The sequence below is a fragment of the Malus sylvestris genome, chromosome 4 (genome assembly GCF_916048215.2).
Source record: "Malus sylvestris chromosome 4, drMalSylv7.2, whole genome shotgun sequence".
NCBI lineage: Eukaryota > Viridiplantae > Streptophyta > Magnoliopsida > Rosales > Rosaceae > Malus > Malus sylvestris.
In genome coordinates this window covers 5,190,399-5,334,577 of record NC_062263.1, presented here as the reverse complement: position 1 = coordinate 5,334,577, position 144,179 = coordinate 5,190,399, and the positions used below count along the sequence as shown (strand labels likewise).

Below are 144,179 nucleotides of genomic sequence, written 5' to 3'. Positions count from 1 at the left end.
GAAAGATAAACAAAGTCTTTTCTCTCATCTTCTTCGTTGATTCATCTTTTTCTGCCATTGTTTCTTTCTTTAATTCTTCATAAACACATATGTTAATATGGTATCATCGCCGGTATTTGGCTAGCTGCCGTAGTCGGTTCTGAAGGGTCTTCCGTTGTGTTCGTCCCGAAGGGTATTTCGCTGTGTTCCTCCTTGATGCGTCTTGATCGGTTAGAGTGTCGGTGTTTGTTGCAGGAGTTCAGAGTACTGGGTTTTGTGATTTGTTGATGGATTGTGTCGTATTAGGTGATATTATTCAATTTTTTCATCTGGGTTGTTCTATAAATTTTGTTGAATGATGGTTGGGTATTTGCAATACGATTGGATTGAGATTCTGTTTTGTTTCCTTTGATTTGAGAATTCTGCTGTGGTTTCTCTTGATTTTGTGGTAGAAGTTTGATATGGGTATGCTGCAATAGTTGATTGAAGTGCTGGAATTATAGTTTCAAGAAAGTGTCATTCTTTCTTGTTTGCTAGGAAGTGTCATTCTTTCTGCGTCCAAGATTTGTTTACAAGAAAGTGTTAATCTTTCTGTGGTTGAGAGTTGTTTGCCAGAAAGTGTCATTCTTTCTGTGTCCAAGATTTGTTTGCGAGAAAGTCTCAATCTTTCTTAATTCAAGATTTTTCTGCATAGAGTGTCATTCTCTATAGAGTGTGTTTCTGTTCATCATATAGTTTTGTGATTTGTGGAAGTGTCAATCTTTCAATCATGACTGTTCCTGTATTCAAAGTTGAAGGTGTGTTGGGTATGATTACCATTAGGCTCAGGGAAGATAATTTTGCAAAATGGGCATTTCAGTTTCAGTCTGTCCTACGAGGGTATAAATTGTTCGGTCACTTTGATGGTTCAAATCCATGTCCACCAAAGTTTGTTATAAATTCTGATACTGGAGTCACTAATGAGATTACAGTGGCATATCTTGAATGGGAAGCAACTGATATGGCATTATTGAGTTTGTTACTTGTTACTTTGTCTGATGAAGCCATGGAGTATGTGATTGGGTGTAGAACAGCATATGAAGCCTGGATTAATCTTGTAGATCGATTTGCTTTTGTTTCTAAATCAAGAGTTAATCATCTGAAAACTGAATTACATACAATTCAAAAAGGGTCCGATACAATTGATAAATATTTGTTGAGACTCAAACATATTAGGGATCAACTTAGTGCTGCATGTGAAGTGGTCTCGGATAATGATATTATGATTGCTGGTCTTGCTGGATTGCCAAAGGAGTATGGGGTTATTCGTACTGTTATTTTGGCCAGGGAATCTACACTTACGTTGAAAGAATTTTGAGCATTGTTGCTTGGTGCTGAGAGAGAAATTGAGGGAAAATTGAATGTAATTACTCAGAATCTGTCTGCCTTATATGTTCAAGGGTCCAGTTCTGGTTCAAATTCAGGTTCTAGTTCATCTGCATCAGGATCAAATCCTCAAAGTCATTATCATATTCCTGCTATAACTGCTGGTACTATCACTGTTGTGCCATATGGTTCAACTTCATCATCTAATGCAGATCAACAGTCATACTATCATCTTCCAGAGTCTTATGGATATGGTTTTAATGCTCATTCTGGTGGCCAGAATGCACCAAGGTCACAGTCTTTAAATGGTCAATTTACACCTCAAGGCAATCAGTATAGAGGAGGACATGATTACAGAGGAGGAAATAGTTACAGAAATAACAATGGCTTTCGAGGAAGGGGATACATTAACTCAGGGAACACATCTCATTCCTATTCAGGTGGTTCAAGGCAGTTTGGCTCTGGAAATAACACTTGGTCTGGAAATGTTGATACTAGAGCTACTGTTGTGATTGAATGTCAGATATGTAATAAACGAGGACACACTGCAGTTAATTGTTTTCACAGGAATACCAATGTTCCAGTCACTGGTTTTGCAGTTGAGTGTCAGATTTGTGGCAAGAGAGGTCACTCTGCACTGGATTGTTATCAAAGGGGAAATTATGCTTATCAAGGTCAGCCTCCATCCTCATCATTGTCTGCAATGAATGCCCAACAGACTTCAACATTTGTTCCTCAAGATGCTTGGGTTGTTGATTCAGGAGCATCTCATCATATAACTTCTGATATCAATGCTTTATCTCAAGTAACACCATTTGAAGGGTCCGAGATGATCACTATTGGGAATGGTACAGGTTTACCAATTAAACATATTGGTTCAACTATACTTCAGACACCAACACACTCTCTAACTCTTAATAAAGTTCTACATGTGCCTGATATTACTAAAAGTTTACTTTCTGTGAAACAGTTGTGTGCTGACAATAAAAGCTGGTTTATATGTGATGAATCTGAATTTTTTGTGCAGGACAAGAAGACAAAGGAGATAGTGTTTCAAGGAAAGAGTAGGCCTGATGAGTTATTCCAGATCCCTGTAGTTACAAGTTCAAGAGGTTTTCAGTTTATTACCAGGAATCCAGAAGCTTATTTGGGAAAAGCAGTGAAGAATAGCATTTGGCATAAAAGGCTCGGGCATCCAACTCATGATATAGTAGATATAATGTTGAAGCAGTCAAAGATTTTAGTTCAAACAGATGACACACATAGTACTTGTATTTCCTGTATTAGAGGCAAGATGTCTAGGACTCCATTTCCACTGAGAACAGATAAATGTACTTTTCCGTTTGAAAAAATACACACTGATATCTGGGGGCCGTCTCCTATAAGATCTCTAGAGGGATATAGGTACTATGTAATATTTGTTGATGAATACACAAGATTTGTATGGATCTTTCCTATGAGTAATAAATCTGATATGTTTATGATATTTGTTAAGTTCTACAAGTTTATTTTTAATCAGTTTGGTGTATCAATCAAGGCTTTACAAACAGATGGAGGGGGTGAATATACAAGCAAAAGTTTTACTTCGTTTCTTGCTGATAAATGTATTGTGCAGTTAGTTTCATGTCCTTATACTCCACAATAGAATGGAGTTGCAGAAAGAAAACATAGACACATTGTAGAGACTGCAATTACTTTTCTCACTGATGCTGGTTTACCTTCTGAGTTGTGGTATTTTGCGTGTGCACATGCAGTGTTGTTAATCAACAAAATGCCTTGCAAAAGCTTATCATTCAGTTCTTCTTACTTGAGTTTGTATAAGAAAGCACCTGATTTACTGTCTCTTAAGGTGTTTGGTTCAGCTATTTTTCCATGGCTGAGACCATATAATGTGCATAAATTACAACCAAGGTCAGAGTTATGTGTGTTTTTGGGTTATACACAAGGGTATAAAGGCTATATTTGTTATCATATGCCAACCAAGAAGATCATTATCTCCAGGCATGTGCATTTTGATGAATTCTTATTTCCTGCTCACATGATTAATAATACTAAGACTGGAGTTCCACAAAGACATAAGGATCATCAAGATTCAACACTTATTCCTGTTATTGTACCTATTCCTTTGTCCAGAAGTCAGCAAGGTGCAACACATGCCGGTTCACAAAGTTCATGGGTTCAGACTACAACCAACGTATCTTCTCCAACAAGTAATAAGAATATTGAGAGTGGATCAACTGAGTTAGCATTACAGGGATCTGGGCCATCACATACTCTTTTATCTATCCAAGACACTACTCATTTGCTTCCTGTCATGGATCCTGCACAATTACAGGTAATCCTCACATCTACCTCTTCTTCTATAGATCATAATTCTGTTATCACAGGCACAAATTCCAATCGTATTCAGACCAGATTACAAACTGGTGCGATTTCTAGAAAGAGCTATGTGGGATATCTTGCTTCATTACCCCAGTTGTCTTCCTTACAACTTGAATGGTTATATACTGATGATCAATCTAGTGCAATCAGTGAGCAATTTTCTGGGGGATTTTCATTCTTGGCTGATATCACAGATAATGAAGAACCTAAAACATTTAAAAGTGCATCAACCAAACCAGAATGGCAGCGTGCAATGCAAGAGGAATTTGTTGCATTGAAAACTTAAGGCACTTGGTTATTGGTTCCACCACCATCAAATCGATCCATGATTGGCAGTAAATGGGTGGTACTGTCTCGAGATACAAAGCTCGGTTGGTAGCACAAGGTTACACTCAAGAACAAGGTTTAGATTATTCCGAGACATTTAGTCCTGTAGTAAGACATACTACAGTAATGATAATTTTAGCTTTGGTTGCTCAATTTGGTTGGCAATTAAGGCAACTCGACGTTAAGAATGCATTTCTTCATGGAGAGTTGGAGGAAGAGGTATATATGAAACAGCCACAAGGTTTTGTGGATCCTACATGCCCAAATCATGTATGCAGATTAGTCAAAACACTCTATGGCCTAAAACAGGCTCCTAGAGCTTGGAACTCTAAATTCACAAGCTATCTTCCAGCTCTTGGTTTCAAATCATCTCTTTCAGACACTAGTCTCTTTGTAAAAATGGATGGTGGTGATCTTGTCATTCTATTGCTTTATGTTGATGACATAATTCTTACTGGTTCAAATCCAGTAAAAATACAAGTTGTGATTGATGATCTTGCTGGTGTGTTTGATCTCAAAGATATGGGAAGGTTATCATATTTTTTGGGGTTGCATATACATTATAAAGATGATGGATCTTTGTTTATAACTTAGACTAAGTATGCTAAAGATCTATTGAAGAAAGCAAGTATGGACAGTTGTAAACCTACTTCAACACCATCAAAACCTCATGCTCAGGTCCTTGTAGGAGAAGGAAGGTTGTTATCTGAACCTAGTCAGTATAAAAGCATAGTTGGGGCACTACAGTACCTAACTTTTACTCGACCTGATATCTCTCATTCCGTGAACTTGGCTTGTCAATTCATGACACAACCAACTGATATGCATATGTTGTTAGTCAAAAGAATTTTGAGATATATACAAGGGACTGTCGATTATGATCTTCACTATACACAAAATAAGCATTTTGATATCACTGCCTTTTTAGACTCAGATTGGGCAGCAGATATTACAACCAGACGATCGATTACAGGTTTTGTTGTATATCTTAGAGACAATCCTATCTCATGGCAATCCAAGAAGCAGTCTACTGTGTCTCGAAGTTCTACAGAAGCCGAATATAAAGCATTGGCTCACTGTGCAGCTGATATCTTCTGGATTCGATCAGTATTCAAGGATCTGCATCAGTATATATCAGATCCACCTTCTTTATATTGTGACAACTTATCCGCTTTGGCATTGAGTTCAAATCCTGTTTTTCACTCCAAAATAAAACATCTGGATACTGATTATCATTTCGTACGAGAAAAGGTTCAGAAAGGTGATCTTACAGTTCATTACATTCCCACTGATGAACAAGTGGCAGATGTTTTCACTAAAGGGCTACACAGTCCGATCTTTCTCACACATTGTAGAAGGCTTGGATTAGGGATAATGACTGCAAAAAACTCAGCTTCAGCAACCCAGCTTCGTTTGAGGGGGGAGTAATAACCATATGATGACTATGTGGCAGAGTATCATTGGTTATGAGGTTGAATAAGATTGAGTTAGTTAGTATGAAGTTGTTGGTGAGGGTATTTGAGTTTTTTGTAATAGATAGCTGTAACTACAAAAAGGTTGTTGTAAGGTCATTTTCTTCAGTTTGTTGTATTCGACTTTTCTGAAAGATAAACAAAGTCTTTTCTCTCATCTTCTTCGTTGATTCACCTTTTTCTGCCATTGTTTCTTTCGTCAATTCTTCATAAACACATATGTTAATAGTTTCTTCCAGATACTTCCCAAGCGGTGAAATCGAGCTTGTTCAAGTTCAACATGTCCTTAAAACAAAGGGTACAACAAAACGTAGTTAGTCATATGGTAATCCATAAACATACATTGTAGAACATTCAAGTTTTATAGACATGTATTGATTAATTTAAACATGAAAGCTACAGGTATCAAGTGGTAAGTTTTGAATAAAACTTCAGGTTTCAAAGGCACTAAATATGAAACTATAGGTTCAATTTAGTTTTATGAACGATTAATTCATAAAGGAGAGGTTCCTGCATGAACACAGAAAGCAATATGATGAGTTAAGTGCAGTGGATTTGAGTTGCTTCGGGAACTCAAGTGTGAAAGCTTCAGGACTACAAAAGGATGTCAACAGTTAAATGTAGAAAAATAAATTATTGAATCGTTAACGTCCAAAAGTGATATTAAGGTTAATAATTTTTTATTAATTATCAGATTAGTGGACTGCATGTCACTTTAATTAATTCAATAGATCGGGGCCAAACGAGGTCGATCGTGGAAGCAAAATAATGATAGACGGGTCATATTAACTTCAGTTGGTGATAAACCAAGTGATAATTAAATTAGAGTTAATTAACGTAAATCAAAGTACCCTAAAAAATATTTGGGTATGATTTATAACGTGGGGATGCCAAAAATTGGCATTGGGCGTAAAACGGAGGCACGAGGCAAGCCCAGCCTAAGGCTAGCTAGTGGGTTGGTGCGATGAAGCCAAGCCGAGGCTGGGTTTCGGGTTTTTGGGTTGGGGCAGGTCAAGCCCAGCAGCAAAAGCTGCGGGCAAGTGGGCCGAGGGTTGACAAAGTCTAACAAACAACACAGGCTTGCAGCAGGCGAGCCAAGGACGCAGAACCAGGCCCAGTAACACACGGGTTGCTGGTGATGGGCAATGGGTACGAGGGCAAAGCCCAGCAAATGGCTACAATCCGTGCTGGTAGGTGGGATGAGGTTGCAGGCCTAATCCAAACCAATCCCAGGCCAAGGGGGCCGGGTTGTCTTTGCTCGCAACAAGCCCAAAAAGCTACTACCATGGGTCAGATGTCAAAACGACGTCGTCCTGAGGCATGCTTGAAGCAGCTGGACTATAGGCCAGCGTGATGGTACTAGCAACGAGCAGCGGCCATCCCGCATTAAATTCCCATAATTTTTTTCTTTTTTGACTTTTCTAGGGTTTGAAAAAAAACCCTAAATTGCTTCTAATTTATTTATATGCTTTGATTCACAAATTCTACATAGCAAAATAATTGCGCAATGCATGAAACGTGTGTGTGTGTGTGTATATATATATATATTGTAGGCCTATTTGACTGAATTGTATTTAGGACTAGAGAGGGAGAGGGGCCGGCAGCAAGAGAGCGAGAAGATAAAGATTTAATTATGAACTGTGTGTTGTATCATCCCATTGTGCCTTTATTTATAAGGGAGTTTTGTGTGTGAGTTTTTGAGAGGTATAAGTTTGTATACTTGAGAACATTTTGTGTTTGTGAGTTTTCTTGTATTTGTTGGTAATCAATAAAACTTCCGTTGTTAGAAAGGTACTCCTATATTAGAGGAACTCTGAAATCATTGTGATTTGTTTATTACTTGATTGGTTTTTGGTTTAGTTTATAACACCGAATGCCTTCTTGTTGAAAAAGAATAGCTATTTAACATTTCGCTTCAAAGGATGTCAAATAGAAACATTGCTCAATTATTCAGGCCTAATTTAAGTGAATTTTCGTAGAAATTATTAAGACGGATGCTTCGCAGGCACCTGAAGGACGTTATTAGCCAAAGGGTCAATAATATTTGGCCCTTTACTTCTGCGATATGTTGAAGTACTAAGCTATTTATAGGAATATATTTTAATTTTTATTATGGAATCGGATTCATACTCTACTTTTCGTGTTGAAGTTTTTCATATGGTGATGATAGTGATGTTGAAGATTCAAGTCCAGTGAAGTTTTTTTGTTAGTAACCTAATCAATTCTTAAAAAATATTAGTATTATATTCATTGATAATAACTAAAAATATCATCTGTAAATTTTTATATCAATTTCAAGAATAGTATGAACATTTAAAGGATTGGAATAGAGAAATGCATGTTAAATTTACTTATAATGGCGTTCAATTGGCTTTTAATTTTCAATTTGTTAAAAAATGGGTAAACAAGTAAAAATGGTTAAACGGGCATGCGGTTACGGTTAAATTTGGTATGCAATTATATATATGGTTAACTGTTTATAAACAGTTATGGGTATGAGTATACCCGTTTATACAATTACCCAACGGGTAAACGGTTATGCAGGTAAAAGCTTAAATGGTTATGGATAAATAATTGCAGTTACCTGCCCTGACATACCTCGACCCGGAATGTCCACTTGGACTCCGAATCGAGTTGTGATGGCCGACACCTGGAGGATGACGAAGCAATAAAATGTAGTGTAGTGGAAGAAGAATGTGAATAAATTTAAACCTAAAAGTGCATAATTAAAAGAGTGTGTGGGTGAGCGGGATTGAACCCATTGCACACATGATGTCAGAGCATGAGACAATATAGTAAATAGGATGAGGGTTATACCACTAATGATGACCATCTCCTACGATTTGCCAGAATCCTCGTTTACATGTAAGCACAACTACTAAACCTGGACAAGCGAAAAACAAAGTTAAGTGGGTCAGCAAAACAACGTTTGTAAGAAAACCTTTATTTTCGAACATAGTAACCCCTCGTCGTAAAACAAGTATAGTTTCTGTAAAACATACTACGTATGTAACAAAAGTACAACAGCAATATAACTAGAAATATGCCATGATATATCAAAAGCCGCAGTAATATAATCATGTGATAATCAAGTATAACTAAGTGCTCAACCCTTTAAGCTGACACACGATTTCGTACAAATAATTTTTGACACGAACAGGACTGGGTGTAATCAATACGCTCTAGTACTACAATCACGTGAAGGCTGTTGCAGAAGCATGTCACATACGAGTTGCAATTGCCTAATGCAAACTGTACGACATGACTAGCACCTAACTTGGATCCAAGGCGAGCGAACGGTGCGATGTGAACATACACGTGAAGGATTGGCCTTGGCCCTGGGGCGAGTACTAACACCAGTGCAGCAAGATGAGCATGTACAAATATGTATGAATGTCATGAAAGTAATATCCCAACCATATAGCAACATTTATCACAATTAATATCCCAATAACAATACTTGGCAATCTAAGTGCAAAAGTGAAGTAAATACACATTAATGGAAACTATAATTATATATAGGTATAAAAACAAACTGCCCACTCACAAATGCGCAGTTAAAACAAAGCCTCCGAGCCTTGCTTGACCTCGTACGTCCTCGAGATACGTTTCCCCTATATGTGAAATTACTAATTAACTTATTTTAATAACACATAAACGGAAACTTAAATAAAACCTTCGTAGATTGCTCAAATATAGGGTTTGAATATACAAAATCGATCTACTTGACGTCACAGACCTACACAAATTTTTAGAATAATTTTTGGACGCCGGACGCGCAGCCATGTGTCGACTATGGCACGGCCACACACTCCGACCACGCGGAGGCAGAGCTGACGGAGGCCTAACAGTTGTTAGGAATATTCCGTTAAAAGGTAACATAAGTTAACGGCGTTACCTGACGCCGTTAGAATATTCCCTTAGAGTTGATGGAATATTCCGTTGTCTTCTCCGATGGTCCTCGTCGGTCATCGAAGTTTGAACTCACTGAAATCTGGAAATTTTCACCAATTTCTGGTAAAATTTCAAACCTTCATATCTTAACCATTTTTCACAAACTTTATATGGAAATGAAGCTTATGAAGAGTAGAATCTCGTTATACCTTTTTTAAGTCAAAAAAGTGGATGAAGGTGGCCTGAAAAAGCCTCGAAAGGTACAACTAAAACTAGAACTTCTCGAAACCTTGTATTTCGAGGTTGATTCATCACCAAACCTTCACTAAAGACCTCGGGGAGTTATAAGAAAGCTTCCCCAACCTTCAAAACTCCTCGACTCGGCTTGAAAAATGTCGATCCAAAACTCACTGAGTCGGAGCTTCTGAGTTGGTGAGTCAAACCTCAACCAAATTGAGATCTGGTTACACGGTTATGACCACGGGGTTGAGGGGAGTTCAAAGGTGTAGGTTACAAGTCACGTTTGTAGGGTTTGGACATCGTTAGAAAGAGTTGTAGAGAGAAGGTGAGAGAAAGACCTTTGGAGAGAGAGAGAGAAAGAATGCTTTCTGATTGGTGATAGGTTTGATGGTGATGATCTGATTGGTTGCTTTCAAAAAAGGGAAAACAATTGATTGGTGAAAGAGAAAAGTAGGGAAAAGGAATAGTGGTGAGGGATTGGTGGAAAAATCAAATTGAATAATTTGATTGGTTAAGTGTGAGGGGACCATATCCATTTTTAGGGATTGGATGGATTTTGAATTTCATATTTTGTACAATTTTAAACGTACAAAATCAGCCTCTTTGACAGTGTTTTTTTTTTAGACTATAAATTTGTACGCGCGTGTACAAAATTACTCGTGATTAACGTACTTTAATAGAGTGTAACTTTTTCGTTACAGATCTTATTCGAGTCTAACACACGCTCATGCACTCATAGCGACGAGTACTAATTTAGTACAAAACCAAGAAAATGGAATTGAAACCCGAAAACTATGTCCACGTTAGATTCTACTTTTGTCCAAAATGGGTAAAATCGTCAACTCATACCAACGGAAAAGAAATCACAGTGAAAAATAGGGATGGGTCATCACAATTTACCCTTTTAAGAAAATTTTGTCCCTGAAATTTAACATCATTTGTTACACAAAACTCAAAGATAGGTAGAATAAAATATGTGTACGTGACGAAAAAATCAAGTCAGAGTGATTGTACAAAAAGGGAAAATGTCGCTCCGTCGCGATCAGAGTGCATTAATTCCTTTTTCATGCCTCCAACTCATACTTTCCTTTTTCTTCAGTACAATACTATATTATAATAGTTTTCGCAAAAATAAAAACGTCGAAAATATTTATATGTACTAACGTCCCGTCGAAAAATACATATGTATAACAACATAAGGTTTAAGTAGTTGTACTGCTAGTAAAATTGAACATATGATTTTTCTACTACACTCCCGCATTTCGCGTACTTCGAAAGTAAGTACATAATATCCTTGGGTCGAGCCCAAGTAATAAAAAGGTAAAATACAACAAACATAGAAGTAAGTATTAACGTAAAAGGACCTACCTATTTACTTACTTAATGAATCCAACGAATAAGTCCTTGATATTACGGTCTGCAACCCGCGATATCCACAACTCACTGTTGTCATGATAAGCAAGTAACAAATCCCCGAGGGTGCAATATTACCATCATGCCCCCCATTAGGAAATACACAAACAACGTTTAGTCAAGCCTCTACCGTGCTCACGCACTACCCCCCTTGGGTAACAACAACAATAAGATAACATTTCTATAATGTGAACTATCACAATTGAACACTTGTTCGAAAACTCCTTTGTCAAACAAGTGCTAAGCAAATAATCTCCAAACTACGTCTCAAACGTGCCACAACCAAGACCAAAAATTGTAACCGTAGTTACAAGCAGTTCTAATAGCAATAAGTGTCTAATACGATCATGTTACAACTATAGAGCAAATAAACATAACACGCCATGAAGGTCCGGGTAAATCGTTCAAACTAGTCGTTAGTCTGCAGGAGAAATGTAGTCGACAACAAAATTTACTACACGTGGCCTTCAAGAAGACTTCCCCAATACTTGGTAGTAAAATACGCATCACGATGAGATACAATAGTGACACACCTGCCATGTAGTCGAGCCAATGTAGTCCACAACGCCTTAGCAAGAAAATTCATAGTGAAGTTCTCTCGAATTTAATGAGAAAGTGATTACGTCGAGAAGGCTAGAAGAATACTCGAGAATTTAATGATCAAATCAAGTCCATCAAATCTAGAGTACGAGATAATTGGATTGGAAAACATAACATCAACTATAATAGTAGTATTAAAGATATTCAATCACCACGGTAATGATCTGTTCCACCGAGTATTTGTTGAGTGATTGAGTAATGGTCACAACTGTACTTCCAACGTCAATGGTTTTTCTAGATAGTGCATTCGCTTCAAGGCAATACGGAGTGCCTTGAAACGTAATACAGAGGGGTAAAAATATAATTACAGAGGGATAAAAATATAATTAACTCTAACAGCGAAAGGTATACGTCCTTGAAATGTACAGAGGGGTAAAGGTATACGTCCTTGAAACGTACTACACTACTAACCAACTCTACGACATGAACTAAAAGGTCTTCACAATTTTCTCAAAACTCAAATCACTCTAACAGCGAGATATTATCTTGTACCTCGATTCTACTGTCTACCTATGAAAGTGATCGAGAGGTGGCTAGTCGAAGAGATTTTGTTTATCTAGATAAATGATAAGGTAAAAACAACCATGAGTTTACTGTCCTAATACAAAGCTTGTTCCTAAGCTTCCACAATCCTAGTTTATTCGGCTCAAGTAGCTATTGTAAATCAGTCTATCAGTAGCGCCGATAATTAACGCGCTTGAGATATTTTAATATTGTTCGTTACCCTGAAACTGTGAACCGGCATTCTGGCATAAAAGTATCATTCCCAGATACTAACACATGTGTCCAGTATCAGAAATCATACCACTGAAAGCTGGTCAACGATCTCTAGATATCGGACAGTATCGTCAATTAGTAGCGTCACTGTAGGCTGATTATGGGTAAGAGCCCATTCGAGTAGTAAGTTTCGGGTGATTGGGAAAGAACTGGTCAAGTGAAGTAATTCATTGATTTAAGGATAATTTGGTTACAACTTTTGGGAGTTATGTTGCTCCTAGGATATGACAACTCATACTCGCAAGCTTATACTTACCCAATTAACGAGTACAACATCGAAGGGAAAATATGGAATTGGCGTTTGGTTAGAAAGTTCCAGGGTTGGAAAATACCTTGCTAAAGATCTACTTTGAAAAGGACTTTATCGGGAGTCAATCTTCCTCTTGAAGATCCAACATGAACACCAGTACATTTGAAGATATTAATCCTAATAGGAATAAAAAATGATTGCCCTTCAGATGATCTTCTGTCAAATACTACCACTTTAGCACTAAGTTGTCGCTTCAGACATTTCTAGAATCTTGACGAAGTAACCTTCGTAGGGATTCTAAGAGAGGATAAACTAATAGGTGCTACCAAAGAAACAAAACCATTTCTGGTTTCCTAACTCGAACGGTTGGTAAAAACGGTGGAAGAAAAACAATAGGATTGATCGGTAAATCCTTGGTGAAACTCAACTCTTGATACATTAGCCCGGCTACGAGGCTAGCAACTTGTTTCCCAAAATGAAAATTCCTTGGTAAGGAGGTTCATCATTTTAAGTCTAGGGGCGATTGCCAAAACAATTTTCTAACATGACGATAAGTTGTCTAAAGCACCCAAAACTTACGAAAAACTAACATGTTTTTCGTGCTTAATGAGGTGGCAAGATTCAAGAATTAGGTTCAAGAACCAAGAATGCTTACATCACGCATGTGATGAACACAATACTACCCAAACTTATGCTCTGATACCAAACTGACACACCCCAACCCGAAATGTCCACTTGGTATCCGAATCGAATTATGTTGGCCGACACCTGGAGGGTGACGAAGCCATAAAGTGTAGTGTAATGGAAGAAGAATGTGAATAAATTTAAACCTAAAAGTGCCTAATCTAAAAAGTGCATGGGTGAGCGGGATTGAACCCATTTCACACGTGATGTCAGAGCATGAGACATTATAGTAAATAGGATGAGGGTTATACTACTAATGATAACCATCTCCTGAGATTTGCCAGAATCCTCGTTTACATGTAAGCACAACTACTAAACCTGAAGAGGCGAAAAACAAAGTTGAGTGGGCCAGCAAAACAACATTTGTAAGAAAACCTTTATTTTCGAACATAGTAACCCATCGCTGTAAAACAAGTATAGTTTCCGTAAAACATACTACGTAAGTATGTAACAAAAGTACAACAACAATATAACAAAAAATATGCCAAGTCATGATATATCAAATGCCGCAGTAATATAATCATGTGATAATCAAGTATAACTAAGTGTTCATCCCTCTAAGCTGACACACGAGTTCGTACATATAATTTTTGACACGAACAAGATTAGGGGTAATCAATACTCTCTAGTACTACGATCACGTGAATGCTGGTGCAGAAGTACATCACATACGAGTCGCAATTGCTTAATGCAAACTGTACAACAAAACTAGCACCTAACTTGGATCCAAGGCGAACGAACGGTGCAATGTGAACATACACGTGAAGGACTAGCCTTGGCCCTGGGGTGAGTGTTAACACCTGTGCAGCAAGATGAGCATATACAGATATGTATGAATGTCATGACAGTAATATCTCAACCATATAGCAGCATTTATCATAATTAATATCCCAATAACGATACTTGGCAATATAAGTGTAAAAGTGAAGTAAATACGCATTAATGGAAACTATAATTATATATAGGTATAAAAACAAACTGCCCACTCACAGATACACAGTTGAAACAAATCCTTCGAGCCTTGTTTGACCCCGTACGTCCTTGGGATACATTTCCCCTATATGTGAAATTACTAATTAACTTAGTTTAATAACACATAAATGGAAACTTAAATAAAACCTCTGTAGATTGCTCAAACATAGGGTTTGAATATACGAAATCAATCTACTCAACGTCATAGACCTACACAAATTTTTAGAATAATTTTTGGACGTCGGACGTGCCGTCATACGCTAGCTATGGCACGACCACACATGCCGACCACTCGTAGGCAGAGCTGACGGAAGCCTAACGACCGTTAGGAATATTCTGTTAAAAAGTAACAGAAGTTGACGACGTTACCTAACATCGTTAGAATATTCCATCAGAGTTAACGGAATATTCCATCATCTTCTCCAGTGGTCCTCGCTGGTCGCCGGAATTTGGAAATTTTCATCGGTTTATAGGTAAAATTTCAAACCTTCATTTCTCAACCATTTTCACAAAATTTATATGGAAATGAAGCTTATGAAGAGTAGAATCGCGTTATACCTTTTTGAAGTCCAAAAAGTGGACAGAGGTGGCTTGAAAAAGCCTCAAAAGGTACAACTAAAAATGGGACATCTCGAAACCTTGTATTTCGAGGTTAATTCATCACCAAACCTTCACTAAAGACCTCGGGGAGTTGTAAGAAAGCTTCCCCGACCTTCAAAACTCCTCGACTCGGCTTGAAAATGTCGATCCAGAACTCACTGAGTCGGAGCTTCCGAGTTGGTGAGTCAAACCTTAACTAAATCGATATCTGGTTACACAGTTGTGATCATAAGGTTGAGGGGAGTTCAAAGGTGTGGGTTACAAGTCACATTTGTAGGGTTTGGACGTCGTTAGAGAGAGTTGCAGAGAGAAGGTGAGAGAGAGAGAAGAGAGAGAGTGTGTGATCTCTAATTGGGTGATGGGTTTGATGGTGATGATCTGATTGGTTGCTTTCAAATGAGGGAAACAATTGATTGGTGAAGGAGAAAAGTAGGGAAAAAGGAACGGTGGAAAAATCAAATTGAATAATTTGATTGGTTGAGTGTGAAGGGACCGGATCACTTTTAGGGATTTGATGGATTTTGAATTTCAGATTTTGTACAATTTTAAATGTACAAAATTAGCCTCTTTGATAGTGTTTTTTTTTTTACACTGTAAATTTGTATGCGTGTGTACAAAATTACCTGTGATTAACGTACTTTAACGGAGCGTAACTTTTTCATTCAGATCTGATTCGAGTCTAACACGCGCTCGTAGCAACAAGTACTAATTTAGTATAAAACTAGGAAAAAGAAACTGAAAACCGAAAACCACATCCACGTTAGATTCTACTCTTGTCCAAAAAGGGTAAAATCATCAACTCGCACCAACGGAAAAGAAATTACAGTGAAAAATAAGGACGGATCATCACATGCCCGCCATAACCGTTGCCCATCCCTAATCACCTCATACTGCTTGAGCATGAACTATTTTCATATACAAGGGGCTTAGTGTTTAAGAGACTAGGTGGGGTCTAGCTGGGGCCTAGATTTTTTATTTAATTAAATTATTGTGTAACATATAAACATGTGTCAACTTATAAATAAAAATATACATATATAATTATATTGAAAAACATAAATTGCAAATAAAATGATATATAAAATTATAAAATACTAAATCATATTGAAAATATGAACAAGCACTTAACAATCTTTTTACAAATTATTGGAAATATAAAACGAAAGTTATTTATTTTCTGTCTAAGTAAGAGTTGTGACCCTAAGCCGTTTTCTTAAATAAAAAAAGTAAGAAAAGTCATAAAACACCAAGCTTGCCTGGACACAGAGCTTAACTCCCTTAGGCCATCTCCAACTGACCCGGCCAAATGGTCATAGGGCTAAAAATAGCTCAAAATGACACGAAAACTGTCTCCAACAGAAGGCTAGGCCAAAGGGCTTGTGGGCTCCACGTAGCCAAAACAACCAAATTAGTCCATTTCCAACCAGCTAGCCACCCCGATAAGCCCAGCCCTTTTTTTTTTTGATGAATTTTTTTTTCTACACCATTTCTCACATACTTTTAACTATTTCATACTATCTTACCTCATTTTTTTTCTTTCAATTCTTCATATTATATTCTCTTCCAATAATCTTTCCTTTAATTTTTTCAATAATTTTTAAATGACCACCTCTTTCAATAATCTTCCAATATGTCTGAAAATCTTCTTGATATGGTAATTTAATTTAATTAACTATATTAATTCAATTAAATTAATAAATTATGTTTGGCCTATGACCCTTTGGCCCCCTCGGTTGGAGATGGTTTTTTGTTAAAGGACTTTGTTTGGCCTATGGCCCCTTGGCCCCCTCGGTTGGAAATGGTATAAAATATGGTCTAACATTGTTCATTAAAATATAATTTCTTGCAAGGATATAGGGCTAAGCATAGCCCTTTGGCCCTCCTTCGGTTGAAGATGACCTTACATACACCTAGGCGGACAAGATGAGGATCTAGGCAAGTTTCAGCACCAATTTTTTTTTTTTTTACTAAACGATATTATCTACACCAAGGAAGGGGTAGACTTAGTCTCATAATGAACTAGTAATAATATGATTCAAATTCTTCCTTAGCAGAAATTGAACATAAAACCCCATATTTACAAATAAAGAAAATTACATTATTTTTTAAATTCTAAAAATATATCCTGGTGATAGCAAGCTGCTTAATGCTTAAGTGATACCTAAGACAACTTTAGAGGGAGACTAAAACATTGCCCAAGATACATGGCCCAAAACTTTTGACTCCAAAATGGCACCGGGAATTGGGGCATAAAACATGGACATACCCGTGCGATGAAAAAGACACAAAATTTAGAAAAAGTCTGAGATTCATTGATAGCCATAATTGTCGGCCCCGCGCCTTCCTATTTCCGAGCAAAATCCGGAAATCAAATTTAATATTATGTTGCATTTTTCATTAAAATGGCAAATTGGTAAATATACTTCTCTTCCCCAAAGCATCTTTGGTCCCTCCATGTTTATAATTTTCAGTATCTGCATGCATGTAACCGGATCCTTTCCTGAGCATAGGGTGGGGATCCTCCTGACTGGATTATATGGACCATTGAAACCTGATCCAACGATTACAATAATTATAACTTTAGAGGGCTCCCTGTTTGTAGCCGTTGAATCAAATTTCAATGGCCCAAATGACCTAGTTAGGAGGATTCCCACCCTATGCTCAGGAGGGGATCCGATTCCATGTACATGCACTCATGCGTTTAATTTTAGAGAAATGCGAAGGAGATTGTTTAAGGGTTAGTTTGAGATTGATGTGCTGTGAAAAAAAAACGATGTTTTTAGAAGCAAATGTAAAGCTGCTTCTACTTTTTGCTATTTTGGATTCATGATTTTGACAAAAATACATTTTTTTTTATATTTTATTTACCAAACACAATTTTAGCCTCATCATTTAACAAAAAAAACTGTTTTTAAAATAATTTCAGCAATGCCAAACCAGCCCTAAAGTGGGACTCTCTGCCATTTCACAGTTTGACATTAATTCATGTGTCAACGTTATGAAACATTGTGCAAAAAACATGAGGTATCAGAGAGTCCATGGAGAGTTTCACTTTTGAGAGAATCGCCTTAACAATTCTCTTAATTTTATATATAAACTTGGTTAGTCAGCGAATTTTATACATAAACTTTGTTAGACAAGGTTTTAAAGAGGCAAAGCTAATTACTCACTTTTAAGTTAATTCGCATATGTTTGTATTGAGTTCGATACCTAATTAGTAGCTGCTTAGTTGTGTTGAGTGCCAATTTAAAGTGCATTCTTATTAAATCTAACATAATCAGTTCATGAAACTTTAAAGACCCTATTCCTCCAAAGAAACCACAAAATTTTGGTCAAAACACAAGTGGAGCATCTAATTTTGTCTAAACAACTTGCAAATTTAGGAACTGGCTCAATACTTATATGCATTTGATGTCAACCATTGATTTCTCCTTTCCAGTCCAATTTTTTTTAAGGAAATGTTTCACTTTCCATGTTTCATTTTTTGGGTAATTTTCAATTTGCTATCCTAAAGTATCACAGTTTTCAAACTTTCATATATCAAGTTTTTTTCATCGTAGTGTCATACGAAAAGTGAGAAACATCCATTAAATTTCGGTGAGAAACTCCATTAATATGTGACAAGATGCCTCTATGGACAATGACTGGACGCTACATGGTACCCAGAGCCGGCCCTGAGGGTGTGCAACAGGTGCCATCGCACAGGGCCCCCGATTCGGAAAGGCCCCTAAATTTTCATTACATGTATATAGATGCATATAAAATAATTAGATGTAAAAGACAATCTTATATGTGGTTCTAGCGCAAGTGGTTTATCTCTTTTTTCTTATAGCCCATGTGCTAGGTTCGAATCCCAATGATATTGTTTTGTTATATTTTAAGCTTTTGCAAGTTTGTATCGAACTCAAGACCTTTGAAGGTAAGGAAAAACACATGGCTGATCAAACAACTTATTTTTGTTGCAGTAACTTGTAATATTTTAGTTTTATAAATGAAAAAATAATAATAATAAAGAAATATAACATTAAAAAAAATGAAGGGCCTCCACCTAAGTTTTATACAGGGCCCCTCAATACTCAGGGCTGGCCCTGATGGTATCCTTTCAAATTAAAAAAAATATATTAAAAACTTCATTTTGCATCTGATTAGTGCCAAAGCCTTCACGAGCCAATTCCCAATTTTTTTATTGGAAATAATTAATTTAGAAAAAAAAAAAAAAAAAAAACCAGAGAAGGAACAAGAATTCCCATAATTTAATGGGGTTGGTTAATAATGTCAAAAGGTTGATAGGGTCAACATCTCTTTTCTGTTGCTGAGTTGAAAATGCTTGCTGATGGTGCAAAATCATTGTCAAAGGGAGGTACAAGCTTTTCCCCAACCCAACAACCTAAGCCACCCATTCATTCTTTTGTTTTTTATTTTTTGTTTTTTTTTCTACAAACAATTAATAATCTACGTTAAATTTATCTAACCTATAAAAAGAAGAGAATATTTGAATCCGAAGCAAAGTAGGTTAAAGAAAAAGCATTTATATACCAAGCCAGTTCACCGCTTTCATTTTCTTACTCAAACAGGAAAAACATACCTATCAATCAATATTAAAAAAGAGAGTGTGATCTTTGATTAAGATCTTATAAGAAATTTTATGCACCTATCTTTTCTCCCATGACAAGATTGCAAGCAAGATTATTAGTGATGCTTTAATTTGTCGGGAAGTCTTAAAAAATAGTATTCATTAAAAAGAAATATATATATATATATATTTTTTTTTTAATATTTTACAAAACCATAGTCTTATGAGTTTTGTTTGACATCTAGACATTGTACTTTGACCACATTCATTTGCACTCCTACGCTTAGCTCAAATTTCTCCTCGCTTAGCTCAAATTTCTCCTCGTAGAATAAATGTAGGGGTGTGATATTCACATACTCCTTTTTACTTCTTACACACTTTTTTAATTTTCGACCGTCGGATCGGATGAATTAAAGAAGATCAAAGGACAAAAATCAACAAGGGGTGTGTGAGAAGTAAAAAGTGGTGTGTAAGAAGTAAAAAGGGATGTGTGGATAGCACACCCCTAAATGTATTGTTGTATCGGTTATTCAAATGTAGAAACAAAGCAAGGTAAAAAGTCCGACCGAAAAAAAAAAGCAAGGTAATAAGTGGGGTAATTCGGGCAAGGCAAGATAAAGAACTAATTTAGGGCCAGTTAATCAACCCACTCATATAGTGTTAAAATTTTAAAGAGACGAATCAAAATTCAACCCTAAGCTTACATAATCTATCAACTTGCACCTCGCCAACAACTAGGGTTTTATCACAAAAAAAGTTTCAACACAAGCATAGTGAAACTGCTTAATATAAGTCATTTCATTTAGCCAATATTGTGATGTGAGATTTTTAGGGCCTGTTTGGTATCGTATTAAAAAATTTCATAATTTCTCAAAACATTTCTTAAGAACATGTTTTAATAACAATTTTGTTTAAGATAAAAAAACTTATTTGGTATGTGATTCAAAATAATTTTTAAATTTTAATAACTAAAAAGAAAAAGAAAAACGTCCTACAACAATTCAATTGGAAGGTCAGGTTAAAAAGGGAAGAGATCCTCTCGGATTCATTTTGTTGGGATCTTAGAGATTCCCACATCCTAGCCGTTCATCATACATTATGCAGCCAGTTTTCGTCAAGTACTATTTGTGTTTAATTTTAAATAAAAAAAGTCAAATGATTTTTGACCGTACAATGCACGATGAATAGCTAAGATGTGAGGATTTCTAAGATCCTCACAATTTGGATCCGGATAGGATCCAAATCCGTTAAAGAGAATGAGAGAGATGAGAGAGAAAGAACAAAGAGAGAGGAGAGAGAGATAGGAGAGAGATTTGGAGAGGAGGAGGGGAGGAGAGAAGTAGGAGAGAGTCTATAGGGGAGGATGGAAAAAGAGAGGAGAGAGAAAGAGCAGAGAGGAGAGATTGATTCGGAGGACGAGGGGACAAGAGAGAGAGAGAGAGAGAGATATATGAGAGTAAAATATCAAAAGAGAGGAGACAGAGAGGAGAGAGAAATAGCTGAGAAATTTAGAGGGGAGGAAAGAGTACGATAGGATAGAGAGAAAAATCAGAAGTGAGGAGAAGAGAGAAAAAGTAGTGGGTTTCAAGTTTAAAAACTCTAACAACTCACTTTTTGTGTTTTTAGAAGTAATCTAGTTTTTAAGTTAGTTTTGAATTCAGTTTTTTGAAAAGTCATACCAAATAAGTATTCAAGTTGTAAAACTTAAAAAGTGTTTTTGAGTCTAAAAAATTGGATTCAAGTTGAATATCAAACAAGCCCTTACATTCTTAAACAATATTAATAAAGAAGAGTAAGCAAAACTAGTACACAGAGAAACTTATAAGCAAATCAATTGGGATGTGGCGTGAGGTGAATTGCACATAAAGATTTGGTCGTCAAACTTGTATTTTGCCCATGATAGCCTAGAACAACACTTAAGACAACCCTCCCCTCAACACATACAATGCCTTAAGTTCCAGTGTTAGAATAAGACCCAATATCAATAGTTAAATGAATAAGGTGATGAAATACCCATATACCATCTTCAACTGAAGAAGCTAAACATAGCCCTCTCAATAAGTTGTTAGTTTTAAGTTTATACTTTAAATTTATTGGTTAATTTAGTTAAATTATCGTTGAATGTTTTCGAATATAGTCATTGAATTTGAATGAATGATTATAGCTGAGAAGCCGAGTCTCAAAAAAGGGGCTACGAGGAGGGTTACATTTGGTCAACCTAATGCCCATTTGGCCAAATAATGACCTGGTAGACTCCATAAAATTATAGCCTACTTATCGGTTGAAAATGAGTATATGGACAAATTAAGCCATTTTTTATGACCCTTAGCCCTTTCTATTGGAGATGACCTTATGGATACAAAAATGGCGTACAGGCAAGGCATTTGCGTTGCAGCGCCTGGCATTGGACTCGTCTTGAGTCCACTCGGAGAGGGACTTGGGAACTAATAATTTGGCGGGGGTTCCCAGCCATTCTCAACAAAGACTTTTGGTTTCTACTCCTCAATCTCAAATCTAAATGGATTAAATAAAATTGAGGCATGCACCTTGGTGCAGGTTCGCTCCTCACCTTTTCCCTCCTTGTGCCTTCATGCAATGCAAAACGAACTTCTTATATAATGCAGGCATTGTATACAAGTACATTTCGCGACGTCATTTAAGTTAATCACAAAATTATCTCGCTTAAACACAAAAAATTCTCACTATCAAAATTGGGACATAACGACGAAATCAAGAGCAACATTTAGTTCTTGAACCTGGTGCTCCAACTGATTCCGGCATTGATTCCAGTGGCCTCTCCACCATACGGACCTAAGGGCTTCCCTCACCTCCCGCACCTGTCCTTTTCTACTCTTCTCTGCCTTCTGGTGCTTCAACTGCGCACTCACAGAGAACGAGATGATAACAACAGAGCAATCATTTAACAGGCTGCAACATTATGCATGTTCGATTATTTGATCAAGATACCTTATACTTCTTTCTCGGATTCTTGATCAGCTTCTTGCAAGCACGAGTAAGTCCCCTGTTCTTCTCCATCTGGTGTAGATGTGGAGGAAGAAAACAATATGGTGAGCCAACAGACAATGGTCAATATTATACAGCCAATTAGATAAGCATACTCAAAATTGGCTCGTATTTACCTGATACGTAATATGGCATTTCACATCAACAGTTTCAGTATCAACCGAAGATGGAACTGTCGAGGACCTGCAGAAGCAAAGCACCAACACAAATTACCAACAATAACTCAAAATCACCAACCCCCTTCTTCAACCAACAATAACTCAGAGAGCAACATTGATGAAACCAAACTCGTACTAAAAGGAATGAAACCAAACATGAAAATATGGTAATCAGATCATGTAGATTAACATTTATTGTACAGCAAAACAATGTAGCAACTAACCACAATGAAAAATGTACCTCGAATAAATCTCAGCTTTGGCAGCAAGTTTTGCAGCTCATTTTTCTTTCACTTGTAGAAGTCATCTTCAGAATCTCCAGTTTCACCATCCTCCATCTCCACATCCCCAGCGTCCGAAATAGTGGCTCTAGCGTCAGCCTGAGACTTGATTCCAGCTCCTGCAAGCACTCGAAGCTCAGGTTTTCTCCGCCTTTCCCCAATATCATCTCACCGAGGAAAATCATCATTGCCTCAGATAACCTTCTCATAAAAATAAAAAAAATAATAAAAAAAAGAGCGGGGATGACTTCAAAAATTATTTTGATTTAATCCAATGATATAGTTCAGCATAATGACAAACCACATCAGAGTCTCTTTTTCTTTCGAAAGAAGAAAAGCTGTTTGCAAATTTACGCCCAGAATGTTATGGTCACTAACGGTTTATACCCCTAATGATCAAATTTTTTCTTTCGAAAGAAAAAAAGGCTGTTTGTAAATTTACGCCCAGAATTTTATGGTCACTAACAGTTTACCCCTAATGGTCAAATTTATACACTCAACAAATTTTCATCAAAGTGTCATATGATGGGCAAGTGCCGAGTGAAATTGATATTTTCAAACACGAATTGGGGTGAGAGGAATCAAATCCAAAAGTCTCCGAACTTCAAAAAGTTGGGGTCAGGATGTGATGTTTCCATGAATTAAAGTTTTGCTGATATTACCAAAATATCAGTCGAAATCTTGGCGAAGTATTGGATATTTTGACGGAAGATCTGTTTTACGATGGAAAATCTTCAGTATTTCACCGATTTTGAGCAAAATATCAATGAAATTTCAGTATGAACCCAGCAGAAAATCGACCATGTTCGGTGAGAATATGTGTTCCCTAACTTCCCCTCTGTATCGTGTGACCACATTGGTCCTCTAAAGTGACAGACATGCCCAATGGTGACACTATTAGACAAACAAATTGAATGGAATGTGAAAAAATAAAAATTGACAAGGGGGAATATTTTGCTGATTAAGCACCAAATTTTCCAAAAAAAAAAAAAAGTTTAGGGGACAAATTGACAGTGGCCACAAAGATCAGAGGGGCAAATTGACGGATTCCTAGAAACCACATGGTAGGGATGGCCAATGGGTACCCATTAGGTGTTACGTTGTATGTGTTAATGGAAGGAAATGCAGAGGTTTATTTCCTGTTTGAATCTCTTAAGGAAAAATGAAGACATAAATATTATAAAGTTCAATATGTTTCATACCTAGGAAATAAGTTAAAAACAAGGATTGATTGGAAGGCAGCAGTGACGAGGTCAATACCTTCGACTTAATCGGATTAGCAGCAAGTTGGGAGAGTTTACTTGCACGGCCGTTGTTCAATCCACGGACGGCACCCTCAATATTTACAGTGTCATCATCAAAATCATCATATGAGTCAAGCTTCCTGTTTACTTGCAAATTGGTTGAGTTAACTTAGTACTCACAATATAGGAACAAATACATATTATAAAGTATGGGAGCAAAGTGGTACCCATTCAATGGCTTCAGAAGTTTCCTGGGTTTATCAATTTTCGGAGCAATGGAACTGAAGACACCTTTCTGCTTCAACCTTTCCACAAGGGCAGCTCTTACTTTCAATATTCTCATGCTCTGTACACCAACTTCATCATTCTGCCACATACTAAGAGGTCAGCATAAAACAAAATGATAATCTTCTTGCAGCCACAAAGAGAAAGGAATTACAAAATTTAGGAAAGAGAACAGAATCAGATACTCGTTAACAAATATGCCATGTATTTACCTGAAATTTGCGTTTTCCCACCTGGTTTTCATTATCCTTCAGACTCCGCTATTTCTACCTTAGCAATGTCATGCAACTGCAGTGAATTAAAGTATGAATCTCTTAAGATATCATTGCTTAAAACAATACAATGTATACTGCTCAAAGACAGAGATTAAAGAAGTAACTACCACAGCTGCTGCTTCTCCCTCAACCAAGACAGGTTGGGGTCCATAATCTTTAGAAAAAGAATCAGATGCGTCAATCGAAGTCTCTTTACCTGACTTTGCCACTGCTGCCACCCAATTATATTTGTTTAAAATTTCCTCCAAATCAGATGGTAGATTGCCATCAAGTTGCTTCATCTGTAAAGGGAAACCCACATTAGCCAATATCTTTGGAACAACGAAACAGCATATCGTCATACAAACCATTACTATAATAAGAGCAAAAGGAAACCAAACTCTATACTTCCATACGTAATTGTTAATCTGCACTTTGCAGGGACCATTATGAAACAAGCTGAATATCGACTCAAGTGGTTTGTAATTTTCCTTTTGCCCCACACCAGTTCCAGTTATAAACAATACCAACACTAAGTTGCAATAGTCATCCTGATCACAAATGAGACCTTTAAATTGCAAATTAAATACGACATAGTTCCATCTAAACCAATAAAACATAAATTTGAAGATAACAATTAAAAATCCTTAATTAATTGGGACAAAAGTTTAGGAGAGCAATTCGAGGAGAGGCAGACAATCTGACTAAATTTATAAGTATCAAAAGGAGAGTTGCTTACCATCGAGAGATGGGACACATTCTCATTATTCAATGATGATCACCCATATCCATTTTTTCAAAAGAAAACATGTAATAAAATATAACTCAGAGAGATGGGAGCAAAAGCACTGCATCAAATGTATATGCAATTTGTACGCACATATCTGAATATTATTTACTTTTTCAAATTAAAATCTTTATGGAGACCGTAACCAACTTATAGATCTGTGTAAGGCCGGCAAGTTCAAGATGCTTTAGCGAGTGAGTTAGAGGAAAAAAGATGACCTTATCCAACAAAATCTTGATCTCTATGAGGCGAGCAAGTACCAGATGGTCACGAACTGGTTGTCCTTCAGACTTGAGAAGAAGGTAGAATGTTATTGCTTGGCAGTAAGAAAGCAGAAGAAGCTGATTAACCTCTAAATAGCGCATCCCTCCTTCCAACATGGCCTCCCCTTTTTTAACCTTCAGAAAACACGAAAATTTCAATAAAACTTAACACACGATCGAGCAAATGTATTAAAAACATTTTCATGTAACCAGGGGAAAAATCATACAAAATTAGACAATAAGAAGAAACCTAAAGAAACTAGACCCAGAAATTTAGATGTACAGATATTGAAGTTTAGAATCATAAGAGCATCTTTACAGCCAGAAGGAACCAAATACATGGGTGATTATGAATTTATCCCAATTCCCAACACATTAACTCCTTAAAGGGACTGATCATCATACCACTACATCTGCAGGCATTCATGCTGAAGACAAATAAACATGAGTCCTTAAAATCAGCATATGCTTTGAAAAGGGTACAACTTAGAGAACCTGTGAGACATTCCCTATCTAGTTTTGTTATTCCAAATTTGCCGCCTTAAGTTTCATCTTGGCGTAGGTTAGAAATTATTTTGAAGTTGCAGGAAATATATGCAAAAGGAAATAGAAACGCTACCGTCACTTCTTTTAGTCACATTATTTTGGGGCCAAAAATGATTTAGGTGTAATATATAAAACAGATTAAAGGAGGAATGCTAAAAATGATTTGGGTGTAATATATAAAACAGATTCCGGATGCAGACATGAACATCCCATCTCCAGGCACGTTATAACTATAAGCAGTGAAACCCATGAATGCATGTATAAAACCGACAAATAATAGAACAGGGAAAAGTATCGACATTGCAAAGCCTAAGAGAAAAAAGGAGACCTTGTCAAGGAAACAAAAAAATAAAAATAAAAAAGTAGAAAGGAGACCTTATCCAGAAAACAAAAAGGAGGAACAAAGGAAACTTCAGAGTGGGGTAAATTCATAAGAATGACACCATAGAAGGCTTTAGCTTCAACATCATAATAAACAAGACGCAACATTATCCCGAAAAAAATTGCCTCTTTGCTCTTCCTACTAAACCTTTCATTTTTTGTAATAAAAATAAACCTCCATACCAAAATGCCAAGAAAAGTGTTTTGCAGTGACACTTAAGAGTGCATTCAAAAGAAAATTGGGATAACACTACAAATTTGACGATATATAGGTAGATTTTGAACAAAAAAACAAAACAAAAAGAACAATACCTTGCCCAGAAGTGGATTCACTTTTCCTTCAAGCTCTTCATGTGCATCATATAGCTCTGACAACAACCCAACTAATTCTGGTGCAGAACTGGAGGGAAAAAGCATTAACTCAGCAGGGTACAACAGAAGAGGCAAAGTGCCAAAGTAGAACTAAAATAAACACAAAACAAAAAGATGTGCAAATTTGAATGAGAGACAAGGCACAGGAAAATCTGAACTTCTCATAATCCAACTGGAAAAAAAATAATATGAAATGGAAAAAACCGCAGAGCACAGAAATAATATGACATAGAAAAAACTGCATAGCACATTTAAAATATCAAACTGCATAGCACTCCAAACTTTAATTTAAAAAGAAATTATAGAGATGAACAAATTTACTTATATACTTAGAAGGTCGAACTTATACTTTAATTTTTTTTTTAAATATATATAAATGAAAAACCTTACTTATATAAAACATCCATTTGCTCATCCTTTGACAAGGCACTCAAATCTTTCTTCACCTCCTAATAAGCTGTACCCGTGCCATCTGCAAGATCAATTCCCACTGGAAACCTTTTTGCACTGTTTCCCTTCATATGTAGCAGTTGAGTATTTGGTTCCACAGACTTTCATGGTGCAACGAATTCAAATTACCAAACAATGCAAATACTAACTTTACTGTACTTTTCAGGTTCATAAATAATACCATTAATTTTGTAAAAAAAAAAAAGAGAAAAAAAACAAACGGAAGAAAAAGAAGTTAAACTCACTGTGAGAGAGAGAGCTGGGTTTGGAGGTGGTGGGGTGCGGCGCCTTTTGGTACTTATTTCCCTGAAAACGCCGGAACTCAGATGACGACGTGCGGTTAAACCAAAGAAAATATTAGAGGTGGACGAATGGAGAAGAAAGAGAGATTAGGAGAGAATTAATGGAAAACAATTAATTATTAGAATTTTGTTAATCTAAACTACCTATTAAATTTTATTTATCAACTAAAAAACGAATGGAAAGATTATTTAGAACATGTTTGATACTCTAATTTAATCCAACTTTTTCAAAAATAATTTTCAAGTTTTAAGCCTTAAAAACTTGTTTGGTAGGACTATTTTCAAAAACTGAACTCAAGACTAACTCAAAAATATAGTCTATTATCTAAAAACACAAAAAGTGAGTTTTTAAAGTTTTTAAACTTAAACTCACTCATTTCTTTTCTCTTCCTCCTCCCCTCTCACTCCAAATCTATCTCTTTTTTCTTCTTTCTCTTGCCCCCATCTTTTTTTTTATTACCTTTTTCGTCTCTTTTCCAATCTGCTCTCTTAATTCTCTCAGTTCTTTATCTCACTCCTATTCCTCTCTATCTCATTCGATCTTCTAACTTCTTTCTCTTTCCTCCAATCATCTCTTACTTTCTTTCCTCATCTCTCATCTTTCTCTCTCGACCCCCTTTTTATGGATCTTTTTGTTCAGTTTAAGTGGTAAAATTTTAAAATTTTAAATCGCATACCAAACAAATTTTTTAGTCTTAAAGAAAATTGTTTACAAGAAAAATTTTTAATAAATGTTTTGAAAAATTATAAAAATTTTCAAATAGGATACCAAACAAGCCCTTAGTTTTTTATCACACAAAAAAAGGACAATAATATAATTTCACATATCCAAATTTTTACTGTTTTTTATTAAACTCTTGCCTACAATTGATGTTAAGATATCTAATACTGCATTTGCCTATACACTTTGTGTGTATGAATACTTTTTTTTTTAAATGAGAAGGAGAGAAGGAGAGAGAGAACATGGGGAGTGGGAGGTTTTTTTTTTTTTTTTTTTTTTTTTTTTTAATATTACAGGTATTTTAACATCACCTGTAGATGAGGTTTCAATAAAAAACAATAAAATTTGAACCTATGAAATTATATTATTGCCCATCATTTTTTTTGTGTGATAAAAGACTAAGTAGTCTTTTTACCCTCTTTTGATTGACAAAAAAAGTTTCATTAATTAATAAAGATTAAAAAAACAAAAACATCCCTTCCACTCCCACTTTTACCCCTCTCTTCTTCCCATTAAAAAAACAAAAACGTCCCTTCCACTCCCACTTTTATCCCTCTCTTCTTCCCATTATAAAAACAAAAATAAAAGTCTTTGCTTGTACCATACTTAGGACCTCTGTATTTAGATCTCGTATAAATACTTGGATGACTAAAATGTAATTATGTAATAAAGAAAGGGGTAAATATGTAAAAATAGGAGGAGCCCTTATTCTATAAAAGGGTCTCCTCACCCTCACAATCCCCAGGTCTCTCATATTCAAAGCAAACCCCCTCACCCTCTCAAAGCCTCATTCTCATATTACCGATGCTCTCCCCCTCACAATCCTCTCAGAAATACAATATCAGTGTGGACGTAGCCCAAACCTTGGGGTGAACCACGATACATCTTGTGTTATTTACTTTCTTGCAGATTCACGGTCGGATTTACGTTGTTCCAAGACCTCTCCGGTTTTGTGCATCAACATTTGGCGTCATATGTGAGAATCGACACAAAAAGCTATGTCGGTTCTCTTTCATTTTTTCATCTCACCACCGTGAGACCTCACCACAATATCCACCGCGAATCAGCAGCAACCACAGCACCAAGGTTACCAAAGTCACATCTAGTTCAACAACCCACAACACCAAGGTTACCAAACTCACTACCAGTATAACCAACAACAACACTACCCCTTCGAAGTCAGGAAAAGCTTCCGTCCTCACAGCACCAGGGTTACCAAAGTCACATCCAGTTCAACAACCCACAACACCAAGGTTACCAAATTCATTACCAGTATGACCAACAACAACACTACCCCTTCGAAGTCGGGAAAAGCTCCCGTCCTCAAAATGGCTCCTCAACTTCAAATTTTTTGGCAATTGCCACCCTGGTTCCAGTAGGGGGAACTCTGCTCTTGCTTGCAAGGCTCATACTGGCCGAGACCATCTGTTGTGGTCATACTCTTGTCTTGGCGCAGAACTCCGCTATTGAGTCCGTGGTGAGCTCCACCAAGACCGAGGGAAGCAGCAGCAACAGTGATGAGGAGGACTTCCTCGCCGGGCTCACTCGCCACCTCGCACAGTCCTCGCTGCAGCCTACTCACCAACCTAAAAGTTGTGGACGCTTGTGGAGGGAGAATGACGATTGGTGACGTGGCTGGCCGGGCCGAGCTCAAGCTTAACGCCACCTAGGATCTGCTGCACGAGGCTGCAGGAGAAGTCCCGTCTTGTCTCGAACAATTTTAAAGCACAACGACATACAATATCGAATGATACCACCACCGATTCACTTCGACTTCTTCACCACCTCCTCCACCAAACCACTATTTCTCTCTCTTCCATTTCCCTCATATACCCTTTAACTCTCTCGGGGTTTTCTCTCCACCTTTCTTTCTCTTCCCAATACGGGCACAGATTGCCATTCCTGCGAGCTTTTCATGTCTGGGGTTGCTCCAAATCGATTTACCCCAATTGGGTTTTTGTATTTTCCGATTTGAGCATCTAGGTTATCATCGTCGTCGTCCCCCATGGCTGCCTCCTCTGTTGCATCTCCGCTCTGCACGTGGCTGGTGGCTGCTTGCATGTCGGTCACGTGCGACAGAGACTGCTCTGCCAGGCCATCTATGCTCAGCTCCTCCCGAAGGCGGTCAAAATACGCCGAAAGAAGGAGGCTGCCGTCCAAATGTAATAGCTTTATTGCCGAATTCCAGAAAGGCCTGATTTCTACGTTCAATGGATCCAGCATTCAGGGCCTTATAAGCACCTGCTCAGCTTTCGAGCCCTGCGATGAGTACTACAGCTCAAAGGGCTGATCTTGTTTGGGATGCAATGGGTTTTCATCACTGTTTGGATCCAATCGAAGGCAGAGGTAATTTAATAAAGCCTCATACTCTGATTCAAATCTCTTAGTGACACGAGACGATCCCGCAACCCTTCCATCTGTCGACGATCCCGCAACCCTTCCCAAATGGTTACCCATCGCACATCCTCAATTTCCAACCAGGGGAGGCCTTTGTGGTTTGAAACATCGCCAACATGATTCCTCCATTTGACCTGAGAGAGAAAGAGAGCTGTCATGGGTAAGCCTCCAAGCAACGGCGGCCCTGCCTTCTGCTTCATCCAGTCTAAGATTCCAGTGGTCTGCTGTGGTTGGAATTGGGATGGGGACAAGGTCCCAGTAACAACCAGGCCGAAAGAGAAAGGCAGTGGGAACAAAGTGAAAATAAAAAGGAAAAGAGAAAAGAAGAAAAGCAAAAGATCTTCCTATTATTATGATTCCTTTTGTTTGCCAGGTGAAGAGACAGAGAGAGTGTGGTGGAAAAACAAAAGCAAAAGCAAAAAGCAAAAGAAGATAAAAAAAACAGACATAATTGCAGTGGTGATGAAATTATGGGCATGACCCATTGAGCAGAAAGTCGGATTTATTTTTTAATGATGTAATTTACTTTTCTTATATTTCAGAGACATATGTATAACCCCATCAGAGGGTAATAAAAAAATAAAATTAAAAATTAAAAAAAAACGGCAAGCCCAAAGTAATGGGTTGCAATGTTATGTGGATGGCGAATGCCCATATGCCCAAAAGAGCAAAACCTTATGGCTCCAAAATTATTCGACAGTCTGCCGCTATTACCACCAACCAGGTGATCAAAAGTACACCCAGTACTCCAAAATTATTCGGTAGCCTGTCGCTATTACCACCAACCAGATGATCAAAAGTACGTCCAATACTCCAAAATTATACATGAGCATCACTCATGCCAATCATACATAAACATTTCATGAGCATCACTCATGTCAATCATACATAAACATTTATGACCATCATTCATGTCAACATTCATGAGCATCACTCATGTCAACATCCATGAGCATCACTCATGTCAATCAACATAAACATTCATGAGCATCACTCATGTCAATCAGCTTTAAAAGCTTCATTTACAGAACTCTAGCTTCAAAAGCTTCATTTACAAAAGCTCCAGCTTCAAAAGCTTCATTTACAGAGCTCTAGCTACAAAAGCTTCATTTACAGAGCTCTAACTTCAAAAGCTTCATTTACAGAGTTCTAACTTTAAAGCTTCACCTACAAAGCTTCAGTGCAGGGTATACAAATACCGCCTCCGAACAACCCCCACTTTAGCCCATACATGGATTCAATTTGAAGTCTCCATCTAACATACTTTATTGACCGAAAACTTAGGGAACTACATTATGTACCATATATTGGGCCTCAACTGAGCCTCATGAAAAATACTCGGGAGACTTAACCCATTATTCATGTATTGAGAAGCGAGCCCTTATTTTATAAAAGGGACTCCCTCACTTTCATTAGAGAGCACCTATCACTTATGTAGTGAAGAGCGAGTCTTTATTCTATAAAAGGGACTCCCTCACTTTCATTAGAGAGCACCCATCAATTATGTATTGAAGAGCGAACCCTTATTCTATAAAAGGGACTCCCTCACCATCATTAGAGAGCATCGCCGCCAGCTGAGTAATCGCTTCGCCGAGAGCATCACTCCTAACCCATCACTTATGTATTGAGGAGCAAGCCTTTATTCTATAAAAGGGACTCATTCACCTTCAACGCCACAAGCCGAACCAACCAAGGCAACATAAGCCACAAGCAGAGCAGCCTCGCAACATGTGCTACTTCTAGTTGAACATCATTTCAAATTGAGCACCGCCTCATATCGAGTATCAGTTCTAGACGACATCTAGTTACTTTGGCCCACACATGGACTGAATTTCAAGTCTCTAGCCAAAAGACTCTCTTGACTGAAAACTTGGGGGACTACTGTTTGTACCATACTTAGGGCCTCTGTATTTAGATCTCGTATAAATACTCGAGGGACTCAAATGTAATTATGTAATAAAGGAATTGGCAAATATGTAAAAAAGGGAGGAGCCCTTATTATATAAAAGGGTCTCCTCACCCTCACAATCCTCAGGTCTCTCATATTCAGAGCAAACCCCCTCATTATCTCAAAGCCTCATTCTCATATTACAGAGGCTCTCCATCTCACAATCATCTCAGAAATACAATATCAGTGTGGACGTAGCCCAAACCTTGGGGTGAACCACGATATATCTTGTGTTATTTACTTTCTTGTAGATTCACGGTCATATTTACGTTGTTCCAAGACCCCTCCTGTTTTGTGCATCAACAGTCTTCATCCACACAAAGTGTGCATGCAAATGCTAGTATTATGGCAATTAGTTGTTTTATTGTCTTAATTTAGTTTTTTATTAAAATATATTTTGAAAAATAATGAACCACTTATATTTTTTTAATTCTAATAAAAGAAGGATAATTTAAGTATTATGAAAGCTTCACTTTTTTTTTTGTTTTTTTCCATTATATATATATATATATAAAGTGAGCACCCTAAAATGGTGAAACATTTAAAATACCATAAATTGTCCTTTAAGAATTTCATAAATTACAATTGAACCAAAATAAGCTAAAGTATTTAACCATATTTTTATTTTGAATGAATTTAATATTTAAAATTATAGAAAAAAAAACAAAAACAAAACCTTCTTAATTTTTTTTTAAATATGTAAATTAATTATTTAAATAAAAAAATATAAAAAGGCCAATTGCCACACGCGTATGTGTGTGGCAAGAGGCTAGTATATAAAGTGAGCACCCTAAAATGGTGAAACATTTAAAATACCATAAATTGTCCTTTAAGAATTTCATAAATTACAATTGAACCAAAAGAAGCTAAAGTATTTAACCATATTTTTATTTTGAATGAATTTAATATTTAAAATTATAGAAAAAAAAAAACAAAAACAAAACCTTCTTAAATTTTTTTTTAAATATGTAAATTAATTATTTAAATAAAAAAATATAAAAAGGCCAATTGCCGCACGCGTATGTGTGTGGCAAGAGGCTAGTATATAGATATAGATATAGAATAAATAAAAGAAATTAATTGGATTTATTAATACATTTTAATCATTAAAAGTGTACAATCTAATGATTTATGCGTAATTTTTTGTTTCGGGAAATTGTAGCAATGATCCTTCAATTTTAACCAAACAAGAACAATGGTTTCTTAACTAAAAATCTATGACCACTGGTCCCTTAACTCCTCAAAATGTGCAGTTATGGTCTGTTTCTTCAGAACTTCCGTTGAAATGAGTCATGTTGAAAGAATCATTGCTACAATGGGTTAAAGTTGAAGCTCCATTGGTCCAATTGGATTAAAGTTGAGGAAACATTTCTCCAATTGGGTTAAAGTTTAGGTACAATTTCTACAATTTTTTCATTTAGCTTCTGATATTTGCCCCTTGATTCTGACCTCACATGCGTGACATCATTTTGATTGAAAATTTAACAGAATTGATGAATAAGACTATAGTTACACGTTTTGATGAGTTAACTGATAAAAAATTTTCAGCTCTTTTTGTTTTAAGGGTAATTTTTTGTTCTAAATTTTTTTATGGGTGGGAAAATAAATTAGCGGGTGGGCATAACAGTGATTTTAAGGCAAGACGGTGGCAAAACTGCCCTATTTCACCGAGGGTATAACTGGAAGTCCCTCTGAGAAGACGATGTTTAGTGAGACAGGCGGGAGGATGTGATGCTGTTTTCTGTGCGGAGCCAAAGCTTGCGGCCTTTGTGATTTGGAGCGAGTCGTGACCGACTGGCAGAGCGTCAGAGCGGCAGAGCGCAGGCGATGGCCTGGTGTCACTCGCACTCTTGGCTGCTTCACAATACTCAATCCCTTTCCCTCTGGAAATGGAGAAGCCTCACTCTCAGATTCGTAGGAACAACAAGAAGAAGAAGCAGCATTCAATCTCCAAATTCACTCCGATTTTCTCCCCTAATTTCCCATAAGGTATAAATTACCTTTAACAAGTCACTCTTGCAATTGCTGCTGTTTGATATACACATACATATGCATATATATATATATATATATATGCATATTATATGCTAGCTAATTTGTTCTTGGGCAAGCTTCTGAATTTCCAATTTCTCGTATTTTTTAACCGGAATTTATTTTCATAAATTTTAGGGCTACTGCAATACATTCAATCGTAGTTTTAATTCGGCTTCAACGGGAGTTGTTAGTGAGAGTGGTGATGCCGCCGCGGCGGCCTTTTACTCTAAAAGTGAGGGAGTAGTAAGCCGGGACATGCTGCTGGCTTCGACTTTGTTCAAGCGTGAAGAGAAAACAGTGAACAGTAACCCTTCAGATGGTAGAGTAATGCTCATCGACGGCACATCCATCATTTATAGAGCATACTATAAGCTTTTAGGTATGCTCTACAATTCCTTCCTTTGCTTGGTATAATATATATATATATATATATATATATGTGTGTGTGTGTGTGTGTGTGTGTGTGTGTGTGTGTAACACTAGCGGTTTTCTCATCACTTTCGATATACAACATTTTTACTTGTGCAATGCTGGTGCAATATGTGTGTGTGTGTGTGTGTAACACTAGCGGTTTTCTCATCACTTTCGATATACAACATTTTTACTTGTGCAATGCTGGTGCAATATGTTAGTTCTATATTCGGGCGGATTCTGCATATTTTGAACCTTGCACAAGAAATTTTTTTGAACATTCTTAAGATTTTCCGTTGTAAGGGTCGCTGTATCTCCATCGGCACCCGGATGCAGTGTTAAATGAGCAAGGGGGCCATAGAAACTTCTTTTCGAACGACTCCACTCAAAGTTGTTTGGGAGCATATGCTCCTATCAACTTTACCCGGGACACACAAAAGAAGTACTTTGATCCTATTAGACGGGGGAGGGTGAAGAAGCTAGGACAGAAGGGTAGAGTTCAAGAGAGCAAAATGCGTTTAGGAACGTGGAATATAGGAACCTTAACGGGAAAATCTATGGAAGTAGTGGAAGTTATGGTGAGGAGAAGGATAAATATTATGTGCCTACAAGAAACTAAGTGGGTTGGTAGTAAGGCAAAGGATCTAGAAAACTCAGGGTTTAAACTTTGGTATTCGGGCACACATAGAACGAGAAACGGTGTTGGCATCATCGTGGACAAAACCTTGGTACAAGATGTTGTAGATGTCAAGAGGGTAGGAGATAGAATCATGGCAATCAAGATTGTAATAGGACAAGAACTTATCAATGTGATTAGTGCGTACGCACCTCAAGTAGGGTTGGATACGAGGTCGAAGGAGAAATTTTGGGAAGATCTTGGAGACTTGGTGCAAGGAATTGCTCAGACGGAGAAGTTATTTATAGGAGGAGATTTAAATGGACACGTGGGCAGGGAGACAGGCAACTATGGAGGTTTTCATGGTGGCCATGGTTTTGGGGAGAGAAACGAGGATGGGGAAGCTATCTTGGATTTTGCAATGGCATTTGATCTCTTCTTAGCCAACACCTTCTTTAAGAAGAGAGAAGAACATGTGATCACCTACAAGAGTGGGTCGTCAAAAACACAAATAGATTTTCTTCTAATGAGGAAAGGGGATCGTATAACTTGTAAGGATTGCAAAGTTATACCAGGAGAGAGCGTGGCTAATCAACATCGCTTGTTGGTGATGGATGTACATATCAAAAGAGTGAGACAAAAGAACAAGACTTGGAAGTGCCCAAGGACTAGATGGTGGAATCTAAAAGAAGAAAAACAAGCCATTTTCAAAGAGAAAGTAATCACCCAGTGTGTGTGGGATAGAGAGGAGGAAGCTAGCCAAATGTGGGATTCCATGGCTAGTTGTATCCGAAAAGTAGCAAAAGAGGTATTAGGAGAGTCCAAGGGCTTTGCCCCACACCAAAAGGAATCTTGGTGGTGGAATGAGGAGGTACAAACAAAGGTGAAGGCTAAGAAGGAATGTTGTAAAGCCTTATACAAGGATAGGACTGATGAAAATGGTGAAAGGTATAGAAAAGCGAAGCAAGAGGCGAAGAAAGCTGTGAGAGAAGCTAAGTTAGCGGCTTACGACGATATGTATAAACGACTAGATACCAAAGAAGGAGAGTTGGATATCTATAAACTAGCTAGAGCAAGGGAAAAGAAGACAAGGGACCTAAACCAAGTGAGGTGCATCAAGGATGAGGATGGAAAAGTTCTTGCTACAGAGAATGCGGTTAAAGACAGATGGAGAGGTTATTTTCATAATCTTTTCAATGAAGGACATGAAAGGAGTGCTTCTTTAGGGGAGTTGAGTAACTCAGAAGAGTGTAGAAACTACTCTTTTTATCGTCGAATCCGGAAGGAAGAAGTGGTTGTAGCTTTGAAGAAGATGAAGCAAAGAAAAGCAATAGGCCCAGACGAGATACCAATCGAAGTGTGGAAAGTTTTGGGAGAGACAGGTATAACATGGCTCACTGACCTTTTCAATAGGATTTTGAAAACGAAGAAGATGCCAAATGAGTGGCGAACAAGCACTTTAGTGCCTATCTACAAGAATAAGGGCGACGTACAAAATTGCATGAACTATAGGGGTATTAAGCTAATGAGTCATACAATGAAGCTTTGGGAGAGAGTCATTGAGCATAGATTGAGGCAAGAGACACGGGTTTCGGACAACCAATTCGGGTTCATGCCAGGGCGCTCAACCATGGAGGCAATCTATCTCTTACGAAGATTGATGGAAAGATATAGAGATGGGAAAAAGGATTTACACATGGTCTTTATAGATTTGGAGAAAGCGTACGATAGGGTCCCAAGAGACATTCTTTGGAGGATTTTAGAGAAGAAAGGAGTACGAGTAGCATATATCCAAGCTATAAAGGATATGTATGAAGGAGCAAAGACTGCCGTAAGAACTCATGAAGGACAAACTGAAAGCTTTCCCATAACTGTAGGATTACATCAAGGCTCATCCTTAAGTCCTTACCTTTTTGCGTTGGTAATGGATGAGTTAACAGGACATATTCAAGATGATATTCCTTGGTGTATGCTTTTCGCAGACGATATAGTGTTGATAGATGAAACTCAGGAAGGGGTAAATGCAAAGCTTAACCTTTGGAAAGAAGTGTTGGAATCTAAAGGTCTTCGCCTAAGCCGATCAAAGACAGAATATATGGAGTGCAAGTTCAGTGCAAATGGAGGCCAAAACGAGTTAGGGGTGAGGATCGGTGATCAAGAAATACCAAAGAGCGATCGTTTTCGTTACCTAGGATCTATCTTGCAAAAGAACGGAGAATTAGATGGAGATCTCAACCATAGAATACAAGCTGGATGGATGAAGTGGAAGAGTGCATCCGGCGTGTTGTGTGACCGCCGTATGCCACTGAAGCTCAAGGGAAAATTTTATAGGACGGCAATAAGGCCGGCGATGCTGTATGGCACAGAATGTTGGGCGGTGAAGCATCAACACGTACACAAAATGGGTGTAGCGGAGATGAGAATGCTTCGTTGGATGTGTGGGCACACGAGAAAGGATAAGATTAGGAATGAGGATATCCGGGGTAAAGTAGGAGTAGCCGAAATTGAAGGAAAGATGAGAGAAAATCGGTTACGGTGGTTTGGACATGTGCAAAGAAGGCCTACTGACGCTCCGATTAGAAGATGCGACTATGGGACAGAGGTTCAGGGCCGAAGGGGTAGAGGAAGACCTAAGAAAACTTTGGAAGAGACTCTAAGAAAAGACTTAGAGTACTTGGATCTAACGAAGGACATGACACAGGACCGAGCACAATGGCGTTCTAAGATTCATGTAGCCGATCCCACTCAGTGACTTGGATTTTCCAAGTCTCCAACCGAGAAGTTTTCCTCACTCAGGAAATTAAGGGAACACTACCTCAACCTACATGCTCCACTCACAAAGCTCCAACAAAAGAAAATTCAAAGAACTTAGAGAAGAAGGCTTTGGTGTATTTAACACAATACGTTGAAATGAAGGAAAACTTATTTATTGATATCCCCGATAAGCTACAAATATGTACATATACATGAGTCAAAATAAACAAACAAGAGAGAGCCTTCACAAAGGTTGCTTAGGAGAAGTCGCAGCAGTCGGTAGAGCCCCAGAAAGAGAAGGCACCGGAGGGGGATCATTCGGAGCCTCAGTACTGGACAGAACCCTAGAAGTAGGAGGCATCAGAGGTTGATCATTTGGAGCTTCATTACGCGGTACAGCCCCAGAAGACGAAGGCAATAAATGCCTTTGGAACAAACCCACAAATCTCTGATGATCAAGTAAAACCTGACCATCAGATTCCTTCATCTGGTCCAGCTTCCTCTTCATGTTTGTAGCATAGTCATGTGCGAGACGGTGCAACTGTTTATTCTCATGCTTGAGCCCTCTAATCTCCTGTTTGAGACTCATCACTTCAGCCGCCAATGATTCAACTTGGCGGGTTCGAGCAAATAGGCGTTGGGCCATATTAGACACAGAACCTGCACACTGAACACTGAGAGCCAGAGAATCCTTAACAGCTAACTCATCAGATCGTTTGGAAAGTAGTCTGTTATCTTTGGGAGTGAGAAGGTTCCTGGCCACCACCGCAGCGGTCATATCATTCTTCATAACGGAATCCCCAACGGTAAGAGGACCAGTAGGGGAGACGAAGGATGGGCGCCATATGTTGTCTGGAGAAGGCGGGGCTGCCTCTTCAACAAGGTTCAAGTCAAAACGACGGTCGGAGGGGCCAGACATTTTCAAAGGTGTTGAAGAGAGAAGAGGTCGAACAAATCAAGATCTTAGAAGTGTAAGAATGGAGCTTCTACTGGTGGAGATTCAAGTGTGCTTTGGAACTTAATGCCAGCCCCTATAAAAATCTGCACTCGACGGAGCTTCAGAAATCGAAGAGGCGCCTGCTCAGAAATCGAAGAGACGTTTGCTTTCTCAAAAGCTGGGTTGCTCAGAGACCACGAGGGTCGATCTCAGAAATCGAAGAGGCGTCTGCTTTCTCAAAAGTTGGGCTGCTCAAAGACCACGAAGGCCGATCTCAGAAATCGAAGAGGCGCTTGCTTTCTCAAAAGTTGGGCTGCTCAGAGACAACGAGGGCCGATCTCAGAAATCGAAGAGGCACCTACTTTTCCAGCCTTGGCAGCACCTGTCACACGCACACTCAGCTTTGCGGAAATTATGGGCATTCTGTCGAAGACTTCTGGTGAAGTAGAAAGCACATGAGTCTTACTGTTCAATCACCCACTTCCCACACGCAATAGTAGCTCATGTGTATCACAGATAACTTTGCCAAAGTTCTCTGCCAAAGTTGAGCACGTGAAGCTTGCAGCTTCCACTACATCGCTCTGACCAAGACGGGTAAAAGAATAGCAAAGAAACAGCACTAACAAAGTTTAGACACATAAATTTTGAAGGTCTAGCTACCCCATATTATTACCCACAAGGGTAAAGGAACAGTATCACTGCTGGATAATTGGAAAGTCCCTGTGTGTCAACCTCTGTGCTTCGTGGCAAGGTAGACTAGCAAACATGCCCAACCTTTACTCACATTCGAGAAAACACTCCCAACAAGATTGCTTGCTCCAAAATCGAAGAGGCACCGTCCTCCGAATCTCGAGAGCCAGACTCCCAACATGACTACTTTCTCAAAAATCGAAGAGAGGGTAAAGGAACAGTACCATTGCTGGATAATTGGAAAGTCCCTGTGTGTCAACCTCTGTGCTTCGTGGCAAGGTAGACTAGCAAACATGCCCAACCTTTACTCACATTCGAGAAAACACTCCCAACAAGATTGCTTGCTCCAAAATCGAAGAGGCACCGCCCTCCGAATCTCGAGAGCCAGACTCCCAACATGATTACCTTCTCAAAAATCGAAGAGACACCGCTCTCCGAATCTCGAGAGCCAGACCCCCAGCAGGATTGCTTTCTCAAAAATCGAAGAGACATCGTTCTCCGAATCTCGAGAGCCAGATCCCTGATAGGATTGCTTGTTCGAAAACCGAAGAGGCAACACTTTCCCAACTACAAGAGCCGGATCTCCTTGGATAAAGCTGTCTGTAATCTTCACACGCAACATCAGCTTTCCACATACCACAGACCACTTTTTCAAAGTGCTCTGACAGGGTAAAGGAATAGCATTACTACTTGTTGTTAAGGAGACTCCTATATATGTCAACCTCCATCCCCAACGGACAGACAGACCTGCAAAAATGCTCAACCCTTCCTCATATATGAGAGGGCACTCTCAACGAAGCCTTTCGAAATATTCAGCTTTCTTTCCCCCCGATAATACCTCTGCAAACAAGTTATACTAGAGCAAGAATATCTCATATCATCAGGGTTAAAAGCAAGAGTATCCCATATCATGCTTTTTCCCTGTCTTTTCCTTTGGACTTGTTCTTACCTGCAAGACAAGGAGAAAGAGAGCAATCAGTCAGCACTTGGAATCAAGCTTCCAGCCAGGAACTGACTGCCTGGAACTTACTTACCTGGCATTGCTCTCGAGTACTCATCTTCAACATCTTATGCTTCCAGGGAAGATACCGCATCTGCCTGAGGAACAGATAGGGCAAGTGAGAAGGATACAAGGAAGCATGTGGAGACAAGCGTAACAGCACACGTGCCGATACATCCATTACTCTGTCAAAGCAAAAGTATCCCATATCAGTAGGGTCGAACGTACTCTAGATTTGATGGACTTGTTTTGACCCTCAAATTCTTCAGTCGGCCTTATACTCTGGAGGAAACCAGAAAACCCTCCAGCTCAGTTCAAGAATAAGCCTGTGGAAAGTTACTTCTTCAAAAGCAAAAGTATCCCATATCATCTCTTCTCATTTTTCTTCTCTTTATCCTTCATGCTGCCTGCAAGATAGGGAGAATGTGAACAATCAGCCGGAGCTCTGATTGCTTACCTTGTCTGTCACCTCTTTCAGCAAATCCCCTAGCTCGGCAACTTGAGGGACTCCTACTACATGGTTTGTATCGCGCTTGACCAAGCCTGAAACTACAAGTAAGCTTCAAGTGAAATTGATACATTACCTTGTGCATCTCCACCAGTTAAAGATACCACCCCTGGATGGAGGAAGAGTACTTCCAGAGAAGATGCCACATCTACCTGTGAGACAGATAAGGCAAGTCAAGACGATACCACATTCCGATACTTAGAAGTTTCGTGATTACGAGATCATTCTCCCACAATATTTCCTAATGTCATTTGTACTAAATCATTCACCTGTACTCACTAAAGGAAAGCTTGAACCTATGTACTTGTGTAAACCCTTCACAATTAATGAGAACTCCTCTATTCCGTGGACGTAGCCAATCTGGGTGAACCACGTACATCTTGTGTTTGCTTTCCTATCTATATCCATTTATATACTTATCCACACTAATGATCGGAGCAATCTAGCGAAGATCACAAAAAGCGACCGTTTTCGCTACCTAGGATATATCGTGCAAGAGAACGGAGAATTAGAGAGATCTCAACCATAGAATAGAAGTTGGATAGATGAAGTGTAAGAGTGCATCCGGCGGGTTGTGTAACCGTCGTAGGCCACTGAAGCTCAAGGGAAAATTTTATAGGACGGCAATAAGGCCAGCGATGTTGTATGGCACAGAATGTTGGGCGGTGAAGCATCAACACGTACACAAAATGGGTGTGGCGGAGACGAGGATGCTTCGTGGGATGTGTGGGCACACAAGAAATGATAAGATTGGAAATGAGGATATTCGAGGTAAAGTAGGAGTGGCCGAAATTGAAGGAAAGATGAGAGAAAATCGGTTCCGGTGATTTGGACATGTGCAAAGAAGGCCTACTGACGCTCCGGTTCGAAGATGTGACTACGGGACAGAGGTTCAGGGCCAAAGGGGTAGAGGAAGACCTAGGAAAACTTTGGAAGAGACTCTAAGAAAAGACTTAGAGTACTTGGTTCTAACGGAGGACATGACACAAAACCGAGCGCAATGGCGTTCTAGGATTCATATAGCCGACCCCACTTAGTGGGAAAAGGCTTTGTTGTTGTTGTTGTTGTTGTTGGTATCCACTAATCTTTGTTTCCGTTGATGAGAGTAGCAAAGCTGCATCATGGCCATTTGTCACAAGCCGATGGAAATGGAGATTGGGTGTTGACCATCTTCTCAGCACTTTCTCTTGTAAGTGATGTTTATATAAATGGTTGAGTTGAGCATTTTTTGCTGTTTTTTCTTTTCATGTACTTGTAATAAGAACAAAACCAAAACGTATGCTATTCTCCTCTTCAGTTGCAAAGTTTTATGCTCAAGAAGTTGTGATGTCTCATTGATTGTTGAGTTAACAGCAAAGATACATTTATTGTTGTGTAAATATATTATTGTGTAATAAAAATTAAACTTTATTGTTCTTTTCTATTCAATTGAGGCATCCTGATCCCAATAATAATTAAAAAGATATATATTTTATAATTTTTGAAATAATGTCATTCCAGGGCTTTTTGAGGATGTAACTTGTTTGAGTTGGAAGTGTTTTGGTTGTGCATCTTTTGATTAAGTTAGACCATATGCACAACCATGGGGTATCAGGTTCCTAACTTCCTATTAGGATAATTTTCCTGTTACAATTTCTTTTTCACTGATATCTGATTCCTGCTCTAAATACTGATAAATATAGCATATTAATGTCTATGTGGACCTTTCTAAAGGGCTATAACTGGGTATATAAATTTTATCTAACAAGTCTTTATGGATGTGTTGAACCCAAACCAAAAGTAGACATTGTCTTTTATCATTTGGAATTTTTCTGGTCTAAGACCTTTTCTGTTATTTGATTTTCTTGCAGATAATTGATGTCCTGATGTTTATCCCTTCCCATGTAGCGGTATGATTTTATTCCATTACGTATTTTGTGTATTTTCATTGTATTTCACTTGTAGGTTCTAGACTTCTAGCATGCATGTTCTCTCTCGATTTTTACGGTGTTGGCTGACCATGTGTTTTTTATTGATTGGCTCATTCTACTTTGGTTAACAAACTTAAAAGCATTAGTACTGCAGAACTGGTAGGGAAAACAGAAGAGAGAAATGAATGAGGATGAGAAAGAGAGGGGAAGACTAGAAAGAGAACATTGGGGAGGCTTCAATATTTCATAACGCAAACATGTCTTGAAGAGCTAGATGATCAACTACATCAAATTAAGTAGCTCTATAATCCAATCGGAAAGCCATAGTTAACTGAATTCCTTAATTGAATCGTATCCCTCCCAAATTATTTCTTTACCTCATTGTCCATCAACTGGTTATTGCTGTTCAGTTTTTGTGGTTTCAACTGTCAAATGTTTTTGAATGCATATAGAATGCGGATATTGGTTCTAAGAAATAGTTTTATTTATAAGTAGGACATGGAGCCATTAAACCTTGTTTGGTTTTGTTCTCCTTGAGTATTATTCAATTTCTGAATATCATATTCGCCCACTTTTGTCTTGTAACACAACTAATTACTTGTTTTTTCTTCTTTTTTTTCTTCATCTGTTCATGTAGGTGGTGTTTGACCATGATGGTGCGATACGAACTTTGCTGGCCTCTTCATTTTGTTATTGATATTCTTATATTTTGTATTTACTTCTACTGTACCAAATTCTCTACTCTAAATCACCATCTAGCTCTTTAAATGCTATATACATCTAAAGTCTTGGGTTTAGCTAGTGAAGTCATACATAGTGTACTCAATGTGTAAGTTGGGGAGCATGTTTTTCCAAGCCCAATTTTGATAAGACGGACATTCTCTTTTCAGGAGTTTCATTTGGTCAAACTTGTAATTCATCCAAAGAAAGTTTTAAAGGAAAAGGTATGCTTCTTTTGTTTTATTTTTTGCCCTTGGTTTGCATGTTGGAGTTGAGATTGTAGGCTGTTCTGAGAAAGCAAGTCACGGTTGTTTGTCGGTTTGCCTGCATCATTTATTTTCCTATTAATCTCCGTTTGTTAATCTATTAACAAATATAATATATAAACATAAGTTAATTTCTATATGTAACGCTATACAGTAATTGAACCTTTCTGGATTATAGTTTAAATGAACTATGGCCCAAACTATCACCCAATTATGTAACCCTAATGATGTGTGTAGTATCTGCACAAGAACCTACCCTGTACCATAGAACATAGTACCTACCATAGAACCTAGTAAACCCAGGACCTGTTTCCCTTCCACGTATTGACTTAGACCCACATGGGAGGTAAATTGGGAAATGTTTATCCATCGTTCATCATTAGTTAGAGTCACATTTTGCTTTATATCATGTATTTCATCTTTTCATTTTTACACCTTTACCTTGAAGTAATTTAAAGCTTACCATGTGAAGTAAGTTCTGACCTTAGCATGTACTGATATCTTTGTTCTCCTTTTTTTTAGCTTGGATGCCCCGCCATTATTTTTCTGTCTTAATATTTGTTAGCTTCTGTTTTAAAACAATAAGAGATTATGTTGTGTCATAATATTATCTTTATTTTATTTGAAGGCCTGAATTTTCGTCACACTCTGTACCCCGCATACAAGAGCAATCGCCCCCCTACACCTGATACCATTGTTCAGGGACTCCAATACTTGAAAGCATCCATCAAGGCTATGTCCATTAAGGTGATTGAGGTAATAGCTATATATCACAGCTTTATATGACCAGTTGACCCCATAGGTATCTTGTGAATCGTGATTGATCGTGAGTCTACTCAAAGGCAGGTGCCTGGTGTGGAAGCTGATGATGTGATTGGAACGTTGGCTGTTAGAAGTGTTGATAGTGGGTACAAGGTAACACTCTGAAGTTATTTTATGAAAGAAAACTATGTCTTTATTTATTTTTTAAATATACTTAACGTTATCCCAGTATGATTATATTTTTGGTTGTAGCTAAAGAATGATTAAACAAAATTTCGTTTCTTTTTTTGGTACAAACAAAATTTCATTTCTATCCATATGAAAATAGGTCACTTTGATTGTCAAGTGGGACTTCAATCTATGCTCAGCTCCAGAGTGTTGGAGATTAATTGTAATTAGAAAGAAAATAATATATTGTTTCCTACCTTTTTTGTGTGATCTCTGTAACCAGGGTTGTGCTTGGTTGTGACTAATGAATCTTGTGTTCTCTCTGTTTTTGTTACACACTAAGAACAAATCTGAATTCTTGTTTCATTAGTCACAACCCAAAAAGGGTTCAAATGTTTAGAAGCGGGTTGGTAAAAAGTTTGGCTGTAGTCATTGTCTCAAAACTGTTTGTGATTTAACAGTTTCATAGTTTGTGCTAGTAATCTAGAAGTGGGTGAATAACAAGTTTTCTGTAGTCGTTGTCTCAAAACTGTTTATGGTTTAGCAGTCTGACATTTTGGGCTCATTTGGGAAGTTAGAGAAAATGTTTTTAAACCAATCCTTGGTACTAAAAATTCAAGTTAATCCTGGAAAATCACTTGAAGTGCTTCCTGCAAGAAGCACCTAACTTGTGCTTCTTGCAGAGAGCACTTCAAGTGCTTTTGAACCCAAAAATATTTTCTCTAAAAGCACTTTCAGTCATTTAGAAGCACTTCCCATATAAACCAGAAGCTTTGACTGTATTTAGTAGAAAAACTTATAAGTATTTTGGATTCATAGAAGCACTTTCTGGAAAAGCAGCACCCGACATGTGCTCCTTCAGCAAGCACTCCCAAGTTTTTTTCTAGGAATCACTTGGATTTTAATAAAAAGTTCAATGTATTTCTAATACTTGCACTTCTAGCAAAGGCACTTATGAGGAGATGTGCTTTCTAATACAGATAACATAGTGTGATAGTTGTATGAAATTCGAAAAGAATCGTATGAGTTCTTTTGCTCGGTCATTTTCTTATTGACCTGAATTTTGACAGGTACGGGTTGTCTCCCCAGACAAAGACTTTTTTCAGATTCTATCTCCTTCATTGCGCCTTCTACGAATTGCTCCACGTGGCTTTGAGTAAGTAACCTTATTGAATACCTTTACTTAGTACTGTGTGTTCTAATATGTATAAGAATCTTAAAATCTGTGCATGTTTGCTTTTATTTAACTTCGTATATTCATGTAATATTGTTTAGCATATAATACCTCTGCCGCTCAGTTTATTCCTTGCTTTTTTAATTCTAGATATCATTAAGTGGCAATTGACTGTCTCAAAATTCTTAAGTTTCTTCAGAAAACATATAAAAATGAAAGAAATTTTTGTGCTCAAAATAAAAACAAAAAACGAAGAAAAAGTGGTCTGATCGGTTTAGGATACATAAAGTTCTCATACTGTGGCAGAATTCATCAGTATTATTTTCTTGTACATTAAATTAATTAAAATAGCACAATTTCTTGATAATTTGTTAAGAAAATGGTGATGTGTACCATTTTTTTTTCTTTCTCTTTTGACAGTTTTGCAAAGGATTTAAGTTATTTAAAGGCCCAAACTTTGTAGTCATGTATCTTTCTATTTATTATTATTTGGATTAGTAGAGTTGAGCTCTGATGTATGTTTACTGATTTCTCAGTATGATTTCATTTGGAATGGAGGATTTTACTGAAAAATATGGAAGCCTTCAACCTTCTCAGTTTGTTGATGTGATCTCGCTTGTCGGTGACAAATCTGATAATATTCCAGGTTACTTTCGTTTTGCTTTTTGTGAAAATTCAAATGAGAAGGGAGGAAAGTGATTATTTCTGTTTTTTTTTACTTTTTACAGGATAATCGTCCAGTTATTAGCATTTAGTTATAGCATGATATTCGATGCTTTATTTTATGAATACCATTTCGTCAACATGAATGGCATCTCAAGCTACAGAAAACATTTAGTTATAGCATGATATTTGATGAATGGCATAACAAGAGTATTTCTAGTGATGAGATGAAATTCAGTGATATTTTTTTTTTCTTTTTCTGTAGCTTGAGATGCCATTCATCAGCCTCAGGACAAAACTTTTATACGAGAACAATGTCCATCCTGGGAAAAGTGTCAATCCTGCATTCCTTATATTTTAAAAATGAAATGCAAGAGAGCGTTTATTTAAAATGTTGTAATTGAGTTGATTTGAATGAAGAAAAATCGTAGATATCTTCACAAGTTCTCTTGGCATCATACTGATGACTGATGACTTTAAGACAGAAATCTACTTTCACTTGGGCATGGAATGAGTGGTTAGTGGATCCTTGTCCTTTAGTTCAGCAACGGGGGAGAAAATGGAGTTTTAATGAATAACAATTGCTTATAAGAATCTCTAATTTTGGAAAAGGATATTGGAAATTTCAAAAAATATTTTTTTTTTAATTTTTTGTATTTTCCTAGAGAAAAATGATCAATGGAATTTATGCTTTGAACGTGGTTGTTATAATTGCAGGAGTCCATGGAATTGGAAATGTTCATGCTGTGCAACTCATCACTAAATTTGGTGCGTAAAACATGTCATCTTCTTACTTTCTTTTGGAATTGAACTTGCATGGTTCTAGCAGTAATAGCCTTTCCTGAATGCCCAACTGCTTAATGCAGTGCTGATCTGCATCTACCTAGAATACAAATAATAAATGCACCAATAATGTGTAGCCCTTCTTTCCAACTGAAGTAATGCTAAATTTTTACGATGTTTAAGCTCTATATGATTGCCAAGAAAGCTTAGACTTTCAAACCTGTTCTGTTAGTACAGTCAGTAAGTTGAAATTTCAATACAGATGGCTTTTTAAATACCGAATTTGTTTGCGCCTTTGTATTACATAATTTTTTCTAGTCACCTGTTATTACATGTCCGTATATATGCTTGATAATTTTTCTAATGAGTTACTGGATACAGGGACTGTATTGCTTGGTAGTAATAAATAATCTCACTTCTGTGGACAGGCACATTGGAAAATTTATTGCAGTGTGTTGATCAAGTTGAAGAGGAACGAATAAGAAGGGTAATGCAATTGTTAATGATTAATTAACAATCTCATAAACAATCAAGTGCTTTTAAAATAAATTTTCATTCGTCTATCAACCTTCTATCAAAAGAATAAAAAGCTAGTATGGTTTTATGGAGATAAGCTGGGGTGAACTAGGTACCCAGATTATTTCTGATTGATTCAACCTGTCTGGACCGTTAATCACAGTTTGAGATCTTCTAGTGGGGTTTTGATCACTATGGGTGAAGCATGGATCAGCATGACCTGACTACAAATAATTGGGAATGAGATTGCATTGTTTTTTTTAAGAAACATTAAAAATACAAGAGCGGACAAGAAATCCGCAAAAGCACAAACAAAACAGGATAAATAGCAACCTCACCCTGACACTTAGAAACTTGGAAAGCATCACAAAACTAACTAATAGCAGCATTTCAATTATGCAAAGTTCTGAAAAACAAAAATCTCAAAATTGTGTAGTAGCTGATGCCCACAGAGATGACCATAACCGAACTTTATCCCAAAGATCCTCCCTCCCACTGACTTCACAGTCCTAAAAATGAGCATGTTTCTTTCCATCCAAATGACCCAAAAGATAGCTGAAACTACATAACCCCATAAGACCTTGGCTTTCTTCCCCTTTCCTAGTAATTTATGTTTCTCTACCATAAAAGAATAACATTCCCTGGGTAAAACCCAACTGATACCAAACTCCCTAAACAACTTCAACCATAGATTTAAAGCCACCGGACAGTGAAGAAACAAATGATCAGCAGACTCAACTTTTGTTGCATAAAATGCAGGAATCAGTTCTCCGTTTTTGGAGCATGTCACAAATGTTAACTTTCCAGGTGCCACCAACCAAGTAAAAACCTATACTTTAGTAGGAACTTTAGATTTCCAAACCCCATAAGCCTGAAAACCTCTGTCTGCACCGTTTTTGAGTAGGAAACTGCAATAAGATTTAACAGAGAAGCTTCCTGAAGAATCGAGAATCCTATTTCTTGCATCAACGCTTGAAGGGTGTATGCGAGTCTGATCCAATCTTGTCAAGAAAGATGACAACTCATCTAATTCCACATCACAGATTCCTTCAAAAGCCAAGGTCCCAATTCAGAGAATGTTCAGCAAAACTCGCTACACTAGAAATACTCTTGTTATAAAACATGGAAATGTTGAACTGCCTGGGAAATGAGAATTGTAAAGAGCTTTTGCCCAGCCAAATGTCTTCCCAAAATCTAATTCGATCTCCTTTACCAAGAACAAAACGGCAACACTCCAGAAAATAAATATAACCGTGGGAAATATCCTTCCAAGGACTTCTACTTGATCCATACCACACTATCTTGGAATCCCAGCCGTTGTCACTGAGACCATACTTGTTTCTAATCACTTTATGCCAGATAGAACCAACTTTCGAGTTCAAAAAGGATTTTAATTCAAAAGGGAACAAATACACTATAACGCTCATTGAATTCAGTTCACAAATCTAAACTAATTCTCACTGAATTCCATTGCCCCTCACACATTCAAGTTTTGATGAATTTTGTCTGGATCAATAATAAGGAAGCAGATCTTGTCCCGGCTGGTTTTTTACCGTAAATTGGCCCACAGGTAGGGACGAGAGATTTGCATGGATCCTCCTGCAGTTGAATCCACATGTTATTAAACTCTGAGTAATGCTTCAATTTGTTCTCCATGTGCTCAGAAAAGTTTCCTTGGATTACTGAGGTTATTAGACTAGGTGTATGCCTTTAAATGGCTTGGAAAGTCAGTATTACCAGGCTGTAAGCTAATTTATAACTGTTCAGAACTTATCATGTTTAACTCACAATGCTGCATCTGTTTTCTCCCTGCAGACCTTGATAGAAAATGCTGACCAGGCTCTCTTGAGCAAGAACTTGGTAATCGTATTTTCTTTATCCAGTTTCTCTTCTAGCTTTCCTTTTCTATTTTCATAAGGGACCAGTTTACCCATTTTTATAAAACAGTTTTGTTTTTTCATAGAAGATAAACACTTATTTATCTTAATAATTAGTTATTAGTGTTAAAAATAAATTCTTGTTCCTGATAAAATTGGGCTTAGTCCTCATTTACCAAATTAAAAAAAAAAAAATTCAAATTCTGATAATCAGAAGAAAAGATGAAAGCATTGTAAATTTGTAATTTTCTGTCAGTGATCAACTTAGACTACATGTTAATGTACTACATTTTTGTGGGGAGGACTGATGTTCCCTTATAATTTTCTGCTCTTGGACAGCTCAAGTTTTGCTTGAGAAAAAGCCTGTTAATATTTGTTTGTTGAAGAATCAATTCAAGCTGAATCTTCCTTCCGAAGCTTAAATCCATAAGTGAACCAAAGTCAAACCCATACAAACATGTTTATTGAACAAAAAGATAAAGCTTGTTGACAAGCTTGTGAAGAACCCTTGACAAGAGTTTCAGCCCGTTTAGCATATTTTTATAATATAAACGTCTTCTCATAATACAAAAATCTTCCCTTTATTCACTTACAATGATTTTCATCTTATACGAAAAGAAAAGCTACCTCATCAGTTTGCATTTGAGCTTTTTCTTGAATTGAGTAGTCAATCAAAGCCAAACTAATAGAAGGACGAGCAATCTGAACAAAGTCCAGACATTTGCTGTAACCAAGAAAAGATTTTAACCTATGCATATGTGCTTGAACCAACTTCAAGTCGGTCTTCAGTACACTTCTCTTTCTTGTTACTCTGTTATGTATTACTATTACATGTAGAAAAAAAAAACGTATAAAATAAGTAAGACTGAAATCTTTAAATTAGAATTTAACTAATATAGGATTTTGTATAATTTATTTGGGAGCTGTTATTGGCATTCCCAAAAAGTCATTCTGCACTCTTTCGCGTTATTTCTCTCCTAAGTTTCTTTAAAGGAGCGCAGTTTGACTATTTTGGAGTGCCAATAACAGCACCCTTTATTTTTGCAGATTTTGAATTTTTTCTGGCTAGAGCAATTATCTTCTGGTTGTCATTTTCATTCATATTAGCTAGTACTCTTTAGCAACAGATGTTAATATTGTTTTGACATGTACTTCCTCTGTATAATCATTTGATATGTAATTCCTTTGTATATTGACAGGCACTACTACGCTCTGATCTTCCACTGTACATGGTACCTTTTGCCACAAAAGATCTGCCATTTCACAAGCCTGAGGTTTGTGCAATTAGACTTATACGAAGTTATCTTCTTTTCGAAACTATAATTTTGGAGTATTTAGTTAATACAATCCCATAAAGCAAGTCATCTGAGTACAACTACTTGTTTGATTTGTGATACTATATTAATAGACCACGCATAACTTTTGATTTAGCATATTGTATTATCCGCATGGAGGAAGAAGCAACGTATGTAGAGGTCACTTAGTTCGGTCACTTAACTACGTTGTAATACATATTTCCCTTTGTGACATTCATTGATATCTTCAAATTTTAAGCTATCTTAGAATAGATGTTGTTTGAATAATGAAAATGAATCCAGAAACCCCAAACTTATCAGTGTTCAAGATGTTTATAAAAGTACAAAGCGATTGAGTTTTGTCTATATCCTGCTTAACTAATTTAAACATGCTCGAGCGCATGCATTTAGCATAAGTGTGAAATCTTTTGATGTGATGAAAACAATTCGTGTCTGTGGTTGTTAATGACTATTTGAGGAGCTGATTCAAAATTTCGGATGGTTACAGGACAATGGGGAGAAATTCACGAGCCTCCTAACTGCTATAAGTGCATATGCGGAAGGATTTTCAGCTGATCCAATCATCAGGAGAGCATTTTACTTATGGAACAAACTTGAAAACCAAAATCAAGTTACGTAGTTTGCATTTGGTCGGAGTAGGAAGCACCTATGCTTGTTGCAAAAGACAAGCAGTAGAAGGTGCATCATTTTGCTTACCTACATGTAAATCAACTTGGTATGGCTCTAACTTCTTGGGCATATAGGATTCAAACAATGGCCATCATTTTTCTGAGCAATTAAATTTTTTTTTTCTTCCCGAACGTTACGTGTGCATATAGTTCTTAGTTGCCTCTATTTGATTTGGAACCCTCCCACCATTTTGTTTAAAGATCTCACAATTTATAAGTATACCCAGGCAGCTTCCAAGTTACCCTCTTGTCTTCTAATGCACCAAAACAGACTTTATTTGAATGAAAACTTGATGTGGTGGCACTTCCTCCAAGTGGTCTTTTCTTCTTTGTGTGTGTTTCTATAAATGTACGACTTCTATCCGAAAATAGGTCAACAGTATTGTAGTTATATTATTATCTTGCTAATTGGACGATCATACTTGTTGTGAAGGAAACTTGCAAAATTTAGAATTTTATTTTTTAATAATTCATGCGTTAAAATTAACTAAAGGAGTGGAAGCTAAATTGTGTGTATTTAAAAACGAAATCATTCGCATTTTGTTCAAGAATTATAGAATGATGAACCAAAACTTTGTTCAAAACAAAAGAAGGGAGGAGTTTGTCTACGAACCCCACACTTTGATTCATACAAACTCTACATCTTGGAGGAAAAACCCTCTATTTTTTCTTTTAATTTGTTGTCGAAAAGATGAGATAACCATGAAGCGAGAGTTGTGCTAGCACTCTCTGGCCATTCTTAGCTAGGAGCAAACGTTAGAATCTCATCTCTGTCAAATTGAAGATTCCATGCGTCTCATGCTACGCGGGATAGAGCGTAAGCTAGTGATGTTTTTGGATATTGGACTCTCGCCATCTAGGGTGTGGCACTTCACCACTCTAGGTAAGATGAAGTTATAATGTAGCTTACAAAAGAGTAGAAATTCTACCCCCAAAACATTTTTTTCTTTTTACGAGTGAAAGAGTGAGAGTTAACTGCATGAGATTTAGTTAAATTAATCTCATGTAATTAATTATATTTATCAATTAATCACAATTAACATCCTTAAGTTTTGTTCATCTTCATTGTTATCTAAAGAAAAGTTGCACAACATTGACAATATAATAGAAGCATGAAGCAGCCGGCATCAGAACATGAAAAATACCTAACATCTCCAACATTATTAGCTATTTTAACAAATTGAATATTTTTTTGGGGTAATTACATTTTACACTTCTCCTCTCCACCACTGTGATAGAGAACCACTTACCGACGGAGTTCAAACCCACGCCGTGATGCAAGAACAACACTCATCTCCATTATTGTGGTAGAGGACTACTTGCCGTATCAACTTTTGACTTTCTATCTTTTTGACTATATGAACCTCGGTTAAACTGATGATGTAACATGTAGGGAATCTATTTTTAGTATATTTACAAGCCACACTTACATCATTGAGACTAAACATGTGATTTGTTGTCCTTTTAAAATATAAGATATTGATTAAGGAGAAAGTAAAACTCCATGATACCTGATTCAATTATGATTTCTACGCTAACTTATAAATAGATGTGACTCTTGTTATGTCATCAATTCAACGAAAGGACAAAACATTAGGCATAAATTTCAACCATTCAACTTCTTAGAGTACAAAATGAGAAAATTAAAACTACGTGACACATTTTTAAAAATCACTTTTAACCTAAAAGGCGACTAAATATTGGGCCTTGTGACCGCACGGGTCTGATCCATTCATCCCACATTTTTGGCGAACAGATTTTATCGGGTCGGGCGTGGCGGATACCTCTCTGTCCTGCAACCGTGCCTATCTTCAACGCGCTGCACTGCTTTGGCCCCCAAAGCACCCCACCAAGTTACCAACACAAATACATTTGGTGGCTTCTGGGTTTGATGCTCTTCGGCTGCTGGACGTGGCAGTGAAACTGATATTACAGGGAAGGCAGAATTGCAGGAGATCATGGAAATGGCCGTTAATTTCAGCCTCCCCTTCTCGAGTTTAAATTCTAAGGTTAACAAACAAGCTCCTCCTTTTTCTTTTGTTTTGTTTGTTTCTCTCCTTTTTCTTCAACATATCAATTTTGTATGACATTCTTATCCATTTTTTATTTTATAGTCACTACCCAAATACTGGGTTGGATTTGTTAATTCTATTTAGTCAGTGAGAACTGTCAAGTTCGAAACTTTGTGTTTGTTTCTATGTTCTTTCTTCATTTTTGTATCGAATTCGAACCCAGAAGACAAGTATTTGTGTTCAATTTGTAATGTTGTTTCTGTTAATGTTGTCAAAATCAAATTAAAATCGAAAAGATTTTTGCTTGGATACAATAAGCTTTACCAAAATCCTTGTTCATGGGTTTTTATTCATGTCTTGCTCCCTTTCTCTACTGCTTTCTATTGGTGGTTTCGCGTGATTAACTCCGGTAAAGCCGGATTGGTTGCACGGGAATTAACTTTGTATATCCATTTTCCGGTTAACAGCAAGTGAATTGCTTAAAGTATGTACATTTTTCATGAAAGTTGTTTTCCGCGAGACAAACGAACTCTTCAAGTTACCAAACTTTTGTACAGGTAATTAGGCACGATCAGAAAATTGGTGGCTCTTTTCCAAGCCTTACTTGCACAAGTGCAAAATCCTCCAATCACATCACATATGCTGCTCAATCAATTTCCAGAAGGTAATAATTACTTGTACTACTTACCTTTCTATTATTTATCCTATAACACAGATTTTGTGTTCAGATAAGTTAAACGAATGCCCAAGAGTAACTTCTTAAGGTATTCTTGAGCATTGCAGATTTCGAAGGTGTTAATTAAATGCATGCTTGAGTTACAATTTTGTATGAGGATAATACAGCCAATTTGATCTGCATATGGTTCTTTAGCAAGTTATTACTAGTTAGTGAGTTTTTCCAAAGCTCGTCATAGTTTGTATGCAGTCACTAATGTTGCTTTTTCAATTTTATATGAGTTTTTCTTATATATATATATATATATTCAACAGAATATGTAAAAGGTTATAAGACTGGTTTAGTTCTTTTTATTTGTATTTATTTCTCTGTTTGCTTACTTAAATTGTTGGGGTAGGTAGACTAAGGGTAACGTGTTTATAAATGAGTGGTTTATTGTTTTTGAATCAATATTTGAGTTCTAAATTTCTGAATTTCCTTTACAGGAAAAGTCATAAGTATTTTCCTCCAATTTGTGCTGTATTATCAGGTGCGGTTGTCAAGTATTTTCTGCCTAAGTGCCTAGTCCTATTAAACCAGTGCTGTTACTTCTCTATGCAATCGCCAAGTATTTTTAACTATTGGTTTCACTTAACATAGGCACAGAAGACATTGGAGTATCTTCATCTCAGATTGACGACTTGCCTGTTACTGTTACTACTTCAGGTGCCAATGATGCTGGTGAACTGAAGGTATGACGACAACAAAATTTCAGTTGAGAAGCTTTTTCTATTTTGTTTTATTTTTTATGTTTTTAAAGGTTAGTAAGAACACGACATTCCTAAGTGGATGACGGAAGGGAAAGTTATTATAATGTGAAGATATTTAGGCCCAAAAAGTGATCAAGATGACCTATGCTCTCTGTTCTTGTTTCATGATAGACATGTTTCTATTTGTAATTTTTTTAAATGGTTGTAAATTTTGACCATATAAAAATCTTTTCATCAGATAAACGTAGAGGCATCTGGTGCTAAAACTCAAGCAATTTTTGACGAAGTTTTTAATAAAATGGTTACTGCAGCCCAACCAATACCTGGATTTCGAAGAGTGAAGGGAGGTAAGATTTTAAAATTCTATTATATTCAAATAGTGTGAACTACTTATGATGATCTTCACTCATTCTTCAAACGTTGTAAGTGTCAATTAAGTGGCTCACATCATTATTTGCATTTGTGAAGAGAAACGATTTGGGAGTTATTAACAAGGACCTTTGCACCTCTTTTTTTATACAATTTGGGAGAATATTTATTCTTTTATGTCTTGTTTCCTTCTTCCAGACAATTCTAACTTTTTTTTCTTGATTTCTTCCCCTGGTTATCTTCGCTGATAAATGAAACTGGGACTACCAGGCAAGACACCCAATGTAAGTTCTTAACTCCCAAGTATGCCGCTGCAGTTAATATGTTGACTTGGATATGATTAGTTTCATATGAATCAACAACTCAATTTTGTTATATCGATCACACCTATACAGAAAACTACTGGCTTCCTTTGAATCCTTCTGTTCAGCAACTTAATTTTGTTTTTAACTTTTTGTGTACTCTCCAGTCTGTCACACACACACACAGATTTCATGGTATATATATACTTGTTAGTTTACATGTACAATTGTATGCATTTATACTCGAGCACTCAGTAAATTACGTATAATTGCATTTGTACAGTTGCATCCTTTTACTCATATTCTTTTTATTGTCTAGCAGATACCTAGAGACATTTTACTAGAAGTCCTTGGACCTTCGAAATTTTATAAGCAAGTAATCAAGAAAGTGATCAATTCGACGGTAGCTGAATATGTAGAGAAGGTAGTTGTTTGGTATTCTGTAATTTTATTTTATTTTCTTGTACATGCTTCATCTGGGAAATTCTTGCATCATGTTGTTAGATTTACTATGACCAAGTATACTGGTTCAAAATGCATTAAACCGCTTTGTTAAATTTAATGAACTCAGTTTTACGAAATTTGTCCTTTTGTTTGTATCACATTTCTGTTGCTATCAGTCTAACAGAGATTGATTTGTAACATCTTTCAAGTAACTTAGCCACATTCAATCATGTAAACCAATCAGACGGTTGATGTTTTCTTATCTATCAAACCATGAAAGTTTATAACTTCTTCATAAAGTTGTAAAAATGCTGCTCCCTGGGAGTTCATTATCTTGACATTGCATAAGTCAGCCAAGAGATTTTTCCTTTTTCTTCAATGAAACTTGAGTTTACATACATCTATTTATTTGATTTTGTAATTGGTGCAGGAAGGTTTAGAGGTTAGAAAGGACTTGAGAGTGGAGCAAAGCTTTGAAGATCTTGAAGATGCTTTCGAAGCAGGTGAAAACTTCCGCTTTGATGCCGTCATTTATCTTCGCAAGTGAACGGAAACAATATGTATATTTTCCTTTTCCCTTCTTTTAATTTTGTACATCATTCATTTGAATTTCAAACAAACTTACATTACCATATGCTCAAACTGATAATCGTCTCAGACCCAAAAAGATTAAAAAGAAGAGAAAACACCCGAAACTGATAATCTGTCAATTATTTGTCTCATAATTCAGAACAAAAACTAAAAACGAAAATCAACCATTGAACTCATACTGATCTGGTAACTTAAAACATTGATTCCATAAATTGTTCCAAATCATGTGGCCAGTCCGTGGCATTAAAGGCCTCGTCACAGAAGTGCTCCAGATCCTTACTGAAGACTAGAATCTTTTCCAGATATGTTATGAACAACGAATCCTTGAGAAAGGCTCCGAAACTGAATTTGTGCTCCAAATCCTTTTTGGCAGCGGCAACTCCACAGCCGGTCTGAATCAAGGTGAGGTAAAGAGCTAAGATTCCACCGAGCGTTGAGATGCCCACAACCCAGCTACTTAAATAGTGGTGCACCAATGCTGCTCTTACTTTGGCAAGTTTAGAATCATAGTAGAAGTTGGCATCGCCAATCACCCTGTATAAGTATGTCTGGGATGCATCCGGACCAACTTCCTTGCAGAGGTTGTTGACAAGTTTCGCCACGCTTCTGTTGCTGCCTAGAGAATGTTGGAGGACTCCATGATAGTGGAGAAGCCCTACATCCTTGGATGAATTGATCAGACCGTCGAGAAAAAACAGATAGCTTGTAACATCTTGATGGCAATTCCGGTGACATTTTTCAAATGCCAGCAGGTTACGAAACAAAGTACCTCTATGATCATTGATGTGTATTTGAGGGATAGTCAGAACCTTTCCCCTCAGCGTGCTTCTGAAACTTATATCTAACGGCTGACGATTCATATCAGTCTTGAGCTTGACACCAGCCTCCTTTAGCTCCTGTATGGACCGGATTAGCTGGGTTTGCTTACCTCGTGGCTCTTGCCATGGAAGGGTAGAGAAGCCCTTTTCATGGTCTGGACGGATACTATGGTGGAAAAGATGAAGAAAGTGCTTGTGCTTGCCTTCATCTGCTTGTAACTGTTTTGGCGTAAAATGTTCCAAGGGTTTGTTGGGATCTAGATGTCCTTGCAGTAGCGGGTTAATGAAGCGAAGGGCAAGGGCTTCCAGTTCCAAAGATGCTGGTTGCTCGTGCTCAGAAGAAAAACAAGAGCTTCTCGCTGTCAGCTGAAACAATTCACGTAAAACAAACAGAGGGAGCTGATTTTCAAGCTTGATTAAATCCTGACGGAGAGTTGGCAGCATCCACCTTTTAATGGTGGAGGGTGTATGTACGAAATCTTGTTGCATCGAGTCTCTGAGCAACTCTACGATGAAGCAACCATCAATGAGCATCATCTTGACAAATTCCTCGCTGCATAGCTTGGATTCTTCGGAGTAGCAGCTCCGAGCCGCCTCCTCTAGTTTCTGCATTGCCTCGGTCGCCTGATCCAGTTCTTCTGGCTTTGGTTTAAAGACGCGGTGAAAGTATACTCGCTTCAGTTTTTCCATTTCCTGTAAGCTTGGCAGTCCATGATGGTAAGGGCCAATGGAGACAATACTTGGTTGGTAAGCCTTGCTTTTTACTTGGCGAAATGTATTAGGAACTTTGTAAATGCAGACAGAGCTACTCTCTCCAGGAATCTCACTCTGCAATTCTTGTTTTAGCAAAGCTTTCGTGTTTGACGAGCCGCTGAAACTTCTCGCTTTGATTACGTGAAGCGCAGCAGCTCTTGTTCCCCTTCCGGCCGCAAAACCATGAAATTTCGTCATGGTTATCTTGTGCAAGAGAAACCAGCTGCTGCTGAAGTTGCCCTTCCCCATTGCCATTGGTGTATCTCACTTCTTGTTGTATTGTAACTGTACATAGAGTGAAGTCAATGCTTCAAGTCTTTGTTAATTTCTTAGTCGTCTACTGATTTGCTTCCTAGCTATTACTTCATCCGATCAGTCTATTAAGTCAATGTTTCATCAGTATTATTATCTGTCATTTTGTTTTTCTATGTTTAATCGACAACTACATCTGAGAGCAACTTATATGGAACGAGTTCATTGCCACGTGAAATCCCAATCTTATAATACATTGTCATGTGGAGAAAAATTTACACTTGAGAATGTGTTATTAGATACGGGATATCACGTGACTGTAAATCCGTTCTATGTAAGTTATTCTCCAAAAATCTGACTGGGTAATGACTATCACAATCACAAATTAATAAGTCTTGCAGGTTAAGTCCACCCCACTATAAAAATTAGTATAGCACCAGCTTGTGCTGCTTGTTTCCATTGGAATAAATTTAAAATAAGGAAATTGTTACAGAAAGACAAAAAGAGAGTTGTTGGAGATCGAGGTAAGAGAGTTGTTGGAGATTGAAGTAAAACAGGAATCATGTATCACTCTATTTATTTTCTTCACACGAATTCAAATTTCAAATTTGGATACTAATTCATAGGAATCGCGAGGAAAATTCAAAATAGGAGTCGGATAGAGTTTTTGATGAAACGACGAGATTTGATGAGTGACTTTTTTTTTTTTTTTAGTACAATGATATATTTTACACTAAAGAAGACAATAGTTTTTGATGAAATGACGAGATTCGATGTGTAACTTAAAGTGACAATCCTTGTTCCAATTTGGGCCTCAAAACGGGCCTTGAAGATGAAACCCCGTACATCTCAGCCCCAAGGCCTGGGCTTTCCCACCTGTTGAGTCCAGTCTCCTCAGTCCGTACTCAAGCGAAGCGAGTAGCAGCCATTCCCCCTCCTCCTCCTCCTCCTCCTTCAGTTCATCTTCTTCCTGAGCAAGAAAAAGAGTTCTTGAAAATCTACTTTTTCAAGGGCCAAAAGCTTTGATCTTGCTTGTCGTTTCAGAGTAATTTTATTCGGTCATGGAGTATGAGTCAAATTACGAAATTGCTTCTACCGCCGACTTCATTCACACTAACAACTTCACCAGAGTTGCTCTACAGGTATTATATATATATATATATATATATATATATATATTTTCAATCTTCATTGAATTGATCAATTGAATTTGAATTTGGACTGAATTGAATGTCAGTTGCCGGATGAGCTTCTGAAGGACTCTGTGAGAGTGGTGAGTGCTCTGAGGGCCAAGCTCCGTTCACTTAGAAAACCCGGCGCCGACCTAAACGACGACGTCCCGGAGGTGTCCTTGTTCGTGATGGCGGACACGGCCTACGGTAGTTGCTGTGTGGACGAGGTGGGAGCGTCGCACGTCGATGCTGATTGTGTTGTTCATTACGGCCACACCTGCCTCAGCCCGTGAGTATTCACTACTACTAGTTTTACTTGATTGGATGAAGGCAGGCTCATATCATTCATTCATCTCTCTTACTTGATTGAGTTTTGGCAGGACAACGACGCTTCCAGCTTTCTTTGTTTTCGGGAAGGCTCCCATCAGTGTGCTTGATTGTGTCAACAATCTATCACATTATGCTCTCGAAAATCGGAGGCGTGTTTTGGTATATCATAATTATTCGCTTTCAATTCAGTATCGGCTGATCGCTAATAATCATTTCTGTCGCATTAAGTACTAGAAATCGTACAATGATTGGCGTAATTGATTCAGTTATTAACTAGTGGAATGTAGATTCTTGCCAATGTACATAAGTTGCGGAAAGTTGCGCACTGCATTTTGTTTTGGTGAGGTTACCGAATCTAACTTGGTATACATTAAATTGTAGGTCCTTTTTGGGCTGGACTATGCACATTCGATTCAGCATATAAAAGAAGAATTTGTACAAGCATGTGGGGTTGGGTCCAAACCAGAAGTTCAATATGCTAATGTTATGTGTTCAGTTATGAATCCATCAAAAGATCGTAAACTCTCAAATGAGCTCCCAGGACCAGCTGGCAGCCTCACTGATGATACCAGTTTTGGGACAACGTCTAGTGTTACTTATAGCATTGGAGGCCTGGTCTGGAAATTACCTGAGGGACGCAAGATGGAGGATTATTTACTTTTCTGGATTGGTTCAAATAACTCCGCCTTTGCAAATATTGTTTTAACATATAATGGATGTGAAATAGGTACATAAATTACTTCTTTTTCATTTAATTCAGCGTGTTTGAGTATGCATACGTGTGTCGGTGTGTGTGTGTGTGTGTGTGTTCCCCTTTCTTCTTTTTTGACTGAGGCAATCAAACTGTTTTCCTACTTATGTGCCCATAGTTCAGACATAAATTCTCAAAGAAAAAAGATTGTTGCCTAAAGTAACTAAATTTTCCTCAAGTCCTGTTTGTCAAAGTACGATGGAGTCCTTTTAATTGGTAATGAATTCTGGCCATGCAATTGCACTTATGATTCTCCGGCGGTAGGAACTTACAGAATATAATTTTTGTATCATAATTTTCTCTGTATTGGTAGCAACTTGATTCATTACTGGAAACCAGGTTTGAAAGTTAATCTTCTTAAAGTACCCAGTATTAAAAAATTGTTATGCGCTTGTATTGATTCTTCAATCTTTCGTAATTAATCTTGCTAGTGATTTTGGTGGTTATTGTTTTAGTCAGATATGATGCCTCGGAATGCAGTATGGTGACTGACTTATCTCAACAAAGAAGGATTCTTAAGCGCAGGTATTGTCTCCAAAATAATCATTCAATTTCCTGTGTCCGCTAATCTCCGCTCTTAAAGGCATAATAATTCCCTTGTGACATGATACATTGTTTTGTCCCTTCCACCATGTATTCTATTGTCATGCTTGTATTTAGTTTATTGAGTGATCAATCTTTTATCCAGATATTACCTAATGGAGAAAGCAAAGGATGCTAACATTGTGGGGATCTTAGTAGGAACCCTTGGTGTAGGTGAGTTCTTGTCCAAGATTCTTTAGTCTTCTTAAATTTTTTACTTGTTCCATCTGTAGAAGCTAGAAACTGTGAAGTAATTACGATATTGTGTTCTTCTCTAGTTTTTGAATATTGACTCCAAATGCTACGTTAAGAATGATATATTCTGAAAATATTGAATTGGAAAGTGAACAGTCCATTTGATTTAACATTGTACCAGCAATGTTTCTGGGTTTGCTGGAAAGTTTTTTCTTTCCCTTTTCCATTTCAACCCGCAATCTGGTGATGAAAGGATTCGTTTTATTTTTTCCATTTTAGCACTAAGATGGCACAGTTAAAAACTATTGTATTTCGATCTCTGTATATTTTAGTATGTACCATACATGGACTTTGTATAACCGCATCTTACATTTCATTATCCTCGGATCATTTTCAAAAACATAAAGAAATAACTTCAATTGTATTGGGATCACTCTCTTGATTGTGCATCTCGTTAATTTATCTTTTCTTGCACTATGATGCAGCTGGTTACCTGAATATGATTCATCAGATGAAAGAGCTGATTACAGGAGCAGGAAAAAAAGTGTATACCCTAGTTATGGGGAGACCAAACCCTGCAAAACTTGCAAACTTTCCAGAGGTAAACTTTGATACATGCAAGTATATGTTCATAGGGAATTTAAAATATTTGAAAGTTTCAAAATGTTAATGATAGATTATTACTGTGGCAGTGTGATGTTTTCATTTATGTCTCTTGCGCTCAAACTGCCCTTCTGGATAGCAAAGAATATTTAGCTCCAGTAATTACTCCTTTTGAAGCCATGATAGCCTTCAACAGGTACTGCATTGAGTACGGTTATGCTTATAGATTATTGAATTGGTTTATCTTTTCTATTTTCATACACCGTGTGCTCAATCATTTTCCTTCTGATAGACCAGTTCCACTTTTATCTACTATCTTTTGAACTGCTTGCTACTTACTAATTATCGCTCATATGAGATTGTCTGTTATGCAATTCTCAGTAGATGTGCATTTAAATTACTAAAACCTTGAGAATATTAATTGATTAGCTCTATAGCTGTGATACTCAATGTTCAATTTCTCTCACCACAGAGGATGTGAGTGGACTGGAGCATATGTAATGGAATTCCGCGATTTGATTAGTTCTTCTCCAGTGGATATAAGGATCCAGTCTGAGGAAGCACGATTTTCCTTCATACAAGGTGGTTATGTAGAAGATTTCCATCTGCAAGGTAGCTCTCTTTTATTATTGTTCTAATTTATGCAATTGGTACGACATAAGAGTTTTAAAAAAAAACAACGAAAATATTAGAGCATGTTTGATACTCTACTTGAATCCAACTTTTTAAACTCAAAAACAATTTTCAAGTTTTAGGCCTTAAAAACTTGTTTGGTAGGATTATTTTCAAAAACTGAACTCAAGACTAACTCAAAAATATAGTCTATTATCTAAAAACACAAAAAGTGAGTTTTTAGAGTTTTTAAACTTAAACTCACTCATTTCTTTCTCTCCCTCCTCCCCTCTCACTCCAAATCTATCTCTTTTTTCTTCTTTCTCTCTCCCCCTTCTCTTTTTTCTTTTACCTTTTTCATCTCTTCTCCAATCCGCTCTCTTCATTCTCTCAGTTCTTTCTCTCACTCCTCTTCCTCTCTATCTCCTCCGATGTTCTTACTTCTTTCTCTTTTCTCCAATCATCTCTTATTTTCTTTCCTCTCTCCTCTTTCTCTCTCTTTCTCTCTCGTCCCCCTTTTTATGGATCTTTTTGTCCAGTTTAAGTTGTAAGATTTAAAATTTTTAAATCGCATACTAAACAAGTTTTTGAGTCTTAAAGAAAATTGTTTTCAAGAAAAATTCTTAAAAAATGTTTTGAGAAATTATAAAATTTTTCAAATAAGATACCAAACAAGCCCTTAGATTTCGACTACTCTGAGAAATGAAGAAGAATACTGCCAGCATCTTGACACCTTCTCCCTTCTTTTCCCCCTTTTAAAGAACATTTGTGGAGTTTGTATTAGCTCTTTATCAAACAGTACCTAAAAGTGGAATAAAGATGAATGAATTTACTTGTCTTCCCCCATAGATTGGTTTTAAGAAAGATAAAGTTTATTGATCATGCTTTAAATCTATGTGTGCTGAACATCCTTCCTCATTAAAAGTGAAGGAAATACGAAGTTTAATGGCTTGTTAATTACAATGATGGTTAAATTGATCTTGATCATGATCTTTTTAAGATAATTTTCAGGAAATTTAATTTTATTGATGAACTGATGAGGTATGTATGACTGTTGTCTGTAGTTCGCTTTATTTTGGTCTCATTGAGTTACTGTGGGACTAACTTTTTCATTCTACAAAAAGTCCTTTTACGGTTGACATCTTGTACTGGAATGTTCTGAAATTGTTGCACAAACAGTTAATGGCACTGAGGAAGACAAGGAAGGAGCTCTTGCTTTAGCAAATGCGACAGAGAAGGCTCTGCAATTGCGCGACAACCCTAGTTCTGTAGTGAAAGGAAGAGCTAAATCGGGTGCAGAGTTTTTAGCTACTCGATCATATCAGGGTCTAGATATACATTACGAGACTTCCTTTCCCGAACCATATTTTATTGGGAGGAGTGGGAGGGCAGCAGGGTATAAAGATGAGAAGAACGGGGAAGAGAAATTGTGATCAATATTACGAACATGGAAAGAGATTAAAAGTGGATACGAAGAAGGCGGCAGTCCAGACCGGCAAAGGCAAAGAGCACACTCTCCATGTCCGTCTCCCTTGCAGCTGTGAAGCCTAGACAAAGCTATTCCTTTTGCCACATGTATTTTTGGAATTTTGTATTGTTTTCAGTTTGTGGTTGTATGTAATTTTTTCAAATTAGTTTTTATATTGTGTCGAAGAATTTATTTAATGAAACATCGAGATGCAATGAGCAACTAACTCCTCTTTTGTTTTTGATTTTCGGTTTTGGTTGTTTCTCATAAAAAGGCTTTTGTAACTCCATTGAAGCTCAAACTTGATTCCACTTTCCCTCTGAATCTTGATACTGGATTTTCGTCCTGAATTGTCTAGATTATGTTATTGCTTATGTGGCAAATGTGTGGGACCCTTCACACCATCGACACGATCTGTTAAGATAATGGTATGACACGAAAACAATACGAACACGTCAAATACAACCTATTTGCAAGTCTACCCATTAGACATGGCAATTTATTGCACAATCCATTAATCTAACATGAAACAACACGAAAATAACAGGTTATGTATCAACCCGTTAACGGATCGCGTTGTTATCAGATCATCCGTTAAGTTTAATGTGTCTGACAATAAACAAACCGTTATAATAACGAATACAATAAACTCGATCTGTTTGCCAAATCTAGGTGCAAGTTTCATAAGCTTGGACTTTAGAGAAATGGGCACTCCCCTCCTGTCAGTCATTGAAAACGCCTCCACAATCGAGGGAGCCGCCTGTGTTTGACGTAACCTGCAAGCCACTCTACTTTACTAGAAGAGGTTGCAATCATTTGCGTTAATTTAGCCTACTTTTTAATTTTTCTTTGATTATTTGAGATACTAAGTTCATATGCTTATTCTATTTTAGGGTCCATTTCATTGAGTGATCATTTCCAAATTTAATTAATTAAGGTTAAATTGTATGCTTTTGGGCGTCTTAAAGTTTATGTTGTCACAACCCGAGTTCAAACTCGTACGACTGCATTTTTTTGAAGTCACCAACTCTATTCTGGCGTGTTGATTCAGCCGCTAATAGGATGATTAGATTAAATACTTAATTAAATAGCCAAGTTAATGAATAATGGTTTAAGGAGAATCAGTGAAAGATTATTGACCATTGAAAGTCCTGTGGAAGTAGACACATAATTTGGGAATCGTTTTTTTTATGTCCAACTTGCAAAGTCAATGTCCATTCAAACTAGACCTGACATTCGTGTCGTTTTCGTGTTATATCCGATATCTTAACGGGTCATGTCGTGTAACACCAGTTAAAATAAATAGGTAAAATGACCCGACCCGAAATCGACCCAATAATATTAACAGGTAATATGACCCGACCCGTTGCCTGTTAAGGAAAATATATTTTAAACCAATAAATAATCAAATGAAAAACATAATACTAAATAAGTATATACATACCATATTGTCACATCAAAAACATAAAAACGCAATTTTCTTTTAAGTATATATTTACATACCAAAATAAGAGCATAATAATAAATAAAAAAATTACAACATTATAAAATATCAAATGTTCAAAAGATTTGCAAAATTAAGGACATTGGAACATTAGAACATTGGAACCTTGCACATTTTCTTTAATAGTTTCTTAATTAATGTAGAAGTGTAAAAAATATAGAAAAAAAATATATAAACGCTTGTAATGACAAACTTTACAACTTTTGTGAAGAACTTAACTTCGAAATTCGACACTATAATCATATAAATCTAGATCAAAATTTAACCGTTGATTGTTGTTTATATTTACGCTTCATTTTTCTCATCAAATTTTGTTTTTTTGGATTTTCTTTTTTGAAAACATGATCTATTAGAGGATGCAGGAAGATGAACAGTTTGGATCATTCATATTATGTTTAGAGTTTTACGGTTAGTGAAAATATTGCTTGATGTTTATAAAGTTTCTACAAACTATATGGCATTGACTCATATTTCAGTTAACCGTAAATATCGAAACGTAATATCAAAGATCTGAACCGTTCATCTTCTTACATCCGCCAGATGATTATGTTTTCAAAAAAGAAAATTTAAAAAATGAAATTCAGTAAGAAGAATAAAGCGTAAATGACAATTGACGGTTAAAAAAAATTTAAGGTTTATGGATTATAGTGTTGGATTTCGAAGCTGACCCCTTCATGAAAGTTGTAAAGCTTGTCACTATGCGTGATTGTATATATTTTTTACATTTTTTTTCACTTCTACAATAATTATTAGTAATTTTATTAATTTTGCCCTCAAATAAAAAACATTATTCATGAGGGTTTGGAGGATTTTAAAAATCTAAACGATAATATAAGTGTAATCATTATCTATTCGTGGAGGAATAATGATGAATCACGAGTGTTTATATATTCTTTCACATTTTTCATACTTGTATGTATGTCTTCTTAGTTCTTGCCTGTACAAATACTATACTAGTTTATTTTAATTTTGGACAACAACATGTTAAGTAAAATTTATCCTAGTAATGATAATAAGGAACTCTCATAATAAAAATAAATAATGACAAAAACTTTTTTTTTTTGTAACTTATATAGAATAATAATACAAAACTATATATTTAATATAAAATATATGGTATATATTAATATGGCTATTGTATTTTATAATAAATCTTTTAGTAATTAAACTTTAAAATGATCAAAATAATTTTTTTCTTTAACGGGTCGAAACGGGTTACCCACGTGTTACAGGCGTGTATACCCGTTAAGAACCTGTTATTAACGGGTCACCCGATAATGACCTAATTAGTTATTGTGTTGACCCGAAACCTGTTATTTTCGTGTCGTTTTCGTGTTGTGTCGAAACTGCCCGGTCTAATTCAAACCACACCACGCCTTCTCTTTTCCAAGATACGAACATTTCAAACTCTATTTTTCTCTATAAAAATCCAACAAATTAATCTCAACCTTCATTACCTTCGCATTCGAAATTGTCTTCCCTTCAGAAAAATGGAAACGAAATCCCTGATTGCACTAGTAGTAGTATTTGTAGCCGTAGCCGCAGCCGCAGCCCAACAAAGAATGTAACAGCACAAAACTGTGGTTGTGCCTCCGGCCTCTGTTGTAGCCAATATGGTTACTGCGGCAGCAGCGATGAGTACTGCGGCCAGGGTTGTCAACAGGGCCTCTGCACCGGTGGCACTACTACACATTCCACCCCAAGTGGCACAGGTGGCTCCGTGGCTGACATCGTCACACCGGACTTCTTTAACGGAATCATTAACCAGGCTTCTTCAGACTGCGCCGGGAAGAAATTTTACTCTCGCAATGGTTTTCTTGATGCTGTCAAGTCGTATTCCGGCTTTGGTAGGCTCGGTTCTGCTGATGACTCCAAACATGAAATTGCAGCATTCTTTGCTCATGTCACCCATGAGACTGGCCGTAAGTTCCTTTTATTTCTGCCCTCGTATATACAATAATGTACACTACACATCTATATGGATCGCATGCGCTTGCCTTGCATATATTGGACACTGCATTCAAAAAAGTTTCAATCTAATTTATTTCGAGTTCAGGTTCACCTCGTCTTGTATCGCAAGTTAATTTATTTGGTGTTCTTATTTATTAATCTTTCATATCAGATTTTTGCTACATAGAAGAGATAAATCGTGGCACCTAGCGAAGCCAGAAATTCTCGAGGGGAGGGGCGGAATTTAAAAAGTTCAGGGTCCCCAAAAAATGTGAACATTCATTTAAGGTCTAAGTCTAGGATTTGCAAGAAGATTATTTGCACTACCCGTAATATTCATAAGAGAATTTGCACTAACCAAAATATTCAAAAGAGGATTTGGACTACTCAAAATAGTCGAAGTAGGGTTTGAACAACAATATTATTTGAATGATGATTTAGCACCGTTTCTTGTTGTATTGTCCTATTACTTAACTGTATAATTAGCAAAGTTTTAAAGGAAAACTAATAAAAAAGACTTCAAGACTTTGAATTTTAACAAAAAACCAGGTACTAAGTTTATTTAATGGTTAGGACAAAGTCCAACATCAAACCAGCCCAATAAGACTAGCCCAAGAAATGAGTTTCCAGTTTTACCCCTAACGGCAACTCTTTTCCCGTTTAATCCTCTCTCCCTTTCTCGATCTCTCCAGACTCCACCTAATCTCTGTTTGTCGATCTCCAGGTCTCAACCTCTCCGCCTAATCTCGATTTCTCTTTTGCACATAAACAATTCCTCCGCTTTTGTAATCGAATTGATCTATGTTCCTCTCTTTCGATCTCTCCACCTTATCTCTGTTTTCATTTTCAATTCCATTTGAATTCACCATTTTTCGAATCACCATATTTGGAGTCTTTGAGGATGAAGGAATTTAAGGCTATTGGGTTTTGGGCATCCGCAGCATGAGCATTCACAGCATTGGTGGTACTGCTAGGTACAGACACTTCTCCATGACATTTCTTAACAAATTTCTCCAATATTACAGTTTCCCTCAATTTCTTCGTACAATTTTAAGTTCTAGTCAATCTTTTTCGACCTTTAACATTCCCTAATACAATTGTTAATAAGTAAGTTCCATGTCTGCAAATAAAATAAAATAAAACACATTTTTTACTTGTTATCTTTATATTTTGAAATTTCTCCAGCAATCTGGCATGATCTACCAAATATATTAGTTATTAGACATGTATATATGCAGGTGCTGTTCGTCGCAGGAATCTCCTGGCGGACGAGCACACAGCTCCCCTGGGAGAATGGCGTCGGTTGAGGGTATATGTCGTACTTCTGCTTTCTTCTCGGGCTCGCTCGGGCAAGCCTTTGTCGGGCAGATCTTGGTCGGGCAAGACACACTTCGGGCAAGGCTCGTCGGGCAGTTCTGAAAGAGAAGGACAGAGTTAATTTGAAAGGGTGCCTTTGTGGGGCCTTAGGTGTAGGCCTTAAGGCTCACAATCAAGATTAACTTTGTCGTGCTCAGGCGTGCCACTGCCATCTTCAGTATGGCAGATGTTGAATGGGTGTTAAGCTTTGATTGAATATGTGTACGCCCGAGAAACCAAGTTAGATATAACAGGTGCCTTTGTGGGGCCTTAGGTATAGGCCTTGAGGCTTCCTGTCAAACTAAACCAGCGCTTGGATGTATCATATTTGGTCTTTTATGGTTGCCAGAGTTTTATCACTATTATACCTTTGATTATCTGAATCCAAGAGGTAGGACGAACCCAAATGAGTGCCTTTGTAGGGCCTTAGGTATAGGCCTTGAGGCTTCCCATCAGAGTTAATCCTTATACTCGGACCAACTAGACCGCAACATGAAATGAAGCTAAATAGATGCCTTCGTGGGGCCTTAGGTGTAGGCCTTGAGGCTTTCTATCAGAATTCACTCCATGCTTAAGCCTTTTCTACGAATCAAGATATAATAGCAACAAAACGGAGAAATAGATTGATTACTTGCGCCCCAAGTAACTTCGGACTTCTCGCTTATCAAGGATTGTCGTGGATGGGTTGAGTCCACATAGAGTTCTTTTTTATGCCTTGAGGCCAAGGACTTTTAAACTGATCTTTAAATTACATGCCCGCTGGGCTTAAGACTTAGATCTGATTTGAACTCTGACGCGATTCAGATCGGATTCAAGTGCTGAAGACTCATTTTCATTATGACTTTGCTAGAAATAACTTGTATATAACTGGGAATATATAACATGTTATTGTGCTTTTAAAAGAAAGAAAAGACAAAGACAGAGCAAAGATAGTCGGGTAAGTTTGAACCTTATCGGCCAAGGCTGAACTTCTTACAAAATCTATCTTTGTGGCTATGTCAGAGGTCTGAAAGCTTTTAGAGGGGTTGACGGGGGAGAAGAGGATACAAAATGAATCGATACCACCATGAACAAGGTAGCAGAGCTATTACAGGGGTTTGGGAAGGTTTATCCCGAATGGGATGAAGGCTTGTGCTGACTACAGCTTCGTTGAAGGCAAATCTGGCTTGAGCAGAGTTTTGGCTTTTGTTTGTTTGTTTGAGTGTCCCTAATTCTGTCTTCTCTTCCTCCTTTTATAGACGACTTCAGCTTGGGTTCCTGTAGCAATAGCGGTGCTCGAATGCGGTTTGGTGATGACTCACTAGCTTTTTTACATGAATGCCACCAATAAAGTACTTTATTGGGCTGTGTAATGACTGAATAGCCTACCCCCTGTGGTCTTTGAGCAGGTAAGCAGGTGGCCTTTGTAACTTGTGCCCAGCCGAAAGCCTCTTTCCTGCCTCCTAAGTTTTCCTCTGGGCCTTGGGTTTGGGCCGACTTTCTCTCTAGCCCAAAGTTCAGATTTTATCCCAAACAGTGCCCCCTTCAATTGATGTTAAGGTTGGGATCTCAGGCGCCAATATTAATTGAAAGAGACCCCTGTTTTAAACCCTTAGAACTCTTAGAACCATTGTGAGTGAACTTCTCCGTTCTCTGTGTTTCGTAAAAAGAAAACCTTCTCTGATACAACAAAACTTCCCCAATTCTTTCATCATTTCTTTCTCGTTGTCCGATGAGGTTGCATCTTTACCGTTCTCCTTGTTTTTCTTCCCCACGGCCTTCATTAAATGGCCTCAGGATCCGGCCAAACCCTACCATCCTACGAGTCTGGTGAAGGAATTGCCACTCTACGCCGTCTGCTCAACGGGCTGCATCGTCCGCGGGCAGGTCTGCATTCTGAACTCTTCTTTGAGATACATGGGGTTCAATCTTTGGGTCCTGCCTGGATTTCTCGGGTTCCCTCAGTAGTAGAAAGTAATATGCCTAGGGGAAACTGGTTTACCCCAAATCCTTATTTGGCCGACTCGGGCATTTCTTCTTCTAAGTGGTCTTTTCATCGTCGAGGCTTTCCCTTGGTGAATGATCTTGCCTGGGCCCAGTGGATTGACGAATTGGAACCTTCCTTCAAGCAGAAATGGATGAGTAACGGCATCTACGAACTGATTATGCTTTCGAAGATTTTAATTACCCCTAAGCCCGAATTGCTTGCTTCTGCCCTCCTCTTTTGGAATACGGGCACAAACACCTTCGATTTCCGTATGGGTCCCATGTCTCCCACCATTCTTGATATGGCCCAAGTCTTCGGGTTGAGGCCATCGGGCAGGGTGATAGATGTTACTCAAGATTGGATTCCATCCTCTACCACCGGGGGCTCAAGTTCTTCCACCTACTTCCTTCCTCTCAGCTATAACTCAGTTACTTTCAAAAGTTATGGGACCTCCTTTAAAGGATTCATCCCTTTTGTCAAGAAGAACTTCGGGGCAGGCTCTCCTCAAGCCGACAAAGATCAAGAGCATATGTACTTTCTTCTTTACTGGCTTAACAAGCACGTCTTCCCCAACAAATCCAAGGGGGTACGGGTAGAATGGATCCCCTTGGTAGAGGTTCTTCACAATTTTGATGACGTTGCCACAGGTCCATTCCTTCTCTCCCATCTCTATCACCTTCTTTTTGACATGACCCGGGATGAGCCCTTTGAGACCAATTTGAACGGCCCCATCTGGATGATACAGATTTGGCTACAATGGTATTTTCCAGAATTTCGGGCTATCAATCTAGAGTTTTCAGAGGGTGTGGCTCCTGCCCGAATCCTGGCTGAAGCTCCTCCTGTAGATCATTCCACCTTTGCATGCTTCTACTTTTTCCGAGTCTGCATGACTCGGTCAGACTTGGAATGGGGTGCATCGGTCTTGAGGAGATATCCTTGGTTTTCTGACCAAGCCTTCCAAGATGCCCCTGGTGAGGATGCTGCTCCCTTTTGCAGGGAAAAGTTTATCAGCTGTATTCAGCCAAGAGACTTGGCCTGGGGGGTCCGGGGAAATCGGTATGATCGAGGCTTGGAGGTGTATCATCCTAACTTCTGCAGCAGGCAGTTAGGATTTAGGCAATCCATACCTGTCCCATTCTTCGACTCCATCCATTGTGGCACTTCATTTCGGTTACAGACTCCTTCTGAAGCAATATTTCGAGCTGCCCGCCGTAGTTTGGACGTGATGAGCCAAGCAGCCCGACATTCCGTTGTTCTTAATTTCGAATGTACCTCGCTGTTTTCCTTTTGGTGGGAGGAAAGGTGGACTAGAAAATACGGAGGAGATTTGAAAGTGAACCACGATCGTATTTTCAGCCAGCTTTCTCTTAAATCATATCCTAGCTCGAGCGAGCTTGCAAATTGGAAAGATATGATCCAAGAGAAAAACCGATTACTCCTAATATGTGACTTTCTTCCCATCCGATTTTGCTTTCCTTGTTGTTTACTTTCCTCACTCTTACCTGTTTCTGCAGCTTCAGTTGATACTGAATCCGAAGCCATCGAATCAGAGAATGATTCTGCTGATGCCGCAGTTCTTCATGGTGCTGCAGCAGAAGCTGAAAGGCGGGAAGCCGGGGAAGGGACAGACGTCTCAGAATCTCTTGGGGATTCAGGAGCCGAAGAAACAATTAAAGAAATAGCCAAAGATACGACCAAAGCATCTAAACGAAAGAGGGTGGCCATAACTAAAACCACAATCTCTGATCCGGCACTTCCTTCAGCAACCACACGACCAATTCTTACCCGAAAGAGTAAGCGGGCAAGAGTCACCGTGCCTCCTAAACTAGCAGCCCCATCTGCTCCTGTTTCTGAAGCGGGTAAAGAGACAGAACAATCTTCCAGTGAGTCTCTCCTCTTCTGGATCAAATGGCTACCTTTCTCCCTTATCTGATTATCCCTTTATCACTCAACAGGACCTCAAGCTTCTAAAAGGTCAACCCTTGCTTCTAAGAAGGAATCACGATGGGCTGCTACGCTTAAAGAGGTATGACTTCTATCTTTATACTTTCTTATTTTCAAACCTTTCTGAATTTTGAATAATTTGGCTTAGGCTACAAGGAAAGAAAGTCTTTCTCCGCAACCTGCCCTAGATGCAACCCCTTCTTCTCAATTTGATCCTTCCACAGGAATCATGTTGTATTTTGTGGATGAGGATGATACTTTGGTGAGTTACTCTTTCTTTTCATTTCAACTTTGCACATTGCTACCCAAGTAACTCCTATCCATGTTCTTTGCAGCCATCTTCGGGATATGAACCCCTTTCCCCGTCAGTGGCCTTGGATAAAGAACCCATAGTTCCTAAATCCCTGTAGCTTTAGACACAACTATTTCGCAAGCGCTTACTCGCCAGACGGTCGATGAACCTCCTTCTTCTCCTCAAGATCAACCTCAGGTGCTGGAATATTTTCTTCTTGTTTCTTCCTCTGGTGACCTTTTGCTGATCATCACTACTTTCTTCGGATACAACCAGGATGTAGGCACAGGTTCAGGCACAACTTTCCCATCTGTCGCTGGTGGTGAAAAATCTTCACCTCGACAAGGAGTTAGTGCATTCTCTGGTGAAACCCCGGGGTTAAGTCAGGTAACTTTCTTCTCTCCAAAGCCTCTTTTGTTTTGACTTGTGTATAGTTCATCTTGTCCTGATCCTGAAGTTTTGTAGCGAGCTTCCCCAAAAGAAACTTCCCCTCCTCCAATGGTCCGTAACCCAAGGTGCTTTCAACCTCCTTCTTCCTCTGGAGATGTTGACACCTCCCTGTCTAGAGATGAACCGATTGAACAAACAGAAATTGCCCCTTCCATAGGCATTATCTCACCAGAAGAAACTGTTATGCCAGACCCTTCTCCTTCCTCCTCTGATCCTGCCAAGTTGCCCAAACTCTTCGAAGCACTCGGGCGACTTGAGACGCGGTTGAAGTCTTCAAAGCAGGCTTCAACAAAATCTATGTCTTCGGAGCAGCAACAAATCTTTCAAACATGGGCAAAGAAAGAATTCACTGCATCATTTAGCCTCAAGGCTTTCTGTGACCTCGAGAGAGTCATTACTGAGTTCTTTAAAAACGATCGCTTATCCAAGCCTCAGTATGATTCTTTCCTTTCTTTCTTTGAAAACTTGAGGGCCCTCAGGGAGCAACATCAGAGAGCAGACCGGCTGGCTAACCGGGCAAAATGCTTCATAGAGAGAGAATCGAGCTCATTTACCCAAGTTAGTCGGCTGATGGAAGAGAGTATGCAGACCAAAGAACGGATTGAAGTTGTTTCTTCTGAAATTCAGAAGTTGGAGAGACAACTGATGATCCTTAAGGCGGAGCAAACAACTCTTCTGGATAACCTTGAGCAACAGATCGAAGGGGTGGAAAAAGCGACTTCAGAGTTAGAGGAAACCAAGTCTGAACTTGTAAACAGCCATACTGTCTTGGCTGAACCAAATAGGATTTTTACCATCATGCGAACATACCATTCTAGAATAATCACCTTATGTGAAGATGTAAAGTTTTTGGAATAGAATTACTTTGTAATCTCTTTTTGTTTTAGAATGGATATGTAACATTCCTCCTGTTCTGCTCCATTTGGATAGGCCTCAGGCAACTCTATGCCCCCTTGCCTACCTGCTTTTCTCCTCCATCTTTATTGTTGGCAATCTTAGCCCCTGCCCCCGGGTCCTTTCAATGGCATTTTACTCTGTTGATAACCCCGACTCCTTGAAAACGAGGTCGATCATGCTAATAGGAGCTTCGGGGAAAGGGTTAGTATCCACCATCATACTAGCCTGAGGTGAATCGAGTAGTAACTTCCCCTTCACTATAAGATCCTGTACCCAGTCCCTAAACTGGACACAATTGACTATAGAGTGGTTGAAGGTATAATGCAACTTACAATACTTCTTCCCCCTGAGTTCCTCGGGTTTGGGCATCTTTTTGGTGCTGTCGGGCAAAATGACTCTTGCCCGCACAAGTTCTTCATAGATTTCTGGCGCCTTGGTTAGATCGAAAGAATAACTTTGATACTTTGGGGGTTTCATGGGTACGAACCCACCATCATTCATCACGACCTTCTGGTCCTTGACTGGTTGGACTAACCCTTTGATCGTCAATGGCTTGAAGGGTGTGGTCATCTCAGCAGCACACACATCTATACTCTTCTCCTCATGATCATCTTTGCATTCGGGTCCGGCTTCCCCTACCTCTACATGGTGAATAGTAGCTTTATTTTTGTAGAACGGAGGAGTTTTGGAAGTATGTTTTACCTGCTGTTCCTCCTGTAACAGCCTCTCATACTTAGTAGCAGCAATCACCAACTCTTGTAGCTCATTAAACTGTGCATCATAGAACCTCTTTCTCAAAGGTAATTTTAAAGCCCTTTGAGCAATGGATATGAGCTGTGCCTGGTTGACAGGGAACTGACATCTCATCCTTGTCCTCCTGAACCTCATCATAAAATCTTCGGTGGACTCATGATCATATTGTTTCACTTCTACCAGATCATTAATGGTGAGCTCTGGCTCTATCCTGTAGAACTGTTCATGGAAAGCCATCTCCATTTGCCCCCAGTTAGCAATGGAATTGGGGGGTAATAGAGAATACCATTGAGATGCCAATCCTGCTAGTGAATTTCCAAACAACCTCAATTTGTAGTTTGGATTGTCCTCATACGCCACACAGTGATTAGAAAATTTGAAAATATGATCTCTGGAGGACACACTGCTATCTTCCCCTGTGAAAGTCGGGAATGCGGGCATCTTGAAATTAAGAGGGAATGGATTTAACTCATCGATATATTCAGGATATGGCTTCTGGTAGGTAACCCTGAATACTGGACGAACTCGAGGCTGGGCGTTTTGAATCATCGTTCTTCTTAACTCAGCCAATTCTTCTCTTAGTTGCTGAGTAGCCAAATTATCATTCTGGCCATGGATAGCTGACTCAATCTTCGGACTCCGGTCATTGCCCGCGTTTGCTTCCCTCCTGGTTTCAGATTTTCTCCAGTTAGATCCTCCACCTTTGTTGACCATCGGGGGTGGCCTATAAGGTAGAGGTTTATCTGACGTAGTAGTGGTTGTTTCTTTCCCGCTAGTTTCTCCAGCCGTGGCTGGCAGTCCAAACTTCATTCTTTCTTGTTCGCTCTGCCTCCTATTATTAAATGATAATAGTGGGAAGCTGGGAAACTCCTTTTCTGAAGCTGACTCCATCACTGCTTGACTTCCTTCAGGTATCACCTTCTTCTTTCCCCTATCATTTTCTTCTTCTAGTAGTGGAAACAAAGGAATGATTGGCTCACTTCTTATAACAACTGGACTCATTCCACTTCCTTGAGCACCATTTGGAGTAGAAAACTCCAAGTCCAGCCTCATTTGTAGATTTCCTGTAAGCATGCAAAGTCTGCTTACTTCTCCCTTAGTCTCCAAGGAAATTCTTTCCATGCTTTTCAACACTTGGATCATTGTAGCTTGCAGTTCTTCATTAATCCCTTTCCCCTGTGATTTCTCAGATGCAGTCGAACTACCTGAGACCACATGTCCGGATGGGGATAAAGGATTTTCTGATTGTTCTGTCATCTGGAAAAGATCCTTCTTGGCTTCTTTTTTGGCAAGTTTATAACTTCTCTTTTTGGACATGTAAGATCTTAGAAGTGTAGCTGTTTCTTATCCCACCGGGCGTGCCAAAACTATGTTCGTCGCAGGAATCTCCTGGCGGACGAGCACACAGCTCCCCTGGGAGAATGGCGTCGGTTGAGGGTATCTGTCGTACTTCTGCTTTCTTCTCGGGCTCGCTCGGGCAAGCCTTTGTCGGGCAGATCTTGGTCGGGCAAGACACACTTCGGGCAAGGCTCGTCGGGCAGTTCTGAAAGAGAAGGACAGAGTTAATTTGAAAGGGTGCCTTTGTGGGGCCTTAGGTGTAGGCCTTAAGGCTCACAATCAAGATTAACTTTGTCGTGCTCAGGCGTGCCACTGCCATCTTCAGTATGGCAGATGTTGAATGGGTGTTAAGCTTTGATTGAATATGTATACGCCCGAGAAACCAAGTTAGATATAACAGGTGCCTTTGTGGGGCCTTAGGTATAGGCCTTGAGGCTTCCTGTCAAACTAAACCAGCGCTTGGATGTATCATATTTGGTCTTTTATGGTTGCCAGAGTTTTATCACTATTATACCTTTGATTATCTGAATCCAAGAGGTAGGACGAACCCAAATGAGTGCCTTTGTAGGGCTTTAGGTATAGGCCTTGAGGCTTCCCATCAGAGTTAATCCTTATACTCGGACCAACTAGACCGCAACATGAAATGAAACTAAATAGATGCCTTCGTGGGGCCTTAGGTGTAGGCCTTGAGGCTTTCTATCAGAATTCACTCCATGCTTAAGCCTTTTCTACGAATCAAGATATAATAGCAACAAAACGGAGAAATAGATTGATTACTTGCGCCCCAAGTAACTTCGGACTTCTCGCTTATCAAGGATTGTCGTGGATGGGTTGAGTCCACATAGAGTTCTTTTTTATGCCTTGAGGCCAAGGACTTTTAAACTGATCTTTAAATTACATGCCCGCCGGGCTTAAGACTTAGATCTGATTTGAACTCTGACGCGATTCAGATCGGATTCAAGTGCTGAAGACTCATTTTCATTATGACTTTGCTAGAAATAACTTGTATATAACTGGGAATATATAACATGTTATTGTGCTTTTAAAAGAAAGAAAAGACAAAGACAGAGCAAAGATAGTCGGGTAAGTTTGAACCTTATCGGCCAAGGCTGAACTTCTTACAAAATCTATCTTTGTGGCTCTGTCAGAGGTCTGAAAGCTTTTAGAGGGGTTGACGGGGGAGAAGAGGATACAAAATGAATCGATACCACCATGAACAAGGTAGCAGAGCTATTACAGGGGTTTGAGAAGGTTTATCCCGAATGGGATGAAGGCTTGTGCTGACTACAGCTTCGTTGAAGGCAAATCTGGCTTGAGCAGAGTTTTGGCTTTTGTTTGTTTGTTTGAGTGTCCCTAATTCTGTCTTCTCTTCCTCCTTTTATAGACGACTTCAGCTTGGGTTCCTGTAGCAATAACGGTGCCCGAATGCGGTTTGGTGATGACTCACTAGCTGTTTTACATGAATGCCACCAATAAAGTACTTTATTGGGCTGTGTAGTGACTGAATAGCCTACCCCCTGTGGTCTTTGAGCAGGTAAGCAGGTGGCCTTTGTAACTTGTGCCCAGCCGAAAGCCTATTTCCTGCCTCCTAAGTTTTCCTCTGGGCCTTGGGTTTGGGCCGACTTTCTCTCTAGCCCAAAGTTCAGATTTTATCCCAAACAGGTGCACCCCTTTGTGTTTGTCTGCATAATTTTTTTTAAAATTATTTATATTACTATGTTGAAATTACATATTTTTTGTTATTGCTCCGTTGAATACGAGGTTAGTGCTTGGAAACGAAAACGCCAAAGCAAATTAAAGAAGAAACTTAAACAAGATTAATGATTGACAGCTCAATGGAGCATTTTAGGTACTTCATAGTAAAACCTATGTAGGAAATGTGAATAAATCGCCCCGAATTATGGAGGACCCGGAGTTCTCTGCAATTGTTTGGCTTAAAGAGAATTTCATGAATTTGAATATCAAAATAAAAGTTGTTTTCTAGGAATGATGATTTATGGTTTTTAGTTTGGTATTAGCATTTGTTGTTTGGACACATGTACTGTTTTTGTGTGTTAGGTAGTGTATAATAACTTCAAGAAGGATATAAATGGCTACTGGAAGTGGTTTGCTGGGAACCTGGCATCAGGCGGTGCTGCTAGTGGTTCATCTCTTCTTTTTGTATATTCTCTGGACTATGCAAGAACACGTTTGGCAAGTGATGCCAAGGCTGCCAAGAAGGGTGGTTGAAAGGCAGTTTAATGGTTTAGTTAAGTTGGAATTATCGTGTATCGTGGACTTTACTTTGGAATGTACGATTCTCTAAAACCTGTGGTTTTACTAGTGGCCTGCATGATAGCTTCTTCGCTAGCTTCTTGTTTTCTTGTTGGGATGGGGAATTACGATTGGTGCTAGATTAGCTTCTTACCCCATTGACACAGTGCACCATGGATGATGATGACCTAAGGAGCAGCAGTTAAATATGGTAGCTCTTTGGATGCATTTAAGCATTTTATAAAAAAACGAGGGTGCTAAGTCGCTGTTTAAGGGTGCTAGAGCAAACATATTGCATGCTGTTGCAAATGCCAGTGTGCTTGCTGGCTATGACAAGTTGCAGGTCATACTTCTTGGCAAGAAGTATGGGTCGTCTGGCGGCAGTGGTTAATGATGCTATGTTGACAAAATCATTAGTTATTGTGTAAGCACCACCTCTAGTTGAAGAATTTGGATAAAGGAAGTGCTTTTATGTTTCCAAATGTTTGTATGGATCTGTTATTAGAAAGTCATAGTTACAGGGATGAAGAATTTTGAGTTTTGTGTGCTTGTTATCTGGTTGACCTCTGAATGGAAGTGCTTTTACGTTTTTAAACGTTCCCTTGCTAAGAAAAAAAAAAAACTATTAAGTGTAGACGGATATCACTGCAGTCATTATCGGAACGTAAATTTCTAAAGGAAAAACTAGAAGAGTATGATCTATTGAGAAACGACCAATGCTTTGATAAGTACTAATTTTCTTTTCCAGTAAAATTTGATCTGCCCACTATTGGCATTGATCCCTATAATTTACTCAATATTGATCTTAATACAATCTAATTAACATTTCAGGTAGTTTTGATTGTAATTAATTATGTTAATTTTGGAGTTTTCATGTGTTAATTACAATCAAATGGGGGTTCACAAAATAAATCATGTTAATTTGATTGTAATTAATTATGTTAATTTAAGGGTTTACAAAATAAACACTATTTTTGGAATTACAGCAAAATAAACCACAATATTTATGAAACTGAACCAAAATAACCCACATTATGTTTGGAACTATAGCAAAATAATCCACACTATTGATAAAACTGAATCGACATAACTCACACTATTTATGAAACTAAACCAAAATAACTCACATTATTTTTGGAACTATAACAAAATAACCCACACTATTTATGAAACTGAACCAAAATAACTCACATTATTTATGAAACTGAACCAAATAATCCATACTATTTCTGAAACTGAACCAAAATTGCCCACATTATTTATGAAACTATAGTAAGATAACCCGCACTATTTATGAAACTGAACCAAAATAACTCACACTATTTATGCAACTATAACAAAATAACCCGCACTATTTATAAAACTGAACCAAAATAACCCACACTATTTCTGGAACTATAACAGGATAACTCACACTATTTATGAAACTGAACTAAAATAACTCACACTATTTTGGAATTATAGCAAGATTACCCATACTATTTATGAAAGTAAACCGAAATAACCCACACTATTTCTGGAACTATAGCAAAATTACCCACACTATTTATGAAACTGAACCGAAATAACACACACTATTTCTGGAATTAAAACATAATAACCCACACTATTTATGAAACTAAATGAAAATAACTCACACTATTTCTGGAACTATAACAAAATAACTCACACTATTTATGAAACTGAACCAAAATAACCCACACTATTTCTAAAACTAAAACTATAGCAAGATAACCCACACTATTTATGAAACTAAACCAAAATAACCCACACTATTTTTGAAACTATAGCAAGATAACCCACACTATTTGTGAAACTAAACCAAAATAACCCACACTATTTTTGAAACTATATCAAGATAACCCACACTATTTATGAAACTAAACCAAAATAACCCACACTATTTCTGAAACTATACTAAAACAACCCACATTATTTATGAAATTGAATCCAAATAACTCACACTATTTCTGGAATTATAACAAAGTAACCCCCACTATTTATGAAACTGAACAAAAATAACTCACACTATTTCTGAAACTATAGCAAAATAACACATACTATTTATAAAACTAAACAAAAATAACTCACACTTTTTTTTAAAATTTTTTATATAATACAATCATTTCCAAAACAAACTTTGAATTGAGAAAGTTATTGAACTAGGTATAAGAGCGATCATAAAAAATGACCAACAGCGGTGAAGCCTCTGCAACCATATTCGCTTCTTGAGGAATTTGGTGAAGAAGATGCCAAATGTCTAGTATGATTGAAGCAAATCTCTAAGGAATTTGAACATGTTTCTTTATGGCCTGAATAATGATCTTGTAATCTCCTTCGATATTGAAATTGAAAAATACATACGTACCGTCCAAATGCATGACAGAAGAATAATTTAATCAACCAAAAGGAAATCACCTAGCAATAATAGTGTGACCGTTTAAATTTCTAATTAGGAAACCCCAACAGCCTCACCATTAAAATTAGTTTTGACACTAACATCAAAGCCAATAAGCAATAAAGATTTTTTCCAGCAAAGGGAAAAAAACATTAATGACTTTCTAAAATAATAAAGGAGAAACATTGTTCCATATTGAACAATCCGAAAAATGAAATCAGTTTGATTTTACTTCCTTTTTTCCTTCACCCACGTTGGGTTTTACTTACCTTTCAGGAGGAAGGGTGAGACGACAAGAAAAAAACAAGAAAAAAAAAACCAGAAGAGAGACGGCCAAAAAAAAAAAAAAAAAAAACAAAACAAAACTGAAAGAGAAGGAATTGGCTAACAGAATGGCACACTTGTAAATAAAGGGAAGTTTATTTCTAACAGAAAGGGCTGATAGAATGGGATTTATGTTAGGGGCAAGGCCCATGTGTGGAAATAATTTATTTCGTTTTGGGCTTTTAATTCAGCCCATGTGTGTTAAATGTTTATGGGGCTTAATATAAATTAGTTTTGTCTTTATGATTAAATGTGAAGCCCTTTTGATTAAATAATAATATATAGTGGTTTTTGGTTAAATAAAACTTAGCCCAACCCCTTTTCATTAAAGCTCCCAAGTTTTAAAGGATGCTAAGCTCTAGTCAGGTGGTGAATATGACTTTACACTTAGGCGAGGACCTAGGCAAATTTGAATAAATTTATTATATACTGTATAAATAATTGTCTATTTATTATATACCATATAATATCCGAAAAACATTGATTATAAAACATATAATATAAAAATATTAACAAATTTTCTTTATTACTTTGTTGAATTTGATGGTAAGACCTACTCCAACCCTGGGCTAAATGCCAAATACTTAGCCCAAAATTCCCCCCAAACACCCCCCAACCCAAGCTAAAATATTGGGCTAAAAGGGGAATGCTAAAGTTGGGCCAAATTCCCCCCCAAATTCCCCCCCCCAGCCGCGTGGACTCGCCAGGTTTTGGGCCACTCTCGGCCCGTGGACTCGCGCACGCGCCCCACGCCCAGAACGTGCAACCGAAGCCCGACAAGAGGGGGTCCCACCGTCAGGCCCTGTCGGCCACGCTTCAGAGCCCCAACGGCTCTTTTCGAAATCCAACGGGCAGGATTTAAGGACCGTTGGTTGATCCAACGGTCCAGATTCAAACTTTATTTTTAAAAAATATATTATTTTAAAATACATTGAATCCAACGGTTGAGATTGAATATACTCAAATCTAACGGTAAAAAAAAAGATCTAACGGCCCAAATTTAAATCAAACGGCTAAAATAATTAAATAAATTTATTTAACACAAAATTTACCCAAAAAATCTATAAATACCTATCTATTTGTTCAAACATCCACACAAAATTCAATTTTCTCCTACAATTCTTCCAATTTATCTTTCTATCATTTCTTTCCATTTCCAAATTGTTCAACATGGCAAGAGAGCATGTTAGAGGTCGTAATTGGACCTTTGAGGAAGATGTTTCTTTATGCTTGGCATGGGTGTCTGTTAGTGAAGATGGTGCAGTTGGCACAAATCAAAATAAAAAGGTTTTGTGGGATAAAATCATTGCAAAGTTTCAAGAAAACTGCAACGGCAGCGGGCGAGACGGTGGTGGTGTTTATGATCGGTGGAAGACTATCAACAAAGCATGCACTTTATGGAAGGGAAGCTTAGAGAGAGCCATGGTTGGCATGCCTAGTGGAAGGAGCGCCATAGAAATTGTGAGTTTTTTTCTTGATATTTTATTTGTCATGTACATAATATTATTTTGCAACTAATTATTTTTATGTATTTTTTGCATAGGGTGACAAAGCAATGGAAATTTACAAGACAAGAGTAACACCAAAATATCAAGTTTTTAAGTTGCAACATGCTTGGGACGTCCTCAAGGATTGTCCAAGGTGGGCAACCGATGCAGAAGCCTCTTTTGTCTGCCTTGCGTAGAAGCCTTTTCAAGTCTTCACGAGTTGGCTTGCGGAGGTATGTGGCTCCATAGATGGCTTGAATTGCTTGACAAAAGCACTTCAGGTTCTCAATAGCAGTACTCTCCGCAAGTCGGCAATATTCGTCAGTTGAGTCAGCAGAGCACCCATTAGCTAGCATTCGAAATGCAGATGTGAGCTTTTGATGAGGTGATAGACTTTGTCGGCCTACGGCATCTATCTTCCTTGCAAAGTAGTGGTCATGATTGACAACTACGTTCAAGATGCCTTCAAAAAGCTCTCTCCTCATCCGAAACCGCCTCTGAAAATCATGAGCAGGAAATCTCGGCCGCTCAATGAAATAATCTTTCATCATTTGCTCATGACACTCTTCTCTATCACGCTGCACGAATGAACGCCCCGTGAGAGAACCACGACGGCTAGATTCGCCATGGTGCTTATATTGCATAAACGAGTTTACAAGTTCAGCTTCGGCGTTGATCAGTTCTAAATCCTCAATGTCAAGCCTTGCTTGGTATTGTGCCATCTCCATTGCCCTGCTACGCCTTCTTCTATCACTCATTGATGAGATATTGAGAATTTTTAGGAAACAAAAAACTCTTTGAAAGTTGAAAGATTGGTGAATATAGAGGATGATTGAAGGTTGAAAGATTGTGTGATCAACTAATATTGGACCTGTGTTTATATAGAGGATTATTGATGAACGGTTGGTGAAAGTTGAAAATTTTGTGTTGAACGGTTGATGAAAGTTGAAAGTTTGGTGTTGAATGGTTGGTGAAAGTTGAAAGTTTGGAGTTGAACGGTTGGTGAAAGTTGAAAGGTTGGTGAAAGTAGTTTGCTTTGTAAAAAATTTAATGATTTTTCAATATTTATCGGAATTAAAATTTTTTTAGATTAAAATGTTCATAAAATTAATTTACAATAATCTACATATTTATTTTAAAAAAAAAATATTGATTTAAGAAAAAAATTAGCCTAAATTCATTCTTTAATAATTCCGGGCTAAAATTTTAGGCCAGAAGGGTTGGAGCAGAAAAGATGTTTCTGGGCTAAAAGCCAAATTTTCCGGGCTAAAAAATTTGGCTTTTAGCCCAAGGGTTGGAGATGGTCTAAGAGAAAAAAAAAACAAATAATTACGAGTTCGTAATATTTTACAAATTATTTTTTAAAGCTTGTATAAATTTATAGTGAGTTTTAAGATAAATAACAGTGTAAAACAAATGGCTTAAAAAATATTGAAAGAGTTGTCAAATTAATTGGACAATAATTAAAAAACAAAACAAATTCTAATATAAATAAGTAATAGCAAAGTTAGGTGGCACAAATTGATTGGCCAATAGTTAAAAAAAATTGTAATTGCACGTGGGTGGGATGGGGTAGAGAGAAAGTCTCTTTTTCCTTTCTCTTATTCTTCGTCAGACAACCTCTCCATTTGCAGAAGTTGCGAACTTCAGATCTTTGTTCCTCCCTTCTTTGGCCTAGGTTTTTTTTTTCTTGGAAAAAAGAGAGCTCACGATCAGCCCGTGGTGCGATAGAGCAAGGAAACTCAAAACGCCAAAAACCACACGAAATTTCATCACTTCCGACGAGACCGGAGGGGCGGAAACACCGCTTCTGAGCTTGATTTCCGGCGAGGGAAGTGGCGGCCGCCACTCCTCGTCCTCACGTAGCTTCGCCACCACAAGTACTGACTATCCGTGCAACCCCAACAAAAAATACTACGGTCGCGGACCACTCCAACTAACATGGAATTACAACTATGGAGCAGCCGGAAACAGCATTGGTTTTGACGGCTTAAACTCCCCGGAAACCGAGGCCTCAGACCCCACTGTTGAATTTAAGACTGCCTTGTGGTTTTGGTTGAACAATGTCTGTCCAGTTCTAAATCAAGGATTTGGTGCCACCATTCGAGCCATTAACGGCGAGGTTGAATGTGATGGGAAATTACCTGATGCAGTTCAATCTCGCATCAACTATTACAAAGACTACTGCAACCAACTTAATGTTAATCCTGGCGGCAATCTCTATTGTTAAATTACCAACTTGATCTCTCTTCCATTACATGAAAATTTATTATTTGGAGAGTGAATAAAAAGTGCAGCCTAAAAAAGAAATAAAGGTCAATTGCTTCCTTTAATGATGTAATTTAAATAAGGGTTGTGTAATTAACACCCACCTATTGTTGAATGCACTTTATATATAGAATACACCCCACATCTGCTTTTTCATTAAAGTTTATCTTAATACACCCAATTTCATTCTCATACTACTCTCACACTGCACACTTTCTATGTACCCCACATCGTTACTTATTCCGTACTAGTCTTTTAAAAGGAAGAAGAAGCATATGAAGGCACAACTTGGCGTATTAAGAGCTATAAGATTCCCATCTGAGGATACGAAACGAAGCTTCTACCATCGTTGATTTTCATGGATGATTTCGAAAAAGCAATACTTATATTGTTTGATGAGTCAGGCGCGGTTGAATCTGAAATGAAACATGCAAAAGGATACTGTGATTAAATTAAGAAAGACCAAGCGATATGCAGTCTTTGTGTTGAGCGGTTGTGCTTTTCGAATTTAGTTCAAGTCTAGTTTGGGTGTCTACAGACTTTGCATGAGGTGATTAGGGTCCAGTACGCATCGATGAGTCTAGGTGAGAGGTTTTTTTATCAGGAAATCCGTGTGTTTTCATTGCTGTTATGGTGGGTTTGACGATAAAGGTATTAGGGTTTTAGAACTTCAACTTTCTTCATAGTATCAGAGCAGGTTATCCCATGTGTGAAGCTAAACGGCTCCACCTCACCTCGTTGTGTTGTCTACGTGTTAGGCTTGAAAATTTGCCACACGTGAGGGGGCATGTTGAGAATGACTTCCACATTGATGGGATAGGAACCTTGCATGGGCTTATAAGAGATTCGGCTGTAAGCACTATATCACAGATCATTGATATGCTAACTGAATCACCAACACTCCAAGAACCAAACTAAATAACAAAACTATAAACTTGAACAAAGACTGTCAAGAACATTCCTGCAGAACTCAAACTGGAAGAAGCCATAGTAGCTTCACAACCAAGTAATCTTCTCCTCTTTAGCAAAACTAGAGAACTCTTTGAATAATAGGTACTCAATACAAGATGAGCCGTATCTTTGCAAGAGCAGTGATTGTGGTTATATACAGCATTAATCCAACACATTCTCCTATTAGAATTAGTGTTGAACTCTAAAACAAAAACCATTGTACACAATGAGTGTACAAGATCAATCCGAGAAAGATCCAAAACCTTTTCCCATAGGAACACTAAAAACACTCATAATCCTACAAGAAATAGGATTTACACAAACACTTTATCAAGACTTTTCCATTCAAAATTCATCCAAATTAACAGCTAATCCACAATCATGTTTTTATACTCATATTCCAACATTCTCCCACTTGAGTATAAAGACACAATGATTAACTAAATGAATCATGGAAGTGATCACTAAGTCCAGAATAAAGCATCTAACCTCGCATACAACATTACCTATGTGTATCAAAATATGGAACTCTAGGACTCTATCTGTACAATCTCAGACTTTATCCAAGAATCACAACATATCCAATTTTGCATTTTGTAGTTATACGAAAACAATCTCAATAATGCCAATATTCATTACTCCCACTCATTTAAACCAATTTCAACTCAATCACAGTTAAAATTTCAGCTTAAATGACAAGAACCATCCATAACAGAACAATATACTAAACAGTTCCAAAGTATACTTCAGTAAAATCACAAACTGATTTACTAGCAAACTCAAACTATTTTATTGCAATGCTAACTATCTGAATCAATCAATCACAATACGGAAAAAATTGAATTCAGATAAATCAAAACCAAAACAAACTGAAATACTAACTAAGAAAAGATATTAGTATGCCATAACTAACTTAACTCAGGAAATCTCCTACCGCAGTAACATAAGCAACACTGCAGTTCCAAAGCCATCTCAAATCTGGTCACAATTACTCCCACTTGTCAAAAGCTTCTAAAATTCCCATTCTAGTAACATGTGCTTTAAACACATTGTTTGGCAAAACTTTAGTAAGAGGATCTGCAATCATCTTCTCTGTAGATAAATATAGAATTTCTATCTCTCCTTTCTTCACCATTTCTCTAACTTTAAGAAACTTCACATCCATTAGTCTTAAAGCCGAAGTTCTCTTATTGTTCTTGGAGAAAAACACAGCAGCATTATTGTCACATAACATCTTTAAAGGCCTTTTAACCGAGTCAACTATTTTCATCTCAACAACAAAATTTCTTAACCACACTGCCTGTCTCATCCCTTCAAAACATGCAACAAATTCAGCCTCCATTGTTGAAGTAGACACCATTGTTTGCTTAACACTCTTCCAGGAGATAACACCACCATTTAACATAAAGATATAACCTCCAGTCGATTTTCTCTCATCTATATCCCCAGCAAGATCTGAATCTGTAAACCCAATCAACTCCAAATTATCATCTCTGCCATAAATTAACTGATAAGCTTTTGTTTTCTGCATATACCTCAATACTTTCTTCGCAGCCACCCAATGAGATTCTCCTGGATTTGATTGAAACTTGCTTAATACTCCAACAATGAAAGCTAAGTCAGGCCTTGTACAAATGTTAGCATACATGATGCTTCCAACTAATGATGCATAAGGCTTCATCTTCATCAACTCAATCTCATTCTCATTCTTAGGACATTGATCTTTAGAAAACTTGTCACCTTTGTTAACTGGAACATCTGCCTTATTGCATTTCTCCATATTAAATCGGTTCAGCACCATTTCAATGTATCCCTTTTGAGACAATCCCAGAAGCTTTCTCTTTCTGTCTCTTGTTATTTCAATCCCCAGAACATAATGTGCTTCTCCTAAATCTTTCATTTCAAAATTTGTGCTCAAAATAGCCTTGGTTTCTTTAAGCAGTTGTATGTCAGAACTTGCAAGCAGAATGTCATCAACATACAAAACCAGAAAAATAAACTTTGATCCTTTGTGTTTTAAATAGATGCAATCATCCATCTTGTTCTCAACAAAACCATGAGCAGTCACTACTTGATCAAACTTGAGAAACCACTGCCTAGATGCCTGTTTAAGTTCATAAATCGACTTATTCAGTTTGCAGACCATATGCTCTTTCCCCCTTTCAACAAATTCGGGAGGTTGCACCATATATATGTCTTCCTGTAGATCGCCATTCAAAAAGGCAGTTTTAACATCCATTTGGTGTAATTCCAGATCAAAATGAGTTGTTAAAGCCATGATGATCCTCACAGAGTCTTTAGAAGAAACTGGTGAGAACGTGTCATTGTAATCAATCCCCTCTCTCTGAGTGAAGCCTTTGGCTACTAATCGAGCCTTATATCTCTCTATTCTCCCGGTAGCATCCCTTTTAGTTTTGTAAACCCACTTGCAACCTATTGGTTTGACATTTGAAGTGGAGTTCGCAAGGGTCCAGACTTTATTCTTGGACATGGAATCCAACTCTTCCTCCATTGCTTTCTTCCATAATGCAACTTGAGGACATCGAATTGCTTGTTGATAGGTAACTGGATCATCTATGTCACCTATGTCGAATTCTGCCTCTTGGAGATAGACATAATCTGCTAAAATGGCTGGTTTCTTGACTCTACTTGACTTCCTCAGATTCAATTGATCACTCACATGACATGTATCTCCCTAAATATGAGAACTTTGAGCATTTAAGGATATATCTCGTGTACAAGAAGCATCCTCATGTTCATTTTGTATTTCTGCACCTATTTCATGTGCCATCTCCTCATCAAAGTCATTTTCCTCTGTATGAGTTCTAGGCAATACCGAGATATGATTGTAGTCCATTGGAATTGTGCCATCAAGTTGTGCTGATTCTTCAAACTCAAAAGTATCATGAACCAAGTCTGATACATCTTGGTCTTCTAAGAAAACTGCATTATGAGTCTCTTGAATTCTTGTCTGTGCTTGAGGACAATAAAACTTGAAACCCTTAGATTTCTCTGAATATCCCACAAAGTAGCATGAACTGGTTCTAGAGTCGAGCTTCTTCTCATTTGGATTGTAAAACCTAGCTTTTGCTTTGCAACCCCACACATGGAAATGATTAAAACTTGGTATTCTGCCAGTCCATAGCTCAAAAGGTGTTTTAGGCACTGATTTTGTAGGCACTTGGCTCAACACATAGTTAGATGTCCTCAATGCTTCTCCCCACAAAAAACCAGGTAACTTTGATCTTGAAATGAGACTTCTGACCATTCCTATTCGGGTTCGGTTTATTCTCTTGGCCACTCCATTCTATTGGGGTGTGCCTAGAGTAATATACTGGGCCACAATACCTTGCTGCTCAAGAAACTGTGCAAAAGGACCCTTCTGTTGTCCTGCCTCTGTGTGCCTGCCAAAATATTCCCTTCCCCTATCGGATCTAACAATCTTAATCACAAGGTTTAGTTGTTTTTATACTTCACTTTTGAAAACCTTAAAACACTCAAGAACTGCTGATTTTTCTTTTATTAGAAATATGTAACTATGTCTGGAGAAGTCATCTATAAAACTCACAAAATATGAATTTCCATAAATGGTTTTGATAGGAAAAGGTCCACAAACATCTGTGTGTATAATCTTAAGCAAATTTTTACTTCTGTTGGCATCCATTTTCCTAACATTTGTGGTTTTACCCTTCATGCAATCAATGCATTCAAATGCATTATTAAAATCTAAAACAGGTATAAAATTTAACTTTGACAATTGCATGATTCTATCTCTCGAAATGTGTCCTAATCTTTTATGCCACAACATATAAAAATTGTCAAAATTATGCATTCTTTTGGCAGTCGTGTTCAAAATACTCAACTCATTGTCCAATAATGTGCACTGCATTTTCCTATCAAAGATCCCTTACTGAAAAATTTTATGCATTCCTTATCACCTATGAAAATGACATCTTTAGTTACTAACTTAGATGCAGACATTAGACTTCTTCTCATTGCAGGCACATATAATACATTGGACAATTCTAACACAAAACCAGAAGATAGTTTGAGTTTTACTTTTCCTATATACTCAACTGCAACTCTGGTTCCTTCACCAACAAAAACGTTATATTCATTTGCTTGTTTTTGTTTTTCAAAACCACGCAGTGAATTTGTTATATGCACAGATGCACTAGTATCAAACCACCAAGAATTTGTAGGAATTTCAATGAGATTTGACTCCTCACAGACATATACATTAGTTCTACCTTTAGCCCTCAGCCATTCTTTGAATATTTCACAATCTTTTTTATAATGGCCTTTTGTTTTGCAGTGATGACACCTAACCTTTTCTATGTTTTTAGTCTTAACCTTAAAATTGTTAGACTTAGAGGAATGGGGATTCTTAGCAGGTACAAAAGATTTATCAGAGTGTTTGAATTGAGAAGATTTACCAGAATTCGCATTGAAGTCCTTCTTCTTAGAAGTTTGCACAAAGTTGACAATTTCAGCTTCCTTTCCTTTGTCTTGCTTTTGCCGATTTTCCTCTTGAACACATTGAGATATAAGCTTATCCACTGTCCATGACTTGTCTTGAGTGTTGTAGGAGACCTTTAGTTGACTGAACTTCAAAGGAAGTGCTTGCAAAATCATGAACACCAGTTGTTTTTCACAAATATTCATGTCTAATGAATTAAGCTTTTCAGCCGCATCAGTCATCCTCATAATGTGATCTCTAACTGAACCACCCCCTTCAAACTTGTAGGTTGTGAGAAGAGTCATATACTGAGCAATTTCAGCCTTTTGTGATTCCTTGAATTTGCTCTCAATGGCTTTGAAATAGTCCTTTGCCAGATCACACCTTTTGATACCTCCACGAACAGTATCAGTCATCCCACTCTCCAAAATAGATAATGCCACTTTGTTAGCTCTTGTCCATCTTTCGAACTCAACCTTCTCAGCCTTTGAACTCTTATCAGTGAGAGGCGCAGGTTGTGGTGTATCAAGTGCTATATCATACTCATTCAGTGTCAAAAGCAATTCGATTTCCCTTCTCCATTTTTTGTAATTGCTCCCACCAGTGAGTATAGGCACAACAGCCAAGTTCATTGTTTTTAGTGAAACTGCAGAAGATAACAATGAAATCATCACTTTGAATCTTTTGGGATTCATGATTTCTATCTATTTCACCATGTAATCCTCATAGTGAGTCAATTTTGTCATACATATGGTCTCAGATTTTGACAAAGATAACCATATATAGAGTAAACAACTCATAGAAGATTGCATTCAGGAATCATATTCAAAAGGATAATTTTCATATATCACACCACATGTGTCGAGAATCAAAATTTAATAAACTCAATATAATATAGCAGCGGAAACATTAAAATAGTTAATTCAGTTTATTCATTTTGATAATTTTGATTCGAATTGGCAAGATGCAAGCATTATTATGCAGATACATGGTGTTCTTCAACTCAGATTTTTAACCTAAATTTAAGTTTAAACTTACAAACATACCTTTAAAACAATCGAAGAATGCAATTAGCATGAGTTTGAAATAAACCCAACTCGTAAATAAGGATGGTCGTCAATGAGAGGAACCAAAAGCACAAGATTTCTTGAATCATCATAATCCCAGAAACAAGAAGGGGAAAAGACACCGACCCCGTAAACATAACGATTTTTTTTTTTTTTTTTAAGTTCATAGCATCTTGTCCAGATTCTTGTTTCAAAGTCTCGAACTCAATGACAATTCATCAACCAGCGCTCTGATACCACATGTAAGCACTATATCACACATCATTGATATGCCAACTGAATCACCACACTCCAAGAATCAAACTAAATAACAAAACTATAAACTTGAACAAAGACTGTCAAGAACATACTTGCAGAACTCAAACTGGAAGAAGCCATAGCAGCTTCACAACCAAGCAATCTTCTCCTCTTTAGCAAAACTAGAGAACTCTTTGAATAATAGGTATTCAATACAAGATGAGCCGTATCTTTGCAAGAGCAGAGATTGTGGTTATATACAGCATTAATCCAACACATTCTCCTATTAGAATTAGTGTTGAACTCTAAAACAAAAACCATTGTACACAATGAGTGTACAAGATCAATCTGAGAAAGATCCAAAACCTTTTCCCAAAGGAACACTAAAAACACTCATAATCCTACAAGAAATAGGATTTACACAAACACTTTTTCAAGACTTTTCCATTCAAAATTCATCCAAATTAACAGCTAATCCACAATCATGTTTTTATACTCATATTCCAACATCGGCTACTTCCCATATTATCAATTGATTTTATGATAGAACCTCAAATTTCTTCACTGCATTTGTAAAGAACACAGTTGCTTAGGTTTTGGTGACTTGGATTTATTATGAGATGAGTACCTACTGATTTCGTTGTAGGTTTTTGTCATGTGAAGACTAGAAAACGTTGATTCAACAAGCTTATAATTTTAATGGTTACGATTTTGTTCTACAAGGAAAGGGGGAGTGACTTTGAGAATTTTTCTTTTTTTTTTTGAACAAAACTTTGAAAACTTGAAGAAAATCTTAGAATTCACGTTTGAAAATAAATTGGGGTGTATTAAAAAAATAGTTTCTTTCTTAATAACTTGGAGAAGTGATCATCATCTTTTTGAACCATATCTATCAAATTTTGCAGCATTTCAACTGACTTCTCCCTCAGAATGGCCACAAAACTGCATATATTTACAGGATTGACCATGGCGTCGACGCCTGCCTCTTCGTTCCAAGCTTCTTCTTCAAGCTCCAACAGTCTCTCCATGGTCAGAAAACCTCTCACGATTTCCTTCTTCAATGCCGGAGGTGTGTGCCTTTTGCTTTACTGAAGTTTTCAGTTAATGCGTATCTTTTAGATTTTCAATTGGACTTCCATATCTGCCTCTTGATTGTTACTCTGTGTTTGCTCTGATTTTTCAACTTGCTTTGAATGTTTTGAGACTTGTTTATTGGTTGGTTGGGAATCCAAATAGTTGTATTGAGCTTAGTGGAGAGTGGGTTTTCTTTGCTTCTAAGGCTGGGGGGAATGGGAAAACATTTCATGGGGAATTGAGTTTGTGTTTGCAAATGTTCCATCTTGTACTTGTAAAGTTGTAATGGGGAAATAGGGGAGATAATTAGATTTTGAGAAGACAATTGGGTTTGGAATCTGCTTTGGGCCTGTTTGAAAGTTATTTTAGAATAGCTAAAAGCGTTTTTCAAATAGTCAAAAGTGCTTCTGACAATGTGTGGCAGAGAAAAGAAGAGGGCTTTTTTTTTTTATTTTTTTATTCCAGAAGCACTTCATTTGATTATATGTTTCGACGTTCTTCTAATGGAAGCTCTTATGAAAAGAAGTGCTTTCTAGAGAAGCATTTCCAATTGGACCCTTTGTATATTTGGCTTCCAGTTCTTTATACAGTATGTTCTTTTCACTAAGTGTCAATTGCTACTTCATTTAGTCTCATCCGGTACTCGTTGCATTGGGAAAGCATTAGCTCCAACAATTTAGAAATTTCTGACCCAAAAAGAGCTGGTTATAAATTCTCAATTGAGACTCATTCAAGAACAATATGACATAGATATTCTTGCTCTATCTCAATCTCTATGGCCTGGCAGTAGTAATGTAGCAATAGCGACGCATTGGTGGAAAGTGGGATGTTTAGCAGGTCATTACGAGAGGGCTGGGAGGGACACTAACAGGAAATTACGTCAGGACTCTTTCCATCTTGTTTTGCTGAAACCATTTCAACTTTGTTGTCATTGACCCTATTCTGCTGTTTAGGTCCTTTAAACCACCCCCACTTCCACCACCACCCCCACCCCACCCGTCGTTTTATTTTATTTAACTCTTTCAATTACACGTATATATGTGGACTCACACACGTTAGCTAGGAAGTGTTATTCACACAGATACCCATGAGAACACAGTTATAAATTATAAATTATCATGAATGATCTTAGAAAAGAGGAGTAATTGGTTCTTTGTTTTTTAACTTTTTCAAACATCTATCAGTAGTTCTTGATATAGAAGCTGCGTACAATTAAATGCCAATAGAAATTAAAGATTGATAGTTTTCATTGGACAATTCAAAATTTTGAATCACTGATTTGATTTTGATTGTATGTTTCTTCAGCTCTTGTTTGTAAATGTGTTTATAGAAGGATTGGATCCTCGTGTTTGACAAATGTTTTGCAAACCAGCTACATTCTTCCAATTGTACCTTAGCTATTTAATTTATATGGAAATGAACTTCTGTCCCAGCAACAAAACTTGCGCATTTTGATGTGATAATATAAGATGATTATAATGCACGCATACTATCTGCCTAAGGGACAATAGAGGGGATATCATTTCTTCATGCTTTTGATTTTTTTTTTCTCATCTGAAAATTGATTTCTTAGGATTTCCAGACCTACACCAAAATTGCAGTTTGCGTTGCTAGAGAGCTCTTCAGTTGACGATGATCTTGCAAACTCAAAGAAAGAATTATCTGGTAGTTCAAAGGTATGTTATATCGAGTAGCACGAATATATATTCATGAGATTGTGCATCCAAGTTTCCACTGATATATTCCCGTGAACTAGATTCTTATCCTTATAGTTTCTGCCCATTATTTGGTACATATTAGGTGTCTAATTTTCTTTTAATTCCACCATGCTCTATTGGGTTGACCAAAGAAGCATTAAGAGGAATCGTGTGGCCAAATTATCTGGGTTGATGGTTCTTCTTTCCTGAAATGTGTTGTTTGGTACCAAAATGGAGAATAAATAATCGGAAACGGCTTTGTCTATAACCTAATGCTCCTCCACTCATTGCTGTTCATTGTTCCCTTTGTTGAAAAATTGATAATGAATTAGAATTCCAGCCATTTGTCCTAATGACTTCTCAACTGCTAGGTTCTTTGACCTTTTTTTCTCCCTCTATTCCACTACTACAAAAGGGCCTTATAGTGTTAGTAGGTGGCGTCGGTTTAATATAATATAGTGGCGCATAAGACAGTTGCGACACTAATTCAACATGATGTCGGATTTAATGTCGTTTTTAAGCGTCATAAAATTCCTACGTCGGTTTAAGCACATATATTTTAATAATTTTTAAATACAGGCGTCGCTTTAAGAAAAACAGTGTCGCTTTTAAGCGACATAAAGTATGGGTGTTGCTTTAAAGCGACACAAATTATTGTTTTTAAATATTAGCTTGCGTCGGTTCCATAAAGCGACACAAATTATTTTTTTAAATATTTTAAAGAAACCCATCACCCGAACCCACGACACGGATCGCAACCCTAAACCGTCGATTGCGCACAATCCACGGTCCTCGCGTTCCCCCCAAATCTCACGTAAAGAAACACAACCCACATATCAAAGCTCCCAAACCTCTCTATATAAACCCCCTCCACCTGACCTCTCCGACACTGTAACTTGCTCTCTCAATTCAAATATCCGATCCCAAATCAAACCCTAATTTCATTTCCGCAGCAATGACTGGACGTGGCAAGGGAGGCAAGGGGCTGGGTAAGGGAGGAGCCAAGAGGCACAGAAAGGTGCTGAGGGACAACATCCACGGCATCACAAGCCCCGCCATCCGCCGTCTGGCTCGCTATGGCGGCGTCAAGCGGATCAATCTTCTTGGAGAATGTGATCCGTGACGCCGTGACTTACACCGAGCATGCCAGAAGGAAGACAGTGACGTCGATGGACGTCGTCTATGCGCTCAAGAGGCAGGGCAGGACTTTGTACGGGTTCGGGGGTTAGTTTGTTAGGGTTTCAGATTGAGGATTTATGTAAATTGGTTGGTTGGTGTGGTGGTGGTTGGGTAGATTTAGGTGACGAAGTGCAGGAAGTTGTATTTGGATTTTTTGTTTTTGATTACTTTGATATTTTTACATTAGGAGGATTTTTACTTTGATATTTAGATTTTTCTGTTTTGTTTCTATCGAAGTTGTATTTGAATATTTTATTTATTTAATTGTTATCTGAACCAACACACAGTTCTATATTATATAATTTATTTTATTAGCTTACGTTGCTATAAACCGACACTAGTTTCTATTATTTTATTAGTTTACGTCGCTTTAAACCGACGTTAGAGTCAATGTCGCTTTAAACCGACGCTGTGTAGTGTCGGATTAAGCGCACAAAGCGACACTGATAGCCTTTAGTGACGCTAGCATTAGTGTCGCTATGCCAATCCGACATTACATTGTTTAATGTCGGATTTGTGCCAAATTTCCGACAGAAATTGGGTTTCTTGTCGGATTTAGCTCCACCGGTGATAGCTTGTATTGTAGTAGTGTTCCTACAGAAAGGAGAGCTCCCACCTGGAAGAACAGCTTCTCACAGTAACAACTAACAAGGCATATCAATTTCGAGATTCTGAAATTGAGATGGAGCGTAATGAATTGAGAAGAAAAGCCAAGGACTTCTAAATTTTTATCTGTAGGCGCCAGTATTGAAATTCTTTGAAAGCAAATATGAAGTTGGTTTTACTTTGAGAACTGGTTAGCATTTACATAGGCAGAAATGACGAAAGATTAACGCTGTATAGCTAGAGACCGAACTCGAATCAGAGTGCCTCATTGTGATAGTAGGCACCGTTTCCAGCTCTTGTTGTGATTCACCTCTGCTGCAGCAAAGCCAGTTTCTGGATTATGCAGTTGGAACAACCTGTTAATGTACATGTTATGGATTAAATGCGTATTTTTTGTGTTTGCTTCGCTCATCTCACTGCAAGAAGCATGAGTTATGTGTTTCTTATATGAAGCACTAAGTGCTTTTAAAACAATTTTTTTTTGTTGCTAAAAGGGCATTTAGTTATTTTAAAAGCATTTCCAAACGAATCAAAGCACTTCATAGACGAAAATGTTAAATTTCATCTAAAAACTGTCGTTTAGGGTTTAAGTGTTGTGTTTTTCAAGCTCAAAATTATTCAGAGCCTTATTTGCTCAGGAATATAATTCCCACAAACACTTGTTTTTCATTTTGCACTCTTGCTTATTTATTTTCTTTGACTATTCATTTATTCAATCCAAATGACATAAATTTGACAAAAAGTTATTATATCTGAATCCAATATTCTAACATATTCTAGTCAACATTTTATTACCATTCAAAACCTATTTGTAAGACCAAAATTTGAGAATAGTATGCTCATCTTTTAGAGGCCGCTGGCATCTCGGTGGCTTCCCTTAAAACTTGTTTCGAATCTTTCTAGCCGGTCCATTCAAAACCAAGAACACTAGATTGGGAAGTAGCCAATTCAAACTTTTGCCCAAAAAACAAAAGTTGATTCAAATTAAAGAACATAAAGCTTGTAACCTTTTTTCTTATTATTTATAGATAAGGGAGGTCCGAGAGGAGATTTGATTGAGGAAACTGAACACAAAACTACGGGTCAAGCGATAAATACTCTTAATTATTTGAGTCATAAGCAAGGTATTAATATCGGTAATATAGGAAATATCGGTAGTCCAAAAACACGGAAATATCGATGGAAATATCGGGATATTATCGATATCGATAAAAATAATATGGAAACCACGGAAATTGTAAGAAAAACTTGGAAATTTTTATTGAAACTTTGCAGGATGTTTATTTAGTCAATTATCTATTAGTTTATCACAAAAAATTGGAAGGAAATGCATTGCATGATGGATTTAACTGATTTAAGTTGATTATATAGCGAGCTGGCAAACATTGTGAGTGTAGAAAATATGTAGTAATTAATGAAAGAAGTTTAAACACACAGTCATAGACTATCAAAAATTGTACATGTAAAAGCTGTAAAAGTTGAATTATTTAGATGCTTTTTTTTCTTACAGGCCACCCACACACACACACACATAGACTCTCACACGCCAACACACACGCACACACGCATACACACATCACACACGCAGACAGAGACTGAGGTTTCTCTCTCTCTCGATCCTTCTCTCTTCTCTCTCGATCCTTCTCTCTTCTCTCCGACAAAGACTGAGGTCTCTCTCTCTCTCTCTCTCTCTCGATCCTTCTCTCTTCTCTCCTTTCTCCATTCTCCCACATACACACACAAAGATCTCTCGATCTCTCTTCTCCCTTCTCCCACACACACGCACAGAGACATCGCCCCTCGCCCCTCATCATCGTCTCCACCGCAGATCTAGGTCTTTGAACGTCAAAGTTTCCAGCGCCTCAGATCCAGGCGATCTGATTCTGATGCCGTAGTCGTCGCCGCCGCCACCAACTTCCTAAGCCAAGAATGGAGAACTTGATCTCGTTGGTGAACAAAATCTAGAGAGCTTGTACTGCTCTGGGGGACTATGGCGAAGGTAGCGCATTCGTCGTCGCTGTTGTCGCCATCGCCGTCGGTGGTCAGGTTAACTCCCGGTCCCTCACCTTCTTACCTCTTCGATTGATTCATGCATATGAATTGTGGTTGTGTTTTCAATCACTCTGTAGCTTAGATCTTGATCTTAATCGTGTTTTTGCAAGGTTTTTGGGACAAAATCGGCTCGGGAATCGGCACACCCATTTCTGGCGTTCTTCTCTGAGTAGCCCAGTTCCAAAAATATCGCGATAATTTCGGAAATATCGTGATATTTTGACAAAAACCCTTTGGATACCTATTAAAATATCGGTCTGGCAAAAAACCGATAATATCGGCGATATATCGGCATTTTGTTCCTTGGTCATAAGGTATTTTTGAGAAATTAGATATTTTCTTTTATTTTTATATATTATTACAAATTATATTACTATTTGAAGCCATATTAAGGAGAAAGAGGAAGTGTTGAATTCGATACACAATGATTTAAAAGAAGAAAAACTTCACCACTTGCGAAAGTTTTGGACTAAGATATATATTTATATGAACTAATGAGTGCATGAATAAATTGGTTACAAACTTTCCATTTACAAGAATCGAATTTAAGTTTTTTATTTATAAATAAAGATGAATATTATTACACCGTAGTGCTAAATAACTTTTAAATAAAATTTGCATGTGGAATAGTAATAAGTATTATTCAACTTCTTGACTTACAAGCTATTAACATGACCAAAAACGCGGAGTGCATGCGAAGTGAACAATAGCATATAAGTAAATTCACTCAAATAGTTCAAAAGTTCACATGAGTTGACAAATTCAAACGTTAGAACCCATGTGAACGTGGCATTCCACGTCAACCACCAAAGCTAATAAGACTACCCAAGTATTCGTTTTCGCATGCATGGATGGACCCTTTCAGAGAAGCTCCTTGGTCAACACGTAAACCCCACACGCCCACCAGAAACCCACGACTCCAACAACCAACTTTTAATACGCAAACTCTCCCCCCGCATATTTATAAGCGAAACACTTTGAAGCTTTCTCATGCACTTCCATCAAGCACCCAAAAGGCAAAAGCTCCTATCAGAAACAAAAGCACAGACCCAACTCCTCATTTCTTTCAAAAGATCAGAAACAAAAGCACAGACCCAACTCCTCATTTTTGAAAAATGACTTTCCAGAAAATGAGCAGCCTCCTATTGATCATCTTCGTGTTGTCGGTGGCCATTTTGGTCAGCCAAGGTCCGGTTGAAGCGAGCAGAGTGTTGTCGGAGGACTTCGCCAGTGCTAACCACCTGGAGACTTATTCGTCGCCTTCTGTGTATGAAAAGGCCAAGTTCACCATGGAATTTTGGCTTGAACGGTTAGCTTCGGGACCTAGCCCCAAAGGGCCTGGTCACTAAATTTCTCTCAAGCAGCGAAGGCGGCCTTCATAATTGATGAGTTGCAACTTGCAAACCCAGAAAAGCAGACAACAAGTTTATTAATTTCTTTGTTCTTTTTCATTGATTATTTCTTTTTAGGTGGTTGAGATACATATATATGTAGCAATATGTTTGCTATATAGAACAGAAAATAATTCAATGGAGCAAGTGTAATGGAAAATAACATTCTTTTGTTGAATCATTTATATTAATGAACATATCGTTGCTCGTTTACTCCGCCAATGCAATGATTCTTGAATTACGTACTAGTGACTTATGTGCATGCAACACCTCCCGCTCATACTGAAACCTTAAAACTGTAAGAAAAGACTCACAAAATTAAACAACAACAACAACAACAACAACAAAGCCTTTTCCCACTAAGTGGGGCCGGCTATATGAATCCTAGAACGCCATTGCGCTCGGTTTTGTGTCATGTCCTCCGTTAGATCAAAGTACTCTAAATCTTTTCTTAGAGTCTCTTCCAAAGTTTTCCTAGGTCTTCCTCTACCCCTTCGGCCCTGAACCTCTGTCCCGTAGTCACATCTTCGAACCGGAGCGTCAGTCGGCCTTCTTTGCACATGTCCAAATCACCGGAGCCGATTTTCTCTCATCTTTCCTACAATTTCGGCTACTCCTACTTTACCTCGGATATCCTCATTCCCAATCTTATCATTTCTCGTGTGCCCACACATCCCACGAAGCATCCTCATCTCCGCTACACCCATTTTGTGTACGTGTTGATGCTTCACCGCCCAACATTCTGTGCCATAAAACATCGCTGGCCTTATTGCCGTCCTATAAAATTTTCTCTTGAGCTTCAGTGGCCTACGACGGTCACACAACACGCCGGATGCACTCTTACACTTCATCCATCCAGCTCGTATTCTATGGTTGAGATCTCCATCTAATTCTCCGTTCTCTTGCAAGATAGATCCTAGGTAGCGAAAACGGTCGCTTTTTGTGATCTTCGCTAGATTGCTCCGGTCATTAGTGTGGATAAGTATATAAATGGATAGAGATAGGAAAGCAAACACAAGATGTACGTGGTTCACCCAGATTGGCTACGTCCACGGAATAGAAGAGTTCTCATTAATTGTGAAGGGTTTACACAAGTACATAGGTTCAAGCTCTCATTTAGTGAGTACAAGTGAATGATTTAGTACAAATGACATTAGGAAATATTGTGGGAGAATGATCTCGTAATCACGAAACTTCTAAGTATCGGAGTGTGGTGTCGTCTTGACTTGCCTTATCTGTCTCATAGATAGATGTGGCATCTTCTCTGGAAGTACTCTTCCTCCATCCAGGGGTGGTATCTTTAACTGGTGGAGATGCACAAGGTAATGTATCAATTTCACTTGAAGCTTACTTGTAGTTTCAGGCTTGGTCAAGCGCGATACAAACCATGTAGTAGGAGTCCCCCAAGTCGCCGAGCTAGGGGGTCTGCTGAAAGAGGTGACAGACAAGGTAAGCAATCAGAGCTCCGACTGATTGTTCACCTTCTCCCCATCTTGCAGCAGCATGAAGGATAAAGAGAAGAAAAATGAGAAGAGATGATATGAGATACTTTTGCTTTTGAAGAAGTAACTTTCCACAGGCTTATTCTTGAACTGAGCTGGAGGGTTTTCTGGTTTCCTCCAGAGTATAAGGCCGACTGAAGAATTTGAGGGTCAAAACAAGTCCATCAAATCTAGAGTACGTTCCACCCTGCTGATATGAGATACTTTTGCTTTTGACAGAGTAATGGATGTATCGGCACGTGTGCTGTTACGCTTGTCTCCACATGCTTCCTTGTATCCTTCGCACTTGCCCTATCTGTTCCTCAAGCAGATGCGGAATCTTCCCTGGAAACATAACATGTTGAAGATGAGTACTCAAGAGTAATGCCAGGTAAGTAATCAGGTAAGGGGTTCCAGGCAGTCAGTTCCTGGCTGGAAGCTTGATTCCAAGTGCTGACTGATTGGTCTCTTTCTCCTTGTCTTGCAGGTAAAAACAAGGCCAAAGGAAAAGACAGGGAAAAAGCATGATATGGGATACTCTTGCTTTTAACCCTGATGATATGAGATATTCTTGCTCTAGTATAGCTTGTTTGCAGAGGTATTATCGGGGGGAAAGAAAGCTGAATATTTCGAAAGGCTTCGTTGGGAGTGCCCTCTCAGATATGATGAAGGGTTGAGCATTTTTGCAGGTCTGCCTGTCCGTTGGGGATGGAGGTCGACATATATAGGAGTCTCCCTAACAACAAGTAGTAATGCTATTCCTTTACCCTGCTTGGTCATAGCACGGTAGTGGGAGCTGCCAGTTTCACATGTTTTAACTCTGTCAGAGCACTTTGAAAAAGTGGTTTGTGGTATCTGGCTCTCGAGATTCGGAAAACGATGCCTCTTCGATTTTTGAGAAAGCAATCATGCTGGGGGTCTGGCTCTCGAGATTCGGAGAGCAGTGTCTCTTCGATTTTTGAGGAAGTAATCATGTTGGGAGTCTGGCTCTTGAGATTCGGAGGGCGGTGCCTCTTCGATTTTGGAGCAAGCAATCCTGTTAGGAGTGTTGTCTCGAATGTGAGTAAAGGTTGGGCATGTTTGCTAGTCTACCTTGCCACGAAGCACAAAGGTTGACACACAGGGACTTTCCAATTATCCAGCAATGGTACTGTTCCTTTACCCTCTCTTCGCTTTTGAGAAAGTAGTCATGTTGGGAGTCTGGCTCTCGAGATTCGGAGGACGGTGCCTTTTCGATTTTGGAGCAAGCAATCTTATTGGGAGTGTTTTCTCGAATGTGAGTAAAGGTTGGGCATGTTTGCTAGTCTACCTTGCCACGAAGCACAGAGGTTGACACACAGGGACTTTCCAATTATCCAGCAGTGGTACTGTTCCTTTACCCTTATGGGTAATAATATGGTAGCTAGACCTTCAAAATTTATGTGTCTAAACTTTGTTAGTGCTGTTTCTTTGCTATTCTTTTACCTTTCTTGGTCAGAGCGATGTAGTGGGAGTTGTAAGCTTCACGTGCTCAACTTTGGCAGAGAACTTTGGCAAAGTTATCTGTGGTACCCATGAGCTATTGTTGCGTGTGACAGGTGCTGACAAGGCTAGAAAAGTAGGTGCCTCTTCGATTTCTGAGATCGGCCCTCGTGGTCTCTGAGCAGCCCAGCTTTTGAGAAAGCGAGCGCCTCTTCGATTGATTCGGAGAACGATGCCTCATCGATTTTTGAGAAAGCAATCATGTTGGGGGTCTGGCTCTCGAAGATTCGGGAAGCAGTGTCTCTTCGATTTTTGAGAAAGTAATCATGTTGGGAGTCTGGCTCTCGAGATTCGGAGGGCGGTGCCTCTTCGATTTTGGAGCAAGCAATCTTGTTGGGAGTGTTTTCTCGAATGTGAGTAAAGGTTGGGCATGTTTGCTAGTCTACCTTGCCACGAAGCACAGAGGTTGACACACAGGGACTTTCCAATTATCCAGCAATGGTACTATTCCTTTACCCTCTCTTCGATTTTTAAGAAAGTAGTCATGTTGGGAGTCTGGCTCTCGAGATTTGGAGGACGGTGCCTCTTCGATTTTGGAGCAAGCAATCTTATTGGGAGTGTTTTCTCGAATGTGAGTAAAGGTTGGGCATGTTTGCTAGTCTACCTTGCCACGAAGTACAGAGGTTGACACACAGGGACTTTCCAATTATCCAGCAGTGGTACTGTTCCTTTACCCTTGTGGGTAATAATATGGTAGCTAGACCTTCAAAATTTATGGGTCTAAACTTTGTTAGTGTTGTTTCTTTGCTATTCTTTTACCCTTCTCGGTCAGAGCGATGTAGTGGGAGCTGCAAGCTTCACGTGCTCAACTTTGGCAGAGAACTTTGGCAAAGTTATCTGTGGTACCCGTGAGCTATTGTTGCGTGTGGGAAGTGGGTGATTGAACAGTAAAATTCATGTGTTTTCTACTTCCCCAGAAGTCTTCGACAGAATGCCCATAATTTCCGCAAAGCTGAGTGTGCGTGTGACAGGTGCTGACAAGGCTGGAAAAGTAGGTGCCTCTTCGATTTCTGAGATCGGCCCTCGTGGTCTCTGGGGAGCCCAGCTTTTGAGAAAGCGAGCGCCTCTTCGATTTCTGAGATCGACCTTCGTGGTCTTTGAGCAGCCCAACTTTTGAGAAAGCAAACGCCTATTCGATTTCTGAGATCAACCCTCGTGATCTCTAAGCAGCCCAACTTTTGAGAAAGCAAACGCCTCTTCGATTTCTGAGCAGGCGCCTCTTCAATTTCTGAAGCTCCGTCGAGTGCAGATTTTTATAGGGGCTGGCATTAAGTTCCAAAGCACACTTGAATCTCCACCAGTAGAAGCTTCATTCTTGCACTTTTAAGATCTTGATTTGTCCGACATCTTCTCTCTTCAACACCTTTGAAAATGTCTGGCCCCTCTGACCGTCGTTTTGACTTAAACCTTGTTGAAGAGGCAGCCCCGCATTCTCCAGACAACATATGGCGCCCATCATTCGTCTCCCTTACTGGTCCTCTTACCGTTGGGGATTCCGTGATGAAGAATGATATGACCGCTGCGGTGGTGGCCAGGAACCTTCTCACTCCCAAAGATAACAGACTACTTTCCAAACGGTCTGATGAGTTAACTGTTAAGGATTCGCTGGCTCTCAGTGTTCAGTGTGCAGGTTCTGTGTCTAATATGGCCCAACGCCTATTTGCTCGAACCCGCCAAGTTGAGTCATTGGCGGCTGAAGTGATGAGTCTCAAACAGGAGATTAGGGGGCTCAAGCATGAGAATAAACAGTTGCACCGGCTCGCACATGACTATGCTACAAACATGAAGAGGAAGCTTGACCAGATGAAGGAAACTGATGGTCAGGTTTTACTTGATCATCAGAGATTTGTGGGTTTGTTCCAAAGGCATTTATTGCCTTCGTCTTCTGGGGCTGTACCGCATAATGAAGCTCCGAATGATCAACCTCTGATGCCTCCTCCTTCTAGGGTTCTGTCCAGTACTGAGGCTCCAAATGATCCCCCTCCGGTGCCTTCTCTTTCTGGGGCTCTACCGACTGCTGAGACTTCTCCTAAGCAACCTTTGTGAAGGCTCCCTCTTGTGTGTTTATTTTGACTCATGCATATGTACATATTTGTAGCTTATCGGGGATATCAATAAATAAGCTTTCCTTCATTTCAACGTATTGTGTTAAATACACCAAAGCCTTATTCGCTAAGTTCTTTGAATTTTCTTTTGTTGAAGCTTGTATGTTGAAGCTTTCTGAGTGGAGCATGTAGGTTGGGGTAGTGTTCCCTTAATTTCCCGAGTGAGGAAAACTTCTCGGTTGGAGACTTGGAAAATCCAAGTCACTGAGTGGGATCGGCTATATGAATCTTAGAACGCCATTGTGCTCGATCCTGTGTCATGTCATTCGTTAGATCCAAGTACTCTAAGTCTTTTCTTAGAGTCTCTTCCAAATTTTTCCTAGGTCTTCCTCTACCCCTTCGGCCCTGAACCTCTGTCCCATAGTCGCATCTTCTAATCGGAGCGTCAGTAGGCCTTCTTTGCACATGTCCAAACCACCGTAACCGATTTTCTCTCATCTTTCCTTCAATTTCGGCTACTCCTACTTTACCCCGGATATCCTCATTCCTAATCTTATCCTTTCTCGTGTGCCCACACATCCAACGAAGCATCCTCATCTCCGCTACACCCATTTTGTGTACGTGTTGATGTTTCACCGCCCAACATTCTGTGCCATACAGCATCGCCGGCCTTATTGCCGTCCTATAAAATTTTCCCTTGAGCTTCAGTGGCATACGGCGGTCACACAACACGCCGGATGCACTCTTCCACTTCATCCATCCAGCTTGTATTCTATGGTTGAGATCTCCATCTAATTCTCCGTTCTTTTGCAAGATAGATCCTAGGTAACGAAAACGGTCGCTCTTTGGTATTTCTTGATCTCCGATCTTCACCCCTAACTCGTTTTGGCCTCCATTTACACTGAACTTGCACTCCATATATTCTGTCTTTGATCGGCTTAGGCGAAGACCTTTAGATTCCAACACTTCTCTCCAAAGGTTAAGCTTTGCATTTACCCCTTCCTGAGTTTCATCTATCAACACTATATCGTCTGCGAAAAGCATACACCAAGGAATATCATCTTGAATATGTCCTGTTAACTCATCCATTACCAACGCAAAAAGGTAAGGACTTAAGGATGAGCCTTGATGTAATCCTACAGTTATGGGAAAGCTTTCGGTTTGTCCTTCATGAGTTCTTACGGCAGTCTTTGCTCCTTCATACATATCCTTTATAGCTTGGATATATGCTACTCGTACTCCTTTCTTCTCTAAAATCCTCCAAAGAATGTCTCTTGGGACCCTATCATACGCTTTTTCCAAATCTATAAAGACCATGTGTAAATCCTTTTTCCCATCTCTATATCTTTCCATCAATCTTCGTAAGAGATAGATTGCCTCCATGGTTGAGCGCCCTGGCATGAACCCGAATTGGTTGTCCGAAACCCGTGTCTCTTGCCTCAATCTATGCTCAATGACTCTCTCCCAGAGCTTCATTGTATGACTCATTAGCTTAATACCCCTATAGTTCATGCAATTTTGTACGTCGCCCTTATTCTTGTAGATAGGCACCAAAGTGCTCGTTCGCCACTCATCTGGCATCTTCTTCGTTTTCAAAATCCTATTGAAAAGGTCAGTGAGCCATGTTATACCTGTCTCTCCCAAAAGTTTCCACACTTCGATTGGTATATTGTCTGGGCCTATTGCTTTTTTATGCTTCATCTTCTTCAAAGCTACAACCACTTTTTCCTTCCGGATTCGACGATAAAAAGAGTAGTTTCTACACTCTTCTGAGTTACTCAACTCCCCTAAAGAAGCACTCATTTCATGTCCTTCATTGAAAAGATTATGAAAATAACCTCTCCATCTGTCTTTAACCGCGTTCTCTGTAGCAAGAACCTTTCCATCCTCATCCTTGATGCACCTCACTTGGTTTAGGTCCCTTGTCTTCTTTTCCCTTGCTCTAGATAGTTTATAGATATCCAACTCTCCTTCTTTGGTATCTAGTCGTTTATACATATCGTCGTAAGCCGCTAACTTAGCTTCTCTGACAGCTTTCTTCGCCTCTTGCTTCGCTTTTCTATACCTTTCACCATTTTCATCGGTCCTCTCCTTGTATAAGGCTTTACAGCATTCCTTCTTAGCCTTCACCTTTGTTTGTACCTCCTCATTCCACCACCAAGATTCCTTTTGGTGTGGGGCAAAGCCCTTGGACTCTCCTAATACCTCTTTTGCTACTTTTCGGATACAACTAGCCATGGAATCCCACATTTGGCTAGCTTCCCTCTCTCTATCCCACACACATTGGGTGATTACCTTCTCTTTGAAAATGACTTGTTTTTCTTCTTTTAGATTCCACCATCTAGTCCTTGGGCACTTCCAAGTCTTGTTCTTTTGTCTTACTCTTTTGATATGTACATCCATCACCAACAAGCGATGTTGATTAGCCACGCTCTCTCCTGGTATAACTTTGCAATCCTTACAAGTTATATGATCCCCTTTCCTCATTAGAAGAAAATCTATTTGTGTTTTTGACGACCCACTCTTGTAGGTGATCACATGTTCTTCTCTCTTCTTAAAGAAGGTGTTGGCTAAGAAGAGATCATATGCCATTGCAAAATCCAAGATAGCTTCCCCATCCTCGTTTCTCTCCCCAAAACCATGGCCACCATGAAAACCTCCATAGTTGCTTGTCTCCCTGCCCACGTGTCCATTTAAATCTCCTCCTATAAATAACTTCTCTGTCTGAGCAATTCCTTGCACCAAGTCTCCAAGATCTTCCCAAAATTTCTCCTTCGAACTCGTATCCAACCCTACTTGAGGTGCGTACGCACTAATCACATTGATAAGTTCTTGTCCTATTACAATCTTGATTGCCATGATTCTATCTCCTACCCTCTTGACATCTACACCATCTTGTACCAAGGTCTTGTCCACGATGATGCCAACACCGTTTCTCGTTCTATTTGTGCCCGAATACCAAAGTTTAAACCCTGAGTTTTCTAGATCCTTTGCCTTACTACCAACCCACTTAGTTTCTTGTAGGCACATAATATTTATCCTTCTCCTCACCATAACTTCCACTACTTCCATAGATTTTCCCGTTAAGGTTCCTATATTCCACGTTCCTAAACGCATTTTGCTCTCTTGAACTCTACCCTTCTGTCCTAGCTTCTTCACCCTCCCCCGTCTAATAGGATCAAAGTACTTCTTTTGTGTGTCCCGGGTAAAGTTGATAGGAGCATATGCTCCCAAACAACTTTGAGTGGAGTCGTTCGAAAAGAAGTTTCTATGGCCCCCTTGCTCATTTAACACTGCATCCGGGTGCCGATGGAGATACAGCGACCCTTGCTCACTTATCACTGTGCTCGGGCCACACAGCGCGCCACTTACAGGTGACGCCCTAGCTTTAGCGCGATTTTGTTCTGGATTCATTTTCATAAGGATTCGACGTGATCATGGAGTGCCGGCTGTCGACTACCTGACGCCCTCCCCCTCCTCCTTTATCCGGGCTTGGGACCGGCCATGTAAGACATGGGCGGAGTTACTCACAAAATTAAAATTTAATTAAAATATTTTAAAATTGTTTTCTCTTTCAAGATTTTGTTTTTCATCCACTCTTCTATCTTTTTCGCATCTAGTCTCATCGCCCTTCTCCATTCCTCCTTTTTCACATATATTGACGAGAGGCTGGAAGAGTTGTTCGATAAGGGTCATGATACCTTTTCTAGAAGGAGAGGGATAAGATGAGTTCAACTCATGGCTTTGCCGTCATATAAGATGGGTTTTAGCGTTTAACAACAATTGAAGGCTTAAAACTGCTTTTAAATTTTATGGATGTTTTGAGAATTTTTGTAATTTCCAGTTTTGTTTCCTTTTGCATCTAGGGTTTTTCTTAAGACTATATAAACAACTCTAGGGTTGTATTCAAGACATCTTATCATATTATTAATCAAAATTTGATAATTTTTCCCTGGTGTTCCTTTCTATAACTTTCGATGTGTCATATTCCCTCTTCATATTCTCAATAACAAAGATGAAAACTAAATAATAATCAAACGAATAGTAAATTGAGACTTTGTGCAACAACGTTGCCTATGACATTTGAACTCACAACTATATCCAACAAAGTCCAGATCATATTCTATTGGAACTAATGATCATTGTCATTTAGCAATTAGCTTAATTCTCCGGCTACCCAACAAAAGCAAGCTCCTTGTATGTCAGCCATGACTCCAAATTAAAACTACTTGGTCAACACGCAAGTCCTAAAAAGATACTAAAAACTCCAACTGCGATAAAGACAGATGGAGACGATTAGGTCTGTCTTGCGCTTTGCTGGCGTTTTGGAAGTACCCATGTAAAGTATTGGTAAGTTTAGTTGGATTTGTTTAATTAATTTCGGTTTTTATCGATTACTTAATACTAAATTGCCTCATTTCTTAACGATTGTGCTCTGAATTCACAAATTATTACTCATAGACCTTTGTAACTTTTGTTACTAAATCCTCGCGACTATAACTACTATCGCTACAACGGGCAACAGCGTGTTCTGAGTGTCAAAGTAGGTTAGCAGTGCATTGTAAATCTTATAAGCAAGCTAGCTCAGTTAATATGTTAGTACTGTGAGGATGTGATGTTAGCCTTATAAGGTTATACAATTAAAACACAAACGAATGAGTGACTGACCTGATTCCAACGGAAGCCATGAATACAAAAGGAACAGTGCACGACAACACCAAGATCTTCTATAAACTCCTAGCCGAATACAACTACTCTATGGGAAGCATTGTGTTGTGTTATGTTGTCTAGGGCTTATAGGGACCAATGTTTATATATATAGGCTAAAAGTTAGGGTTTCCATCCATAAAGGAAACCTAAACTTACTTTCTTAGCCTCTAAGTTAAGTATCATAATTATAGTTTGTTGATGCACAAAATCAGCGAAGACTTTGGTACAACAGAAAGTGTCAGGTTTTGTGACCTTCGTTTGGTTGCTTCGGTCACTAGTGAGGATAAGTACGTAAATGAATAGAGACAGAGAAGCAAACACAGGATGTACGTGGTTCACCCAGATTGGCTACGTCCACGGAGTAGAGGAGTTCTTATTAGTAGTGAAGGGCTTACACAAGTACAAAGGATCAAGCTCTCAATTTAGTGAGTTCTTGTGAATGATTTAATCCAAAATGGCATTAGGCCATATTGTGGGGGAATGACCCCTATTTATAGAAAAACTTGTAGCTTTGTCACATTGACATGTGTCATGTTATGATTGGTTCTTGATGTCGACACGTGCTGCGCTCTGATTGGCTTCTAATCTTGACACGTGTCCAGTAGTGATTGGCCTCCTGGTCGGAGGGGAACTCTTCTGGGTCCTTGACAGTATAGCGTTGGCCGGTGCTCGGTAGTTTCGGGATTGGTCAAGTATGGTACAAACAATGCTCCCCTAAGTTCCCGAGTGAGGGAAACTCCTCGGTTGGGGACTTGCAAGATCCAATCCCTTGAGTAATCACGAAACTTCTAAGTACCGAAGTGTGGTCTGATCTTCATCTGCCCTTCTCTGGAAGTACCTTTCCTCCATCCGGGAATGGTGTACTTAGCTGATGAAGATGCACAAGGTAATGTATCAATTTCACTTTGAAGCTTACTTGTAGTTTCGGGCTTGGTCAAGTGCGATACAAACCCTATAGTAGGAGTCCCCCAAGTCGCCGAGCTAGGAGATCTGCCGAAAGAGGTGACAGACAAGGTAAGCAGTCAAACTTCCAAGTAAGCAACCCAGGATCAGAGGTTTGACTTCGGCTTCCGGTTGATTGTTCTCCTTCTCCTTGTCTCTCATTCAACTGCCAGGATAAGGAGAAGCAAATGGATAAGAGATGATATGAGATACTTTTGCTTTTGAAGAAGTAACTTTCCACAGGCTTATTCTTGAACTGTGCTGGAGGGTTTTCTGGTGCCCTTCAGAGTATAAGGCCGACTCAAAAATTTGAGGGTCAAAACAAGTCCATCAAATCTAGAGTACGTTCGACCTTGATGATATGGGATACTTTTGCTGTTGACGGAATAATGAATGTGGTATGGAAATGTGTCGTGCTGTAGTGATCTGTTTCAGCTCACCGTTGAACCTTCTGCTTCAATCTTTTGCATGGCAGAAGTGGTGTGCAACCTTTGCATTTAAATGGTCCTTCAGAACATTCCTTCATAGTGACTCATCCACGCTTGGCAGCTTCAGTGTAAAGAGCCAATATCTGATCAACTGTCATGAGGTATTTGCCGGTGGAATTCGTGACCTTGACAGCAGTTGAGGATGAGTACTCGAGAGCAATGCTAAGTAAGCAACCAGGCAAAGGCTCCAGGCAGTCAGTTCCAAATTGGAGGTTTGATTTCAGGTTCCGACTGACTGCTCTCTTTCTCCTTGTCCTGCAGGTGTGGACAAGGACAAAGACAAAGACAGGGAGAAAACATGATATGGGATACTCTTGCTTTCGACCCTGATGATATGAGATACTCTTGTTCTTGGTGTGGTTTATTTGCTGAGGTATTATCGGGGGGAAATAAAGCTGAGTATTTCGAGAGGTTATGTTGAGGGTGCCTTTTCGAATGCGAGAAAGGGTTGAGCATTTTTGCAGGTTTTTCTGTCCGTTGAGGAGGGAGGTCAATGTATATAGGGATTTCCCAATAACAAGTAGTAATGCTATTCCTTTACCCTTCTTGGTCACAGCAATGTAGTGGGAGCTGCCAGCTTCACGTGTTTTAATTTTGTCAGAGCACTTTGAAAAAGTGGTATGTGGTATCTGGAAAGCTGATGTTACGTGTGAAGATTACAGACAAGCTTTATCTAAGGAAATTTGGCTCTCGAAGTTCTGAGAGTTGTGCCTCTTCGGTTTTCGAACAAGCAATCCCGTCGAGGATCTGACTCTCGAGATTCGGAAAGCGGTGCTACTCCGGTTTTTTAGAAAGTAATTATGTTGGGAGTCTTTTCTCGAATGTGAGTAAAGGTTGGACGTTCTTGCCAACCTGTCTTGCCGCAAAACACGGAGGTCGACACACATAGGGACTTTCCAGTTGTCAAGCAGTGGTGCTGTTCCTTTACCCTTATGGGTAATAGTAGGGTAGCTGGAACTTCGAAATTCTCGTGCCTAAACTTTGTCAGAGATCTTTGACAAAGTTATATGTGGTACCCGAGGAGTTGATGGTGCATATGGAGAGCGGTGATTGAACAGTAAGATTCACGTGCTTTCTACTTCACCAGAAATCTTCGACAGATTGCCCGTAATTTCCGCAAAGCTGAGTGTGCATGTGACAGGTGCTGACGAGGCTGAAAAAGCAGGTGCTTCTTCGATTTCTGAGATCGGCCCTCGTGGTCTCTGAGCAGCCCAGCTTTTGAGAAAGCAAACGCCTCTTCGATTTCTGAAGCTCCGTCGAGTGCAGATTTTTATAGAGGCTGGCATTAAGTTCCACAGCACACTTGAATCTCTACCAGTAGAAGCTCATTTCTTGCACTTCTAAGATCTTGATTTGTCTGACCTCTTCCCTCTTCAACACATTTGAAAATGTCTGGACCCTCCGACCGTCGTTTTGACTTGAACCTTGGAGAAGAGACAGCCACGCCTTCTCCAGACAACATATGGCGCCCATCCTTCATATCCCCTACTGGTCCTCTTACCGTTGGGGATTCTGTGATGAAGAATGATATGACCACTGCAGTGGTGGCCAGGAACCTTCTCACTCCCAAAGATAACAGACTACTTTCCAAACGGTCTGATGAGTTGGCTGTTAAGGACTCTCTGGCTCTTAGTGTTCAGTGTGCAGGTTTTGTGTCTAATATGGCCCAACGCCTATTTGCTAGAACCCGCCAAGTTGAATCATTGGCTGCTGAAGTGATGAGTCTCAAACAGGAGATTAGAGGGCTCAAGCATGAGAATAAGCAGTTGCACCGGCTCGCCCATGACTATGCTACAAACATGAAGAGGAAGCTTGACCAGATGAAGGAATCTGATGGTAAGGTTTTACTTGATCATCAGCGGTTTGTGGGTTTGTTCCAAAGGCATTTATTGCCTTCGTCCTCTAGGGTTGTACCTGGTAATGAAGCTTCAAATGATGAACCTCCAATGCCTCCTCCTTCTGGGGTTTTGTCAAGTACTGAGGCTCCGGATAACCACCCTCCGGTGCTTTCTCTTTCTGGGGCTCTACCGACTGCTGAGACTTCCCCTAAGCAACCTTTGTGAAGGCTCCCTTTTGTTTGTTTATTTTGACTCATGTATATGTACATATTTGTGGCTTATCGAAAATATTAATACATAAGCTTTGCTTCATTTCAACATATTGTGTTAAATACACCGAAGCCTTCTTCATAAAGTTCTTTGAATTTTTGCTTTTGTTGAAACCTGTATTGTTGAAGCTTTGTGAGTGAAGCATGTAGTTTGAGGTAGTGTTCCCTTAATTTCCCGAGTGAGGAAAACTTCTCGGTTGGAGACTTGAAAAATCCAAGTCACTGAGTGGTTGTGAGACTGCCGAGTATCAAGGTGCAGTAGCATATGGTGGGAGTCCCCCAAGTCTTCAGGCGAAGAGAGTTGCCGAATGAGGTGTCTCGCGTGTTACTAATTTGTCAAAGTAACGAATCCTTGTTTCGATGTCACACATTCGTATATGCTTTATCTAAAAATATTTCCAACTTTTGTGTGTTTGATGCTGCATGCTATTGACTAGACAAGATCAAGTGCAATTAGTAGCTTTTCTCTCTTTTTCATCTTTTCTTTGGTGGAATTGCTTTTCGTTTCCACTAATCAGCCTGAGTGTATGCAAGATAACACCATTCTCTATAGATCAGATTGCAAAGTCGTCTTCATGAAAGTTTTTCCTTATCTTGTGAACTACAACATATCCAAATTTGAGATCCATCGGAGTAGTACAACTTCAGAAATTCAAGTATGATGAGTAACTGTTCATCAATGTTCTGTTAATCCGTCAGACTTGTTGTGAGCTTCGAAACTCTATTTTCTCTTGTTCAGATCAACATACTTTCTTCATCGAAGTTGTTCCTTATCTTGTGAAATACAACATATCCAAATTTGAGGTCCCTCGGAGCAGTATAACCCCAGAAATCTAGGTATGATGAGTGACTGTTTATCATTTGTCTGTCAACCCGTCAGAGTTGTTGTGAGCTTTGAAACTCTATTTTCTCTTGCTCAGATCAGCATGCTTTCTTCATTGAAGTTGTTCCTCAGCTTGTGAACTACAACATATCCAAATTTGAGATCCCTCGGAGCAGTATAACTCCAGAAATCCAGGTATGATGAATGACTGGTTATTATTTTTCTGTCAACCCGTCAGATTTGTTGTGAGCTTCGAAACTCCATTTTCTCTTGTTCAGATCGGTATGCTTTCTTCATTGAAGTTGTTCCGCAGCTCGTGAACTACAACATATCCAAATTTGAGATCCCTCGGAGCAGTATAACTCCAGAAATCCAGGTATGATGAATGACTGGTTATTATTTTTCTGTCAATCCGTCAGATTTGTTGTGAGCTTCGAAACTCCATTTTCTATTGTTCAGATCGGCATGCTTTCTTCATTGAAGTTGTTCCTCATCGACTCTTTCATAACATATCAAAAATTCAGGATGAACTAACGGTTAAATATTTCCAGATCTTCGAAACATCACAACAGCTTCGAAATCTGCAAGAAGCCGACTATCATGTTTGGAGCTTCAACACTTTAATTTCCGTCGCTCAAACAGAAACGATTCCTTCTTGAAAGTTGTTCATCTGCTCAAGAACTAGAGGGTGTCCAAAATTCAGCTCCATTGGAGAAAAGCAGCAGCTGCAAAAATTTGATAGAGGAAAGGAGGCGAAGCTTTGTTGGATTTCGAGGCTGGGGAAGATTCCAGTTTTTGTAGCAACTTCAGTACTGGTGAATTGCTTGTATTTTTGTCCATAACTAAATTTTGGACTTTGAATTATTATTTGATCTATTATAATATGTTTGGGAACATATATAAGTGAATAAATAAGAAGGAAGATTTTGGGCCCTTGTGGGTGTAAAACAAAAAATGTTTATGTTTACCCAAGTGTTTTTGTACAAGTTCAAGGGCATCTTGGGTTTTGTGAACAAATTTTTTTTATTTGGAGCAAGGTTTTGTGTTGAAGCTTTGTAGGTGAAGCTGTGGTGTTGAAGCTTTCTAGGTGAAGCTTTGATGGTGAAGCTTTGTAGATGAAGCTTTCTGGGTGAAGCTTTGTAGATGAAGCTTTCTGGGTGAAGCTTTGATGGTGAAGCTTTGTAGATGAAGCTTTCTGGGTGAAGCTTTGTAGATGAAGCTTTCTAGGTGAAGCTTTGATGGTGAAGCTTTCTGGGTGAAGCTACGTAGGTGAAGCTTTGTAGATGAAACTTTCTGGGTGAAACTTTTTGGATGAAGCTTTTTTTTTTTTTGGGTGAAGCTGTTTTAAGTGAAGTTTTTTGGCTGTGTATGAATAGATCTATTGTTTGGATATAAGCCATTGTTTGGTTGTTCCTTTCTTTGTATAGTCTTGTCGACATATACTTAGATTTTGTTTCGTGTTGGATATATCTGCTTTGAGGTTTCAACACTTGAGTGTTCCATTGCTAGGAATGTAAAAGAGTGAGGGCCAAGTTGGCTAAATTACCTCTTTAGTGAATTCATTGCCAAATGGCCTTCATTACATAGGATGCCGAACGGCTATAGCTCAACACTTGTACATCGTGAGTCTATTTGTAGTAGTACTTCAAGTGATCAGCGTTCCATGGATGGCCAAGGGTCTTGCCATCGGAGCTTCTAAGTGTGTAAGAGCCAGGGCGACTGATGCCAATGACTTCATACGGTCCATCCCAGTTTGGACTAAGTGTGCCTTCACTCGGGACTCTGTCGCAGAGTAATCTTTTCTTTAAGACCCAGTCTCCTATTTTGAAAGAGCGAGGCTTGACCCTAGAGTCATAATAGTTGGAGATGCGCTGCTTGTAGGCGACATTCCTCAAGTGAGCTTGGTTTCTGTGTTCCTCGACTAAATCCAAGTTGAGGGTGAGTTGTTTGTCATTTTCACTTTGAATGTAGTTCTGGACTCGGAATGTTGCTTGCTCGAGCTCAACAGGGACAACCGCCTCTGTGCCAAAGGCAAGTGAGAATGGAGTTTCTCCTGTTGAAGTCCGATATGAAGTGCGATATGACCAAAGAACTTGGGGTACAAATTCTGGCCAACAGCCTTTAGCTTTGTCCAAGCTGGTTTTCAAAGTGCGCTTGATTATTTTGTTGATGGCCTCAACTTGTCCATTAGACTGGGGATGAGCTGGAGAGGCAAAGCATAAGTTGATGTTGAACTTAGAGCAGAACAACCTGAACTTCTTGTTGTCGAACTGTCGCCCATTGTCAGTGACTATCGCATTGGGAATGCCGAATCTACAAAGGATGTTCTTCCACACGAAGTCTTCTATCTTTGCCTCAGTAATGGTTGCCAAGGGTTCTACTTCGGCCCACTTTGTGAAGTAGTCTACTGCAACGACTGCGTAACAGACTTTGCCCTTCCCTGCCGGCATTGGGCCGATCAAATCAAGTCCCCACTGGGCGAAGGGCCAAGGGCTGATCATAGGAGTAAGAGGCTCTGGAGGGGAATGAGGAATAGCCGCATATCGTTGACATTTGTCACATGAGCGAGATACTTTGATGGCATCCTGGTGGAGTGTTGGCCAGTAATATCCTTGGCGAAAAGTCTTGTGTGCTAGGGACCGAGATCCAGCATGATCTCCACAGACTCCCTCATGTATTTCCCGAAGGACGATTTCCGCCTCGGCAGGCGTAAGACACCTTAAGTATGGCAGGCTAAAACCTCGCTTATAGAGTTGATCATTGATGATCAGGTAGCGGGTAGACTTGTATCGAATTTGCTTAGCCTGGACTTTATCATTTGGGAGGGTGCCATGAACAAGGAAATTATAGATCGGGGTGATCCAACTATTCCCCTGTTGTAAGTTGCATACTTCTGCGGCCATGGTGCTTGGTGTTGCCAACAGTTCGACATGAATTTTTCTTCCAATCTTGTCTTCCACAGCCGAGGCGAGGCGAGCCAGGGCGTCTGCATGACTGTTTGCCGCTCGAGGAACTTGGGTGATCTGGTAGTGGAAGTGCTTGAGCAAAAGTTGTGTTTGCGCAAGATATGCTGCCATGGAGCTGTCCTTAGCATCAAAGTTGTTGGTAACCTGGTTGACCACCAATTGGGAGTCACTGAAAATATCAATTTGTTTAACCCCGAGGTGTTTGGCCAAACGTAATCCTGCTAGAAGGGCTTCATACTCGGCCTCATTATTTGATGCCTTGAATTTGAAACGAAGAGCATACTCCATTGCTACTTTGTCGGGTGTAGTCAAGACTAGTCCCGCTCCACAGCCCTGTTGGTTGGATGAGCCATCAACATACAGACTCCATGCTGGGGTTGTTGGTTCTATCTTCTGAGCTTCCGGGGGTAATGAAGCCACTGCTTCAGGTGTAGAAGCAATGTCAACCGGATATGTGAAGTCGGCAATGAAGTCTGCCACTGCTTGGCCCTTCTCAGCTGGCTTTGGTTGGTAGGAGATGTCAAACTCACCCAACGCTATTGCCCATTTGATCATTCGCCCTGAAGTGTCAGGACTTTGGAGTATCTCTCGAAGAGGATAATTGGTAAGCACGATGATGAAGTGCACTTGGAAGTAAGGGCGGAGTTTTCGAGCAGACATGACCAATGCCAGAGCCAATTTCTCAATGTTAGAGTACCGTGTCTCCGCATCTTGTAAGGCTTTGCTAGCGTAGTAGACAGGTCGCTCAATATTCCCATCCTTTCGAATGAGAACGGAACTTACGGCTGAAGCTGATACTGATAGGTAGATAATGAGAATGTCTTCTACCTCGGGCTTGGAGAGTAGAGGGGCTTTACTCATGTACTCCTTGAGGTTTTTGAATGCCTCGGCACATTCATCAGTCCATGTAATGTACTTCCTACTTCCCTTAAGTGCTTTAAAAAAGGGAGCACATTTGTCTGTGGCCTTAGAAATGAACCTGGTTAAGGCTGCCACCTTGCCAGTAAGGCTCTGGATGTCCTTTGAAGTTACCGGTTCCTTCATGTCGAGGATTGCTTTGATCTTCTCGGGATTAGCTTCAATGCCTCGTTGGCTAATCATGAAACCTAAGAATTTGCCAGAGCCTACGCCGAAGGCACATTTGTTGGGGTTTAACCTCATTCGATACCTCTTCAAAATAGTGAAAGTTTCAGATAGGTTGGTGATGTGTTGGTCAGCATGTTTGCTCTTGACTAACATATCATCAACGTAAACTTCCATGCTCTTCCCAATCTGCTCGGCGAACATTGAGTTGACTAGTCTCTGATAAGTCGCTCCTGCATTCTTTAGGCCGAAAGGCATGACTTTATAGCAGTATAGTCCTCTGTCGGTAGTGAAGGCTGTGTGTTCTTGATCCGAAGGGTTCATGAGGATTTGGTTGTATCCTGAGTAAGCATCCATGAAGCTCAGGAGTTCACACCCGACCGTAGAGTCTATAAGTCTGTCAATAAGAGGAAGAGGGAAGCTATCTTTCGGACACCCTTTGTTTAGGTCGGTGTAGTCAACACACATTCTCCACAAGACCTTTTGAAGCAAAAGACTTTCTTTGGTCGGATTTTTCTTAACAAGGACCACATTTGCTACCCATGTCGGGTAATTGACTTCGCGGACAAAGCCTATGCCTTTGAGTTTTTCAACTTCTGCTTTCATTGCCTCGTATCGTTCAGCATCATAAGATCTTCGCTTCTGTCTCACCGGCTTGATCTTGGGGTCAATACTCAAACGATGACAGATGACATCGGGAGAGATGCCTGGCATGTCCTCGTATGACCAGGCGAAGACTTCAGTGTTCTCTTTCAAAAAAGATATCAATGCTAACCGAAGGGGTGGTGACAATGTGGTGCCAATCTTCACCATGCGATCTGGATAATCTCTTGAGATAGGTACCTTCTCCAACTCTTCAGCAGGTTGGGCTTGCTGGGTGAAAGAGTCATCTCGAGGATCATCGGGTTGATTGTTGCTATCAGGAAGATCCAAGTTCGCTTCATCTAGGCTGGTCTTTGTGACTTGGTCATGTACAGACAGGGTTTCCTTGGGTCCGGGCAAGTGTTGTTGCTTAACTGAAGTGTTGTAACATGATCGTGCACTAAGCTGATCTCCTCTGATGTAGCCGTTGCCATGGGGGGTTGGAAATTTCATCAACAGCATATGCGTGGATACCATAGCCTTGAGATCATTGATGCCTGTGCGCCCAAAGATGACATTGTATGTCTTTGGGCAGTCAACCACTAGGAAGTTAGTGGTAATGGTAGCCATGTAAGGGCCTGTACCAATAGCAAAGGGTAAATGTATGCTCCCTAAGGGTTGCACGATATCACCGGAGAAGCTTATCAGAGGAGAAATCGAGCGATCGAGCAAGTGTTCAGCTACACTGAGTGCCCTGAAAGCTTCGGCAAACATGATATTAACCGAAGCCCCTGTGTCTACGAGGATTCGTCGAACATCAAAATTGGCTATGTGAGCCTCCACGATCAATGGGTCGTTATGAGGGTAGATGATGCCTCTTTCTTCCTCAGGGTAGAAACATATCGGATCCCAGTTAGGCTTTTGATACTTCCCTCCCCTGATGTCTTCCACGTGAAACACTTGGTGACCAGGCCTCAGAATTCGTTCACTGTTTTTCATGGCCCTATTGGAAGATTCAGATATGGGTGTGCCGCCGCTTATGGAATATATGACATTCACCTGGCGTTGGTTACGGTTATCCCTTTGAGGGTGAAGGAGGAATTGATCAATTTTTCCTTCTCGTGCCAAAGCTTCAATACGATCACGGAGGATGATACATTTCTCGCTATCATGGCCGTTATGCTCATGGTAGCAACAAAACATGCCCGCGCTATTCGGGGGCGTGTAATCTGGGTGCCTCGGCTTTGGCTTTGGTATCAGGTGAGCTATGCTAGGGTAAATGGCCGCGCATGTGGCATTCAAGGGCGTGTATGTCTCATACCTTGGGGTAGGGGGTATCTTGACGCGGGTTTGACCCATTGCATTGACTGCCTGGGGGCGAGCATTATTGTGGCGATACCCTTGGTTATCGGGATAGTGTCCCTTACTCTTTTTACTGAAATGAGAGTGGTGAGGATGGAAATCCTTCCTCTTGCCTTGAAATTGATATGTCTGTTGATTCGGCGAAGCATTATGCAAGGCATGGGGAGGTGCCACTGCTGTTTGGAAAGTCGAGGTCTTCTCATTTAGGTGAGTCTGGCTTCCACCTCCCACTTGTTGATAAAGGATGGTTGTAGGGGGTTTCTCCTGATATGTCTTTGCCTCGGCGGAGGCATGGTTATAAGCCTGCGCCATCACCTCAGAGTAAGTCTTCCAAGTATTGGCATTGATCATGTATTTAAAGAAACAATCACGTAGGCCTGCCGTGAAGGCTTTGAGGGCAGTCTTGTCGTCTGCCTCGGCACACCGGGAGTATTCATGGCTGAAGCGGCCAGCATACATACGTAATGACTCGTCTGGCTTCTGGCGGATAGTGTACAGGTCATCTGCAGAGTGCAAGCGATCGGTTTGGAAAATGTGTTGGGAAACAAATAGTTTCCTCAATTCCTCAAATGAGTCTACCGTCTCAGGTGTAAGACGACAATACCAATTTAGAGCTCCGCTAGAGAGGGTGGAGGGGAAGAGAAGACATCGCTCTTCGTCGGTGTGCATCCGGTATGCCATGGTGGACTCAAAGAGGTTAAGGTGCTCAATCGGGTCCTCTTTTCCAGTATAAAGTTGCAAGCCAAGCTTTTGCTTTGTCTTTGCTTGAAGGGGGGTGTTGAGGATCCTCCTTGTAAGAGGGCCAGGCCTGGGTTGGTTCCAGTCAGGTATTTCAGCCTGACGTTCAGCCTTCAACTTGTTTACTTCCTCAAGAAGTTGTAGGACAAGGGGGTCCTGAGCGGAGTTATGTGCCACTGGAGCTTTCTTTCGTAAATCTCCATCTCCTCTTGGAATTAGGAAGGTTTGATCAAGGGCATGTGATTTTTCCCTAGACTCGCTGTACTGGCTTCCAGGGTATGTCTGTCGGAACACCTCTGAGTCCCCTGTACCCTCATGTCTCTCTAGGACTTGTTGCCCCTTCCCCAAATTGGTGGCCGGCTTGGGCCGTGGCAGGGGACCGAGTCTCTCAGAAATCCTTGGGTCATTAATCTTTGAGCTTATATGGATGGAATTCTCTCGACGTTGCTTCAGGAAATCCCGACAATCGCGAAAGACGACTTTCGATCCTTCTGCCCCTTCAGCAAAGAGGTGTCTCCCTCCACTTCTCATGGTTCGGGTCGAAGCAACTGGGTTAAGAGAAGCCTCATGTTGATTATCAAGTCGAGGGGTAATCTGTTCCCTATCAGGGATATCTATGTCGAATGCATGTGACCCTCCATGTTGGAGGGCACCCAGTTGATGGTTGACTTCCACGGGGGCAACAAGCTTGCGTGTCTGAGCTTGCCTAGCTTCGTGGAGTGTATCGAAGAGCTTCTCATATTGCTCCTGGAGGACCTCATTCCTCATTGCTATCTTGTTGTTCTGAGCTTCCAACTCATCGACTTTAGCTTGAAGAAGAACTCGTTTTCCTTCCTTCTTTCGTTGTTTCGCACTATGTGCAAGGGGGGTGTTATTCTGTGTGCTGTGGCTTCCTTCGCTTCCCATGTTGGAGAGGGATGCCTGATCAAAAGAAAGTGTACGAATGATAGAAACCAGCTTGACACAGCTGAAGAGAGTAGGAATAAGTGTCGATTCCCACAGACGGCGCCAAATGTTGATGCACAAAATCAGCGAAGACTTTGGTACAACAGAAAGTGTCAGGTTTTGTGACCTTCGTTTGGTTGCTTCGGTCACTAGTGAGGATAAGTACGTAAATGAATAGAGACAGAGAAGCAAACACAGGATGTACGTGGTTCACCCAGATTGGCTACGTCCACGGAGTAGAGGAGTTCTTATTAGTAGTGAAGGGCTTACACAAGTACAAAGGATCAAGCTCTCAATTTAGTGAGTTCTTGTGAATGATTTAATCCAAAATGGCATTAGGCCATATTGTGGGGGAATGACCCCTATTTATAGAAAAACTTGTAGCTTTGTCACATTGACATGTGTCATGTTATGATTGGTTCTTGATGTCGACACGTGCTGCGCTCTGATTGGCTTCTAATCTTGACACGTGTCGAGTAGTGATTGGCCTCCTGGTCGGAGGGGAACTCTTCTAGGTCCTTGACAGTATAGCGTTGGCCAGTGCTCGGTAGTTTCGGGATTGGTCAAGTATGGTACAAACATAGTTAATTAAGGATTCCATCAATCCTATTTCCAATATAAGACACATGATATAGGATTAATATCTTTAAGAGATCGAATCACAATTAACATTATTTCTCCAATATTACATTCCTATTACATGTAGTAGACCACTTAAAGGTTGATTTATATTGGATAAATCCAACATGTGAAGGTAAAAAAGGTTAAAGGAGAAATCTTGATATGTTAGTACTCCCTATATTGCCAATTGGTTATGATGAAACCTCAATTTTCTTCATGCTATCAGAGCAGGTAGGTCCACGTGTGAAGCCCAACGGCTACACATGCTCCACGTCACCTAATTCAAGTTGTCGACATGGTTGGCTTAAAAATTTCCCACCCGTGAGTGGGCGTGTGAGGATGTGAAGGTAAAAAAAATTGAGGTCGGGCTACTTTCCATTGTCAATTGATTTTATAGTAGAACTCTAACTTTCTTTATATATCATAAATTTTCCTCAACTAATATTTTGAGTCTTGACAATGAGAATATTTTGTGCGCGCAATTGAAAATTAGTCTCAACTAATACTTTTCTACGTTTTTGATTGGTGTAGCAGAGGGGGCTTTGGGGAGGAGCAAAATGTGCAGTCGCACAAGGCCCCAAATTTGAAGGGCCCCCAAAATTTTTGCCAACTAATATTATGTAATAATGTTCTATATTTAAAAAATTGCTTTTGTTAGCCCTTTAAAATCTCAGTGTGCAATCTTTATAAGAGTAATTTTTTTTCTATTTAAATATAAAAATTTGGAGTACAATGAGATATTTTCAATGTTAATAATAACACCTTAAAAATGATAATTTTTTCAATTTTATTATATAATAAGGTGTTATATTCAAGTGAAACTTTAAAGTTAGAGTTTTGAAGGTTTTTTTCTTCATGTTTTGGTTATTTAAGATTTACCTTCTTTTGTTTACATAATGAAAGTTATGTTTGTAGCTCTTTTTACTTATAATTAATGATATTTATAAACTTGCAATCAGTGAGTGCTAAAGTTTGTTTTGATTTGAATGATTGGTTTTAGCATCAATATTGTTCTATTTTTTTTAATTATCTTAAGGAGGGGCCCTTATTTAAATTTCCCACAAGGCCCCAAAATCTCAGAAATAGCTTTGTGGTGTAGTTTTCAAATTCTACTCCTATGGATGAGAATCAAAACATGAATGTTAGACCTTATTGTGGTAGACTGGTAGTTTTGCTTTGTTGTGAGTGATTATCACTGGTAAAACCAAAGTTTGTATCACATCATTACCTCTATAAAACAAATTATCACATCAGTAAAAAAAAAAAAAAATGAACGGCCATTTTGTTAATCTTTTCTTGTTTTATTATTCAAGTGTTAATTCAGCTTGGCAATTTTACGTCTGTTATGAAATTATAATAAGTAAATAGCGGTTTTCACAGGGTTTGTAACGCAAGTAACTTGTTATATGTATGCATTTGAGATTCTTGTTCAATTTTTTCGTTTCTCACTATATCGTTTATAGAAAAGACAAGAATTAAATAAATCGAGCTTCCTAAAACAAAGTTTTCTAATAAGAACACATGTTGATTACTCAAGCAGAAGCCATTTTGATCCATTGTTACATATTTGACTAGAATTAAACCATCCACTTTAAATGTCTAGCCCGGTCATAAGTTTAGCCATAGTATTTGACTTAATCATTCTCGTTTTGAATTGAACAAGAATTAGACACTAATTGTTGAAAAAATCCTCACGTAGATATTCAAATTTTAATATTGTTATTCTTCTTTTGTAAATATTAATACGTCTAATATATATTTCTGTTTAGATATATAAAATTAATAATTACTCTTCAAATATTATAAGCGTTGACAAATTAAAACCAAGGAAAAATCCGTGTCCCGCAATTTATGTAAGACCAATCAATATATTCTCTTCTTTTTTCAGCTCATGTATTGACTTGTAAAAGTTGTGTTCCACTCTCTACCTTGGTCAAAAAGTCATTAAGCTGAAAACGCCCACCAACTCTACTAGTAAATCTCTCTCTCTCTGTCTCTCTAACTATAAATACATACGTAATTGGTACGTACCCTTTTCTCCTTTGTATCAGTGGCATCCTCAACTATATCAAGGCCTCCCATTCAAGAACTCAGAAACTAAGATATAGCTTCCTCCTTCCATCCTCATTTTTTTTTCACAAACAAACGAAAAAAAATTAAGGGCAAGATGATGAATTTCCGGAAGAGCAGAGCCATTATTTTCGTTGTCTTGATGATCATCTCTGTGGCCTTCTTGAGCCATTCCGGAGTTGAGGCAACAAGAATGTTACCAGCTGAGGACTTTGCCTACTCTAATCACCTTCGAACAGACTACTCCTCCGTCTACCGAAACGCGAAGAGTACCATGGCTTGTTGGATCCAAAGATTGGCTTCTGGTCCTAGTCCTAGAGGCCGTGGTCACTAGCTAGCTAGCATGCGTACGTGCTTATCCAACATATTGTCAACTTACAGTTTGATAATAATTAGTTGATGCATGGTCTAATTGCAAGAGCAAGCTAATGCCAAGTACTTTTTTTTCCCTTCTTTACTTTGTTATGAAATCCATTCAAACAAAAGCAAATTATAGTGTGAGCCCTTTAAAAGTCCGGTTATTGGAAGACTTTGCTTACTAGTTTTACTTTAGTCGAATACCTCGTTATGGAGAAGAATACACCAATTTAGATTATTCTAAACATCATATCATAGCTTTTATTCTCTTCTTTTCTATTTATCGAAAGTCTGGCATATACGACTTCTTACTAGTTATATTTGCAAGGGAATTATGTTCTTTGTAAATTAAACTTGAACCTAACGTGGTACTTTCAATTTGAACTACGTCCATGAGGTAGCCATATAGTTTTTCATTATAGAGAAGAAGATTAAAAAATATAAGAACAAAGTGTTTCTCCACTCATTGCTCTTAGAGCAGCTCCAGCGTTAATCATTGCCCCCGTTGATGGGCAACCCAATCCACTGCCAACAATTGGATTGAAGGCGAGCCTGAGAAAGAAGTTAGGTGAAAATCCACGGGCCTAGTGCCTGAGTGATTTGATGCAAAGCTGACATCAGCCTCAATTTAAATTATTAAAAAATAATTAAAAATACATAAGCTCTAAAAAAAAATTGTAATTTTTTTTTCTAATATGCCTATCATGCTCTTCCACCTTTGGTTAAAAATCATAGCCAAAATTAAATATAAAATTATTTTTTTATTATTTTATTAATTTTTTTTTAATACCAATAGCTTGGGCTATTCAGTTTAGGAGTAGTAATGCACTTGGGCAGTTATTGTTTACTAAAGCCAGTTACTATTCATTTAAGGAAATTGAGTTGCCTATTGCCCAGGGGCCTTACTACACTAGAACTGCTCTTAGGATCAAAATTGGAATTGTTATGCTTTTTAAAAAAAAAAAAAAATTATTTCTGATGTGCTTTAAAAATATTCAACTGTAAAATAAAGTAGTTGAGCGTTTGATAAACTATATTTTTATAAGTGTTGTGAGTATGAAAACCAGTGTAAAAGCAGTTGGTAAATTTTAATCTAAAAGTAATATAATTAATTGTGTTGATGCACAAAATCAGTGAGGACTTTGGTACAATAGAAAGTGTTAAGTTTGTGACCTTCGCTGGATTGCTCCGGTCACTAGTGAGAATAAATATGTAAATGGATAGAGACAGGGAATCAAACACAAGATGTACGTGGTTCACCCAGATTGGCTACGTCCACGGAGTATAAGAGTTCTCATTAATTGTGAAGGGTTTATACAAGTACATAGGTTCAAGCTCTCCTTTACTGAGTACTAGTGAATGATTTAGTACAAATGACATTAGGAAATATTGTGGGAGAATGATATCCTTTTATAGAAGAGAGTTTCTAGCTTTGTTTTGGCATTGACACGTGTCGTGTTGTGATTGGCTTCTGATGTTGACATATGTCGCGCTATGATTGGCCTCCTGGTTTGAGGGAAACTCTTCTGGGTCCTTGACGGTGTAACGTTGACCGGTGCTCGGTAGTTTCGGGATTGGTCAAGTATGGTACAAACAAATTGTATAAAATGACAAAAGTTAACATAATAATAGGGTGGGGACAACGACGACGGTGGCGAAGGCAGTGGCGGTGATGGGTATGACAATTGGCAGAGTATGGTGTTGGTGCCAATAACATGGTGTGGTGGTTAGGTTGCAGAGGTAATAATGGTGCTAGAGTCAATGCTAGAGGTGATGGTGGTGGTTGTGTTGGTGGTTGGGGTGGCAGTTGTGGTTGTGGTGGTGGCATTAAATTATGGCGGCCGTGATGGCAACAATGGTGGTGGTAGTGGTGGTGACAGTTATGGTGCCAGTGGTGGTGTTTGTCGTGGTGTTGGTGATGGTGATGACAATTGTGGTGCAGCAGTGATGACAACAATGATAGTGGTAATAGCGGTAGTGATGCAAGGTTAATGGATGTAGTCATAGGTGGTTGTGGTCAATTTGTTCTTTAACGAAGAGAATGTGTTTGGGTAAATAAAAATAAGGCAAACTATTGGGCCTATCCATTTTTATTTACGCAAAAGTCGCATGACTTTGGCCCACCAACTTCAAAGCCCAAACCAGGGCTTGGACAACCATCTCATTTCACTCCAACCTATCTAAAGCCTTAAACACAAAAATCCCTCCAAAGCACGTCTGCCACATAAATGGCCAAACTCGAGAATATCTCACTTCCTTAAAGGGCTATGCATGCATCATCCGAAATGTTGATGTCACCACTGCGAACATATAAACCGCCATAAGACACATATGAAAGGCCACTTACTAGGAATTACAGTCATTGTCAGCACCAAATGATCGATTGACCCCTGTTCCAGCTCAGTAATATATAGAGGTTGCTCCTTCTTCATTGCCTATAAATAGAGCTAGAGGTCTTCAAGCTGAGGACCTTCGTCAAGTTCAATCTTTATGATTAAACAAACCTTGAGTGATTCTTCAATCAACCTAACTGTTTTTCAGCACAAACCTAATTTCTTTTCAGCAAAACTCTCTTAGCTCTTTCAATTACAATCTCAAAGTCTTTCTCTGAATCAAACATTGCCTACGATCCTTTAGATCTAAAATTGTTACAGCTCAGCCACCTTGTGGTATAATTCGGTTGATGAGCTATTCCAACCACCCTTATTCCCTTTTAGAGGCGTATGTTTTGTACTAATTTCAATCTGACACTAGCGATCTTGGTGGACTCCTCTAGCATTATCTTTCCCTTCATGGCCTGAATCTTGTTAGAGTTATACTGCTTTCTTTATATTTTCAGTTGATTTATATTTCAAGTTATGTAGCTTGGCCCATTGGCCTAGATTTTACTTTTGTGAACGTTCGTAATCTTGACTCCATCATGAAATGCTTACATTCTGTTTCTTACTTTAGTTTCATTTCTCTTTTATTTACTTTTTAGGCAAGCATACACAAAGTTACACTAAGTTTTAAGTCCTTGTTTGCTCGAGGCACATTAAAGAACTTAACCGAACTAGCATCCCATTGGTGCACAATCATTTGGTTAAGATGCCAGAATTACAAGTAACTTTCACACACGCTCAATCAAACAATGTTTGTTGGCAGCCTCCAACAGTGGGACTCCTATTCTCTCTTTCTCACGAGCCATCCCGTGGTGCCACTCGGGGCAAATACGTGTTGAACCCAGTGTAGACTCCATTCGAGTTTTGACACCAACATAATGTGTGTAGATGGAGGGTATTGTAGGATAAAAATAACTTTTGAAAATTAATGAGGGTATTGCAGGATTAAAATATGCACTAAAGGCTAAATTCTACTTCTTATATAAACAAGGCTAAATAGCCAAAATACTATATGAGATTTGCATAACTCATCACTTTGGTCCATAACATTTCAAATCAATAAAAGTGGTCCCTGAGATTGTCAACCATCCATCATTTTGGTTCTTCCGTTAAAAACTCCGTTAAGTGTCCCGGAGCTCTTGGCCGGAAGTTTGGGCAATTTTCAAAACTTCGTAACTCAATCGTTTTTTAACCAAATTTGACCCATAATATATCAAAATGAAGATAGGAAAGTGTAGAATAAGATTATACATATTTGGAATCTCAATAGTTGTCGGAGATAGCCAGAAAATAGCCTCAAAGTTGACTGGTCCGAGGGAAAATTGGAAAACTCACCAGAAACTGGGTAAGTTTTAAACGTTCATAACTTCTTCAATACTCAACGAAATCAAGTGATTCAAAATAAAAATCACACTTCTCGATGAGACGAAGAGAATGGTATATTTTTCGATGGCTAACTAGCCGTATTTTGGTCGGAAAATGGCTCGAAAGTGGTTGTCTTCGAGACTAAGATAGCCACTTTCGAGTCATTTTCCAGCCAAACCACAATGATTTAGCCGTCGAAAAAGGTACCATTCTCTTCATATCATTGAGAAGTATGATTTTAGTTTTTGAATCACTTGATTTCCTTGAGTATTGAAGAAGTTATGAAAGTTTAAAGTATACCTAGTTTTCGGCTAGTTTTCCAGTTTTCCCTCGGACCAGTCAAATTTGAGGCTGTTTTACGGCCATCTCCGACAACCATTGGGTTTCCAAATAGGTATAATCTTATTCTACATTTTTCTATCTGCATTTTGAAATATTATGGGTCAAATTTGGTTAAGAAACGATTGAGTTACGAAGCTTTGAAAATTGCCCAAACTTCCGGCCAAGAGCTACGGGACACTTAGCGGAGTTTTTAACGGAAGGACCAAAATGATGGATGGTGGACAATCTCAGGGACCACTTTTATCGATTTGAAATGTTAGGGACCAAAGTGATGAGTTAAGCAAATCTCAGGGACCATTTGATGCGAAAATTATCTTAACACACAAATTTAACCCTCTTTTGACAATTGTAGTACAAGTATAAGTAGGGATCGTTCTGGACCGGGGATTAGGAGGGCTTGCTAATAACCTCTAAACTGACTCAAAAACATAAAACTAAACTTAAAAATACTTAACAAGACTCACAAGACTTAAAGCAAACTTAAAATACTCAAAACAACTTAAAACAACTAAATAAACTTAAACTAGATACTAGGAATGACTTTGGACGAAAATTAACTTTTACTTGAATCAAAACATTTAAAAACACGAATTAAAACAGATCATAAATAATTAGACACACTAAAGTAAAGGGGGGATTGAGTTTTGGACGAAGTTGAAACAAACAAACAAGTATGAAAAACTAGACAGATTGTAAAACAAATTTGAGAAATAAGATGATGGATGGGATAGCTAGAGGCTTTTTCTCCACACATGACATGTATGCAAATAACTCAATTTCGAGTTACTACTTCATTGAATTATGAATGACAATGCTCCAAATTAATCGTGACATCACTAATTAACTCTCAGATTTTCCTTGTTTTATTGGATTGGATGACATCATTCGACAACCCAAAACATTCTTCTAAAGTTCCCTACATGACATCATAATAGAGATACAATCAAAGATCATTACGTTTAATGAAAATCATAAGCATTGACAAAGCACTTGCAACTATGGCATCATGTCACTCATGCTAGGAATTGAACTTAACGCGATCGTTTATAAGCGACCTTCACTACATGTGAATATAAGTTTGTAACGATTATGTGAAACTTCCTTATATTCTAGCAACGGATTTATGCATGCCAATTAAGTGTCGACCCTTAATTAACAAATACAAATAAGTTATCAATCAAATAGTTAAGCCAACTGCATTTACGATTCAAGAGTTCATAACTGGAATTTATCAAATCATATTACACACATAATCATGGCTTTGAAATCACCCCTAGCCAAGAGGGGTTTAGCCACTCATATTCACAACAATACTAAAGAAAATGAATTTAAACATTGGAAACAAAAGAAAGAAAACACCTAAACGCTCCAACGATCCAAGTTGGACAGCAAGCACGTCCAAGCACTTTCCTTCCCTTCCCTTTCTACGACACAAGATGTTGGTAAGTGTTTGAAGGTTTGTTTGTATGGAGGAATGGATGTGAAGATGAATGGATGTGTTTTGATTGATATCTCTCCCCTTTGATGAAGGGTGGATGAATGTACTTATAGGCTAGGAAGAGGATGTAATGGGTGGTGGTAATGAGTGGATGTAGTGGTAGGTGAATGTGTTGGGTGGTTGAAATGAGTGGATGTAGTGGTAGGTGAATGTGTTGGGTTGTTGTAATGAGTGGATGTGTTGGGTGAAATGAGTGTATGTACTGGTAGGTGAATGTGTTGGGTGAAATGAGTGGATGTAGTGGTAGATAAATGTGTTGGGTGGTTGTAATGAGTGGATGTATTAGGTGAAATGAGTGTATATAGTGGTAGGTGAATGTGTTGGGTGGTTGTAATGAGTGGATGTATTAGGTGAAATGAGTGTATGTAGTGGTAGGTGAATGTGTTGGGTGAAATGAGTGGATGTAGTGGTAGATAAATGTGTTGGGTGGTTGTAATGAGTGGATGTATTAGGTGAAATGAGTGTATGTATTGGTAGGTGAATGTGTTGGGTGAAATGAGTGTGCTAAAATGGTTATTTATAGGGAGAGGATGATGCACAAACTTCAAATTTCGTCCATTCCTTTTGCTCCAAGCATAAGCCATCAATTCCATGCCCAAAAATGCTCCAAAATGCTCCAAAATGCACTTTTTTGCCACATTAACCCTTTGGACCTACAAACGGACGAAAATAGCTTAAAATACATAATTAACTAAGAAATAACAACATAAATGCATGAGAACAAGCTAACTCAGTCGCATAAATATGCTCCTATCACCATTTTAGCTATTTAGACTATAAACAACTTTTGAAAGCAACTTACATTCGACTTTTAAAAGCTGCTGTTTGGAAGTAATTGCTTTAAAAATAAGCAGAATATTTTATTTTTGCCAAATGCTTTTTGTTGCTTAATTTTAAAGTTAAGTAGTTTTTTGATGAAAAAGCCAATACCAAACTAGGCTTTAACTAGTGTTTGACTGCATTTCTTAATTAGCTTTCTAAAAGTCCTTTCACCTATAGGACTTATATCTCAAATATTAGAAAGCCATAAATGAGTTTTGGTGTCTCAAGGCTTCACCAAAAAAACTGGACATAAAAGTCCCTAAAAAAAAAAAAAAATCAAACCTTACTGAAAATAATAGAACAAAATTCGCAGGGATAATTTTGTCATAAAAAGTAGTTACAAAAAAAAATTTATTGGAAAAGAGATTGAATAATTTCAAAACAAATAAAGAAAATAAATAATAGAGACGTGCACATTCTCATCCCACGTTCTACCCACGTAGATTTTACAAAATTGATCAACGTCAACTGCAAAAGTGGTTTGCGGAATCAAAGGGCATTTATAAGAACCCTCATGTCCATACACCCACCCCTCTCTATGAGTGAATCACGGTTATAATTTTTGTGTTTGTAGGATTTTGTTGTGAAGCTAAAGACTTTGCCAGATGAAATGTTTAATTTGATGGTGTGGCATTGCATGATTCATGGCGTAAGTGCTCTGACTTATAAGGCACTATTAATTTAACTATTTTTCTGTATTTTAAAAAAAAAAAAATTCTGGTAATATTTTCACTCAAAACTAAATTAAGGTTAAAGTACTATGATGACATCGAGGGGAACTATAACATGGTATCTGTAATTCCATTATCCATTGGAGCAGGCGATAATCGTTGGAGCAGGCGATAATCGCAAAATGTCTCTGACGAGGTCCCGACTACCGACTGCGGAACCCGAGACTTGGCGGTTTTCGGTGATATTGGGGGTGTCTGATTTGTAGAGATGAAGGTTTATAGGGTGGATATTAGTGTCGATTTATGTTTTTATTCCCATTTTTCTTCTAATTCATGTTTTTAACATCAAATTTTCGTTCTTTTAGCATCTCCAAATTGGTGGTTAATATATGGATAGGTCGTTTTCTTGCAGTTCTGACTTCATATATTGTGAGGATGAAAACAATTTCGATGAAGAGGGCATTCGACATTTAATTTAAGAGCTTCCCTCAACATAACATTATTCGGTAAATTCTAATATCTTATTAGAATTTAATATTATTTTGTATTTCTATTTTTTTTTCCTTCCTCCACTATCGTCTGGGCTTGCAGGGAGTGAAGGACTCAGAAATATAGCAACTCACCATGCAAACACCACTACAAGTCTACAACTGCACGTTGCGACTTGAAACAAACTCCACTCTTCCGTTTTAACCTTTGGCCAGACTAAAACTCTTCCCTATATGACTTATTATGTAATGTTGCCATTACTGTATCCAATCATCATACAATAAGTTGTTTAGTAAAGATTATGTTCTCTATTTTTAAACACATGAAAACAACTTAAGGGGTGTGTAGCGCCTGTAATTAAAAAAAAAAAAAAAACCTTTTGCATGAGTGGTAGTGCGTGCAGAAGACTAGTTATATATAAATTTGAAACATTTCATGAAAGTCCAGTGAAAGAATGAGCAATTAAAACTATATTGTGTCAAATAGGTACTGTTTCCATAAAAGCTTAAAAGTTTACATTATATATTGGCGACATATCCTATAGTACTCCCCTGCCTCATTGAGGTGGAACATCGGACATGTCACCAAGGTGGATACTGGATACTATTCATTGGTTGCCCCAGTGATATATACCCTCCCGTCTAATGGTTTAACCAGGCATGCATGCAAGGCACATGAGCTTTCATGTATGGAGTGCACGTACGCAACACATGATTATCTGTTTTCCGAAATTATTGGGAAGATTGTTATTCAGTTTCTTTTGCTTAATTGGTTGGAATTATGTATAGCTAGCTAGGGATTTCATTAACTCATCAAGTCATCTTTGCTTCATTTGTAATATTAGTTATATATAGAATCAGTGTATTATATTTTCTCAGTATCTATGCATGATCGATCGATAGATCTTTTACCTTTAATACCCTCGTCCCTGCAGGATTATCGATCATCTACATTTCCTGTCATTAGTGATGATGATGACGAGCTGCCTAACACCTCCCAAGTGCGCCATGGCCTCATCCAGTGCTAGTACTACTCTCGGCCCAGCAGCTTCCAAGTGAGAAACTTCAGAGACTACGTAGTAATAATTACTAATCTTATAATTTGCTTTTCTTGGTTTACTAACTGTTGTTATTATTTTGTGCTGTTAATATCAATTATGTATCAAGTGTGTGTGTGTGTGTGTATGTCAAGATAAATTTATACATTCGAACTGGGCTAGTTAGCTTTAATTATTGTACATGCATGCTTGCAGAGAAAGAGAGCTCAGGATTGATGAGATTAACAATAGAAATGGGAATTATGTACACAATTACAAGAAGGCTTTCATGCCTCGGCGGGAGTTGCGTTATCAAGAAATCACACATTCTATGCCAAGTCAAAAGATTGAGATATTCAAATACCTAGAGGACTGGGCTGAGCACAACATTTTGGTTCACTTGAAACCAGTTGACAAGTGTTGGCAACCTCAAGATTTTCTTCCTCACTCTCGAACTACTGGCGATACGGATGGATTTCTTGAGCAAGTCAAGGAACTGAGGGAGAGGGCAAATGAGATTCCTGATGATTACTTTGTTGTTTTGGTCGGAAACATGATCACTGAAGACGCCCTTCCGACTTACCAAACGATGCTTAATACATTGGATGGAGTTCAAGATGAAACAGGTTCAAGCCCTATTTCTTGGGCAGTTTGGAACAGGGCATGGACTGCTGAAGAGAACAGGCATGGGGACCTTCTCAATAAGTATCTCTATCTATCACTGGACGAGTCGACATGTCCCAAATTGAGAGGACCATTCAGTATCTGATTACTTATGGAATGGTATTTACTTAGGACCCCTAGCTAATTTATTAACTTAATCACTTAACGTCTTTTAATGTGTTTAATTAGTTTTCTTTGTGTATGCATATAAACGTATGTGCTTAGGATCCCGGGGCTGAGAACAACCCTTACTTGGCCTTCATATACACTTCATTCCTGGAAAGGGCTACCGCTATCTCTCATGGGAACACTGCCAAACTTGCCAAGGAGCATGGGGACTTGAAGTTGGCGCAAATATGCGGTACAATAGCCTCCGATGAGAAGCGCCGTGAGGCGGCCTACACAAAGATAGTGGCAAAGCTGTTTGAGTTGTATCCTGATTTTACAGTCATTTCTTTAGCTCACGTGATGTAGAAGCAAATCACTATGCCCGCTCACTTGATGTATGATGGTCGTGATCACCACCTTTTCCACCACTTTTCCAGTGTTGCGCAGCGCCTTGGAGTATATACCACCAATGACTATGCCGATATACTGGAGTTGTTGATCTCCGTGTGGAAGGTTGAAACCCTAACCGGACTTTCACCTGAGGGCCGAAAGGCTCAGGATTATGTTTGTGGGTTGGCCCCAAGAATAAGAAAACTGGAGGAAAGAGTTCAATTAAGGGACAAGCGACCACTCACCTCCGTACCTATCAGTTGGATCTTTGGTGGACAAGTGAGGGTCATCTGACAAGCTATATATATGTGTGGTTTCTTAATTTTTAATACAACACATATCTTGGGGAATATGATCTATCTGTGATAACATCTGGACGAGATTCTATAAATAACTTGATTCCTAAACTGAGGGTTAGTGCGTCAAGACTTTTGTCACTCTCCTATAGTCATGTTCTTGATTCAAAAGTTATTCTTATATTTCAAAATAGTGAAAGGTATCTGATAGGGATTTTACAACTCATATGAACGGGCTAAAAAACTCCTATTATACCTGCAAGAATCACAAGGTTGTTGTAGTACAAACGAATCTCGCAAGGTCGTTCTCCACAGGGATTATTAAATAATTCAAAGTAAACCAAATTTCAATTAATTATTGTAAAGTAGAAATTGAGATCATTGATTTTATAACCTACTTAAATTAAAAATGAATTTAACTATTAAAAATAAGACAATCTGCAGTATTAAGACTAGAAGGAAAAGAAAACAGTTTTGGGAGAAATCAAATTAAGAAAGCACTAGGTTCCACCATCACCTAGCAATCTGATGAACTTTTACCAATTACTTATGATCTACACATGCTACTTTGAAGGTTAGATTTTCCTAATTCATATTCTACTTGGAACTTCTAACATAGAACATATATCTAACTTGCAACCCGTCCGGACGTTCGGATCAAATCTGAACATGAAAGACTCATTATGCTTTATGAAAATCCTTTGAAAAACCATGTAACCCTTAAGACGTGGTGTTCATCCTAAGTGAAATTACAATTATTAATCACAAGAAGCCAGCGTCAATTTCAGGGAACTTTTCGACCAAAATTGCATCAAATTACTTTTCTAAAGATCCTAATGGTGATCAGGCATTAAGACAATGAGATAGTTTTTATCCCGGTGATTAACAATTCAAAGTATGCATGCAATCAATCATAAGCAATTAAATAAAATCACATATTCATGTTAAGGCTTAAGGCTTCGCCCTAGCAATAGGAATTAGTTACTCATATTCATAATTGAAATCATAGAAAATATTATTAAGAAAATGATTGAAAACACCTTAAAGTAGAAAATCTCCAAGAACCCTAACAATTCTCTCTGTCTCCAAAATTGCATAAAAGAAAGCGTAGAGAAAAACTGTAGACAGCCAAGCAATATATCTGCTAAGCCACCACACAAACCCTAAAAATAGGTCCTTTATTCCCCCTAGGAAACTAAAATTAATAATGAAATAAAATAGGAAACATAACCCTAAATTAAATGGTAAAATTCGCCTAAAATCTGAACAGCCACGTTTTGGACCCATAAGCTGCTCAAAACTGGCCCAATATAGCTGTATTTAATGTTTGGAATATTCTGAACACTTTTCCAGAAGGCCACGAACCCATCCGCGGTCATCTTGGGCTCCAAAAACGCAATTTAAACCCAAAAACGTCATTTTCCAACACTGCACATCGCTCATTTATTTTATCGCCAGAAAATGATCGCTTGGTGGAAAAATCTCAGATTTTGATACGATCAAACTAAGTGACTCACGAACGTCCTCCAATTGGAATTACTCCAAAATTTGTCCATTTGATAATGTTTTTCTCCAGAAGAAGTCAAAAGTCCTATATTGGAAATACAATTCAAAGTATCAAAATTCTTCCAAAATATTGACCAAAATATACTAAGATTAGGGTAAAATATATAATATAAAATCTACTCATCAGTATCCGTTGGGGTTGAAACCTGGTTATTTAAGACATATCATATAAATTCTTCCCAAGTTGTTGAAAGCGAGTAGTCATTTAGTGTTCGGGAAGATCCATCGTTATTTCTTAACGAACGAATATATCATCGATATGTCATTGATAAAGTGTGAATATCATAACTGACAACAAGACATATCTGTTGAATTAGTGGCCAAGTGGCCAAAAGCATATAATAAAAAATGATGGACATAATGATGTGGGAACATCATTATGAGGAGACAAATGATTGTGTTTCCTTTTGTTTTGGCTTTTTCAAAGGTAGAAAATTCAGCTTTTGTCCCCCCACTTGTTGCCTTTTTAGAAATGAGAGAAACGGAAGGAGAGTTGTAAAAGGAGCAGAAAAATAAAGGTAACAGCAGAGAAGAGAAAGAAGAGGTAGTGCTGAAGCCCCTCTTTGAAGAGAAGATGAAAGTGCTCTCTTTGGTTAGTAATAATCCACCAAGGTACTTGTTGTTGTAATAGCTTTGAGCTTTGTATAGAGAAGAAATTATTCACAATATTTCTTTCTCTATTTGTTTCTTTGGTGTGTGAGAGCTATTGGTTGTATTGGGGTTTTGGGTTGTGAGCTTGCCAACACTTTGTAAACTCCCATTTGGTTAATAGTGGATTATTGGGTAAGCTCCTACTGCTCCGAGGACGTACTCCAGTTACACTGACTGTTGAGGAACCTCGTTAAAATCTTGGTGTCTTTTATATTTTGTTCTTGTATTCCATTTGATATATTTCCTGTGGGTTAGCTTGAGTTGGTTCCAACGGGTTTGGTGCTATCCTAGCACAACAATTGGTATCAGAGCACTGGTTGCTCTTGGGTACTGTCTAGTTGGCAAAGATTTCAGATGGGCAAGATGAGAATCCTTTTGGAAGCAACTCCGGGTTTGCAAGAACTACAGTGCAAAATGCAAAGTTCGAAGTGGGAAAGTTTGATAGCACAAACAACTTCAGGATGTGGCAATGTGAGGTCAAAGATGTGTTGGCTCAACAAGATCTACTTGCCGCTTTAGGAGAGAAGCCGAAAGCTATGTCGAAGCTGGAATGAGAGAAATTAAATTTGTGTGCTTGCTCTTCAATTCGGTTGTGCCTTACAAAAACTCAGAAGTATTTTTTGATGCGGAAGACAGTAGCAAGTGTGTTGTGGCAAAAATTGAAAGACAAGTATATGACGAAGAGTGTAGAGAATCGGCTACACTTGAAGAAAAAGCTCTACCGCTTCCAATACAAAGAAGGTACCAAAATGATTAGACACCTTGATGTTTTTAATAAGTTGATTGCCGACTTGTTAAATTTAGATGAGGATATTAAGGATGAAGATAAGGCCTTAATATTGTTGAATTCCTTGTCGGACTCTTATGAGCATTTTGTTACCACTATTATGCATGGTCAAGAAACTGTGAAATTTGAAGATGTGTTAAATGCCTTGATAAATTATGAAATGAGCCATAGAGATAAAAATCATGATAGTACATCTGAAGCTTTATTTGTTAGAGGTAGATCATCGGAGAGGAGGTCCTCTACTAGTAGGAAAGAATCACACTCTCGACCTAGAGGAAACTCTAAGGGTAGAAAAACCTTGGAAATGGATGAATGTGCCTTTTGTCATAATAAGGGTCATTGGAAGAAAGATTGTCCTAGGTTGAAGACCAAAGGCAAAGAAAGTTCTGAAGCTAATGTTGTTGAGGTTGAAACAGATTTTTCTGATTTTGCTTTAACCACCTCCTCACCATTTACTTGTGCTACTAAATGGGTGTTGGATACAGGTTGTACTCATCATATGACTCCTCACAAGGATTGGTTTTCAAGCTTGAAATAGTTTGATGGTGGTGTCGTGTTCATGGGAAATGACAATCTTTGTACAACAAAAGGGATTGGTACAGTTCATTTGAAGTTGCATGATGACATGGTTAAAGAGTTGACAGGTGTTCGGTATGTACCGAATTTGAAGAAAAATCTTATTTCTTTGGGAACTTTAGAATCCAAGGGATTCAAGTTTCATTTAGATGGGCAGACACTGAAAGTTACCTATGGTGCACTTGTTGTGATGAAAGCTCATTAATGTAGTCTGTTGATGCACAAAATCAGTGAAGACTTTGGTACAACAGAAAGTGTTAAGTTTGTGACCTTCGCTAGATTGCTTCGGTCACTAGTTTGGATAAGTATGTAAATGGATACAGATAGGGAAGCAAACACAAGATGTACGTGGTTCACCCAGATTGGCTACGTCCATGGAGTAGATGAGTTCCCATTAACTATGAAGGGTTTACACAAGTATATAGGTTCAAGCTCTCCTTTAGTGAGTACAAGTGCATGATTTAGTACAAATGACATTAGAAAATATTGTGAGAGAATGATCTCTATTTATAGAAGAGAGTTTCTAGCCTTGTTCTGACATTGACACGTGTCGTGTTATGATTGGCTTCTGATGTTGACACGTGTCGCGCTATGATTGGCTTCTGATGTCGACACGTGTCGCTCTGTGATTGGCCTCCTGGTTGGAGGGAAACTCTTCTAGGTCCTTGACGGTATAACGTTAACCGGTACTTAGAAGTTTCGTGATTACTCAATGGCTTAGATCTTGCAAGTCCCCAACCAAGGAGCTTCCCTCATTTAGGAACTTAGGGGAGCACTGTTTGTACCATACTTGACCAATCCTGAAACTACTGAACCCCAGTCAACGTTATACCGTCAAGGACCTAGAAGAGTTTCCCTCCAACCAGAAGGCCAATCACAGAGCGACACGTGTCGACATCAGAAGCCAATCATAGCGCGACACGTGTCAACATCAGAAGCCAATCACAACACGACACGTGTCAATGTCAGAACAAGGCTAGAAACTCTCTTCTATAAATAGAGATCATTCTCTCACAATATTTCCTAATGTCATTTGTACTAAATCATTCACTTGTACTCACTAAAGGAGAGCTTGAACCTATGTACTTGTGTAAACCCTTCACAATTAATGAGAACTCCTTTACTCCATGGACGTAACCAATCTGGGTGAACCACGTACATCTTGTGTTTGCTTCCCTGTCTCCATCCATTTACATACTTATCCAAACTAGTGACCGAAGCAATCTAGCGAAGGTCACAAACTTAACACTTTCTGTTGTACCAATGTCCTCACTGATTTTGTGCATCAACATAGTCATTTGTATCTATTGCAAGGAAGCACCGTGACAGGTGAAGTGTCTGTAGTCTCAGAAAATATGGGCACATCTGATTCAGATACTACTAAACTGTGGCATATGAGATTAGGCCATGCCGGTGAGAAAGCTCTACAAGGGCTTATGAAAAAAGGTCTTCTAAAAGGTGTCATGACTTGTAAGCTTGATTTCTGCGAGCATTGTGTCTTGGGGAAACAAACTAGAGTGAAGTTTAGTACTGCAGTACATCAGACGAAGGGCATTCTTGATTATGTGTATTCGGATGTTTGGGGTCCTACAAAGATTCCCTATTTGAGTGGTAGACATTGGTTCGTGACCTTTGTAGATGATTATTCTAGAAGGTCTTGGGTCTACACAATGAAGCACAAGAGTGAGGTGTTGAGCATTTTGTTGGGTTGGAAGAAAATGGTTGAGAGCTAGACTAGGAGAAAGATTAAAATTTTACGATCGGGTAATGGTGGAGAATACACATCCGACCCTTTCTTTAAAGTTTGCAAAGAGGAAGGGATTGTGAGACATTTTATTGTCTGCGGAGCTCCACAACAAAATGGAGTTGCAGAAAGATTGAATCAAACCTTGCTTGAGAAGGTTAGATGTATGTTGTCTCAGTCGGGTTTAAGCAAGTCATTTTTGGTAGAGGCAGTTAATTATGCATGTCACATCATCAACTGGTTACCCTTAGCTGCTGTTCAAGGTAAGACACCAATTGAGGTATGGACTGGAAAACCTTCTTCTGATTATGACTATATCCGTATTTTTGGTTCACCTGCTTTTTTTCAAGTGACTGAAAATAAACTTGATCCTAGAGCCAAAAAGGCTAACTTTCTTGGTTTTAGTAGTGGTGTCAAAGGTTATAGATTGTGGTGCCCAGAGATGAAGAAACTTGTAATTAGCAGAGATGTGACATTTGATGAAGAAAGTATGTACAAAGACTCTGAAAAGAATGTGAAAGATGTCCAACAGGTGGAGCTTGAGAAAGTTGCCTCTAGTACTTCAAATCCTATTTCCGCTGATGTCGAAGCCACTACAAGTGAAGAAGTTGGAGACCAGGAGGATGTTGAAGAAGTTGAACTTGAAGATTCTATTCAAGTTGAAGAGCAAGTTTCACCTCAAGAGTCTATTGCAAAGAACAGAGGAAAGAGACAAATTACCAAGCCACCTCGGTATAGTGACTTTGTTGCTTTTACTCTTCCTATTATCATTGATGATATTCCATCCAGTTTCGAGAAAGCCATTGAGAGTGAGGAGAAGGAGGTGTGGTGCAATGCCATAAGTGATGAGATGAATTATCTCTTGAAGAACAAGACTTGAGAGTTAGCTAAATTGCCTAAGGGCAAGAAAGCTATCGGTTGCAAATGGGTGTATACCAAGAAGGAAGATGCTGATGAGAAAAGCAATGTGAGATTTAAAGCAAGATTAGTTGCTAAAGGGTATGCATAAAAGGAGGGCATTGGCTACAATGAAATCTTTTCTCCGGTTGTAAAGCACTCCTCAATTCGAATTATGTTAGCTCTTATTGCACAGTATGATCTTGAGCTTGTGCAACTTGATGTGAAGATGGCTTTCCTACATGGTGATTTGAATGAAGAGATCTATATGTGTCAATCAGATGGGTATATAGTGAAAGGGAAGGAGAATTTGTTTTGCAAATTGAAGAAATCACTTTATGGCTTGAAGTAAATCTCTAAGGCAATGATATTTGAGGTTTGATAAATTTATGAGAGGCCAAAATTATTCTAGAAGTCAATATGATCATTGTGTGTACTTCAAGAAGTTGCAAGATGGATCTTTCATTTATTTGTTGATATATGTTGATGATATGTTGATTGCCTCTAAGAATGTCGAAGAGATTGAGAAATTGAAGAAGCAAATGAAGAATGAGTTTGAGATGAATGATCTTGGTGAAGCGAAGAAGATCCTTGCCATGGAGATCACTAGAGATAGAGAGAAGTGTTTGGTCAGTTTGAATCAAAGACAATACCTTGAGAAGTTGATTCGGAAGTTTGGAGTTCATGAGTCAACCAAATCGGTTAGTACCCCTTTGGCTCATCATTTTAAATTGAGTTCTCTACAATGTCCTAAAACTGATAAAGAGAAGCTACAAATGAAAAATATACCATATGCAAATTTGGTTGGTAGTTTGATATATGCAATGGTATGCTCTAGACAGGATATTGCTCATGCAGTTGGCATGGTGAATCGATATATGCATAATCCAGGTAAAGAGCATTGGCAAACAGCTAAGTGGATATTGAGGTATCTCCATGGTACTCAAGATGTTGGTTTATGCTTTAAGAGAGATGACTCTGGTATTGGTCATTTTGCAGTTGGTTATGTTGATTCAGATTATGCAGGTGGTCTGGATGGAAGGAAGTCTACTACAGGCTATGTGTTTACTATGGCTAAAGGGCCAGTTTATTGGAGGTCCATTTTGCAGTCATCTGTTGCCTTGTCTACTACAGAGGCTGAATATATGGCAGTTCCTGAAGCTATAAAGGAGGCCATTTGGATACATGGGCTGATTAGAGATTTGGGGGTTGATCAGAAGCAGGTAGAGGTACATTGTGACAGCCAGAGTGCCATTTATTTGGCTAAGTATCAGGTTCATCATGCGAGGACCAAGCACATAGATGTGCATTATCACTTTGTGCGTGAAGTCATTGGTGAATGAGAGATCATTCTCCAGAAGATTCCAACTAAAGACAACCCCACTGATATGTTAACTAAGGTTGTTGGTGTAGCAAAGTTTGTTCATTGCTTAAACTTGGTTCACATTTTGCCTATATAAAGAAGGCGTTAAGCAGTAGGAGTTTTGGAGCATTTGGCTCGGCATGAGTTGTTCTCTTGCTAGTGTTTGGGAGTGATTTTTTGTGTTGATTTTGTTGATTGTGTTGGTTGGCTTATCATGTCGTTTTTGGAACTTGGCCAAGGTGGAGATTGTTGAATTTGTGGCCAAGTGGCCAAAAACATATAATAAAAAATGATGGACATAATGATGTGGGAACATCATTATGAGAAGACAAATGATTTTGTTTCCTTTTGCTTTGGCTTTTTCAAAGGTAGAAAATTCAGCTTTTGTCCCCCCACTTGTTGCCTTT

The 144,179-nt window shown here is 38.6% G+C and overlaps 6 protein-coding genes, 3 long non-coding RNA genes and 5 pseudogenes across 13 annotated transcripts in view; 9 read left to right on the top strand and 5 right to left on the bottom strand.

The window, feature by feature from the left end:
• Positions 1-14,583, bottom strand: part of LOC126619944 (uncharacterized) — a 14,693-nt gene extending 110 nt beyond the window's left edge. The window contains exons 1-6 of one of the 3 annotated variants that reach the window (XR_007622195.1): positions 9,629-9,992; positions 9,424-9,539; positions 9,073-9,139; positions 8,343-8,409; positions 5,701-5,810; positions 1-45 (exon numbers count right to left, since the gene is read on the bottom strand). The exon at positions 1-45 is cut by the window's left edge and continues 109 nt beyond it. This is a non-coding gene — a long non-coding RNA (uncharacterized LOC126619944). Of the gene's footprint in view, positions 46-5,700; positions 5,811-8,342; positions 8,410-9,072; positions 9,202-9,423; positions 9,540-9,628; positions 9,993-14,502 lie in introns of those variants that run through there. The other 2 variants (XR_007622194.1, XR_007622196.1) reach the window with 2 other exon arrangements.
• Positions 14,584-22,271: 7,688 nt separating this feature from the next.
• LOC126619939 (protein THALLO-like) lies at positions 22,272-27,674 on the bottom strand (annotated as a pseudogene).
• Positions 27,675-34,630: 6,956 nt separating this feature from the next.
• On the top strand, positions 34,631-52,956 carry LOC126619164 (uncharacterized). Of its 2 annotated transcripts, XM_050287446.1 has the most exons (15): positions 34,633-34,930; positions 35,111-35,354; positions 43,001-43,080; positions 43,742-43,780; positions 44,439-44,457; positions 44,692-44,745; positions 45,416-45,543; positions 45,634-45,702; positions 46,788-46,873; positions 47,428-47,537; positions 48,272-48,322; positions 48,766-48,824; positions 50,669-50,713; positions 51,930-52,004; positions 52,534-52,956. In XM_050287446.1, the coding sequence occupies exons 1-15, from the start codon at positions 34,769-34,771 to the stop codon at positions 52,663-52,665; spliced, it is 1,353 nt and encodes a 450-aa protein (XP_050143403.1). In that variant the 5' UTR covers positions 34,633-34,768; the 3' UTR covers positions 52,666-52,956. The 2 variants fall into 2 exon arrangements, with proteins under 2 accessions (XP_050143404.1, XP_050143403.1); XM_050287447.1 differs by lacking the exon at positions 44,692-44,745 and having other exon boundaries at positions 34,631-34,930.
• Positions 52,957-54,494: 1,538 nt separating this feature from the next.
• On the top strand, positions 54,495-57,898 carry LOC126620062 (uncharacterized). The gene is made up of 8 exons (XM_050288527.1): positions 54,495-54,723; positions 55,284-55,390; positions 55,888-55,931; positions 56,042-56,133; positions 56,390-56,498; positions 56,791-56,804; positions 57,145-57,246; positions 57,697-57,898. Exons 1-8 carry the CDS (start codon positions 54,673-54,675, stop codon positions 57,811-57,813), a joined length of 636 nt encoding a protein of 211 aa, XP_050144484.1. The 5' UTR covers positions 54,495-54,672; the 3' UTR covers positions 57,814-57,898.
• A 51-nt stretch (positions 57,899-57,949) lies between these two features.
• On the bottom strand, positions 57,950-59,789 carry LOC126620061 (UPF0481 protein At3g47200-like). Its single transcript, XM_050288526.1, has one exon. The coding sequence runs from the start codon at positions 59,681-59,683 to the stop codon at positions 58,049-58,051; it is 1,635 nt and encodes a 544-aa protein (XP_050144483.1). The 5' UTR covers positions 59,684-59,789; the 3' UTR covers positions 57,950-58,048.
• Positions 59,790-60,524: 735 nt separating this feature from the next.
• On the top strand, positions 60,525-65,637 carry LOC126619564 (uncharacterized). Its single transcript, XM_050287971.1, has 10 exons — positions 60,525-60,822; positions 60,918-61,141; positions 61,233-61,341; positions 61,564-61,909; positions 62,389-62,458; positions 62,622-62,689; positions 63,196-63,311; positions 63,403-63,509; positions 63,786-63,925; positions 65,105-65,637. Exons 1-10 carry the CDS (start codon positions 60,742-60,744, stop codon positions 65,356-65,358), a joined length of 1,515 nt encoding a protein of 504 aa, XP_050143928.1. The 5' UTR covers positions 60,525-60,741; the 3' UTR covers positions 65,359-65,637.
• Positions 65,638-74,342: 8,705 nt separating this feature from the next.
• On the top strand, positions 74,343-74,925 carry LOC126619565 (uncharacterized; annotated as a pseudogene).
• Positions 74,926-79,743: 4,818 nt separating this feature from the next.
• Positions 79,744-80,691, top strand: LOC126619719 (ADP,ATP carrier protein 3, mitochondrial-like; annotated as a pseudogene).
• Positions 80,692-80,795: 104 nt separating this feature from the next.
• LOC126619718 (uncharacterized) lies at positions 80,796-85,033 on the bottom strand. Its single transcript, XM_050288134.1, has 2 exons — positions 84,469-85,033; positions 80,796-80,878 (listed from the first exon to the last, which is right to left on the bottom strand). Exons 1-2 carry the CDS (start codon positions 85,031-85,033, stop codon positions 80,796-80,798), a joined length of 648 nt encoding a protein of 215 aa, XP_050144091.1.
• Positions 85,034-85,872: 839 nt separating this feature from the next.
• Positions 85,873-86,763, top strand: LOC126619717 (chitinase 4-like). The gene is made up of 2 exons (XM_050288133.1): positions 85,873-85,877; positions 86,007-86,763. The coding sequence occupies exons 1-2, from the start codon at positions 85,873-85,875 to the stop codon at positions 86,533-86,535; spliced, it is 534 nt and encodes a 177-aa protein (XP_050144090.1). The 3' UTR covers positions 86,536-86,763.
• Positions 86,764-96,866: 10,103 nt separating this feature from the next.
• LOC126619729 (histone H4-like) lies at positions 96,867-97,287 on the top strand (annotated as a pseudogene).
• A 4,468-nt stretch (positions 97,288-101,755) lies between these two features.
• On the bottom strand, positions 101,756-104,975 carry LOC126619711 (uncharacterized). Its single transcript, XR_007622133.1, has 2 exons — positions 104,893-104,975; positions 101,756-104,674 (listed from the first exon to the last, which is right to left on the bottom strand). It is a non-coding gene; the product is annotated as an uncharacterized LOC126619711 (long non-coding RNA).
• A 10,475-nt stretch (positions 104,976-115,450) lies between these two features.
• Positions 115,451-116,370, top strand: LOC126619710 (uncharacterized). Of its 2 annotated transcripts, XR_007622132.1 has the most exons (3): positions 115,451-115,598; positions 115,682-115,779; positions 115,955-116,370. It is a non-coding gene; the product is annotated as an uncharacterized LOC126619710 (long non-coding RNA). The 2 variants fall into 2 exon arrangements; XR_007622131.1 differs by lacking the exon at positions 115,682-115,779.
• Positions 116,371-134,933: 18,563 nt separating this feature from the next.
• LOC126619716 (stearoyl-[acyl-carrier-protein] 9-desaturase, chloroplastic-like) lies at positions 134,934-136,186 on the top strand (annotated as a pseudogene).
• Positions 136,187-144,179: the final 7,993 nt, after the last annotated feature.

Excerpts from the sequence above, each read along its gene's own strand:
- LOC126620061 (XM_050288526.1), bottom strand. The coding sequence starts at position 59,683 with ATGGCAATGGGGAAGGGCAACTTCAGCAGCAGCTGGTTTCTCTTGCAC.
- LOC126619718 (XM_050288134.1), bottom strand. The coding sequence starts at position 85,033 with ATGGAGATGGCACAATACCAAGCAAGGCTTGACATTGAGGATTTAGAA. Across the intron at positions 80,879-84,468 it reads CAAAAGAGGCTTCTGCATCG|GGATCAATGCCAATAGTGGG; the intron begins GTTGCCCACCTT and ends AGTAAATTATAG.
- LOC126619564 (XM_050287971.1), top strand. The coding sequence starts at position 60,742 with ATGGAGTATGAGTCAAATTACGAAATTGCTTCTACCGCCGACTTCATT. Across the intron at positions 63,312-63,402 it reads AACTTGCAAACTTTCCAGAG|TGTGATGTTTTCATTTATGT; the intron begins GTAAACTTTGAT and ends TTACTGTGGCAG. Across the intron at positions 63,510-63,785 it reads GCCATGATAGCCTTCAACAG|AGGATGTGAGTGGACTGGAG; the intron begins GTACTGCATTGA and ends CTCTCACCACAG.
- LOC126620062 (XM_050288527.1), top strand. The coding sequence starts at position 54,673 with ATGGAAATGGCCGTTAATTTCAGCCTCCCCTTCTCGAGTTTAAATTCT. Across the intron at positions 56,134-56,389 it reads ATGATGCTGGTGAACTGAAG|ATAAACGTAGAGGCATCTGG; the intron begins GTATGACGACAA and ends TCTTTTCATCAG. Across the intron at positions 57,247-57,696 it reads TAGCTGAATATGTAGAGAAG|GAAGGTTTAGAGGTTAGAAA; the intron begins GTAGTTGTTTGG and ends TAATTGGTGCAG.
- LOC126619164 (XM_050287446.1), top strand. The coding sequence starts at position 34,769 with ATGGCCTGGTGTCACTCGCACTCTTGGCTGCTTCACAATACTCAATCC. Across the intron at positions 50,714-51,929 it reads CTCTCTTGAGCAAGAACTTG|GCACTACTACGCTCTGATCT; the intron begins GTAATCGTATTT and ends GTATATTGACAG. Across the intron at positions 52,005-52,533 it reads TGCCATTTCACAAGCCTGAG|GACAATGGGGAGAAATTCAC; the intron begins GTTTGTGCAATT and ends GGATGGTTACAG.